At 37.3% G+C, this 143,395-nt stretch overlaps 10 protein-coding genes and 1 non-coding gene across 15 annotated transcripts in view; 8 read left to right on the plus strand and 3 right to left on the minus strand.

Annotated features, from left to right (window-relative positions):
• The window catches only part of ABCB28 (non-intrinsic ABC protein 8), a 12,486-nt gene extending 10,951 nt beyond the window's left edge, over positions 1-1,535 (plus strand). Inside the window, exons 15-17 of one of the 2 annotated variants that reach the window (XR_016171248.1) lie at positions 1-39; positions 118-421; positions 510-1,534. The exon at positions 1-39 is cut by the window's left edge and continues 18 nt beyond it. Coding sequence is in view for 1 of the 2 variants with exons in the window: in XM_089142494.1 (XP_088998620.1) it covers positions 1-39; positions 118-354 (276 nt within the window). In the remaining variant the exon portion in view is untranslated. Of the gene's footprint in view, positions 40-117; positions 422-509 lie in introns of both variants that reach the window. The other variant, XM_089142494.1, reaches the window with a different exon arrangement.
• A 3,600-nt stretch (positions 1,536-5,135) lies between these two features.
• On the plus strand, positions 5,136-43,944 carry LOC149030177 (Pleckstrin homology (PH) domain superfamily protein). 2 transcript variants are annotated; one of them, XM_089142495.1, is made up of 9 exons: positions 5,136-5,419; positions 5,981-6,132; positions 11,146-11,233; positions 22,555-22,783; positions 22,896-22,949; positions 30,086-30,183; positions 36,689-36,814; positions 37,955-38,044; positions 42,616-43,944. In XM_089142495.1, exons 1-9 carry the CDS (start codon positions 5,360-5,362, stop codon positions 42,730-42,732), a joined length of 1,014 nt encoding a protein of 337 aa, XP_088998621.1. In that variant the 5' UTR covers positions 5,136-5,359; the 3' UTR covers positions 42,733-43,944. The 2 variants fall into 2 exon arrangements, with proteins under 2 accessions (XP_088998621.1, XP_088998622.1); XM_089142496.1 differs by lacking the exon at positions 5,136-5,419 and adding an exon at positions 5,435-5,804.
• Positions 43,945-45,411: 1,467 nt separating this feature from the next.
• On the plus strand, positions 45,412-45,483 carry TRNAG-UCC (transfer RNA glycine (anticodon UCC)). Its single transcript has one exon. It is a non-coding gene; the product is annotated as a tRNA-Gly (tRNA).
• A 291-nt stretch (positions 45,484-45,774) lies between these two features.
• Positions 45,775-51,974, minus strand: LOC149030179 (calcium-dependent protein kinase 26-like). Its single transcript, XM_089142497.1, has 5 exons — positions 51,773-51,974; positions 50,304-51,162; positions 49,908-50,204; positions 47,211-47,630; positions 45,775-47,128 (listed from the first exon to the last, which is right to left on the minus strand). The coding sequence occupies exons 2-5, from the start codon at positions 50,890-50,892 to the stop codon at positions 46,857-46,859; spliced, it is 1,578 nt and encodes a 525-aa protein (XP_088998623.1). The 5' UTR covers positions 50,893-51,162; positions 51,773-51,974; the 3' UTR covers positions 45,775-46,856.
• A 7,271-nt stretch (positions 51,975-59,245) lies between these two features.
• On the plus strand, positions 59,246-62,161 carry NPQ6 (YCF20-like protein (DUF565)). The gene is made up of 2 exons (XM_089142498.1): positions 59,246-59,394; positions 59,636-62,161. The coding sequence occupies exon 2, from the start codon at positions 59,666-59,668 to the stop codon at positions 60,131-60,133; it is 468 nt and encodes a 155-aa protein (XP_088998624.1). The 5' UTR covers positions 59,246-59,394; positions 59,636-59,665; the 3' UTR covers positions 60,134-62,161.
• Positions 62,162-67,467: 5,306 nt separating this feature from the next.
• NOF1 (U3 small nucleolar RNA-associated protein) lies at positions 67,468-71,347 on the minus strand. The gene is made up of 2 exons (XM_089142499.1): positions 71,164-71,347; positions 67,468-70,678 (listed from the first exon to the last, which is right to left on the minus strand). Exon 2 carries the CDS (start codon positions 70,589-70,591, stop codon positions 68,330-68,332), a length of 2,262 nt encoding a protein of 753 aa, XP_088998625.1. The 5' UTR covers positions 70,592-70,678; positions 71,164-71,347; the 3' UTR covers positions 67,468-68,329.
• A 7,290-nt stretch (positions 71,348-78,637) lies between these two features.
• On the plus strand, positions 78,638-83,049 carry LOC149030182 (sorbitol dehydrogenase). The gene is made up of 6 exons (XM_089142500.1): positions 78,638-79,021; positions 79,132-79,199; positions 79,324-79,560; positions 80,243-80,533; positions 82,328-82,515; positions 82,684-83,049. The coding sequence occupies exons 1-6, from the start codon at positions 78,910-78,912 to the stop codon at positions 82,874-82,876; spliced, it is 1,089 nt and encodes a 362-aa protein (XP_088998626.1). The 5' UTR covers positions 78,638-78,909; the 3' UTR covers positions 82,877-83,049.
• Positions 83,050-97,051: 14,002 nt separating this feature from the next.
• Positions 97,052-109,078, plus strand: LOC149030183 (SPX domain-containing membrane protein At4g22990-like). Of its 2 annotated transcripts, XM_089142501.1 has the most exons (11): positions 97,052-97,340; positions 97,841-97,914; positions 99,184-99,304; positions 101,934-102,245; positions 102,409-102,513; positions 102,647-103,098; positions 104,208-104,512; positions 104,820-105,004; positions 106,823-107,013; positions 108,206-108,339; positions 108,558-109,078. In XM_089142501.1, the coding sequence occupies exons 2-11, from the start codon at positions 97,862-97,864 to the stop codon at positions 108,794-108,796; spliced, it is 2,097 nt and encodes a 698-aa protein (XP_088998627.1). In that variant the 5' UTR covers positions 97,052-97,340; positions 97,841-97,861; the 3' UTR covers positions 108,797-109,078. The 2 variants fall into 2 exon arrangements, with proteins under 2 accessions (XP_088998627.1, XP_088998628.1); XM_089142502.1 differs by lacking the exons at positions 97,052-97,340; positions 97,841-97,914 and adding an exon at positions 97,991-98,077.
• A 1,702-nt stretch (positions 109,079-110,780) lies between these two features.
• LOC149030184 (protein HOTHEAD-like) lies at positions 110,781-113,539 on the plus strand. Its single transcript, XM_089144682.1, has 6 exons — positions 110,781-110,878; positions 111,188-111,216; positions 111,324-111,968; positions 112,069-112,451; positions 112,539-113,104; positions 113,217-113,539. The coding sequence occupies exons 1-6, from the start codon at positions 110,781-110,783 to the stop codon at positions 113,269-113,271; spliced, it is 1,776 nt and encodes a 591-aa protein (XP_089000808.1). The 3' UTR covers positions 113,272-113,539.
• Positions 113,540-118,924: 5,385 nt separating this feature from the next.
• LOC149030185 (ATPase GET3A-like) lies at positions 118,925-131,328 on the plus strand. The gene is made up of 7 exons (XM_089142503.1): positions 118,925-119,479; positions 119,765-119,889; positions 124,126-124,276; positions 124,966-125,076; positions 130,632-130,770; positions 130,886-131,001; positions 131,078-131,328. Exons 1-7 carry the CDS (start codon positions 119,219-119,221, stop codon positions 131,252-131,254), a joined length of 1,080 nt encoding a protein of 359 aa, XP_088998629.1. The 5' UTR covers positions 118,925-119,218; the 3' UTR covers positions 131,255-131,328.
• A 2,442-nt stretch (positions 131,329-133,770) lies between these two features.
• LOC149030186 (zinc finger CCCH domain-containing protein 48-like) lies at positions 133,771-138,155 on the minus strand. Of its 2 annotated transcripts, XM_089142506.1 has the most exons (10): positions 138,035-138,155; positions 137,221-137,849; positions 137,025-137,120; positions 136,765-136,854; positions 136,538-136,639; positions 136,190-136,336; positions 135,572-135,691; positions 135,199-135,258; positions 134,440-134,537; positions 133,771-134,284 (listed from the first exon to the last, which is right to left on the minus strand). In XM_089142506.1, exons 2-10 carry the CDS (start codon positions 137,845-137,847, stop codon positions 134,143-134,145), a joined length of 1,482 nt encoding a protein of 493 aa, XP_088998632.1. In that variant the 5' UTR covers positions 137,848-137,849; positions 138,035-138,155; the 3' UTR covers positions 133,771-134,142. The 2 variants fall into 2 exon arrangements, with proteins under 2 accessions (XP_088998632.1, XP_088998631.1); XM_089142505.1 differs by having other exon boundaries at positions 137,221-138,155.
• Positions 138,156-143,395: the final 5,240 nt, after the last annotated feature.

Consider the following 143,395-nt stretch of genomic DNA (forward strand, 5'->3'; position numbering starts at 1 on the left):
GCTTTGCTGAAAAATGCTCCAATTCTGATTCTTGATGAGGTATGCTCTCAGAGATTGTTTCTGTCTTTATGAATGTTCTCCACTTGTGATGCATTTTCCTGATCTTCTATGCTTCAGGCTACTAGTGCCTTAGACACAGTGAGTGAGGGCTTGGTCCAGGAAGCTCTTGACCATCTGATGAAAGGAAGGACCACATTGGTTATTGCTCACAGATTAAGTACAGTACAGAATGCACACCAAATTGCTGTTTGTTCTGATGGGAAGATTGCAGAGCTAGGGACCCATATCGAGTTGTTGGCTCAGAAGGGTCAATATGCATCACTGGTTGGATCTCAGAGGCTTGCATTTGAATGATTTGTTCAGGAATGAGAGATGTAAAAGCTCATCTTCTCAGCTACTTTATTTAACATGGCGATAAGATGTAAAATTGGCCTCTTGTACATTTCTTGGGTAAACTGATTCATTTTCTTACAATTTTTTTCCTGAGTTTCCCTTTCATTTTCTCACAGATCCTCAAGTATGATATGGTCTGAAAGCAGAAGCCCTAAGTGGAGGTTGCTTGAATAGTGACTGTTTCATCAGAAATATGAAGATTAACAACAAGGTTTCATGTTGTGATTTATTGTCTTGTGTAAAGTTAGTGGTGGATACTCCAACTAGCAAAATTTTCAAACTGGTTTGGGGAAACATCAATCTCAGGCTGCTGCAATCTGGAGTCACTGCTTCTGGGTTTTAGTGGAGGTTGTTTCAGATTTCCATTGCTGGGTTGGTTGGCAGCAACCAGTTTGACACTTGGGATGTCTGATTATTTGTCTTACAACAATGTATATTTCTTCGTTCTTTTTATGTACTGCTTCTAAGGGTCCCCTTTTTTTGGTGGAAAAGTAAATTTATTCAGCAAGCATAGCTGAGGTCAGAGGATTACTGAACTCCTGTAACCAAGGAGTGGAAGAGTGCCAAACAGTTGGGCTTTTTAAGATTGCCACATAACTGTTCATGGACGCATCTGAATTGATCTTTTGATTGACCGCAGCTGGTGGAGGATCTACGCATTTGAATTTATCTTGATTTGCCCTGGCTGGTGGGGGGATCTATGCATTTGAATCGATCTTGATTGGCCCTGCTGGTGGAGGGATCTGTCTCTCCTGCTGTCCAGGTGAAACATCGATCATCTAGGGTTGATTATTTGCCATAATGAACTCAGCGGAGGCTATAGATGCTGGTTGAATTACTTCTAGAGGGGACTAGTTCTTCCTCTTGAACATGCTATCAATTCTTGCCACTCAGATGCACCAGCAGATATAAAAACAGAGCTAAAGAATTCTTGATCCCATGCTTTTGGTCCACTTGCTACTGCTCAAAGTTGCTGTATCCACCATTGCAAATAGGGGTGTCAACAATTCGGGTTGGGCCGGTTTCGGGCTGAAAAACACTCGGCCCAAACACGACCCATTAAGAAAATAACGGTTTCGGGCCGGTTTCTAGCCGGTTTCTGGTCAGTGCGGTTTGGGTTTGGGTTAACTAACGGTTTAGAATTGTGTTTACTAACTGTTTGAGTTTGGTTTTATTAGTGGTATGTTTTGAGTACCTTGTTGATATGTGAAATTTATCAAGAGTATGTGAACACATATAAGCATTAAGTTATCTCAAAATCTTTTGTGTTTGGTGTTCAAAATCAAAAACTTTTTTTCCACAAAGAAATAAAACTTAAAGAACTAATATACAAAAGAAAATTAGCATCTTGATGAATTTTAGTGGGTTGTCTTTGCTTATTTTCCTCCCCTTCTTGACACTAGTAAAAATGGATCAAAATAAAATATTAAAAGATTTTCAAATGATAATACACTTGCTAAATATTTACTAAGCCCATCTTCCAAATGGCGAAAGCTTTGACAAGCTTGATGTTTGCATATTCCAAAAGGAAAACAATAGATACTTGGGGTTTTATTGTCTTTTACATTTAATATTTTTTTTAATTTTTTTATAACGGGTTGGTTCGGGTTCGGGCTAGTTTTGGGCCAAACAGTTGGGGCTAATGGGCCACACACGGGCTGGCCCGGCCCAGCCTGAACCATTGCGGGCTGAGGTTGTTCAGCCCAAACACAGCCCATTAAGCTTCGGTTTGGGCCGGTTCAATCCGGTTTTAACGGTTCGGGTTAGGTTTTGACACCCCTAATTGCAAACTTGTTTCCTCCCTTGATATCTTCTTATAACCTACAGGAGAGGCAAGCCAACATGCCGGCGCAAATGGACAATCGAGGAGAATGTGCTCGGTGCTTTCCTTCTCTACTGCACAGAGATGACGAGAGGGGTCTAGTTGAGAGGCCGATACAGTACAAGTTTGTGGTGCATTCCTTACTTTAGATAAGGCTGTGCTTACCAATTTTACTATCAACATACCATCTCTAGATGCAGCCTAGTATAATTCATCCTTCTTCAGGAAAAAAGCTAAGTTGGATGGCCTGTATTGCTTGAGTTCTGGTGGGATTAAAATATTGCTGAAGTAGATTAGTTCTCCAACTTTTGCCTGCTCATCAATCAGCTCTAAAACCCTAGAGAGGTCACACTGTGGTGGTCTCAAGTGGTTCAGTTTATACCCTTCTAGATTGGGAATCCACCTACCAACCATGTATCTTCGCCTTGGTCCCTTGTCCAATGCGCCAAACCAGATTTTCCCACATAGCCTCCCTTCCCTTGAGAATACTAATCCATGCCCACGAGTTTTGATGACCTTTTTGAGCCTAAATAAACTGCCTTCATGAGTTGTAGGGGCTGTGTAATTGGGGTAATTTTTTAGAAATTACTCATATGTAGGAGATTCCCCCCTCCCCCCCCCCCCCCAAAAGTAAGGTGTCTGAGCTAGATTATGCACCTCGATTAATGTTAGGGTAGTAGCTTTATATATAAGGAGGAAGGGGGAGGAGAGAAGCCCTAAGGAGATTCCAACTTTTAAGCTCTTACTCATGGGTTGTGGGTGTTTACCAACTAAGCCAACCCCTTGGAGTTTATGTAGTTAAACATTGGATTTTATTTTGGGCTGCAATTTTCTAAAAAAGTTACTTTGTTCATAGTGTTTTTTTTTTTTAATTTATTTATTATTATTTTTTAATCTTAAAGCAATAGATCAAGGTTTAAACTATCAGTATCAAGTATTGTATTGTTTAGGTGTTTTTAAGAGACGTATCATCTTGTGTTGGATATTCTATCGTAATGGCCAATAAATTTTAGGGCAATCCTATAAAGAAACTTATCAATATGTGTTGTATCGGTTGTATCTAGGGGTGTCAACGGTGCGGTTTGAAGCGGTTTCGGGCTGAAAAAACCCCAGCCCATTTAAAAAATAACGGTTTCGGTGCGGTTTCGGTTTGGTGCGGTTTGGGTTCGGGTTGACTAACGGTTTGGCCTAATGGTTTGGATTCGATTTGGCTAACGGTTTGGACTAAATTAAAAATCAATATTAAAATTTATTTTTATTTTTTCCTGAACTCCAAATCCTAGTTTCTCATACACAAAACTACAAAAGATAGAGGATGAAGCCTCCAAGTTGATTCAACGATAAGTGATGGCATTAGCTTGATCCAAACCACCCTACACCCTCAAAAAATAAAGAATTTAGATTTTTCTATCATGTGTAAACGGTGAAACAACGTTAACGATTAAGATTAAGACTTAAGAGTTAAGAGTTATCAATTAAGACTTTTAAATTTAAAAATAATAAAATTAAATTAAATTTGAAAATTAAAAAGTTAATGATTAAGATTAAGGCTTAAGAGTTATCAATTAAGACTTTTAAATTTTAAAATAATAAAACTAAATGAAATTTGAAATTTAAAAAATTAAAACTTAAAACTTAAACCTTAAACGTGTTAACACTCAACTCTCAACTACTCAAACTCAAGTTTCAACGTCTCAAACACCGAAATTCATGGATCATTAATTACATTTGAACAATGGCAAAAAAAATTAATTACATTCAATATTTTAATTTTATTTATGTAGAAGGCTAACGGGCTGACGGGCTGCACACGGGCTGGGCCGGGCCAGCCCGAAACCGTTCGGGCGAGGACCCTCAACCCAATTACGGCCCATTAAGGATCGGTTCGAGCTGGTTCGGGCTATAACATGCCGGTTCGATCCGGTTTTAATGGTTTTGGTTGAAAATTGACACCCCTAGTTGTATCCATACAATTATGTATTGACTAGTATCATATTAGGGGATACTAGACCTTGCAATAGATAATCGAAATGAAAATGATAATAAATCGATATGAAGACAAGCTGCATTGATTTCTGGAGGGCATTGACTGCCAATGAATTATCTCGAACAAGAATTTTCATTTTCTTGAAGGATGCATTAAGAGCATAGGAAGAAAACCTTATTTATCCTTCTTTATATGGCTCATCAGAAACATATCTTAGTAGTATTCAGCTTGTTTTATGATCATGTCTTTGACAACAACGGGTTTGTTGGATGAGGAAGAAGGAGCATCAACCATATCAAAACGGTTGCTCAAAATTCTTGAAACCTCAAAATCATCAGAAAAAGTGGAGTAAGGGTTATGATGGATCCAACCTCTTATTCTTCTATTTCCATTTAGAACTTAAATCCAGAAGAGTAGAAGGAGATGGAAGGAGATTGCATGAATCAGTAAAGGAGGAAACGAGAGAGTTAGAGAGGGGGTCGTAGATTTTAATGAGGAATAAAACATATAAAGAGTATCGCAATGCATGTTCAGTGATTACTTACGAAATTAAGCTAATATGATTTTTTGCTATTGATATAGTATAATATTTGCGTTAATTTAAACTTTTAGAACAAAAATACTATGAATGACTTATTTGTTTTTTTTCTCTAATTTAATTTACTATTTCAACGAAAAAAAGGAACAATTGCCATTTTAAGAGACATTTTGGATGTCTCTGCTAGTTCTATATATATTTTTAAATATATGTAATTTTTGCCATTTGTTGGGGTGTCCCATAAATTTTTCTTACATTATACAATAAGCTATCCCAATAATGTAAAATTGCCCGTTCTAAGAAAAATGAAAAATTCAAAGCTCCCCCGCAATTGAAAGATGAAACCGTTTTCGATTTGAAATAATTAATAAATCAGACGGTTGTCATAATTCACCTGTCGATCCGTATATACCATGAAACGATCAAAAAAAATTTGAGCAAATTTTGAAAAGGGCTGCGCTTTCGCTCGCATCTGGCTCTAGTTTTTACCGTTGGCACATTTTCATCTGGGTTCTGCTTCTCAGTGTAGTTTTACCGTTTGGATAAATCAATCTTGGTTCTTCGCATCTCTCTTCCTGGAAAGCTCAATAAAACAGCTTCAAGCGAATCTCCGTTCTCAATGGCAGGAATAAAACGACTAGGACAGTCAGATTCGAACCTCGATACAAATGATTCAGCTGTAAGTTTTCATTTTTCTTAATCGCCTTCACATCTCGTTTCTTGAACCCTAATTCTAATTCTGCTTCTGCTGTGTCTGGTATTTGCTGAGATGCACTTGGAGCTTTAATAGTTACATACACTCTAGGGCTTCAGCTAGGGCTTCAGCTTGGTGGGTTCTTCCTGGGGCTAGGAGTTGGCTTACTTTGTCTAGGGAATTCATGCGGAAGGCCATTGCTTAATGCATGTTACGAACAATGATGAAATGCGAATGCTTCTTGTATTTATAGATGCTACGAAGAGATTTTTTATTTGGGTGGTAAAAGAAGGGATTTTTGATAATATGAAGCTTTTGGAGAAGTCATTTGAGACTTAGTGCAATTCTGTTTTTCACAAAAGGCATACTGGTACTGGGATATCATTGCTTGTTACCGCCCTTATGCAGGGCTGCTTTCTTGGATTAGAATCTGACTTTTTCAAAACTCTGGTCTTTCGTTTTGTATCATCTTATTTTACTACCGTAGTTCTTATTGATGCTTGTGTGAAATGTGAACTTTCCGTACTTTTTCCCCTTTTGATGCAGTTCCGCAGCAAGAGAATAATGGCAGCTTCATCTTTGGATGATCGTAGGGCAGAACCTTCTCGGCCACATCCATCGGCAGAATGCCAATTGGATGCTCGCCGAGCAGCATCAGCTCAGCAGCATGTTAGAGCTCTTAATTCCCAGTTTGCCAGGTTATCATCTCAACTTTTCCTACAGATTATTTCAACAACATAGCTTCTAAGACATGCTTTGTCCTTACTCTGCTGTCTGCATAATGGGGGGAAGAAATCACGATTAGGAACTAAGTAAAAAGCTTGATATTGGAATTAATTTGATTTCTCCTGTCAAATGAGGAGAAAATTAACCTTTTAGGAAAATGGAAGGCAAACATGAATGGATACTTCTTCCGTTTCAAAGTTTAGTGGTTTTCTTAAATTTCCTAAAATGGTTAGTTTGTTAATCTTGTTGAATGGTTTACAAATGTGAATCAAGTATACCGGCAAAGCTACATGCTTGCAGTGGTGCTATAAATTTGTTATGTGTTCTTATTCATTTGATTTATACTTGTATCTTATTAATATAATCTTAACTCGTCTAAGTGTTTTCCACTAAAAAGGATCAGTCACATGGGCTTTATTTTGCTGTTCTACTATATTTATGGTCATGTTAGTTGTCACTATGAGGCATGATTGTCCAAGTGTTGCCTAGGTGTCCAGACACTACACATGTGTCTAGTCATCCACCTTAGTTTTTATCACCCCCGCAGGAATGCCTTGATGCCTAGGTGCCATGGGGGATGCTAACATGGTGAAAGTTGAGGAAAGAATTAGAGTTGGATGAAAGAAGTGGAGATGTGTGTCCAAAGTGTTTTGCAACCAATATATCCAATTAAAGCTTAAGAGGAAGTTTAGTTGGACTATTATACACCTAGATATGATACATTGAAGAAGTGGCATATTGAAAAGCTCTATGTAGCAGAGTTGAGGATGTCAAGATTGTGCTGAAACTATTAAGGATAAAGTAAGGAATGAGCATATGGAGTTGGCTTGGGAGTTGTCCCAATCAATGGAATGATTTAAGGTAGTACAATCATGTTTAATGGAGGTCTAGAATGCCCTAGATTGGAGGAGAGATTTAATTCTGATTAAAGGTGCTTTCAGAGCTTGGGACTGCCCTAGATATGTGTAGGCTAGGTCTTGTACAAAGTATGACCTTGGATATGTGTACTTGAGGTTGAGGACAATGAGCAACATACAAAGATGCCATTTTGCTGAGATTCTCCTGGCTTGCTGGGCTGTGCCTCTCTCCTCTTACTTGCACCTTTCATTTTGTTGTGTTCCTTTTTCATTTCTCATCTCTCTCTCTCTCTCTCTATATTCTTTTTACTAGACATTGGATTACCCTTTTTTCGGGCATGGATCCATGTAACCAGCCCCATTTAGTTGGAATGAGGTTGAATTTGTTGTGGTTGTTGTTGTTAGTTGTCAACTATATACCATTCATATACTTTTTTCAACTCCTTCCCATGTCACTTTTAGTCTACCTGTTGCTGAGTCAAACTTCTTATAACTACTCTGTGGTTCCATGCCACTTCATTCAATGGCTGCCAGTGCAAAAACCCTTGCTTCATTTACTAACACCCTTCAATTTGTCATCTATTCTGGCCACTAGTAGGTCACCTAGAGTTTTCATTTCTGGTTTTACTTTGTCTAGTTTTACCCTTAACCCATCTCAGCAACCTCATCCCTCCTGCACTTGGATTATTAATGTGTAGTTTCTTGTCATTCAATATCTCAATGTCATAAAACATTGTTGCTCTTATAGTTGTTCTGCAGAATTTTGTTCCAGTGTTTCACATAATACTCCAGGTCCAGAAGACCTTGCTGGCTTTTTAGCATTTCTGATTAATTTTAGACCTAGAAAAACTGCAATTCAGATTGAGTGGTTCATATTATTAATGATGATTTGATATGACTTTAGAGTTTTCTTTATTAGAACTAAAATATAGAAATTGCATCTGATGGAGGAGTGCAATTAAATTGAATTAACTGATTGTGTAAATGAGTTAGCATTGTGTAATACTCAAAATATAGAATTGTTTCCTAATGTGTTTCAATCATTGTTTGTTTTTATAAATTAATGCATATGTTGTGTGAGCTATGTCAACATTAATGTAATTCTAGTTTGGGTAAAGACTTAACTAGAAGCCAAAACAACTAGGATTTGCTATGAAAGGTGTTTTGGTAAAAAGTAGGTATTCTGGTCAGCTAGGTCAGGGTCAGATGCTGGGGTTGTGCCGGATGAGTTAAGGGAGTCTTAACGGTGAAGGTTTCTTGGAAGTTTTAATGGTGGAATTGTGCTGGAACTGAATGGCGGTTGAAATAGGGTTTGGTTTCAAGATATCTGAGAGAATCTATGCTTTAGGATTGGAGTTTAGGCATTGAGTTTTAGTGGCTTGATCCAAATATGGAACAGAACTGATGATTGGTTAGGTCTAGTTGACTGAGATGTGTTTTCTAATTTCTAGGATTTGAAGAGGGTGGGGGTGGGGCTGCAGCTTGGACCTAGTTCTCCAAGGGGCAGGAGTATTCAATTTAAAGACAGTTAGTATTGATGGCTGGAATGGTATGTGCAGGTTTTGGGTCCTTGTGAAAGTTGTCCACAGATGGTGTGAAGTCTATTGTTTGAGTAGTTTAGAGGATTAGAATAAGGGGGGTGTGTTTAGAATTATTGTAGAAGATCCTTGGTAGCAGCTTATATACTCAAAGAACTCGAATAAAAATCGAAATTTGAAAGGGATTCTTCAAGACTGGAAGAAAGCTTCAGCTGGAACCACTGGGGCTTCACACTGCACTTTGTCGGTTAGATCTCATGCCAATCCCACCAGCCTTGGATCCATCACATGACAAACTGTGATGGAGGAAATAAAGTTTCAGAGCAGCTCAAAAAAGAGACTTTAATTTTGAGAACTGTGAGGTTATTAGCACCCCCATGATTTCATATGGGTATCCAGATGGAGATGAACTGTGTCCAGTTTGAGCCTTAGGGCTGCTTTGATAATAAAATGAATTTGGGAATATGTATTATTTGGATAATTTAAGAAATTGTGATATTTTTGCAAGTGGTGGAGTTGGTTAGGAATCTTGGGAGGTTGTTTCTGTGTTGAAGTTTGTTTCCAAGTTTACTAGGTTTCCTTTGTTACTTGGACTTTTCTTCTTTTAAATGCTGTATCAGGATGAAATTTCAGATTGAATCGAATGAATTTAGTTTATTGTTCCATGGCCTTTGGGCTGTGTAGGTATGATTCCCTTCCCCCCGTCTGTTAATGCAATTTCTTCTCTTTACCCCCACAACTCTTGATTCTTCCCAGTTGCCCTGCTTTTCCTAACTGACCCTTCAGGTATCTTTTTACACTTGACACTGATCTTGACCAACACATCATGCCCTTCACCACTTCCCATTTCCACTCCCCCCCCCCCCCCAAAAAAAAAAAAAAAAAAAAAATCGGAAGGAAATGCTGGATCATAGAATTTGATGATGATTTTGGAGTATGATTGGTCCCATAGGGTTCTGATGTAAAGCAGGATCCAGGGTTAAGGGTAACAATGTATTTCCCTAGATTTATGGTTGTCCAGGAAATTTTGGCAATTAAGGATGAAGATTCTAGGGTTTCAGAAGGTGTTTTTACACTTTTAAATCCAATCACAGTGTGAACATGGTTCTAGGAATTTTCAGGTTTTATGGTTTTAGAGGGTTCAACTAGGGTTAGAGAAGGGGAAAGGCCTTGCTGTTCTGCAGTTCAGAGCTAATGGTGCTACTGTTCTGCAGTTGAGATTCTGAATTCAGTGAGTGAAGGGCAACGGTGTTAAGGGACTTGGGGTTTTCTTGAAATATAAAAATTCTGCAGAACTCTTAAGGAAGAAGAAGTGCAGGATTTTTCTAAGTCAAGAAAACTAAGTAGTTTAGGAAAATAACTTTAGGATTACACCCTAGTGTTAGGTGCGAACCAAGGGAAGGGGAAAAGGGGTCTAATGGGGCTCTGGGGATTGGGATCTGCAGGGTAAGGGGTTTCTAGGGTGCCATGGGTGCAAGAGAGGGGAGGGGGACCTGCGGGCACTAAGGGAAGTAGGGAAAGGGGCTGGGGAAGTCGTGGGGGTTGGAGAATGCTGCTGTTAAGGTACAGCTGCAAGGGAGGAGGGGATTCTTTGGTGTGCAAGGCAGGGAATGGGATGGGGGGCTTCTCTTACTTGAATGCTTTGATGGAGGCTTGAAGGCTTTGATGATTACTTGAAATCTGCTGTATTGTTGAAGAAGGTGAAGAACTTGAACAAAACACTCAACCAAGGCCTTCCCAACAAGGAGACCCTGGTCCTCAACTCAATCAAGTTTATTAATCATTTAAATTGAACATAACACTGCATGAAGAGGCTATTTATGGCCTAAAAACAAAGGCTCTGACTCAACCTTGGAAGTCCTTAACAGATAAGGTTCCAATTAAATCTTGAACTGGACCTCCTATTTATAAAGCAACTCTTAACAGATAAGATAAGGAATCACGACTAACTGGGAAAACAACTTTTAAGTCAAAATAGAATTCTCCAAACAAAACCAAACCTTACTCAACTTAACAAACTGGACTCAACGAAAATTCTGGAAAATTCTAAAATTAATTTAAGAACTAAAGAAGGGCTAAAATGTCCAAAATACCCCTCAAAAGGCATTTGGCCAGCTTAGGGTGGCTTCTTGGAGCCATCTTGGGGGCCCTACTTGTGCATTCGGCCAGGGATTCTTTGTGTTCACAGGTTCTGCTTGTTTACTGGATGAGTTGGTGTATCATTTGAAAAAATAATAAAAACTTAAATAAAGGCTTCGGTTCTTACACACTTGAGAAGATAATATTCGGCCTATAGCTGGCAGACAGTTGTAGAATGAATTTTGCAAGTCTGCAACTAAAATGCTGCCTGTATATGAAGTTCTGTAATGATCGTCTAGATTTTCTCTCAATTTTCCTTTCATTGATCATACTGGGAATTTATGAGTTTCATGGTTCTATTAAATGTTCCCTCTCTTTATTATGAAAATGATTGGTGTTTTGCAATCTTCAACCTTGCATACTTTGTAATGCAAATGTCTCTCTATGCATCTCCCTCCCAATGATTCTAAAACAAGAATTCTATATTAATGATGTCTTTCTATATAAACAGTTGGGTGCAGTCTCAGATGCAAAATCACCCAAATGAACTTTGGGGAGATGGTGTACAAGATTACTTGACTTATGCATCACAAATTATGGTAAACTCTCTACTGATCCCCTAATGAAGGCTTCATGTATTTATTCTGCACACATTTAACTGTTAATATTTTGAAGTTTTGTCCTCTATGGATTTTACTCTTGCTGTTATGTTATTTCAACTGGCAACTGAAAATGCTATTCTGTTATGTTGGTTTAGGTTTCTATATAATTTTGTACCAATGAAGATGGAAAATAGTCAAACCATTTTAGTTGATCTTGGTTTATGATAGGCCTAATGATTATGCATATACTTCCATTTCGGACCCGGGTATTTTGTTCAATGGGCAATCAGTAAGAAATCTTGTTTAGTGGTTAAGGTGAACCACTGGATAGGAACTTTGGTTGTGTAACCGTCAAATTACTCCCCCAGCCATCGAGGTCATTGATGCAATAGCACTCTCATCAATGGACTGATTTGAACCATTCTGGAAGCCCAGACAAAAGAGAACCAGGTCCAAACCTGGCTTGCAGTTCAGCAGGGAGACCTAAGGTCCCCTGGGGCCAACTTTTATGGTTTATTTTTGTACTTGGGAATTTATTTTCTAATATTAGAGTTAGGGAACGATAGAATTACAGGAGACAGAGTTTTCCAGTTATGGAGTCTTATTTCATCTTCTTCATATGTAAACATGAACCACAATAGAATTAGAATTGAATGAATGGAAAATTCTTGAGTTTTACATCAGCTGTAAAGCTGTTGCTTAACTGTTGGTGGTTGACTGATGCCTTCTCTTCTTTGGTAGTTCAGTAAACCTCTGACTTGGTCCTCTCTTCCAGGTTTGGTATCTCCATCTTTGTATTCTTCAATTCTTCGTCTTTTTCTAATTCCTGCTGTCAGTTAAAATTTATTTCAATCTCATCACTTGTCTGTTGGTCACTCCCAACATATTTGAATCGAACTTCATTGATTTGTCTTGTTTCTTCCTTAGATTTGGTATGTTTGGGTTACTCCTTAGTCCTTAGGAAGACTCAACCTACAAAGTCTGGGATTAATACCTTGCATGGATTCTGAATTCAGACCTTCTACTTGATTCAGTTTTAGTCCTTACTTTTAACCCTGTTAGTTGCTCTTTTGGGTGTCTTTAGTTGTATTCAAACGAGCTGGGAGTCTGATTCGTCCTCTGAAATATTAGGTCATTTGGACTACATGTTGGTAAGTTTCTCATCTGAAGCCAAGGAAGCTTAAAACCGGGTTCCTTTTGGGTGGGCGGGGTGCGAGAGAAGCACCCAAAAAACCAAAGGAGGGGATAAAAAAAGTTGTTTCTTTGTTTGAATAAACAAAACATAGCCAAATAGGACCTTTCACAGGGAATCAACTTTAGATTTGATAAGACTTAAGATAAATAAAATTCAGATATAAAGATAGGCTGAAAACCGGAGTGGTAGAACAAGGATATTGGTTTAAGAACAAGGACTAAATAGGTCTTCAAAACAGCAGTAGACTATAAAGAAGAAAAGGATGGAACAATATAAGAGAATTAAGAGAACAATAAGGACAACAAAGTAACACCCGGGCTTCACACCGCAAGGTGGATCGATTGGATCAAACACCAACCTACCTTGATCAAACACAAGGGGTCTCCAGAGAGAAGGAATGCTAACAAAGCAATTTGATTTCAATAGATGAGTTGTCTCTCACCACTTACATAAGTCTCTTTATATAGCATTCTAAAGAGACATAAACATTAATGGCAACATCCAACCACTAGCTAACACCACCTACCTATTAATGATTCAACTACTACCTAACCTTGACAAAGGAGAACTCCTTTGACAATGAGTTCTCTTATTTTCAAACTAAAGCCCCTTTTATTGACTTTCTAAAAACTAGACTTAGGCTTAGGTCTAGACTATGAAGTTCAACAAATGTGGGCTAACTTTAACCCACTAAAACAGCCCTAGCCCATGAAAGCCATGGGCTGATTCAGGTGACAACTTTAGGCCTTTGATGGGCCTAACCCAATGGGCTTCTTCTTTCGTAAATATGCTTCAACGCATCAACTCTCCCGGCTGAAAACATTCGCTCCGACGAATGAGCGAAGGACATGTAACGCTCATACAAATCAGGATCGAGTTTCTTGAAATCATCAGCATGAATCCAAGTACTATCATGTCGTGGACGATTCTTCCATTTGACGAGGAAAGCATGGTATCCAGTGCCACGACGAGTGGTTTTGTAAGAGTCATCCAAAACCTCTTCAATGATGTCAGTGATTGGTGGCTTGAGTTGGGGCAGCCTCAACATTTGTTCAGTGTCTCCATCATCAGAGTGGTGTCCTACATAAAGATGTAAGTCAGCCACGTTGAAGACATTGCTTATGTTCATTTCTCCGGTAGCTCGAGTACATAAGCATTTGGTCCAATGCGTTTCAGCACCTTGTATGGACCCATCTTCTTTGGATGGAGTTTGTTGTTGACCCCATGTTGGAACCTTTCTGGGTTGACACGAACCATCACCATGTCTCCTGGTTGAAACTCCACATATCGTCGATGATGATCTGCTTGTAGCCTTGTAGACATCATTGTTGAGAGCTATTCTTCGGCGAACATCAGCATGTACCTCTGTGATATGGCGCAGAAACTCGTCAGCCTCAATACTCACACGTGCTTGTGGTGGTAATGGAATGAGGTCTATAGGCCGTCGGGGTTGAACTCCAAGTAGAATCTCAAAGGGGACCAAAAGGAGTACGACCGCGTACGATTAACCGAGCTGTTGTAAGCAAACTCAGCTATGTCGAGTATGGACGGCCATGTCTTCTCATAGTCACGAACCAAACACCTCGAGTAAGTTTCCCAAGCTTCTATTCACCACTACATCGCCCGTCGGTTTGTGGATGGAATGCGGTTGAAAGCTGTAACTTTGTGTTACTTTTCAGCCACAATGTCTTCCAAAAGTAGCTCGTGAACTTGACGTCACGATCTGAGACAATGCTACTTGGTAGTCCATGTAGTCGTACAACCTCCTTAAAGAATATCTTTGCAATATGAGATGCATCAAAGGTCTTTCGACATGGTATAAAATGAGCCATCTTTGAGAATCGGTCAACCACAACCATGATGGAGTCGGATCGCTCTTTTGTGGAGGGTAGCCCAAGTACGAAATCCATACTAATATCAATCCAAGGTGCATGAGGACTGGTAATGGTGAGTACAAACCTGTATTTTGCTTGGTTCCCTTGGCTAGCTGACAGACTCTGCATCTTTTGATTACATGATCAACATCCTTTGCAATATGGGGCCAATAATACCGATCGGTAACTTGTATGATAGTCTTATCCTTGCCAAAGTGACCTCCCAAACCTCCGCCATGCAACTCCCGTATGATGTGATGTCGTAGGGAAGAATTTGGAATGCATAACCGAGTTCCCAAAAACAAATACCCATCGTGAAGTGAGTATTTATGATGTTGCTTGCCTTGCTGTAACTCCTTGTATGGCATGTTGAAATCTTCATCAGATGCATACTCATCACGTATCTGATCAATGCTAACTGCATGTCTTTGAGAATGTGCTAAGAGAAGTACGAAAGAAGAGATTGGAAGGAACACAAAGGAGATAAGCAACATAGGGGGAGACGGAATGAGATACTAGCGCATGATGGTATAGAGAATGAAGGATGAGATAATGTCTAAGGCGAAAGGACAAAGATAGAGCAGATCAAGGAATAGGGGGACATGAGTCGAGAAAGCGATAGGGTGCTCGCATCAATACAAGACCAATATGGAGGCATGGACCTCAAATATAGGTCAAAACGGAGGAAGTATTGGAGCGATCTTTGCTGATAAGATGAAAGGCTGGTTGCGCTGTGTAGAACTCACCTTTGCCTGAAAACTGGTAATAGGTGAGAGCATAAAGTGAATGAATCTGAAAAGATGCAAGTCAGAAAACTAGAACGGGATTGTCTTGGTGAGCCAATCATTATACGTTATCTCCGGATCAGCAAGGAGAGACAATAAAACCAAGGAAACAACTGGCAGCATAAAGGAGCATCTGAGATTGATGTATAGCTCCATGGGAAGCACTCTCAAGACTTGGAGATGATCGATGTGATCATCGGATGCTTGTAGATCAATATATCATCAAAGTATAGACCAAAAATCGACAATAAAAGGACGGAGTACGTGTCATCACCCTCATGAATGTACTAGGTGCATTCGTCGGACAAAAGGCATGACTTTCCATTCGAATAGTCCATCCTTGGTCTTGAAGGCGATTTCCACTCATCTCGGGCCGAATACGAATCGATGATAGCCACTCTAAGATCCAATTTAGAAAAGATCTAGCCGGATAGCATGTCAACATGTCATCAAGCGCGGTATAGGAAACCTATACTTAACGTAATCTTGTTGATTGCTCTGTCACACACATGGAGAGCCATCCTTCTGGAGTGGAAGCTGGTACAGCACATGGACTTAAGCTCTCGAATGAATCCTGAGAGCAACTCATTCACTGTCTTTTGAGTTCATTGTGCCGGGGCAAGGCGATAAGCCGGTAGGTTTGGTAACACGAACCCGGTACCAAATCAATGGCATGTTGAATATCGCGCATAGGCGGTAGCTCATTAGGCAACTCATCGGGAACCACATCAGAAAAATCAGAAAGTAACTCTTTGATGGGTGGAGGGAATGTGCCTCGAGGTGGAGGCGTGACTACCTGTAACAAGAGAATACAGGTATCATGGCTAGTGTGAATGAACTCCTGTGAGGAACAACCAGCAGCTTCTTTGCGGTATGGACAACAACTTTTGTGCCATTGGTCCCCTTGGTTGGTCTAAGGACCTCCGTTGAGATTTCAGCTGGGACATTGACTGGGTGGAGGACAGTGTGAAGTCTTGAACTTGAATACACAGGTCTCTCCCCCGACCATAACATCATTATCATACATCCATGGTGACCAAACAGAACATCATAAGATGCATAGGGATTACATCACACCATACCTCTTCCTCATATCGATGGAGCTTCAGTGGTACGGAACACCGCTGATTTACCTCCAAAGTATTCCCATTCAGCAAAGATACCCGATATGGTTGAGGGTGCTTCTCCACCTTCAAGTTTGCTTTCTTCGCAAAGGTGTCTGAAGTAACGTTGACACAACTCCCACTGGCAACTATCACCAAAGCGGTATTATCCCCGGACTTCATACGGCTGTAGAAGATACAATTGGCGGAGTCCTCTCCTTTGGTTTCAGCCACCAAGATGCGGCTACTATATGAATGCCATAAGCATCACCTCTATTAGCATCATCCTCATCATATGCAGCTCCGTCATAGTCGCCATCATCGAGCGGGTATGGGAATAGATCAGGATCTTCTTCCTCTGCTGACTTTTCTATCTCAGCAACAGCATTAATCTTTTGACGGTGTGGGCAATATTTAGCATAATGTCCAACCTCTTGACAGTGAAAACATTGTGCTTGGCTGCCACTAGTCATAGGAGCCTTGCCCTTATCCTGTCGGGTAGGAAATGTGGGTTGAGTAGGGGTTGTTGTTGTAGGTTTTGGTGCTGGAAAATTTCGCCTAGCCTCCCCGGCTTGGTATCCAAACCTTTTGTTGTTGGATGCCAATAATTCTTCCGCACGTAGGGCCTTTTCAAAACAATCCCGCACGTTCTCTACATCCACAAGCCAATGGCCCTATTGATTTCAGGCCGTAAACCCAATCGAAACGTGACAAGATTTGGATCTCCCTCTCTCGAATTCCCGTACGAGAAGAAAGAGAGTCAAATTGTTCCATATATTCTGCAACTGACAAGTTCCCTTGGCGAAGAGAATTTAACTTGTCTTGTAGTCGCAATCGAAAAGTAGATGACAAGTACTTTTCTCTCAGTTCTTCCTTCATTTCCTCCCACGTAGTAGGAGCTCTACCACGATCTTCCAATTCATATTCGCGAGTTCTCCACCATTCACGTGCAGCTCCAACTAGCTTGGTACGTGCTAGCTTCATCTTTCGTACCTCCGAGAGTTCATACCAATCAAAATAGTCATCCAACGCTGCCAACCAATCATAAAAGACTTGAGGATCATGCTTACCCGAGTATTCTTTGAGTTCAAGCTTAACCCTGTGAGAGTCACCAACATGCTTATTGAATGTAGGTTGTTCTCCAGCAAAATAACTTCGTACGTGCTCCTCAAAAGTTGGTTGCACAACTGGAATCCTTTGGGGTCCTCTCCCCATATTTCTTCGAGCAGGAAAATTGGCTACAGAATGAGCAGGATGGAATTCTTCACCAAGTGGAGGGTGAGGAACATGAGTAGAGGCAGCAACTCTGGCCTCCATTTCTAAGAACCTCTCGTCCATTTGCTTCTGGTTCGCAGTGATTTGGTTGCTCAGTTGTTGAACCATCTCCATCATTGCTGCCATAGGATTAGTTGGACTGGATGGTCCAGAATTTTCACTCCCTGTCATGGCTCTGATACCAAATAATGTAGTACTGTATTTGAATGATCAAAACAGTAGCCAAATAGGACCTTTCACAGGGAATCAACTTTAGATTTGATAAGACTTAAGATAAATAAAATTCAGATATAAAGATAGGCTGAAAACCGGAGTGGTAGAACAAGGATATTGGTTTAAGAACAAGGACTAAATAGGTCTTCAAAACAGCAGTAGACTATAAAGAAGAAAAGGATGGAACAATATAAGAGAATTAAGAGAACAATAAGGACAACAAAGTAACACCCGGGCTTCACACCGCAAGGTGGATCGATTGGATCAAACACCAACCTACCTTGATCAAACACAAGGAGTCTCCATAGAGAAGGAATGCTAACAAAGCAATTTGATTTCAATAGATGAGTTGTCTCTTCACCACTTACATAAGTCTCTTTATATAGCATTCTAAAGAGACATAAACATTAATGGCAACATCCAACCACTAGTTAACACCACCTACCTATTAATGATTCAACTACTACCTAACTCTTGACAAAGGAGAACTCCTTTGACAATGAGTTCTCTTATTTTCAAACTAAAGCCCCTTTTATTGACTTTCTAAAAACTAGACTTAGGCTTAGGTCTAGACTATGAAGTTCAACAAATGTGGGCTAACTTTAACCTACTAAAACAGCCCTAGCCCATGAAAGCCATGGGCTGATTCAGGTGACAACTTTAGGCCTTTGATGGGCCTAACCCAATGGGCTTCTTCTTTCGTAAAACCAAAAAAGAGGAATGTTTGGGGGGGGGGGGGGGGGGGGGGGGGGGGTGGTGGGTCCTTTTTCTTTTAAAAAAAAAAAAAAAAAAAAAGAAAAAAAAAAAACAAACAAACCCCAACGCAAGAAAGGAAAAAAAAAGAAGGGGAAGGGGAGGAGAGAAAAAAGGTAATAAATATTTGGTGGTTGATGGGGGGGGGGGGGGGGGGTGGGGGGGGGGCGTTGATGTAGAAGGATATGGAGTCCAGAATAAGCTTTAGTGGCACATAGGAGCAGAGGATCATTTCCTGATGTTCCATTCCATGGTAATGTTTACCCAGATCCGATCTCTTTGGAAAGCTAAGATCTGATCGGGCTGTGGTCAGCTCTTAGCTAACAACTTTATTTCAAATTGAAGAGGAGAACAGGCAAGTGAAAAAAAATTGGTCAATGTTTTCTCTCGCGTTCAAGCATACACTGCTTGAAGGAGGGATGTAGAAAGAAACGGATTGTAGTAGAATGGCTTATTGATCCATGATCTCAAGCCCTTTATTTATAATAAAGTGGAAAGTAGACTATTACAAGGAATAGAAGTTTACATGAATGCAAACTCTAATTTAACTCCTATACAAACTCTTATTAGACTCCTAATAGAATCCAACACTCCCCCTCAAGTTGAGGCATGGATATCACACATGTCCAACTTGACCAAAAAAGTATAAAACATCTGTCTAGGTAAACATCTGCAATTTGATCTTCAAACTTATAGATTACGTTTGCCTTATAGACTTCCATTTGATTTGTCCTCATCTTTACTGCAACTTTATGTCTCCAAGGAAGAACACCCAAGTAAAAAAGTAGAATCTTAAAATGTTGAGAAGACTAAATTTCTGCACAAATTTGAGGGAAAAAATATTTTTGGGGTAACAATAGCTAGGGTAAAACAGCCAAAGTGAAAGTTTTGATTTGTAGCAATGTTAGATCTTTAAAGGGAAAGTTTGCCAAGGGACAATCTCCAAAGGTAGGGGAAAATTTGTCAAGATAAGTGACAATCTCCAAAGGTAATAGAGATCAAGTTCTGCAAAGGTCAAACGACAAGTCTTTTGCAAGGTTAGATCTCCGAAGGGAAGATGTCAAGTTAAGGGGCAAATCTTTAGGGTTAACAGAGATCAAGTTCTGCACAGTCAAAAAGATAGCTCTATAGCAATGTTAGATCTCCAAAGTGGAAGATTGCGAAGGTAAGGGACAAACTTTCAAAGGTAACAAATATCAAATTCTACATAAGGAAGTCTACATGAAAGGCTTTGAATTGTAGACATCTTCAATCTCCCCCTCACGTGTAACGTTACACGTGGGAAGATAATAACAAAGGAAATTCCAATTGGGAAACTTGGAAAGGAAGAAATTGTAATGGTAAGATAAAAGTATCAGGAAAACAAATCTAGAGAAAATGACAAAATTTGAAAGGGGGTTGACCGAGCCTACGGTGCCACTAATGAAGGTCTGATATTACCGAATGGACCGGATTAGAAGATGTAGTCAAAGCAGAAGTAGATCCTCCAATCGGCTCGAGCAAATAAAGTCCATTTACCACGACCAATCTCCTTCCCCAAATCTTGAAGTAGCTAGGTAGGAGTTGGTAGGGGTAGTAGAGGAAGCAGTGGTCGAGGCTGTACCGGCAGTAGATGATTGCATAATACGTCGCAGAGTAGCGAACTCCTCCTGTGAAAAACCAACGTCTGCAGAGGGTGTGGTGGAAACTGTCTCAGAAAGATTAGTCTTTGGTTTTCCCTGTCTTTGTGCTCGTTTTTGCTCAAAATCAGCAGGCTTCCCATGCAGTTTCCAACAATTTTCCTTGGTATGATATGGTTTGTGACAGTGCTCACATTTGACAATCTCCTTAGCCGGATCAGATTTAGTGCGAACGGACTATAAAACTGATTTTTCCATAATAAGAGTATGAAGCATGACTAATCGACGGCTTTCCTCACACTGAACAAGAGCATAAGACTGTTCTAGTGTAGGAAAGGGAGAACGACTTAAGACTTGCACTCTGATCTGATCGTACTCCACGTTCAAACCAGCCAAGAAGTCATATACTCAAATCTTATCAATGTACTTCTTATATGTCGCCACATCATCTGGATTAGTGGGGTGATAATCCCCATAATGATCCAACTCTTGCCAAAGAGATCGCAACTCAGGATAATAGTGGGCCATAGTTAGTTCCTTTTGGGTAGTCTCATGAAGCTTCTTTCGTAGCTCATAAACCTGTGCATCATTCCCCAACTGTCCATATGTTTCAGTAGTAGCCTTCCAGATTTGGGCTGCAGTATCAAGTAATAGGTAACCCCGGGCAATATTTGGATGCATGGAATTCAAAAGGAATGACATAATAAGAGAGTCGTTTGATATCCATTTATCCTGTAAAACACCTGCGGTAGTGGGTTTGATAGTAGTGCCCGTAATGTATCCAACTAGTCCTCTTCCAACAATAGTCAGGTAAGCAGATCGAGACCAGATCAAGTAATTTGTGCCGTCAAATCTTACCTAAAGAGAATGAAAAGTGGAAAAATATTCGGATCTAGTGGGAGCAGTAGTATCATCAATAGTTGTCATATTGACAAAATTATCTGCAGTTCTTCAGTCTTCACCCTTTCGAAGTAATAGAAACGTCGTAGAATGCAATAGCCAAACAACTCAGACAATTTTTCTCCTTTATTTATTTATTTATTTATTTTTTTAACAGAATAGCAGATTATAAGAAACAAAATAACAATATGGTTTGGCCAAATATGCAATGGTCTGGTTTGGTCTAAAGTTGGAGAGAACCAAAATATGGTCTAAAGTTGGAAAGAACCAAAATATGGTTCAACCAAGATTTATTGTTTACCTGGTTCAATCTGATTCGTTTTCTCTTCTTCTTCTTGAAGTCCCAAAAGCTGGAGAGAGGAAGCAAGTAGCAGCAGCGATGAAGCAAGTAGCAGCAGCGATGGTGTTTCTTCTCTTTCTTCTCTTCTTCTTTCCTTTTCTTCCTGGTCTTCCCTAATCGAACCCACTGTAGTGCAGTGGGTACCGAAGAACAGAGAAAAAAAAGGAGATGGGTTGCGAGGGTTTGTGATGGGTGCAGTGGAACTGAAGAACCGAAAAAAACAGAACTGTGGGTTGCAAGGGTTTGCGATGGGTGCAGATGCAGCGGTGATGGTATGCCAGAAAAAAACGATGGGTGAAAAAAAATTCAGGGAATTTCGATGGCTTCTGGCTCGATAAGAGATGCAGCGGTGATGGTATAAGCAGGGTTCCTCTTCTCTTCTTCTTTCCCTCATTTTTCTTGTTCTTGCAGTGGCAGATTTCTGTCCAAAAATGAAGAATCGATAGGTGCAGAAAATTTCTGAATTTGAATATCTGCGATAGTTGCAGAAAAAAAGAGGAATTTGAATGTCTGCGATAGTTGCAGAAAAATCCTGCGATGGTTGTAGAAAAAGTTCTGCAATTGTTGTAGAAGAAAGAGCTCTATGATGGTATTACAGTTGCAGAAAAATCCTGCGATGGTTGCAGAAAATTCTGCAACTGCGATGGGTTTTACGGTAGCAGAAGAAAGAGAAAATCTGCAAAAAATCTGCGATGGGTTTTGCAGAAGGAAAAAATTCTTCAATCGAACTTAGGCTCTGATGCCATGTAGAAAGAAACGATTGTAGTAGAATGGCTTATTGATCCATGATCTCAAGCCCTTTATTTAAATAAAGTGGAAAGTAGACTATTACAAGGAATAGAAGTTTATATGAATGCAAACTCTAATTTAACTCCTATACAAACTCTTATTAGACTCCTAATAGAATCCAACAAGGGACAAGAATTCGGAATCGATATGAAATTACTGTGTTAGGAGGCAGTTGATGAGCATACCAAACTTCTTCTTTCTTTTATCACTTAGGAGCCGTGCGAGATGAAAGTCTCATGCACGGTTTTGAATGAGAGAAAGAAGTGAGGAATCCTCTTTTCGACTCTGACTCTCCCACTCGAGAGATTTTTGGGATAAAGACCAATCGCCACTGTGAAGCTGTACCTGGATATATTATGCTTAGACCTAGGCAGCTTGTGCCAGAGAGCAACAGAGCCACATGCCTATGCTACTGACTTTTTATTTCCATTTATTCTCATTCTTATGTTTCTTAATCACTCTTTCATCACAGGAGAAGTTCCATGACGTTGTTGACTGGCTTAAAATGAATGCTTCCAAAGTTGAAAGTGTGTCCATAGCTTCACACAACACGGAGAAAAAAGCAGTACCTGAAGTTAAGAGTGATGTTATTAAACCAATACATGAGAAAAGTGTATTTGGGTTAGCAGGTTCAACTTCAATCTTTTCAAGTTCATGGAATCCTTCTTTACCACCCAACAATCAGGGTCCAGTCCTTTTTGGTATGTAATAATTTTTTGAACCTGGATTAGTGTCAAATGTTTTAAGGAAGTAACAGCAATTCCTCCAGGATGCAACATATTGCTGAACATCCATTTTCCACATTGCTATCAGGGTTTCAAAATTCGGTTCCATCAAACCATGAAGCTACAGATGATGCAGATGGTGGTGAGGCTATGAAGCTGTTGTCTTTTGTTTGTATTCTTGGAAGTTCTTTAAAGTTGATATTTAACTGCCCATAATTATTTCATGCTTTTATTTGGGCATTTGCTTAAGAATGGTATCATGTACCGTTGGTTATATCTTCATACTTCTGAAATGTTAGATTTGATTTATTCAGACATCCTTCATTTTATAAACAAGCTGCCCATAAAATTGATTTCATTCATAATTCACAATCATCTATGCAACAGTACATAAAGGGGGGGGGGGATCTCACTCATTCAATATTCGGCAAGGTGTGGGTACTGGGATAAATAGTTTAAACTTGGCTCTCAAATCTTCGTGCTAAGCTTTTTTTCCTTCTTTTTTTTTTGGGGGGGGGGGGGTAGAATAGTTATTTATTTAAACTCAAATCCTCTAGGGAAGGTACATCCTAAATTGTCTATCAACAGCTACATCATTGGCCTTTCTTAGAATTTCAAAAGCAGATGGCAGTAGCTTGATATCTTGAACAATATATTTGATCTTCCAACCCTCCAAGGGGAATTTTTCTTCTTCAAATTCTGAAGAAGCTGAACTACTGCTGCATTGTCATTTCCATTGATGATCTCATTGAGGTGCGAGTCGATAGCCCATATCACGGCTCCTCTAATTGCAAGAGCTTGCTGAAGATCTGATTGATTGTCACATTCTGGTGCAAAAAAAAAAAAAACACCATCCTCCCTTGTTCAGCTCTTGCAAACCTCTAATCCTGTCTTGGAATCACCATTGGCCATTGTAATGCAAGCTCTATCAACATTGATTTTGATCAGACCAATAGGTGGAGTATCCCATTTAATCTGTCTCTTTTCAATAGCTGGGTAAGTTATATTTTTGCTGTTAGGTTCTCTGCAAACCACTTGATTTGACTTGGTTTTTAGAGCTCCTTCCATGGCTGTATTAGTATAATTAATTCAGATAGCCTACAGCATGAAAAGATGAATGATAAGGAAAAGTTCCAGATACGGGTCCTGCATCTTGGTGGACAGTAAATTGCTTAGCTGTGTGTGAATTTCCTCATGTTGATTCCAAAAGCATTGTAATGAGAGATTCCAAATCTGTTGTGCAAGCCTGCTTGTTAAGAATATATACTCTGCTGTAGCTCTGTGATGTGAACAGAGTGAGCATAGGTCTGAATTTTGGCATCCTTTATGCTTCAACAGATCCAGATCTGGTTATGTTCTGCGTGTCATTTTCCATAAAAGGATCTTGACTCTTGTTGCTAAGGGTAGGTGCCGAAGTCTTAGCCACATGCTTTGATTCTCCCTATTGCATTCCAATGAGTGCAATCTGTAGAGGCTACTGGGAAGGTACATGTTGATGTATTTGACCATGTGTAAGCGTCCTTTTCTCTGCTTAAGGGAACGTGAATCTGTAAGATTGCTTCAGCCAAGTCATGGCCGCCATTCATGGACTAATTCTTAATCCAGCTATTTGTATGCTCATTAATGAAACGAGCAACGGTGGGTGGTGCATTATTGAGTGCTGGAAATGGAGCTTGAAGTGCTGGCCTCCATGGTATCTATCTATCTTTCCATGTGTTGATCGATTGTCCATTCCCAACTTGCTTTAGAAGACCATCCTTCATGAAGTCTCTAGCCGAAATGATTGATTTCCACCCGCAAGAAGAGTTAGTGGTAGCTGTGGGCTGCAAGAAATGAAGATTCTTAGATAAAATTTCTTTCACTAATCTTCCTGAAGAGATTGGTAGCTGTGGGCTGCAAGAAATGAAGATTCTTAGATAATATTTCTTTCACTAATCTTCCTGAAGAGATTGGTTGGGATTGAGGAGCTCCAAGCCTTCCAAGACAGAAGAGCAAGATTCAAAGCTTCCATATTTTTGAGATTCAGGCCTCCATTTCTCTTGGATTGACAAATGGTCTTCCAGTTGATGTATGCCCCCGAGTCTCCTCCCTTTTGGACCATAAGAAATTATGATTTGCATCCTCTAATTCTTTCAAAGTGGATTTAGGTAGTTTGAAACAAGACATAAATGAGATGGCATGGCTGAGGTGGTAGCTTGAATGAGAACTGTCTTCCATGCCATGTTTAGGAGTTTAGCTTTCCAATCTTGCAACCTTGCATTAATCCTTTGTAAGAGAGAGTCAAAAGGCTTCTTTTCCAATATCCTGCTTATAAGTGGAATGCCAAGACGGATGTCTATCTCTGAGGTTGGGGTGATATGAGATTGAGAGGAGAGTTGCCTTTTGAGCTATTTGATGTACTATGGCTGCAGTATGCTCTTGTTTCTTAAATGTTAAGCTGTTGTCCCGATAGAGAGTAGCAATAGTATATAATTTCTTGAAACTTCTCTGCTTCCTTGTGTGGCTTGTCCAAAGAGAGCCAAATCGTTTGCAAAGGCTAGATGAGAGATGCTTTCTCCTCCACTAGATAGCTTAATTACCTTGATTTTCCCCCCCATTCTTGCTTTCCCTGGGTGGCTCACTAAGATTTCAGCACACAACAGAAAAAGATATGAAGAAAGTGGGGTCTCCTTGCCTCAGACCTCGTGATACTTTAAAAATCTATGAAGGGCTTCCATGAAGCAAACTGAATATTAGTTGCTATGATATAAGACATTAATCACTTGATCCATCTCTGAGGGAACGGGAGAAGAGGACAACAAGGGGAAAACCAAGAAGAAAACGAGACGAAAAAAGGAAAAGAAACAAAAACACCGGGGACACGGCACCAAGAGAAGGCCACAAAACCAGCAAAACAGACCCCCCCAAAGCAAACGCCGAAAACGAACACCCAAGAAAGGACCCAAGGACGAAAGGACCAAAGAAGAAGAAAGACCAACAACCAAAAGAACGAAACAAAGGACTCAAGAACGTCCCAGAAAGGGATACCCGCGAGGAGACGGACAGGGACCACATACCCCCAACGCACCTGTCCCAGGGAAACGAAACCCGGGGTAAGGAGGGGGACCCAGGGGTCGGGGGCAGCGGCCGCGGGGGGGGGCCAAGGAGACGAAAACGAGAGGCCCAAAAACACAACTGGCCAAGGGATGGACCAAACCCAGAAGGGGAGGTGAGAACCAACCCCAAAACCAAACCCACGTTTCTCCTTCGCGAGATGGCAACCCGGCCGGAAAAAGAAAAAAAAAAAAAAAAGAAGAAAAAAAAAAAAAAAAAAAAAAAAAAAGAGAAAAGGCTGAAACCATAACATTGCAATGCTTTTTCAATGGACCATTTAGGCCTATCATATGCTTTGCTCATATCTAATTTCACTGCTATGAAGCCTGCCTTTGTTTTCTTGCTCTTTTTGATTTTGTACATCATCTCATGGCCAATCAGAATGTTGTCTTGTATATGCCTCCCTTGTATAAAACCATTTTGATTGAAGGAAATGAGTTTAGGTAGGATGAGCTTTAACCTATTTATGAGAATCTTAAATATGATTTTGTAACACACATTGCATAGGCATATTGGTCTGAAGTCTCACAATGAAGATGGAAAGTCTGTCATTGGGATTAGAGCAATTTATATTTAATTTATAGCTATTGTAAATGTATCAGTAAGAAAGAAGACTTGTATAAACCTAATGAAATCTTTTCTGCTAGTTTCCCAAGTGGACTGCAAGAAAGTGCTTGAGTACCCATCAGCACCTGGTGATTTCACCCCATTGATGTTATTAAACATTGTTTTCTTGATCTCTTCACTAGTGATGGGAGCCAAGAGAAAACCTGAATTCACTGGAGACCCTTCCCCTAATTAAGTCAAGATAATTATCAGGAAGGTGAGGATTAGAAGAGGTGAAAATTGATTTCAAGTGCTTTGTGAAGCATGGTTGTCAAGGCGGCAAGGTGAGGCGGCAGAGGGCTACGTAAACCAAGGCGACACCAGGTCGCCTTGACCCAAAAATGGGCCTAGGCGGACACTTGACAACCATGTTTGAAGACATCCTCTATTTGGTTCTCTCAGTAATGTAGCAACGTCATTGTGTAGCCCCCTGATTTTGTTTGTAGCTTCTCTTTTCATAGTTGAGACATGGAAGAAGTGGGTGTTTCTATCACCTTGAGATGTACAGTTCAGTCTAGGTTTTTGTTCCCACACGGTATCTTTCTGATTCAGAGTCAATCTTAATTTACCAAAAGATACTTTTACTGAATATCCCGTTCTTGAGATTTCGAGCCAATGGGATGTCAAGATGAGTAGAGATAGCATTTCTGATTTCTTCTCTTGTATTTAGCTCTCCTACCACTGTTCTATTCTAATATCTGAGTTCGTAACTTTGTATTGCAAGTCCCCACATCTTTAGGTTATGACACAGGAATGAGAACCGTGAAAATCTTGCCCATGCATTAGAAACAACTCGTTTGAAAGTGGGCTTCATGATCCAAAGGCTTCAAAACGAGAAGGCCTGGGATGTATATTTTTAATGACTTAGGTTTGAAGAAGAATTTCATCATGGTCAGATGTGGCAATTCTAACATACACCTGTCCAGTCTGCCTTCCACTCTCTTTTGGTTATTTTGCATGTTGCTCCAGCATGTGTAGCAAATCTTTAGTTCCATTTGGTTTCAATGAAAGTCCACCACATCTGTTTTCAGGTAACAAGTAAGAATTCCAATCTCCTCCCAGAATCCAAGCATTCTCAACAAAAAAGAGCAAGTTGCATAAGTGTTTTGCCTTTGATTCTTTCTAATTGAAAAGTAAGGAATCAAATAGAGAAAAGTCATAGTCCATTGATGATTGGAATTAGTGACCAGAACATGCATACACCATGAAGACATCCATAACAATCAACAGTAACTTTCTCATGCCAGCACAACAGAAGACCACCATCACCTCCACTCAGAAGATGAAACAAGACATGACTGACTAAAACCAAACTTATGACTCGCTGACTTAGGACACAACTTGGATGACTTTATTCCTGACAGAAAGATTGAAGAGGATCTATGCTTTTTAATATTTGCATTCGTCTCCATTATTGTCAAGGCTGGACCCAAGCTTGTCAATTCAGGCATAAAACCTTCACTGCTCACTCGATGGCTGAGACCGGTCAGCCATCACAACCTCAGACAATCCAGCTTCATTTTTAAACTTCTTCCTCTCAGGTTCATATTTATCGCTTGTGCTTTCTTCATCAAGGTCCCTTATTTGAAGCTTATGTTTGTAAGTCAGCATTGGAGTGAGCGTCTCTTGGTTAGAAGTTATCTCTTTTCCTTTAAGAGGACTTACATTCTGGTGGCACTTGTAATTGTTGAATTTGTTGGAGACCCGAAACTCCATAGAAGCCCCTTGCTGTGTCAATAAGTATGGCCCTTGTTGCCCAGTGGGAGAAAGAAGGTGCACATGGCCTTGGGATTCCATGAGTTACAGGATTGAAGGCCGAATCTGACAGTTTCTCCATGGGGGTTTGGGTAGCAGAAGGTAAACTGAGAGTCAGTTCAGTTGTCATTCGAGAGAGGGGGTTGGGCTGATGTATGGTGAATTTGATATCATCAAACATGGGGATTAGTCCTTGGTCTTTAACAGTGGCATGTTTCCCCACAAAAGGCCTAATCACAGATTCACATTAATAGGGGTATGATCATTATTCATTACCACCTTGATGACGTGGGATGTCAACACTGAAGACTTGAGCCATCAAATGAAAGCTCTTAAGCATCTTTATTTGTCTTGGTTTTGTATAAGGTGCATTTGTTGGGGGATTTGGGATGTCGCTCAAGTTTGATGGATCAGTGGTGACAGAACCAGAAAACAAGTCAATCATATATCCTGCAGACTTCCATTAGAAGATTGGATCTTCTTGGGGGTATGACACCCTTTGGAAGGAGAAGACTTCTGAAGGTATCAGAACTGTTCGGAGAAGACAGAGAGCTCATCAGTTCTGTGGTGGTCTTGTAAGGACATTCCATGCTTTTGTGGCTCACTCTAATGCAGTTAGGACATATCAGGTTTGGCGAATGCTCATAAGTGAAGTTGACTACAGCAGACTTAGTTGGAGTCATTTCGAAACAAACTGAAGACACCAAGTCATGGGTTAAAGGGATAAGAACCCTTGCTGCAGGTGGATTATTAGTGGATATAGCTCCCATTGGGCATTCAATATCAAGCACACGTCCTACTTTGGATAAGAGTTGATGAAGGATGTCCTTTTGGTAAACATCTAATCAAGGCTACTAATCTAGATCTGCATAACACCCACTGGGAAATGTGCTATGTTTGCAGTCAGTGACTGATTCAAGGATTGCATGTAAGCAATATTGTTCTTATATATCCATGGATGTGAGAAGAGTACGCGTTAATGTCCTTAGCATTTGCAAACTTGATTAGGATACTATCTACTGCACCTTCAACTAAATGAAGCTCTTCAACGTTCACAGATTTTGGTTGCCATGCCTTCATAAACATATGCTACAAATCATAAAGGTTGACAGCAACCCTGTCTCAAACCCAACACAGAATGGTATTACTTAAGCCCTTGTTTCACATCATTAAGTTTTTTTGGGAAGTAAAGCTCATGGTTTCGATGGGTCTAACAGGTAAATCCAACTTGACAGCATTGTACTAAGCTGATACATAGATTTACAATGTTAGAATACCAAGACCTTCTAATCAGACCTGAAGAAATAAGAGACAAGAACAAAGGAGGAAGAAGAAGAAGAAGAGAGAAGTGAGAAATAGAGTCGTGGGAGAAGTCTCTTTCAATTCTAACTGCAGATTCTGCTACTTATGTTCACTAACTTTTTAATAATAGAAAACGACCAGTACAAGTACCGAAATGGCCTTGTACCCCATCAATTAGATGTCCTAGTAAATGCTATCATCATTAGGACTAAAATACCCTTATAAAAGTGCAGATTTGAGCCTTATCGAATGATGTTATAGAGTATGATCTCATCTCTTTCTTTCTTTCTTTTCTTTTTTTTTTTTTTTTGGGGGGGGGGGGGGTGGTTGTTAATTCAACTAATGGCTAAATCAATAATCAGTTTTTCTTTCCCCTTCTATTGAATGTCAAACCAGTAATCTCAACATTTTGAGCCAAATTTGTTTATATACTCAATATTTATCAAGAAATTTCCAAGAGAAGTTCAGAATGTCAATTTTCAGTTCTTTGGCGTATTGAGTGCTTTTCTTTTGGATTCCCAGACGATGATATAGAGCAGCCAAGCAGCCCATCTTTGAAGAAGACAGAGGAGAAGGGTACTGTGGTAGTACATGAAGTCAAATGCAAACTATTTGTAAAGGTATCTATCTATGCATGTTGGGAAACTTGTTTTCATGTACTTAAACTGGCACATACTTATCATGCACTTCTCCTTGGCTTGTAGTTAGTTAGCCTTGCAGTTGATTTACTGAACAGTTGTATCTTGCTTCCTAATTTTGTTGTCTACTTTCACCTGTTTGTGTGGAGAAAAAAAAATCTTATTTTAGATTCAGTACCTGGAAAAGCGAAGCCTACCACAATGTTAGATTCAAGCCCCTCTGCACTTGCCTGCTGTTTTCTCCTTTGTATGAGATTAATTTGAAAAATACCAATAGGGAAGGTTTTCTGCATATGGTAAGTCATCTAGTCTTTGGTGTTTTAAAATTTAAAAGGGACCTCTAATATTACTAATGCAGCATCAGGGAAGGGAGCGACAAGGTTCTGGTAAACCCAGCCCAACCCCGGGTTTAGCCCATCCCTTTAGGGCCTGTTTAGTTGCATGAATCCAAAGATTTGAAATCTTTGGATTCACAAATGGGAGATTTATACCCGTTTGTTTGTGTGAATCCTTGGATTCATGAAATCTAGAGATTCACCTTTTTACACTAAAAATGTGAATCTATAGATTTATGCGTATGAGGTGAAATCCAGAGATTTCATCTCTACTATTAAAATGTTAAACATTTGAACCATGACTCTATAAATGTTTTTTTATGATGAATCTATAGATTTCATTCCAAAGATTTAAGCTAACCAAACAGTTAATTTTGTGAACCATGACTCCATAGATTTGAAATCTCTAGATTTTTGAAATCTCCAAACTCAAGTAATCAATCAGGCCCTTAATCAATCTGGAATATCTCAGTTGAGTCCCAGCCCTTTCAGGCATTTCCCTTGCTGACCTGATTTTCTGGCTGGGCGGATTGGCCCTGATTTACTTTGCCAGCCCCTAATGCTTGCTATTTCAAAGCCAGACTGCCTGGTTGACCTAGCTACCCTTGGGTTCCCCAACCTCCCCTTTTTTTTGTTGTTCATATATTCACTAAAAAAAGCAAGAAAAATGAGACATGACCAACACCACTTGGTCTTAATATTTTAACCTGTTATAATAAACCAAGAAACAGCAAGCTTCTGCTTGGCACCATTTCCACACCCGCTCCCTTCAGTCCAAGGCGCCAACCTTGTCTAAAGTTCAGAGGGCATATTCACTAGTCAAGGCTTCACTGTCTGGAGAGTGCTCTCCCTTTGCCTTCCTGGCCAATCTCTCTTTATTAACCATTCCGTTTGTCCCCTCTTCTAGTATCCTTTGTCCAGCAGTTGAAGATACCCACCGCCTCTTCTTTGCTTGCCCTTACACTAAACGTATCTGGATCCTTGCCCTTGCCTCCATTTTGCCTCGTAGCAGATGCACCAACCCTTTGGTACTGAGTCCAATTGGATCATCTCCCTCCTTTGGTGGGTCTTCAGTTGCTGATATTACCGCAAAGCTACTGTTTGGTGCGTGAATCTCTCAGATTTGGATGGAGCGAAACACAACATATGTAGATGTACCACCAAATCTAGATCCTTATCTCAAATTTAGAAAGCCATCTGTAAAGATGTCAGCTCCAAGGTATCACTTTCACCCCAAACCCCTTGTAGATTCCCCAAGGAATAGGCTCATTAATGTTACTTGGGTTTAGATTGTGCTTTATTGACCCCTCCCATGCTTGCTTAGTGTCGAAGGCTCCTTTGTATCTTCTTTGTTCCCCCTTCTGGGTTTATATATATTTTTATTCCTCAGAAAACCCCAATGAAAACCATTTCCCTAAAAAAAAAAAGAAACAAAATGTAGTCCCATAACATATTAATAACATGTAATCTTATTTTAAGGGCCCTGTTAGGGTTTTCTTTGTTGTGGTTACGGCAACCTATGCTGTTTTATTTGAGGTTTGAAACTTTTGATTGGTATGAGAGCTTTGAACATGCTCCAGCTTGTCTCACACCATGGATTATCAACTAATGCCACTGTTGACCATCTAATGCCAACACCACCACTACAGTTGGCATTTGCATCCTGACATTATTGTTGCATGTCCTAGTGACCTCTTCCGTCTCTGCCTGGCCCACAATGACCATGTTAACCTCTGCCTGGTTTCCACTAGGCCTTGTGATGTGAACAAGGGTCACCCTCCCTGGCTGAACCCTCCTAGATGGGTATTTTGGTCCATTCCAACCCTAAATATATGCTGGAATTAATTTTCAGAAAATCTATTTCAGTATTTCTTAGTTTTCAAGAGTCTTGGTTAGTTTAGAAGTCTTGTTTGATTTAAAGATGAGTTCTTGAGTCCTTGGGAATCTTTCTTTAAAGGACTCTTTTAAGTCTTTTGTTACAACAAGAGTTCCTTTCCTTATGTTGGAGTCCTAGAGTTTTAGGAGGAATCTATTTTTAAGGAGATTCTATTATTGAGGAGATTCCATTAGTTGTCTAGTTTAAATAAAGTCTTTCTCTATTTCTAGTCTGCCAATTGAAGTCTTTATTTGTGTGGTTGAGATTAATTGTAAGGGAGATCCTGAATTACAAGGATTCCCAATTAGGTTGGAGTCTTCAGGAGGCTATAAATAAGTCTAGTCTTTTCGATTGTTAGTTGAGTCTGATTATTGAAAATTTTAAGTTAAGGATCATGGCCTTGTTGAGGCGGCCACGGTTGACTAATCAAGAGTTTTATTCAAGGGTCAGCTCTCCATCAAGAATTTCAGCTCTCTTCTTCCAATTTCCAGCAGCCATTGACAATCACAGCATCTTCTCCAAGTACACAGCCCCAGCCCCTTTCCCCTCCCACTGCATAGCACCTCCAGCCCTTCCCTCCATTGCAGCCCTTTCACAAACCCCTCCCATCCATTGCAGCAACCTCCTCAGCCCCCTCTCCCCCTTGTATCCGCAGCCCCTCCCCTCTCCTATCTGTATCTTGGGATATACCCTCTTTCCCGCTTTTTTCTGTTTCTTGTGGCAGAATCACAAGAAAGAAAAACAGAAAAGAAAAGAGAAGGAAAGAAAGAAAAGAAAGGTAAAGAAGAAAGTAGAAAAGAAAGAAAGCAAAAGGAATGAAACAAAGAAAAAAGAAAAGAAAAGAAAAGAAAGCAAGACCCCTCCATCCCCCAACTGCAAGCTTCTTACCCCTTTCTAGGACATTTTAGGTAACCCTATAACAACCCACATCTTTTCCATCTATCTCTATATTATTTAACTAAACTATTTCCCTCCCATTCCACTTTTGGGTATCCCAACCGCTTCCCATACCCAATCGCAGACTTCCCTTCCCAATTAATTTTAGGCAAAAACTGATCAAACCACCACTCCCCAAATAATTTTGTTTAAACCCTAATCCCTTCGGGGACCCTCCCATAAATTCTTTAGAGATCCAAATCCTTTCCTTGCCATACAGGACCCAATTCCAGCTACCCATTAATCAATAACTATACCCTTTGATATTTGGCTATCTCAATGACATGCATTTGGAGCCCTAGATTACAGTGGCATTTATCTTTAATCATTCTCAAGCCACTCTCTACACCCCCATCCTTTCCCATTGGTATTATTATTTACTGGTTCAAAAGAAGATTATTGTGCGTGAACCCTTCGTTTTAGGGAAATCATCCAAAGAACCCTAACCCTAAGATCATGTTCACATCACCTTGTCAAAGTCCTCCTGGCCCCCACAGTCCTTGTTGCTTGCTACTAGGCTTTTGTGCTGCAGTGCACTTCTTACTGGATGCTAGGCCACCATTGCCCTTGCTTGGATCTCCTAGGCATTGTTTCTCTTGCAGGGCCTCTCTCTGTGTGCCTGTCCTTTGGCTGCTGCTACCCCTAGCACTAGCACTCTCTTGCTCCGGCTCCAACCATGTGTGCCCATATGACTTGGTAGACCCATCTTGCTTCTCCTTCAGGTTTCAACACCCATTCCTTTCATTGTTTTGGTGTTTATGGCTGAAAATTGAGAGTTTCTCTAGTACTGCCATGGATTGACATTGGTGAGTCCTGCTGGGGCATTTGGTCATGTACTAACCTTCCAACTGAGACCAACATAATGTAATGGGTCTAACTACCTTACACGGTCAAGTGCGTGTCCCTGGACATGCTCCTATGCTGACTGAGAGTACTGCTAAAACACTTTCTTGGCTTGTAATTCCATGGTTATGTTTTTCCTTCTCAATTCCATGTAACCTCCCATTTTTTGAAATTTTTTGATGAACTCTGCAAAGGAACTAGGGGATGCTATGCAACAGACTTCTGCACTTACTGGTGATTATGCCCAAATCTCATGCCTTGCCACTAGGTTGACAAGACCTCTCAAAATGAACTATCTCATGCTGCCTGTTATTCTACCTGTAGTACTCTTTGCGAATAGCTGGAATATATATATATATATATATATATATATATAAAAAAAAAAAAATATATATATATATATATATATATATATATATTAATTATTTTTTTTTTTTTTTTTTTTGATAATGTAAGATTTATATTAAAGAGAAAATTTCCCAAGAAGGCATCATCCTAGAACCCCTTTAGAAAGAGGGGTAAGGAGAATCCAGACAAGAAGGGCATTCCTTCCTAAGTAGTATCCCAAATAGAAAAAATCCCAACAACAGTCTGTGATAAACATGTGTTGCTGCATCCCTTTGAATCAGACCAACTAGCTCTATGTGGAAGTCAGTAGGATCCCACCACACTTGTTGCTGCCTTAGCTGTACCCTGTATGTAATCTGCTGGTTGGGTCTGTTCCTTCCACACATGCCTGAACTCCATCTCTGTTAACAAAGCATCCTCTTGCAAAATGCACCCTTTTATAGCTTGGCACATCCAAGGCCATTAAGAATATCCACTGCCAATCTGAAATCAGATCTGATGGATACTTCCAAATACCCTTTTTGAATGCAAATTTGAATCCCTTTAGGTATGGCTTACAATCAAGGCATGAAATTTTGCCGAAACTTCAGGTTTTGCTACCTGGTGAAACCACCAAAACCCGAAATTTGGGAATGTTTCGGTGGAATTTCACCCCCTCCCCCGCAGTTTCAAGTGGTATTTGGGGCATTTTGGGCTGTATTTTGGTGTCTAAGCTAAATTGAGGCCAATAAATACACTAAGAGTGTTATTTTTGCCTAAAACCTAACCTAAAGTGGTGTTCTTGATCGGCACATGCCCGACTGTATGTGAGCAAAGCTGGAAGTCTGGAACATGAATTTTAACTAATGTAAAATGAATATTATGCAAGACAACTCTTCCCCTCTACCAGCATATGCCATAATAGGACCTTAGATGCTTTCTAAGAATAGAAATTTAACCAATCCATTGAAGGCATTTTTGATCCTAGAGAAAGCATGTCATAAACCTTAATGCAATAGGAGCCGTTGAAGGTGAACCAGCAGACTCCTCTATTGAGGTTAACCACCATCTTGGTAGCAAAGGTGGTAACTCGTCTAATTAAGAGAGACTTTTACTGTTTGGTTTCTCTCTTGAAGAGTGTGGTTAATGAGGAATCCTTCCAGAATTAGGTATGCTTGGAGGGGGTTTCATATCTTTTGCCTATTAAGGTAGTCAGTAGAGGAACCACCAAATCAACCAATTGATTGGTAGTTTTTCTGTGTCTTCTACTTTACTGATTTGTAAATACATTGAAAAATCTCATAAGCACCTCCCACACCCCCACCGTCCAAAATAAAAGATTTAATGAATGGATTTAGAATTAATTAGTTAAAGTGATTCTTGACTTTCCCTTCTCTTCTTTTCTTCCATCAATTTGGCCACAGCAGATGCATCCACCTGATCATCTTCAACCCACATGCTTTGAATAGGTCACATAATAGAGTCAAGTATAATCACAACTATTATACGTGAAACCTTATATAGGAGTTGAAACTAAGAATTGCAGAACATTGACATGACAAATATTTTTGTATGCTTGGTTTTTTTTCTGGAGGAAGGTTCTACTGGTCTTAGCTTTACTTAGACTTTGCATAAATGATGCATGATGTAAAACAACCAGATGTTTCGGTGTTTGCTGAGCTGTAACTACATGTGTGTTGCTATTCACATTAATTTTCATGGTGCAGGTTTTTGTTCTTTTTTTTTTTTTTTTTTTGGGGGGGGGGGGGGGGGTTGCTGCATTTGTGTTTCTGTGCTTCATAGTGATCCTTATTGCTTGGGGTTCACAGTTTGACATTTATTATGTCACTTATGTTATGACATTTATTATGTCAATTTGCTCATGTAGCTGCTTGCTTAATGTCCATGCAAAGATAATAATCATAGTGTTGCTTATCTATAAGTAAAAGGTGGTACCATTAACATCATTTTTTCATGTTGTAATTTTTCCTTTTTTGGTTGCAATGGTGGTTCCATGCTTCGTTAGTCCTTATTGTTTTGGTTCACAGTTGACATTTGTGATGTCACTGTTACAGATTTGTGTCTATTTGCTTTCATGGCTGCTTGCTTATTATCCATGCTAATGGTAGCTTATATTTAGTGGCTAACCCTCTTCTTTTGTGTACTGCAGTCAACTAATCCTTCAGATAAAGATGCATGGAAAGATAAAGGCATGGGTCGTCTTTCCATTAAATGCAAAGAGAGTGTGAGCAAAGCTACTAAAGAATCCAAACCAACTGTTGTTGTTCGAAATGATGTGCGTTTCCTCTCTGACTTGATTTTTATCCCCTGATAATTTGACTGCTTGATTGTGCATTCAAGCTTCATATATTCCTTTGCTTTATTTGAATTCTTTTGCCTGGACCAAAATATACGGTGATTGGAATTCTAAATTATTGTTTGAAGGTCATGTTGTAACTGTTTACTGAGAGAAAGAATATTTATATGTTCCTGAAAGAATTAGTACCTTTGCTCCTTGTGTGTGAAGGTGCAGAGTTCATGAGGGTCCATGAGGATTATGGCTGCTAATATGGTTGACTAGGATATTATTCCATTGGGGAAAAATAACACAAAACCAATATAGAAAGTTCTATCTGATGGGCAATAAACCATGATTATAATATTGAGCACACTGTACCATTAAACCATGCTTCATTTAATTGAGTAAATGCACACTGTATCTCAATTACCACTTAAGTACAGTGTGCCCATCCTCTAAAAAAGGGATGGCATCCCTTAGGCTGGATTTGATTGGTTTGTAAGCCTGATTTCTAAGCACAATGTAAATCTGTTTCAATTGCTTAGTTCTTGGTCCAAGTGAGAGTCTTTCAACCAATGACAGATTGACTTCTAACAATAGTCAACAAAGTCATTCTATTTTGTACTGTTGGTCTATTGCCCTAAGGTTGTAGTCATCTGTTTCTAGTACTTGAAACCATGTCAGCAGGGAAGATGGTTGTGTTCATGAATGATACTTATCCTTATTCTTTAGATGGAGTTCCAGTTAATGGACCCTGTTTTCACCACTCCCTGGTGAGAGAAAGGGGAGAGTGTAGTGGTTGCAGAAATGTGCCTCACATGGCCTATCCATATGACTGCCTTTATGGTAAAGCATTCTCATGTTATATTCATACAAGACATCTGACTACCTGAGAATTGAGGTTCAGTCTTTTGGAGTGGATATTTTAAAGTGATCAGATAACTTTAGAGAGAGAAGCAGCCACTCTCATTCTAGCAAATGGTTATGTAGAATACTTGAGTTGGAAACATTTCACCTGGCTTTATGATTATGTTGTGTCTTTTGTAAATGCTATTTGTCCATTTACTTGTTGGATATCCTGACAATTCCACTTTAATTTCGGCATTCATTTTGCATCTTCATGGTGTTTGGTTGCAGGTTGGCAGGGCATTGCTCAATGCTTTATTGTATCCAGGCATCAAGACAATCTTGCAGAAGAACTCTGTTGTTGCAATATTCCACACTTCGGTGAGGCCTCTTCAAGCTGAATACTTGCAGTATTTGTTTTTGAGAACCCCATGTGCTGATTTAAAAATGAGATATTCTGTTTATAACCAATGTTGGCTACAATAACCTTCACTGTTTGCCATTCATCATATTCCCAGAAGTTAATTTACACACGGGATAAAAAGAGTTTTCAGAAAGTCAAAAGTCATTTCATGTGGTTTTCATGTTGTTAGAAAACAAGCATTAAATAATCAAAACAACAACTAAACTTGAACAAAGAAAAGAGAGAAGAAGAAGAGAAGAGAGATGAAGAACTAGTAGAAGAGGCTGGTGATTCTTGCTTAAAAGTCTAGAATCACAGAGCCCTTTTATTTATAGCTTCTAATGAATCTAATACAAATTGAGAGACAACTAGTTGTCCTCTAGAAAAAGGAAACAAAAATTACAGCTTTAGTAACTTCCTAGCTCCTAAAATAGAAAGTTTTGAAAATAGAAACTAACACCAAAATAGAAAATATGCTTTCTAAAAACTCCCAAACTTATGTAGCAAGACTACTACATCAGAAATAGAAAGTACGGTAGCATCACTAGCATATATTGTCAACACGTCACGTGAATAGTGTCGTGAACAGAAATAGCCCAAGTGATATACCAACACCCCCCAAGCTGGAGGTACACAAACAAAACTCAGCTGCACAATAAGAATAAACTTGAAAAGAGCACCAACTGAATCGGCGCAATGGCGATGCGATAAACACCAAAAACCACCCCGGAGATAATCAACACCAACTAAAAAAACTAATCTTCATGTCAATAGAACCATCCAATATTGAGAACAATCGACGATGTTGAAGATGAACAAAGTCCATAAGTATAGCAGGATCAAAGACACATCCAATAATGCGGTAGTAGGGAGAAATATCCACATTAGATCTTCAAAATTGTAACTCCAAAGTCCAATAAATGCTCACAAGAACGCAAGAGTAGGTAGGCAAAAGCATATCCACGAATGCCGGAGTAGGGAGAAAATCCAGCAAACTCAAAATGCAACCCAATGTCCATATAAATGCTCACAAGAAGGCAAGACGGTAAAGTATGGTTAGGTAAGAGACAAATTGACAGTGACCAAGTTGGTAAGGTAGTATGGGATACTATAAACCAAGTAGGTAGGTAAAGGACCGGAACCAAGAGGTAAAGAAAGAAGATAGGACCGAACCAAGTAGGTAAGGTAAAAGACAGATGGGACCGCGGACAAGTAGGTAAGGTAAAAGCGGACCAAGTAGGTAAGGTAAAAGACAAAGGGTACACGGACAAGTAGGTAAGGTAGATGGGTACTACGGACCAAGAGGAGGTAAAATACGGGGGGACCGCAGATCAAGTAGGTAAGGTAAAAGACAAATGGGTTATGTGGACCAAGTAGGCAAGGTAAAAAAGAGATAGGTCCAGACCAAGTAGGTAAGGTAGATGGGTACTACAAACAAGAGAAGGTAAAAGGGCAAATAGGTAATGATATTGTTGAGAAGCCATAAGTGAGGGCAAAGATCACAAATAATATCCACAGCACATCTGAGTAGATATAGAATAAGGTACCACCCCCCACGGAGCAACACGGGACAATTAATGAGACCGACAAGCATCAAGACGAGCACAAAATAAACCCAAGAAGGAAAAGAGCAGCCACAAGCAGGATATTCACCAAAAAGCGATCAAGCGAAAACGCCACGGACAAAGCTGGCACAGGGGAAAAATTCGGACCACCGCAACCCAGGCGGAGCAAATTAGATTAGGAAAAAAATATTGAACCAGCTGGAATTCAAAAGCAAGTCGGCAGCAACACAGAAGAAGTGCAAAACGAGGCGAGCAAAAAATCGATCTCGGACCAAGCAACAAACCGCTAGATTTGAAACCAGACTGATATGAAGGAAAAGTAGTCCCAGGTCTTTGTAGAAGTAGATAAAAGAAGGCAAACGATCCGAAATAAACAACGGAAGGAGTAAAGCAAGACGAAGCAGCATAATTCGAACAGAGAAATCATGAAACAGGTACAGTATACGACTTGCAGCAGAACTATAGCACAAACAAGGAAGACAATACTAGGCCGCAACCGAATTTGAGCATACTCGCAAGAATCAAGAGGAACCCAGACATCAGATAGACAGATCGAACCAAATTTGCACAAAAAACGGGTAGAGCAGCCTCGGTGAACAAATAGGTAGACAATCCTGAAAGCTTGTGGCCTTTTGTAGTATTAATACATAGATACTGGTGCTCAAAGCAAAGAAGAAGGACAGCCACACAAACGAGCGAAGGTTGGGGCACCCTAGATAAGAAAAGGAAAAAAAAAAAAGAAGAAGAAAAACCGGCAGCCAAGAGAGAGAAAATGGCCAAGTTGATTAAACGCTCGAGCCATGTTAGAAAACAAGCATTAAATAATCAAAATAACACGAACTTGAACAAAGAAAATGAGAAGAAGAAGAGAGATGAAGAACGTAGAAGAGGGGATTCTTGCTTAAAAGTCTAGAATCACAGAGCCCTTTATTATAGCTCTAATGAATCTAATACAAATTGAGAGACAACTAATTGTCCTCTAGAAAAAGGAAACAAAATTACAGCTTTAGTAACTTCCTAGCTCCTAAAATAGAAACTAACACCAAAATAAAAACTATGCTTTCTAAAAACTCCCAAACTTATGTAGCAAGACTACTACATCAGAAATAGAAAGTACGGTAGCATCACTAGCATATACTATTGTTCACGTGAACAGTAAAAATAGATTTTTACCGTTCACGTGAATAGTGTCGTGAACAGTAAATAGCCCAAGTGTATATACTTCAACACATGTGAAATGGCATGAAAAAGATTGTTGACCTTACACTTTTGCCCCTTGTCATATTCCCAGAAGTTAATTTATGCATGCACAGGGTTAACAAAGAGTTTTGCAAAAAGTCAGTCATTTCATGTGATTTTCATGTGAAATGACATGATTTACCCTCATTGAGAAGAAAGTTGTGATGCTGAAAGGGAAAAAAGTGAGGTAACAACTTCTTAGTTGACACTTTGGTGACATGTTGTTCCCTTTATATTCGGGGTTAATTATTTGTCACCTACCTGGTTACATATTGTTGTTGCCAGGCTTAATTTTCCCACCAAACGCTACTTATCCTCTTTAGGTGATGTGGCTGGATTTTTTTGGGCGTGTGTGTGTAATTTCTTCCTCTACTCTCCCTCTCCCTTTTTGGTCTTCGTTTACCTCTTCCTCTCCTTGCCCAGTCCCCACCTCGCAACCCCCTACTCTCTTTTTGCACGTAGGTGCTTTTGTTCTTTAAAACAATGGTTGCCTTGTGTAATAGCCTAATGCAGCTAGTGAAGCTTATAGCTCCTGTTGGATCCTAGGGTTTAGAGCTAGTTAAAGATTCTCCTCATGGCAACATGAGTATTCAGTTGGTATCGGAGCAGATGCCCCTCTGAGAATTTGGGACTGTGATAGCACTTGAAGTGTTGGCACATCTTTATAGATGAAAGTCCAGATTGAAGTGTATGTCTTACATCACCTAGCTTAAAGAAGCTTGCATCAACTGCAACTGCTGCGAAATGGCAATTTCTTTTAAATCCCATTCCCATGCTTAGTTTTGGCTTTACCTAGTTAGTTTTTTTTTTTTTTTGGTTAGTAATCTCATTCATATATTACTCTCAAATCTCAATAATAGTATAATCATCCACTTCTCCGCTTTCTTTGAATTTCAGTTGCTGTCCTACTTTGTGGTTGCAACAGGCCCCCTGCAATTAGCAATTTTTTAAGTTGCTGGAGCAACACAAATTCGAAACCACAGCTTCAGGTGATGGGTTATGTTGTTAGATATAGATCCCCAAATTTCCTAGTGGAATCTTCCATCCCAGTGATTGGGCATCAATGTTTCTACTGCGAAGACATTATATGCAAAATGGTTGTCCATCACATTCATCAATCCATTCTTAGAGCTAGAGCTGCAGGTTATCAACTTGGAGAGAAGGGCCAAGCTCTCCTTGATCAAGCACTTCCCCTGCAACTTCCTACCCCACCCCACTCCACTGCTGCCACATTGTATTGTTGAGGGCAAAATTCTGGTTACAAGTTCATTTTATATCTTTCTTGGTTACAAGCAGCAAGTATATTTTGGGGTGGGTTTTTCTTACCAACCTTGAACTCCAATTTTTGCCCCTTGTTTCATTTCCAAAATTTATCTATTTAATTATTTAATGCAGGGGAGAAAAGGGGTTTTCAAATAATTGAAAGTTATTTTATTGTAGCATTTAATAGAATTCCTATGGCAATATTTCAAGGGCCAGTTAACTATATAAGGTGTCTAGTTCAAATGCTGCAATGGAGAAGTGTATTTTAGACATTACCTATATCTATGACCTGATAATAATTTCAAATTATTTTTCCTCTACTTCCAACATTTTTTTGGTTTGAATGTACTGATGTCTGCAGGATTCAATTGGTGATGGTTTCTTTTTGGCCCTCCTACAATGACAATCATGTAATAATTTTTTGTGCATTTACATGGAATTGCTTTCATGACCTGAGATTTGTCTTTCTCTACTTAAAACAGGATGAGAACGGTGACAATGATGAAGTTAAAGCACGGACCTACCTAATAAGAGTTAAAACAGAGGATGAAAGGAATAAACTGGCTGCAGCAATTCAAGAATATGCTCCAGCTTCTTGAAAGTGACATCTTCGCATTTGTCAAGTTATGAGACCTGGGGAATTTCTGATTGGTAAATCTCTTTCCAACCCTCCACCCCCAAACCAATTTTGCAAAGGGTAGCTTGTTTGAAACAAACTGCTTCTGTCCTAGAACTCAAACAAGTGATGGTATGATCTTCTCAAGTTTTTTATGGTATGTATACGAGGCTTCTGTTGTTGTATTATAAGAGAGCGAATGAAAGTAGTTGAGTATGTATGATTACAAAACCAATTAAGAATGGACCATTGCTTTTGTTTGGTTCGTCGGAAGCCTATGCTTATGATTTTTAGCGTAACAATCATAAAACAAAGTATCATGTTGTATCAGAGCTTTTCTGGAGGTATACCCTTAACTTTAATTCTGTTACCATTATCTATTTTCCAGGTAACAATTTCTGGGATTCAAAATGCTGGTTTTTAATGCCAAATTTATGGCCATTAAAGTTTCTGCTCTTTGAAAGCTTGTTTTTGTCATTTCTGCTCCGTCCTCCTGTTCAGATTTTTCTCATTTCTCCTCTGGGTGGACTTTGTAGGGTTAAATCACCAAAACCCAGAGTGTAAAAATTTTGTTTTCCTTTTTTCGAATGAGGTTTCTGGGCCAACTTATGCAAACCTCAATTAACACTTGGGGGAGCTCAGATATACTAGGTTCAGGGTATCTGAACCCTTGACCTCTTATTGGTTTTGCCGATTAATCTTTCCCCTTGAGATTTGTAAAGTGGTTGTTTCAAGGCTTGAATTCTTGACCACTAAATCACAACAAAAACAACTTTATTGTGGCATTGAGATCTGCCAAAGTGTTGAATGATTCCTTCAATGCACATATCCATGATACGGGAAGATTATTATCGAACTGGGTCCATCCTCGGTTCGATCCTTGACTCCGGTTAAGAACGGTCCGACCGCAGTTGGGTTTGAACAAACCGGTTTAATCATTAGTGTGACAAAGAAGGAACCTTGCGGTTCCATGGACAGGCACAATCCCACGAAAATTGGGATGGATAACCGATCTAAAAACGGTTGCTATCACTAATAGGAATTGGCAATCGTGCAAGATATGGTAATTGTCACAGTCACGGAAGGAAGGATCATGTGAACAAAGGAAACCGCCCACAACTTTGTAAAAGGAGTTTAACCACAAGATCTGACGGTCACCAAGAAAAGACACGAATGAATCCAAAAATCGGAAATCCAAGGTAAAAACTATATAATCAAGTAGCCTGCATACGGCTGAGGTAACTGAATCGTTTTGCTGACTATCTTACTCAAATTTAGCTCTGCATTTAGCCAAAGCTTTGTAATCAGTTCCTTAACTGACTTAGCCTTCGGAGGTGGCCTCCCGATCCCCACGTCTAATGTTGTTTTGCAGGTCATTCATCAATGATATAAGAGTTGAGCAGATTTTGGATGCATCACCATGCATCTTCATCCTCTTAGCCCTAGCTTTTGTTTTGTTTTCATAGTCTCACATCTATCAGAGTTTTGTCTCTTGATCAACAAATGCACTAAGATCTTGAAATATATCTTTATAAGAAATTTGAGGTTTACAATAAGGGTGTTGATTTGTAACCAAAACTGAACATTGAATCCAAATCCAACTCAAATCAATCAAACCAAAACAAACTGAATTAAATTGGATTAGATTTGGACCACCAATTGCAATTTAATTGGGTTCAATTCAGAAGTTAGAACCTCTAGTTAGAAATCGAGCCGAATAATTGAATTAATTAATGTTTTAAACTCCTCAGTTTATATGATTAAAAAGATTCTATTTAATCAATTGACAAATTTAGGGTTTTAAGTTTTATGTCATTTTTAAACTAAGATCCTTTTTCAAAATGGCTCGATGATGACTTATTATACAAAGCTACTAATGATGTTACTGGCATCCCAAAATGGATGCCTTAAAGTACTGACACCCCACTTTATGTTTAAAAAGTACAGAGACCCCAAAATTGAATTATCATTAGATATATTTATCACTGAAAACCTTTCAAACGCTATTTATTATATGAATTTTTTTTTGAAAATAAACAGTGATTTACTATTTTCAGTGATAAATTTGACAAATATATCCAATGAAAATTCAATTTTGGGGTCTCTATGATTTTTAAACATAAAGTAGGGGGTGTCAGTGCTTTAAGGCCTCCATTTTTGGGTGCCAGTGCAATTTGCTCTTAAAATTAAATAAGATCCATTTACCAAATCGTACAGTAACCAAGTCAAATGAGCCAAATTAGGACTATATTTATGATTGTCTTACAACCATATTCCATAACAGAATTGGAACCGCAAGCGAACCAGAATCTCGTATGATCGAATATTGATCCAATTAAAGAACTGACTTGGTTCTTGAATCAGATTTGAATTGTAGTATCATCACTTAGAACCAAATAACCAGTAGACCCCCTAAACAGTTGATCAAGTTATTCTCTTAGAACTCCACTATCCTTGAAGAAATGGACCATCTATTTTTTAAATCTTACATCAACCTTTGAATGTGAATATGGACAAGTATCTTTCATTTAGAGGGAAATGAATGAAAATGAGCTTCTATCTTTTAAATCTTACCTCAACCTTTGAATGTGAATATGTCTATGAAATGAGTGGTCCGTTTCCTTGTGAGAAATAGATCTAATAAAATTCTTTATTCAAATCAGCGTTTGTAGTCCAACGGTTAGGATAATTGCCTTCCAAGCAATAGACCCGGGTTCGACTCCCGGCAGACGCACTAGACAATAAACTATTAATTTTATTACATTGGGCTTGAGTTGGAAATATGTATTTTTTGAAGGGATTGAGATATATTTTTGTTCACACTACTAATAAGAGATTTTATTTGGAGTCAAGATTATACTTCAAAATAAATGTCACCTTGGAATAACCGATAAAAGACCTAAAAGAGAAAGAAAAAAAAAAAAGTTTGGTAAATCTCAACTTTGCAGTGAAAAATAAGCAATAAGCATGTGAGATAACTCAGCTTGAATTCAATAAAAGGAAGAAGAAATCTAGCTGGGGGAATATAGAGTCGTATAATATGATGAAATTAAAAAGGGTATACATGTTCAAGCCTTTCTGTGTGTTTCCATTGACCCAAGAGAGGAAGAAATATTGTACCATCAAAGGATGAGAATCATCAAGAAGGTGGAGACTATAAGAGAGACTATAAGAGAGTAGAAGATGAGAAGTCTACCAAGAGAGGAGAGTCTTCTTACAAGAAGGTTGAATGTTTCAAAGCATGGAAAGATGAGCCCATAAAGAAGAGATATGCATGTATTAGTAGACTTTGAATCCCTGAAGAAACACTGAGAAAGAAGAAAAAGTGAGTGAATGATCAAAATGAGAAAGAAGAAGAGACAAGAACATCCAACCAAATAAATTTGGTATCAAATTGCCAGGGTTAGATCGCGTATTCTTGTTTCAACGGAAGATCGAATCACGCTACAGTCATCCCTCGTATTGTCGAACCATGCAAATCTCATCTCCTATGAATGTGTGTTATTCTTTCGTATTGTATACATTATTTTTTTTGGAGTACAATTAGTTTTGAAGACATTACTAAGAGGTGTTGGTCTTTACCAAAGGCAGACATTATTTTTAAAACAGACAGCATATAAAATACCTCTTTCACGAAACAAATAAAGATCTACAACTTCCAGACCATAATGCTGAACGAAAAAACCTGATGAGCAGAACTAGAAAGGCATGTATATGTGTGTGTGTCAACGCTCTAAAGATTAATTTGCACTCAGACAAAACTGCAAAAACCCTTACCTGGTAGTGGGGACAATAATATTCAATAATATATATCATGAAGTTTTGAACTTGGAACTCTCAAGCTCCACTGCAATATGTGTGGGTAGCACAACTGCACAACCCCATCTGTGCCTGAGATTTGCTGTTTCACTGCACCAAGTGGCAACAGCTAACAGTATTCCTTCCCATGGGAAATGCATCATAACTCTTTCACACCACCTCAAACAAAGCCCTCCTCAAACTGACAGTTACTTTAAGCAAGAAAAATTCAGCTGCTCCAACTCATCTCACAACTAGACATGTTATGTTAGATCAAATACATCATAATGGAGACTTTTCCCTCACGAATCAACAAACAAGGGAGGACCTAAGTGATGTTGCACTTGGGAGATCTGTACATGATGCCCAGCGAATAACTGACTCAGTCACCATGAGCTCAAGCTGTGTATGTTCCCCGAGCCCAATTGTGTGGTTTCTTCTACTGCGAATACCCAACACCCGTGATGTGGATGTCCCTACTATTCCCCCACGAATCTCAACTGGCTTGTGATCCATCTCTCCCATCTCATGCCTTAAGCAAACAGAAGAATCCAACGTGAAGGGCTTTGCCAAGCTTACCGCTACACAACCCAGGGTGATATTTATTAACGGAGTTACAGAAAACAAGTGTTGGAAAACAAGGAGCGCCAGAAATACAACTACCTCCATTAACCACATCATCTTTTGATTCATTGGCTGTGAAATGCAACGAGTTATTCCTTTGCTTCTCCGCAGGACTTGGGCTAAAGAAGGTAAAACTTGGCATGGACTGAACAGGGGAGAAGAACTCCATGCCATTTGATTCACAACAGCTACCGAACGAAAACCCACCAGACACGGGGCAGGGAGTGGTGGAATCACGCAAGAAAGAAGAGAATGAGGATTTGCACGAGAACACTGGTGAATAGCCTGGTTTGGCATCACCAGGCACAGGAGAACCAGAGGTAAAGCTCAAGTCTTGATTCCTGGTGACAAATCGGGTAGAGAATGAACTGCCATCCAGGTCCAAACTCCTGCAACCAAGGCAACCACGTTCATATGGTTCTTCAGCCACATGCTCAAGTTCTTTTATCCATTTATGATCTGCAAAAGGTTTACAACGATTACTTAAGACAAAAATTAGCAAAAATAAAAGCATTGAGGAGATCCTCCAAGAGAGGTCACAGTTCAAAGTTGCCAAAAGAAAACCCAGTACATTGAACAAGTAGAATTCATCAATTGAGAAAGCAGTGGTTATAAATAAGTTCTACTGGTTCTCAGGTGCTGTCTCTATGCTGTAGGTGGTGGACAACACTAAGACTGGAACTTTCACTGGGTTGTGGAGGCCAGGGTTTCTTCCAGGGTCATTGTATGGAATGCTGAAAGATGATTATATGGATCATGGAGATTATACGGTTCTACCAATACCATAAAGTCATGGGTTGAGGAATCAGTATTGAGTATCAGCAGAAGCTGATAGCATCTCACTGGATTGGTGCACACCAAGGGTAGGAAAGTTAAAATGAAAAAAATACAATTTCTGAAGACAAACAGGTCTAGATCTGTCCAATCTGGACTGTATTGGCTCAGTATTGGCTGCAGGGGATACAATTTCTCAAATCCCTGCACCAGAAAAGCATTCATTTTGCTTCACCCTTGATCCTTCAGTAGAAGCCTTAATTGGAATAATAAGCCAGAGGGTGCACAATGGGTTTTCTGCTCCAATGTAGCTCATGTTTGTATTCTCGTGGGCTTTGTACCATATCTACTATATTCTGATTCCCTGTAAATGAAACTTGTTATCGGTTTACCAAGAATTCGAAAAATTCATAACATAAGCTGATCCAGCCAAGTAGGCACCACCACTACATCCATTCTCTATGGTGCTCCATCACCCATTGCAAATAATGCAATAGTCAAACATTTAATTCAGAATGTAGATTAGTTGATTCGACAGCATGCAGAAAGAATTCAGATGAATATATAGTCAATAATTCTAAACATGACAAAATATGATACAAGAATACAACTACCAATTATAGAGGAAAGGTAACAGTAACTGAAAGGGCAATGGTAAAACCAAGGACAAGAAACCAATTATAGAGGAAAGGTAACAGTAACTGAAAGGGCAATGGTAAAACCAAGGACAAGAAAAGTGCTTTTTTCTGGAGGTTAATTAGGTGAAAGAACAAGTTTGACTTTGCTGTGACACTATAACCACAACAAACTAATCCCAACTTAACCGGGTAGGCTACTTGGCCATCTGACTCTGATCTTTATAATTTATATCAGAAATGCATTAAATAACAGCAGTTAATATCACACCATTGGAAAGTTAATGGAAGAAGCCTCAAAATGCAGCATGGACTCTCTAATAGCTCTTTCATGCAATATATTGTGTTTTTATTTGTTAGAATCATATATTAAATGTGCCAGGGAAAAAAAACAAAGGAACTCATAAGTTTCCCAATTGCAGAACAGACAAGAGTAATCAATGAAACTGAAATTTTGAGTTTTTTTTTTTTTTTGTGGAAGCCCCCTTCCATGGGTAAGGTTCCGACGGACCAATTTCCAAGCCAACAGGGAAGCAAGAACGTAAGATACACCACCGATGCACAGAGCAACCTAACCTGAGATGGTTAAAAATCTTTGCTGTTCACTGTTCCTGGTAGCAGAATGTGTCAACCAAGAACGAAATAAGTAAGGAATACAAAAAGAAACTTCCTTCAAGTTCAAAGTATTCCAATATTTCTTGAAAATTTATCCCTGTTAGAAAATTTATCTTACATTTTTTTGGCATTTGTATTTATTTGGTCGGACAAACCTGATTGTTTGGGGGTATCGTTGAGTGAGAGCTAATCTAACAATATGATGGGATGTGGCCCCTCCGTGGGTGCCAAGCGTATTAATGATCAAGACATCAGCATTTCGTTCAGTAAAAAATGTCCTGAAATTTGAAATGGAAGTTGTTTCCCAACTTGTTGCATTGCATTTTAGTACAAGATTTTCTCTTTTCTTGATCCTTGTGCAGATTGTATTGGTTTTCAATACATCCCATCAAAAAAAATTATGCCAAACAAAATGAACAATCAAGTGTGAAAACCAAGTGTTACCATAGGCCAACCATATAAGCTACGAACACCATTAAATTAAACAATCAGATACTGGAATTTACAACATCCCCTAATGAATATAGAGATTTATCAATAGGTAGTGTTGCACAAATACTCAGCCAAAGAGCTACTGCAATACTAATAAAAAAGACAGTTGTAGCTACTGGACGATGAAATGGGTTTTAGAATTTATTGTGAGATATATCTTAGCTTAAAGTAAAGTAACACAATCATAAATAAGAAACAACTAATGAGACATGCAACATACCAAGAACCTGTGCTGCAGTAAGCCTCTTAGCAGGATCTGTACAAAGCATTCCACTGATCAAGTCCCGGGCAGATGCGGATACGTGATCCCAGGGATCCAATGGGAACCGTAAATCAGCTGCCCTAACAGCTTCAAAGATCCTTGATTTGGTCTTCCCCCAAAATGGTGGCACCCCACTGAGGAGGATGTAAAGGATAACCCCAGCACTCCAAACATCAGCTGCTTGACTGTATCCCCCTGCCAGTACTTCTGGAGCTATATAGAATGGACTCCCTACAGTTCCATACAAACTCTGGCCTGTTGATGAACAGAACCTCAATGACTAAAAACATTAACTTAAAAGTTTCAAACTTTTGATATAATCAACCAAGAAAAAGAAAAATAGAAAAGTAATACCTGGCCTGATATAGGTTGCAAGACCGAAATCTGCCAATTTAATCGGTGAGCAACGAGCCTTTGTGGCCAACAGAATGTTTTCAGGCTTCAAATCTCTATGGACAACACCCTTGTCATGACAATACATAACCACTTGCATCAGATGACTGAAAAGAACCCTAGCCTCAGACTCAGGGAACCTTCCATGCTTCTCCAAGCGGTGGAAAAGCTCCCCACCAGCACAAAGTTCCATCACCAAATGCACATAATCCTCCTCCTCATAAACTGCTTTAAGATCGACAACATTTGGATGCCCAGATAACCTAGTCATTATTTCAATCTCAAGCTTGACACTCCGGACATCGTCTAGTGTGCTCAATTTTTCCTTTGCAATGGATTTGCACGCAAACAACTCTCCAGTGAATTTATCTGAGCAGACACGAATAACACCAAATTGCCCCCAACCCAATTCTTCCCCCAAAACATATTGGTCTTCTAATCTTGCGATCTGGCTTGAATCTAAGATAGTCTGAGACAGGCTTGAAACTTTGTAGCAGCTGCAGGATTGAGCTTTTTTTGTACTGACGCTGTTGCTCTCGGCAACTGCCATAAGAATATCACAGACCTGTCTCTGTGATAAAATTTATAGCTACCTCTGCAATTGAATACCCGTCTCCCTGCTCCTGGAGCTCTTCCTCATAACAAAGATAAATGTCTTCAAGGTCAAAATATTTATAAAGAAGATTCTCCTAGATGGTATTTGAAGCTCAAGATCAATGCTTATAAAATGTGTCAGGGCAGGATGATTCCAGAAGCCAGTCAGAGATCAAAATTTCAACAGAGCCTTGGATTTCTTCTTTCCTTGTTTCATCACCTGGTGCTGAAATTTCAAACAAACAAAAAAACATTTCTTTCAATAATCAGAGGAAAAAACTGATATTCCAAATATACATATATTTTGGCCAAGCTGCCAGAGTCGAAAAACAAGAATATAGAAGGGGAAATTAGACAGTTTTTCGAGGAAAAGTTCAGATTCCCTTCCAGCCTAAGAGATCCCCAGCTAAAAAAGCAGCAGAAACCCAATAATGTAATAATCTTCTAAAACTCAACCTGGAGTAACAATATTAAATTTCATTCATAAACTCCTCAAACCCAGGAGGAAAGTGAAAGACCAAATAATGCCCAAAAGTCTCCACGGATCATGAAATAGAAGACGAAAGAATGATTGAACCCTAAATCAGTTTCAACCAACTTAAAAACATACACTTCTCAACTAACTACCTGCAAAGAAACAAATTCATTTGAAAAGAAAAAACCCAGAAAAAAACCCATAAGAATAAAAACAGCAGAATTATCTTCCACTGAAAATTCAATAACAGAAACAAAATTAGAAACTTAACCCAGCCCACATTTTGAATTGAGCTCACAAGATCAAAGACCAAATTAAGAGGAAAGAAAGAAAAAAAAGAAACTTTAGTATACAAACTGACCTGGAGGAGCAGAAATTCACTGGGAAGGAGAAGGAAGGTGAGAAAGAGAGAACTCCACTGTAGAAGAAGTACATTGGAGCTCTTCGAATGCTCAACCGACCATTCTCCACCGTTTTCCGGTGGGTCAAGCTCTACTTTGTTTCAGTCTCGCACGGACGTGAAAACCAGATTAATTAAGGTTTAATATTCTTGTGTTCCACTCTTTCTCTCATATATATTGTATTTGAAAAGCAGAAAAAGAAATTCGTTGGGAATATAAGCGCTGCGTTGACGGCCATTTTCTGGGAGTTAAAGGCAATTAAGGATAAATTGTGGAGGTTTCTGTTGCTAATAATTCAGAATCTTTTTACTGGATCAGGACGTTTTTCAAATTAATATAGAATATTCTGGGGTTGTTTTTTAACGCAGATAAGACAGGTTGCTCAAACGGAAAACGAGGAAAAGTGAAATTTGAGAAATCTGATGTCATTAGTCACCACGAGTCATGGTTGGTTTCTAGCCGTTGAGCTGTGAAAAATCAAAGTTTGACTTTGAATTCTAATGTGGACCGCCGTTCGATTCCTGGACCCCACACACATTCAGATGAAAAAAAACCTAAGGCTGTGTTTGTTTGCAAATGTGAGGTGGGAAAAAACACATGTGGGTCCCATGTGTAGTGGGGTGAGGGAGAAAGAAATGAAAAAAAAAGGATTTTGTGGAAAAGTGATAGGGTGGGTCTTACTTTTTACTTTTCCCAACTTTTCCACAAAGTTCCACCAAATATGTGAGGTTTTAAAATAGCATGGGGTGGGAAAGTTGGCTGCCACATCAAGGAGACAAGGCAAGGAAACTTGTTTCTCACTTTTCCACCTCCAAGCAACCAAACAATTTACTATTTTGGGATTTAAAGGAAAAGTAAGAAATCTACACTTTTTTCAAGAATTTTCCCACCCTTTTTTCCCACTCTACCTTTATTCCAGCAAACAAACGTAGCCTAAAGGAATTGGCTTAATTGGTTGGCCCACTACAAAGGTGGTAGGCTTCCTACAGTCCGGATCGTCTCCCAGACTGGGAGCACTCTATGTTTTCCGACGACTATTGACCACAAATTATAGGGGGTTTACAGGATTAGAGTAATGGAATTTATTTTTTACTTGTGGGTCCCACATAATTTGTGATTGTAACATCGTTGGAAGAGCCGTCATGGGAGATGATCCACACTCTAAATATGTGTGGGGGGAGAGATATGAGGAAAGCACGATACAAATTTAGGGTTCAAAGACCAACCTTTCATGGTATGGGTCAAAAGTTCGAATCTCCTTTGTATCAAAGGCAATTGGAGGCCTATAAGGCCAAGAATTGCAGAGAAATAAAAGTTCAAACCCATGACTTCTTTGGTCTTACTGCACTACATATGAGACTGCCATTACTATGCAAGATGTACATCCACCACATAGACACTCAATAATTGAAAACAAAAAAGCTCAAATAGATGATTTTGAAATGTTTAGATTTTTAAGACTCTGAAAGAGAAGTGGAATTGGAAGGTTTTCATGTATTTTTTTGACCAGGGAGAAGCTCACCCTCACCCCCCCTTCTTAAAAATTCCTACTAAAAGTTCTAGCGTTCTTTCTTTTTATTTTTGATCATCTAGTTCATCTTTCCCAGTGAAAATATCAACATTTATCCCCCTCTCTCTCTTTTGGAGAAAATTTTATAGGTAAGGATAATGGGTAGAAAAGTCATTATATCTCCATCACCTACGTTGAATCCTGACTCCATCTTTGTCTTTAACACAAGCCATTCATAGTGCTCTAGCTTTATTCATTGTAGAATTTGGATTCTTATGTCGATGATTCATATAGAATTTAAAATGATCTTTGTTTATGAGGTTTGATATTCTAATATTTTATTCATCACTATCACCATCACCATTCAAAAGCAAGTAAGGAATTAGGGTTTTGATTCCATGATGAGTTTAACCTTTAAGATCTAAATAATATCTCAATTCGAATTTGATCGACTTCTGATTACACTGATCAAATTTAGCTATTGTGACCTAAGACCCGTTTCAATAATGTTTTGAAATAATGTTAGTATCTTTACCTAAAATATCAAACCAGTGAAGAGGTCAAACTTCGTAACTTAAACCAAGAAACACGACTTCATCAATGGTCAACCTTAATTCTTTTTTTCTTATAATATCTAAACAATTAATCCTAGAAATTTTTTTGTCATTAAAGAATTAATATTAAGTATTATTAATTAATAAACTTATGATATATATAGAGAACAAAGTCTATGCAAGACTGAAATCTTCTTAGCCAGGGATAAAGCTTTGCCATACATTTAATTATACATAAAAAAATATCCCAAAGATGTAATCATGGCACATTATAAGTGAAACTGAATGAACAATACAAGGAACACATGTGAAATGTTTGACTTTGTAACGGTTTTGTTTTATTTTCTTAAAGTTGACTCTAAAATGTTGGTGACTGGTCAACGTCATAGAGAATTTGGAAAGGACTACCTATGTTGTATGACATCAATATCTCCATTGGTGAGAATGTGAGATTTGTCTTTGATACCTATGAGAGAATAAATAGGTCCTTAACTCTCTCTTTTCTTTTCTTCTTTCTTTCTTTTTTTTTTTTCTTCCCTTTTTATTTTTTATTTTTTATTTTTAAAATTTTTTTTTAATACCAATTATATATATAAAAAGGTATAGATTTTGAACCATTTAATTGATACAAGGTAATTTTTTTCGGCCAAAATACAAGGTAATGAATATGTCTTAGAACCTCCCTCTTCATCACATCTTTCCCCATCTCGCTTGGCCCATTGAGCTTTCAGTCACTGTGACTGGTTGATCATGTGATAAAATTACCATCTAGACTTTATTTATGTGATCAAGTTAGCCTATAAAATTAATACGAGATTGAATCATCATCACCCACACTAATGCACAAAGCATGGCAAAATTTTATTAAGTTAAGAGATTCATTTGGTGCAAAGGTAAGTAGATTTTCTCTTTGGACCCAAAATCCTGACCAATGAATAGGTATTGAAAATTGAAAACCTTGGACCAGATATGTTGGCACAAAGGGCTACAAAGGGCCCATGTTCTTGACCTTCCTGCCTTAGTGCCTAACTACCAACCTTGTGGTGGTGGAGGTGGTGCTGTTTCTACTTTTTATGGTATGGACCATGAAGTGCAATGTCTACTCATTGGATTTTCCTTTTTCTTTTTTCAGATCATGCAAAGCAATTTTGACTTTTAAAATTCTCATTGGTGAGCATGACATGGCCAAGCCAGGCAAAACCTTGGTCCCCTTGAAATTTTTTATCCATAGGACTAGAGAACTGTGTTTTGTTCATAATTTTTCAGTGCTAGTTAAAGAGGGTTTTTCAGTGCCAATTGAAGAAGGGCTTGAAGTTGATTTTAACTAGTGAATTTACGTGCGGAGGTCTTAAGTTGATCATTGCTCGGTGAAGTCTAATTTAAGGCTCAGAGGAGAGTTTATATCTCAGTACTAACAAAGTAAACCAGATGTGGGATCCCTCTTAAACTTGTGATAGAAGAGTATAAAAGAACGTAATCTCTACCGCAAAGATAAGATAGCATGGCTGTGGTTGAGAATCCAACTTGCATCCTCCACTAAATAAAGCTTCTCAAGAATAATAAATAAATGATTTATGGGTAATAAATTCAAGAATAATAAATTAGGATACTTGATGTCCTAGTACTTTTATGCAATAGGTCTATGAGTGCAAGTGTGCAACATTAAGGTTTTAATCAATACTTTGTGGGGACCACTCTTCTTTCTTCCTGTAGAAGATAAGAAATCTATCATATGTATAAGCATCACCTCCATCCATATTGCCTTTAGTATAGATTTTTTAAAGATGCAAGGAAGATGGTGGTGTGGTTTTCTGTCTTTTTATTTTTGGCAAAAGTTCTTATATACTCATACATGAATGTGATCGAAAATGTGAACCCGATCTTTTTTTTTTTTTTGGTAAAAAAACCCGATCTCTTTCATTAAGAGATATTGATCATTACCAATTGAATCTACCATTTGAAGATAAGAGTAGATCAGTTTTTGCTTGGAGTTAGGTCATGCAGGTATTGGGCTCGTATTGAGTCATGAATGTGAGTTTTTGATGAGGTATTCTTCAGTGAAAGTATAGTGTGATTCGGCTTTGGTGGGTGAAGTTTTGGTGCTTCTTTTGGGCCTAGAGGAAATCTTCATTTTTTTTTTTTTGGTATCTGAGGTTCATCGGGGCCAGCTTTTTGCGCACCTCGATTACATCCTCAGAGATTGCTTTGTCATCCGCAAGGGTCGAACCATGACCTCTCTACTAAGAAGTATGGATCTTACCACTCTACCAACCCTGCATTGAAGAAATCTTCAAATTTTTGCTTACATTTGTTATGGTGGAGTCAAAACTGTGTTGAACTAATCCACCTCATTCTTATTCCCATATCTACAACGCAGGGTTGCTCGGTTGGTAAGATTAACACATCTTAGTGAAGAGGTCGTAGGTTCAATTATGCTTGATAGTATATTATGTAATGCCCCATCACCAATATACAAAGAATGTGCATGTTTACCTAATAAAAAATAATAATAATAAGATAAATTATCTCGGTTAGGCACATCCCTAGAATGGCTAATGTAAATGTGGACACTCAAGTTAAGTGAGCTCTGACTAAACAAGCAATATAACTCGGGCACTCAGTGGCTCTTGGATCTTTGTCATTCCGAAACCTTTTATTGTATATTCTCACTCCTCTATAAAAACTAAATGGAGGGTAGAGAAGTCCTTAAGATAACCTTATAAATGTGTGAGAAGATCCATGGATTTCTTCACTCCTGGGCTTTAAATTAAAATCTCTCCAGCAACAAGATTGTCTTGTTACTTTGGGTATCTAACCTTATCAATGAAGATGATCGTTCGTAGAGGTAAGACTTGATCAGAACTTAGTTTGCAGAAGATGAACCGAAGCCATCCATAGAATTAAATTAGCCCTCTTTCTCCAGGATGATCAGCTGATCTAGGGAGGTAGTAGAAATGGCCAGTTCTCAGTGAAGGTCCAGGCTTACAAATTACAATGGAGAATGAAGGAAGAGGGGGAAAGCAAAAAACCATCTTCATCAAGAAGTCATTCCTGGGAGGAAATGTCTCTTGAGCCTATGGTTTGAAGTCTAGAAATGTACGTAAAACCTACTCAAAAGTGAGATCTTTTGTGTGGCAAGCATGTAATGAAGGTCTAGCAGCATCAAGTGAGCTAGAAGGCCAGAAATGAAAATATAACTGGTGCGTAAAGTAGGCAACCTGAACAAATAATCCAAGAGGTGTTGATGGCGTATGAAGAATTTTGGAATGAGATTTGAGTTGGAAGCCAACAATTCACAGAGAGGCAGCGTTGAAAATGCACCAGGACACCAATGGAATCCTCCAAACCCACCACCATTCGTAAAGGTAAGCGTTGATGCCTCCTTTAAAGAGAAAGAGAAGAAAGGGGGGAGACAGGTATTCTGATCAGAGACCATCTGGGAAGACCGCTTATGGCTGTTTCCACTCTGCAATTTAGTTCGGTGCTCGAAGGTGAAGCTTTGGCTCTCAGATTCGGTTTGCTATATATATGTACTTGGGGAAGGTTATGACTACATAGAGTTTAAATCAGATTCTGAAATGCTAATTGATTTTCTTCTAAATCAAGCCCATATACTTTTCAAGCCCAGTCCATAGTAGATGACAATAGATATTTGTCGTCAAATTTGTTGGGCTTCAAACCTAGCTACATTCCTAGAAATTCCAACCAAATCGTGGATTTTCTAGCACAGGGTGGTAGAGTGGTAAGACCATACTTTCCAGTGGAGAGGTCATGAGTTCGACTCTTGTGGATGACAAAACTCATGTAATCAAGGTGCGCGCAAGCTGGCATGGATGAACCTCAGATACCACAAAAAAAAAAAAAAAAAATTTCTAGCTCGGAAGGTGCTCGGGGTGTCGTACCCAATAGACTGGTTGTGTTCCTCTTTGAGCTATGCTTGGCCATGGCTGAAGTTTCCCAATAAAACACTTTATTAGTTTATTACAACCACGGAACACAATTTTGCCAAATTTCGGCGGTTTCGGTGAACGGCGAAACGATACTTTGGCGAAAATGAATTTTCCAAAAATCGCCGGAAAATTTCCCGGCAAACCAGCAAAATACACCGAAAACAGCCCCAAGAAGTTGCTGGTATCTCCCTATTGTTCCAAACTTCCAATCCTCGATTCAAATTGAACCTTACCAAATTTGTAGAGAAACAACAATAGAGAGATTGAAACAACATCATTTTAGCATTTTAGAGAGAAGAGGTGAGAGGAGAGACTAAGAAGAGCTCGTTGAGTTCACAATCACCGGAGATGGTGGTCGTCATCGTCCATAACAATGGCTTCAGCCTTCGATGCAGATCATTGGAAACGAAGATGGGTCTGCAACTCTACAACTCAGCAAGAAGAAAGAAGAAACAAGAAACAAGAAAGAAGAAAAAATGAAAAATGAGTCTTTGAGTCTTGAGTCTAAGTCTTGACCGTCTGACGGTCTGAGACTCTAAGGTTGCGTTTGTTTGTTGGAATAAAGGTGGGGTGGGAAAATTCTTTAGAAAAGTGTAGATTTCTTACTTTTCCTTTAAATCCCAAAATTGTAGATTGTTTGGTTACCTAGGGTGGGAAAGTGAGACTTGTTTGGTGATGTGGCAGCCCAACTTTTCCACCCCAAGTCATTTTAAAACCCCACAAATTTAGTAGAATTTTGTGGAAAAGTTTGAAAAAATAAAAAGTGGGACCCACCACTATCACTTTTCCATAAAACCCTTTCCTTTCTTTTCTTTTTTCTCTCCCTCACCCTACTACACGTGGGGCCCACATGTTTTTTTTTCCTACCATTTTTTCCCACCCCACCTTTACAAACAAACGTAGTCTAATGGTAATTGATGAGGGATGAATGGATATGCTTGCCTTACGTTTACTCGCCTTACATGAGTAATTAATGGGAATATAGAAGATTTTTCACAGGTGTAGAGTTGTGCAGTGCATCACACCAATCACTTTTTTTATAATATAATTTATATTTTATAATTACTTTTTCGGTAAGTCAATAACCAGCATGTCATTTCTAGCGGATATTTCGGCGAGATATATCCATATTGCCCGGTTTGCTGGGTAGCGAACAGGGGCAATATGAACGAACTTTCGCTCTATAATTACAATAAAATAACAACAAAAAAAAAATAAAAAATTAAAAAATAAAAAAATAAAAAAAAAAAAACTAAAAGGCCCCGTGTACTCAAAAGAAAAAACGATTTGGAGCGGCAGAAATCGGGAATGACAGGGGCCGAATCAATCCAGTTCACCGATCCGATTTCCGATTTCCGATTTTAAAACCATGAAAGCATGCGAATCTGCGAGAGATAGAAAACTTAAGACTCTGCTTTTGTCAACACCTTCACCTTCACTCTCTCCACAAATGTTTCACTTCTTTATCACAATCGGGAAACTCTGTCGTTGTAGCTGAGCCTGCTTGTGTTTTCCCCATTTCTTGGAAGAACATCCACACCCAGTTCCGAAATCCGTTAGGACCTAAGGTTAGAACCTCTCTCTCTTTCGTCTTTGATACTGCTGTTGTTATTTTTGCGAAGAGTTTAATTAGCTTGTTCCATTGAATATGGCGATGGAAACCCTATAATTAAAATTGGGTCTGTTAGCAATGGACGTTTAGGGTTGATTTTCATTGAATTACAATAACCAGAAAACTAGTATCCCAATATATAATTAGTTGCTTCCTTGTTTTTGATCTGTTTATATTTGTCTGTGTGATTGTATCAGAGAAGTTACTCTTCCTACGAATGAGCTTTGATGGCATTCACCATGAGTTTGACCTCTTCAAGTCTCATGAACCTCAGCCTAACTCCAAGAACTACAGTTTCACCTGGAAGGTGCAGAGCAATCAATTCAAGATCCTCAATTGGGTATCTTAGTATCCGAGCAGTACAAGAGAATCAGGGGCCAAGGAGGTTGGTTGATATAATCCGGTTTGTGCCTGAGCTCTCTCGGAACTATTTTAGAAGTCCATCAAGGAGGGCATTGTTTGGTGGGATATCTTTACTTGGTGGATTTTATGTAGCACAGACCATCTCTCTTTCATTTGGGGCTTTAGGAGTAAATGATGTGATTGCTGCTGTGGTATGTGTTCTACTCACAGAGTATGCAACTAGGTTCTATTACAGCCGACCGAAGGTAACTTTTCCCCTTGCACTCCTGAACAATTTTAAGATGGGTTTTACCTATGGCCTCTTCATTGATGCCTTTAAGCTTGCCAGTTGATGAAAAATCCTCAATGAACAGTACTAGTTGTCTATCTCCCTTAACTGAAAATGCAGAGTGTGCATTTATCCTGAATTCATGACTTCACCATCAAGTGGATTTGATTTCTTGAATGCCCAAACATCCTGGCCTTGGCCGTATGGTTCTATCATATCAAACAGAGGACTTTCTGTGTAATTCCTTTCGGTTTTTAGTCTTATATTTCGATTCAATACTTTCTATTTTGGCACCTTGCGTATTTCCCTTCATGGTTCTTCATAAATCACTTCGAATGATGATCTCAATATCTAGCACACGGATTTCTCTGTTCTCTTATTTGAGATATTGTTGTGATGGAACACTAACTTGTCTTTAACTTGTGCTCTCTCTAGTGGTGCATTCTCCTGTTTGTGACCTTTGTTTGGCACATTGATGATGACCAACCTGATAAGTTCTATGACTGAAGAACCTTTCACGAGTCTTGAATTTTTATCTTCTTTAAGTCCAGAGACAATGTGAGCTTTTAGTGGAAGTAAAGCTATATTGGTATCTAACTAATCAAAACATTGAAGAACAGCCTATTGTCACTTGGAAGCCTTTTTCTTGTTATGGAGTTATGGTGAACCTGGACTAGATCTCTTGCAGTCCAAGAATGATGAGATAGCTTGATTACTGTAGAATCATGTTTCCTTTGCATTCTCTTTTTTTATTCTTCTATGTAATCTTTTTTGTCCCAATGAGATGGATCAAACTATAACAAGTACTGTAAAGGAGATGTTTATGGATCAATCATGAATAATATTCCTTTTTGTATTTATTTCTTGTCTTTGGGTTATAATTTGGATTGTGGTGATACACTTACGTGTGAGGAGTATTTCGATAAGCTGAGATTTTGTAAAGGTTGAATACAATTGTAGGCCCTTCAACAAAGATGGTGCTAACTGTAATGATAAAACAATGTGGAGCACACTGTTGATCATGATTGGGCTTCCTTACATCTCAAAATACTGTAGAAAATGGAACCTAGAATGTAGAATGGAAATCATAAAATACAAATAAAACATGCATTTATGTGGTTTGGCAAGACAGCCTATGTCCTTGGTGAGATGAAATATGCTTCTCTATCAATGGAGAATCGAGTTACAGCTGCTCTTCGATAAACCTTTTTTAGCTTACAGAGGGTGAACTTCTTACTAAAGTTGTACAACTCTTTACAACCCCTAGGAATCAACCCTCAAACAAACCCTAGGAATCAACCCTCAAACAAAAGAGACAATACATCACACTGCAACAAATATAACAGATTTGTGTGAGCAACCAAAACCATGTGTATTCCTGTGTATTCCAGGGTTTCCAATCCTTCACCTGATGTGGAAACTGGCATAAATAAATGAGGCTCGATGGACTTATGTAACTGTTTAGGCTTTTTTGAGATTTAAACTAACCTGTATGATCCTTGATCATCCAACTTTTCAAGGTTCTGGTTGATTTACTAAAATGCAGATCAATAATGAGCTTGCTCTGAGTAAGCCTTTGGTGACCCAACAAGCTTTCTGAATTTGACATGCTGGTTGAATGCCAGGACACTTGGTACAAGTTACCTTGCAGCTTTGTACATTAGGCTTTGGATAGAAATGAAAACTGCTATCATTCGGGGCTGTGTTTTGTTGCCAGTGTGAACGAAATCTTTGCCTTTTGTACACAATATTTCTGATGCTGAAAACATGAGATCTGCTTCAAATGGAATAAATTCTAAGTAATTTATCTTGTTAGGCTCTATATGTTTTAGCATAAAAGTAGCTGACAGAAGGGGAAAAGGAGAAACGAAAACTTGCTAATTCTGTAAAAGTTGGAGGTGTAATTTCTATTGATTCAAATCATAAAACTGCTGTGCATCATCTGATACTACTTGTGGCCTAGGCTCAAGAAATTTTGGTTTGCCTAAATGCCACTATGGTATAAGGATGAATTGGGTGATTAGCCTCACCTAAAGTAGACACAAATGAGATGACTGTTGAGGTACAGTATATTGGCCTATGAAAAAGGTGAACTCAGATGCCAAAGGCTTCTACACAAATAGAGCTGGAGAGAGAAATTTTCATTCAAAATCTTTTAGTGTGTCTATCCCTACCATATTTTTGTTGCCACTAGAATTTTCCTGCAGTCAATATAACTGAAGAAACTCTTCAATTACTTGTGGCAGAAAAGGGGACTGAATAGAATAAACTTTTGTCGAATTACATGCTGTCCAGAACAGAGCAAATCTCTTAGCTGATTGAACTCCAAAGCATTATATCTTCAATGATTCAATTCTAAGCAATCAAAATGATTGTACCAAAAAAGAGAAAAAAAAGAAAAGAAAATCAAAATGTGACATCAGACTATCCTTCTAAAATGATTCATTTAATTGTTCTAGTCTGTAAGCATGTATTTGAAACAAGAAAACATGAGTTGTCTTTGCTTTTAAGAGGTCTCCATGACTCCATCCCAACGCGAGAATAAGAGCATTGTTACTCTTTATTAGTTCTCTGTTCACTTGAAACTCAAATTATTGGAAGTAGCTTTTCAATTATCCAAATTTTGTTGGAGTAAAGGTATACCACATTCCTTTGATAGAGTAATTTAGTACATAACGACTTGTGGAGGGCAAGATTTAAAGTATCAGTATCAAGTATTCTATTAGTCGGATGATTTTAAGAGATGTCTCATCTCATATGTAGTATTGTATTGTATTAGTCACTTCATTTTGATACAATCCAATACGTGTCATTTAAAAAAAAAAAATTAGAAAAACATCATGGGATACTTTGAACCACGGTGGTGAGAGAAATGCTAAGGCTGCGTTTGGTTCCGCGTTTCCCTGGAATCAGATTTGAAGGAATCATGATTCGAATAAAAAAAAAAACCATTTGGTTTAGTGTTGACTCAGAATCAAGGTGATTCCATCCATGGAATCACCTTGAATCCGCGTTTTAGGCTAAAAACCTGATTCCATTGGAAACCACCTCTATCACCCAAAATTAACCCAAGTATAAATATGGGTGATTCTACGGAATCACCCATTATCGTGAAACTGTGTCTCTAGGGTTCAGCTTATCTTGTAGAGCAGAGTCCTCTTCTGTTTCGTCGCCGAACTCTATTGCTGGTTCGTTGAGCTCCATCGCCTTGTTTTTTGAGCTTCGATTTGGCTTCACACCAAGTTCAGCTTGTCTCGCAGAGCAGAGTCCTCTTTCATTCCATCGCTGAGCTCCATTGCTGGTTAGTTGAGCTCCATTACCTTGTAGAGCTACAATTTGGCTTCACACCCATTTCTGCAAAAGAGATCCATAAAAAAGGTAACATCTTTCCGATGGTTTTTTTACTCTCCTGTATGTTCTCACTACAATGGTTCCAAGTCTCTCCTGTATGCTCTCACTACAGCGGTTCCAGGTCTCTCTCTCACTTTCAAAAGCAAGGTAACCAAATGGTTTTTCAGACAAATTCACTTGTCTAAATTAGGAGAACCAAACAGTTTTTTTATGACGAATATGATCCTACAGAACCAATTCCAAAGAATCATGATTCTATAGAAACATGACTTTGAAGCGGATTTCATAGAATTGCAAAACCAAACGCAGCCTAACTGATTCACCATTTCTTCACTAATGTGGATGCAATAGTCTCTCTTTGAAAGACTCATCAGACTCTCATGGAATATGTAATGCTGTAGATCTTCCACTAATAAACGAGTGAACAGCGAGATCACAGGGCTGGATTGGGCTTGAGTACAAGAATTCATCCAAAAATGGTTTGGTGATTTTTGTTGAGAATAAATTATTGAATAAAAAATACGTTTAGTATCAAAATGAAAAAATGTTAGAAGATGATAATGAAAATTAATACCAAAAAACCCTATTAATCAAAATATTAACAAAAAATTAACTATAAGAAAAATGCCCAGATTAAGAGTAACAGAGCCCATATGATGTGCTCACTAAGACAACCCTTCCCACACTTCAACTTGATACACTCTCCCTAGGTTGACAAAATAATTTACAACACAAAACAGAGAAGCTACAACTCCAGACACCAAGAAAAAAAAGTTCCCAGGGGATATTTTTTTTTAAAAACACTATTGGCAGGAGAGATGAGACTCATTTCTCTTGATTGAGAGAGAAGAAAAAAATTGAAGATGGGCAGAGTCTAATTAAGCCTTAGAATTGAATGGCATGGCCCTCATGATGATCTGGTGGCAAATAGTAACAAGAGCTATTGGGGATGGTTGCCAAGTGCACCAAACGATCCACATGTCAACCCAGGCCTTTTCTCTGTTGTAGATGATTGCTGCTCCAAGACTCCTAGCTGGGTTGATACCTGTTCTGTGATGGGGATGGTTGCCAAGTGAACCAAGAACACTGCAAACCCTATAATAAAATAACATAATAAACTCAATTAACATAGGATAATTAAAAGAAATTCTATTAAAAAAATTTGCAGAACAGATATATGTGAGGTCTCATTCGCATCCAACAGCCGAAGAGAAAAGAGAAAAGAGAAACAGTACAACCCAAGCGAGAAGAATTTTTTAACTCAAAGATGCTGCATAACAGCTACAACATCAAGCTTGCACATGATTCACAAAATGGATCTGTTTACTTCTAAAATTATTTAACCACTTGTTTGTACGACAACAAAGTGCAAACTAGACAACAAAGTGCAAAGAAGATTTAGAAGATGGCTTGTTGGCATCCATCAATGTGAAGAGTTGAGAAGCTACACGAATGTCCTGCTCTCTCCTGCACTAGACAAAATATTTAAATGTTTACCAAAGAAAAAACAAAGTATTTAAATTAACATATAGCATTGTACACCATAATAGCATAAATTCTTGTTTCAAAGCATTCCAAAACAACCAAATATAGAAGAACTAGAAGTTGGGCGCGGAATAAAAAGTTAGGCTAAGCAAGACTCAAAAGACTCCTAACTCTTACAGCCAACAAAGAAATTTGCATGCTATGATTCTCTAGATTAAATTTTTTTTAAAAAGTGGTTACTGAGATTTAGAAGGCCTAACCTCTTGATCTGTAAAGAGAAACTCATTTTGCTGGACAGGTCCCTCTACTGACTTATGACTGCCATATTTCAAGTGTGACTTAGATGAAGTTTATGATGAAGGAACCTAACCTGTAAGATAGATTAATGTACAAGATGCCACTGAAAAAGAATGAAAGTGAACAAAAATTATGAAAACATATCAGACAATAGATGGAATAACACTCACAATCCAACCCTGATTGAGAATTTGCTTGAAATCTCAGGCCCTAATTCTTTTTCTAGTCCTCCAAAAAGCATTACCTGATCAACCAAGTGAGAGAAATATTAAGATGAAACAATTTAGTCTAGTATAAGGTTAATAAACAACAAAATCAAAGAAGTAAAATACAAATAAAGAAAGTTGGAGTAGATCAGGATCAATCTCATATTCGTTGGGTTGTGGGCATCGTTTTGATGGCTGCAATCAAAACTCAACGAGTCTCCAAAGTGCTACCATCTCAGTGCCATACACACCGTTCAATCAGTCAGCTGCACTGAGGAATAATTTTCAATGATTCAAAGGTGTGGACAGTGAAAGATCATCTATAGTATTATAAAAACAAGTCTGGAAAATCTAAGTCAATCAAACTAAAGAAAGTGAATTTCCCAGAGCATCAGAGCTGTGGTGTGATCTCATTCTTTTTGTATATATATACATTTGATATATTTGCACTCATTATGTTGCTTTTCTAAGGAATCTCTTGCCAAACTCATTCAGATAGAGTTCCAACCCTCTGATTTATCAAATTCTTATTGGTGGTCAGAAACCAACTGAGAGCAGTAAGATCAAAACATGGAAAAGGAAAGTAATTTAAGTACCTATCTCTTTAACCAGGCTTCTGCACTTGCATCTTCTTTCTCAACTTTAATATATTCCAAAACAAGTAAAGAAGATTCTAGGATGATGCCAAATGACCCTGAGTAACTTTAGTTAGTAGGAGAAGGTCCAGTGAATCAAAAGTCATCTAAGCAATTCAGAGAATCAAAAATCATAAGAAGCAAAGGAACTACATCAATCCAGGTTTACAAGAAACATTTTCAAGCATTGGTTCATTAGTCCCCAAGAGGAAGAATGCAACAACTCATCATATGAAACTACAGATATTCCCACCTTCAAACAGGGAAATCCTTCTCTTCTAGCTCAACATATGGCACTAATGAAAACAAAATCCTAAAATAGCTTGATCCCAAATGTGCTAGTATACAATTCATGCACGAAGAATTATCAAAAGATTTGACTCAAAACATTTTTTAGTGAACACTCCAAAGGTTGAAGAGCAGCATCCACTGAACCCAGAATAATCCCAACTCCCAAATTCATACCACAGAGACGCAGCAAACAATTAATCAGTGGTAAAAGCCGATACAACTAGAGCAAGATTGGAAGGCCACGATGACAGATCAAACAGTCACAGCAACCAGCAATTAGAGCCTAGTAATTTCCCAATAACTCCAACTATCAGAATTCAGAACCGACTAAGAAATCAGAAATCTGAGATCCTAAACAAAATGATAAACAAATAGAAAATGAAATCAGAGAAACAGAGCACTCAGTTCAACCTATTCCTAACCTGATGGAAGACGAGACTATCTATGACTTCAAGCCACCTCAGAGGAGTCATCGAGATTATCTACGACTTCAAGCCACCTTGGAGGAGTTATCGAGATTATCTACAACTTCAGGCCAAAGGTGAAAACAATGTTAGGCATATTCATTAGCTTCTGCAATCGAAGCCAAATCACAAAGAAAGTGATTGAAATCGAATGAGAGGTTGAAGGGTTTCTCATTTGGGAAGCAATCAAGAGCAAATGAGAAAAGGAAGAAAAAACATGGTTTCAAAAAAAGAATGTGCACTGACCATTTTAACCTCACATTAGCCTTCGAAATTTAAGTAGACTTGCGCATGAATGAGGAGAATGAATTTCTCACCCATAATCCATAAGAGACAAAAAGGTCTTTTATGGATTTGAGGATTTTTCTATTCTTTTAAACAAAAATAAGATTGAAAATAGATGCCCAACACTTTAAAATAATGAAAAATGCCATAAATTGAGAATGAGAATAGATACCAAAAAGACCCTAAAAGTTTGAAATCTGGTGAATGATTATACTTGTATATATGCTCCCATTGGCAAATGCATCTATAAAATATGAAAGCCTGCACAGCAAACTCTCTTCCTGTAACATGATAATCACATAAAATGCAATTTTTCTCAGAGGGGAAAAAAGAACTGGATGATTTTTTCATTGCAAAACACCATGAACCAACAACCCCCCCCTTCTGAAAAAAAGAAAACCACTTTCAATAGTAGTTTTGGACATTTACAGGTGCTATGATGTCAATTTATATTCTCATAGTGCAGACAGTAGAACCCACTGATGTCACTGTCTTCCTTCTCTACAAGCATCAACCAGGGAGCAGCAATAGACAAGTGCCACTTCTCGACTTAAAACTGATTATTACCGCTGGCAAGCTGCAGCAAAAGTAGAAATATCCTCAACTGCCATAAACTGATTCACAACTCGCCTTAGAATGCCATCGCAGAGTTCAGAGTCTTCAGACCAGCTCCCCATGCCCTTCATTGTCTTGTCCAAATATGGTCGTGACAAATTAACAGTCGAGAGTATATAACTATAAGAAAACAGCATTAACTAAAGCTACTGACAGAAAATTAATAGCAATGTTGAACAATAAAAAACAAAATGAAAATGGAAAAAGACAAACCTACATAAACTTGCTAAACAAACACCAACCCAGCAGTTTTAACTTACCGGTATATGTCAATAACTCCATGAAACAGAAGCAAGCACAAAGACCACTTGCAAATATAGGCCAAAATTGTTTATATTGTTGAAAATCCTCTCAAACATTTCATAAAAGCCAAAATTTCATTAACAGAACATACAGATCTTAATTTTTAGATGTAAAAAGAAAGGTGGTAAAGTAAAACAACTTGTTGAAGATTTGCACCAACTGACAAGCTTTTCCTACTCTTGTCATGCAACTCGTTCAAGTAATTTTCCACCTCGAGGATGCTATGAGCTCTAATGAAAACAAATAAACCCTTTCTCCTGAGACACCATCCTTTTTGCATGTGCAGATCCAATGATCCTCCAATTTAATCATCCGAAAATAGTTACTCTTAACAGAAAACAAATGTATTCTTCTCTGAGGACACCATCCTCTTTGCAGGTGCAGTTCCAACAATCCTCTCAAGCCGGAACTGATCAAAACAAGAAAACAGCACAGTGCAGGTCATGTTGTGTGAGCCTTCAAGCATATTAACAATCTCTTGGTAGAATTCTTTTCTTTCTGGAAGAGAGTAGATTATCAAATTTTGTATGCCACGAATCTTATATCTGTGATAGAAGTGAGCTCTCTCTGTGTAAAGCATGATCTTTCGCTTTCCTCCAAAAAACCAAACCCGCGCACGAGATATATCACTCTGCTTTGTGTACTCACTGAGCATACAGAAGGATGCACTCTGGGACTTCAGGAAATTACGAATCCGAACAAATTCAAAATAAGAACTTATAAAAATCATGGTCCCACCCTCAATAGAATCCTTTATTTTTGGGAACACCTTCTTAGAAAAATAATCAAGGCGCGCATCATCAGCATCGGCAATTGAGGTGGCATCAATACGCTCATAAATCTGCCGTACTTGAAGTAGTACTTTTGGAAGAACACCTTTATATTCACATATCAACTTCACCTTTCCTTGGTAGCTAACACAATGGTGGTTGAACAGTGCATTGATGTCTGGATTTATAAAGGAACCTAATATTATTGTTTGCCGATAAAATTGTGCATGTCCATCCAAATAGCAGGGTCTTATGCGCATAACATCAGTACCATGCTGCTTAGACGGTATACGGTTCAACTGTTCAACTACTGTATTCACATGTGACCAGTTCTGCATTGATATAACATCTGCATGATCAATGACCAATACCTCTATAGAGGAAAGAAAATCGACATCTTTATCCTTCTCAACCTCAGCCTCCCCAATTTTAGTAATTAGTGCAAGAGGTGAAGCAACAAGAATATCTGAGGAGTAGAAATCACTATACAGCTTTATGCTTTTTCGAGTAAACTTGATGCCAACCATAAAATGGTCATTGTTGTTCCCACCAAAAAGAGCTTGAAAATCCGAAGGCTTGGACGTCTTCTGATGCTTTGAATTTTCTGGTGAATCATCATCATCACCTTCTTCATCCTCCCCACTTCCAAAATCCTCCAGGAAACGATCCATGTGCTCTACATTAACTTTATTTTTTGGTGGAGTCAAATATATTGTCCTCTTAACAACCCGAAGTGCAATACTTGATAGAGGCAGTAATATCAGCACCTTAGGTCGAGTAAATCCCTGATCAAGGCATCCATCACCACTAACAATTTCTGCTTTCACATCTTCTTGATGCTTGGCTAATTTTTCATTGTTTTTAGTCACCAGATCTCTGGTTCTAAAAACATGATTTAAAGCATGCATAATGTATGCATCCATGATGCTTGAATCTTCTTCCATGCCTCCGAGATAGAAGGGCTTCTTGTTGCAGTGCATTATATCACGGTAGGTATTGCAAACTGAGAAAAATAGTCTCTCTTTGGATGAATGAAAATTGCTAGCATCTTTCTTGTAGACATTCAACCAATGCTCATATAACTTTTGCTTGAGGCCATAACCAGAATTATGATCAACCTCCTTAAAGAAGCACTGTCCTGTCCCCATCCATTTGGCCATCGGCATCCCATCAACAGGTACTTCCCATTTGAACTTCCACTTCATTTTTTTCAAATCATTGACATGAGATTCTGATAATTTGTGTCCCAGATGATCATTGAAGGAACTCATACTATCCAGTGGCTTATTAGTTTGACCATTGAATTCCACATCATCCTCTGGATCCTCATCGGAGACTTCATCCTCATCTTCTGTGTCAGTTTCTTCATTCTGAACCATGAGGTCAGCCTCGGTAGGTTCCATTAGCTCAGTTCCCTCAGCATCACTCAAGTTAGATTCAGTACCAGATCCTTTTTCGCTGTCATCCTCTTCTCCAGATGCTCTGGGAGATTCGGAGCCATCATCCTCTTCTTCATCTGTATCACTTCTACCTGCTTCTTCATGTTGTCTTTTTCTGCACACATCAGCCAAAGTTTTACTACTTTTTCCCAATGTTGCTAACAAGTTATCATAAACTGATGGCTCCTGGTAGACCGCCGTAACTCCAGAAGGTATACCACTCAATTGTTCCTCAGACGAAGTCCCTGAGGAACTTGGAGATGGGCTACGTTCAACCTTAGCTTCAATGTGGTGATTCTTTCTAGAACGCTTGCTTGTGAGAGTCTTAGAAGATGTTACGGATCTCTTGAACTCTCTTCTTCCACCAAATGGTCTCCCCATTAGAGTAGCCTAATTGAAATAGTAAACAAAAACTTTCTTGCCAAATAGGAACAGAGACAAGAAAACCCAACTGCAGTGTTCCTGCAACTGCAAGTGTAAAAGATGAACAGAGACAGAAAGGATGAGTAGAGAGTTTGTCCAGTGTTGTAATCCCGCTATAGTTAATAGTGAACAGCTCTGGAGAATGTAAAAGACATAAACTCAGAAGCAACATATACATTGCAGATTTACTGAAACACTGGGAACTACCCAACAAGGTTTGATAACTAAAAGAAGTACATATTGAAGCTATAACAGGAACGTTCCAAAGACAAGTATAAGAAGTTGGAACTAAAAGGCAGAGCTGAAGGCCTTATCCAAGCAGGGAGTTTTGCTTGTTCTCTGTTTTTATTGTACCCAAAAACGAGATTTGTAGGAATGAGGATTCAACTGATTAAAACAAGTATAGGTACAAAAAAGGATCACCCTAAGGAGAAAACTCCATCAGACAAATTTTGAGAAAAGACGAGAACAACAATAATTAGATGAACATACAAGAATCCTAATGAGAAAAACCGATTTCTTTCACTGACCTTAACAGCTCAGCTTCTCACGACGCCACCGCCAGGAGATTCCGAGAATAATAAGATGGAGAAGACCTGAAACGCTGTTGAAGAGAAGACGAAGAAGAGGAACCCGACGGCGGCTGGGTTCAAGGCTTCAGGGCTTCGAGGTTGGAATCCCTTTCATCGTTTTCGTTCTTTTCGTTTCCAGTTTTTACTCGTACGTCTTATAAACCTAAAAATAAGATTATAAACCTCATGAATTTATCATTTTAGCCTCAACTTATAAACTTACCTCTTTTTTTTTTTTTTTTTTGTGGGAAAGCCTCAACTTATTTTAGAAGTGATAATCTGCTATTTGCTCAACCAGTAAGCCTCAAAGGCTTATACAGATGGGGATTTTCAATTAATATCGTATAGTGGGTCCAAGGAATGCTTGTCTGATATCACTGATCTTTCTAATTCTATCACTGTAGTTCAAAAAAATAGTTATTGTTCTTACAGAGTACAATGATTAGTTTCTTCAACATTCAGGTGTTACTACTGAGGAGTTACCTTGTTCAGGCCTTGATGTTGATCCCAATGAAGCTAAAAATAAAAAGAAGCACGTAGAGGAAATGTAGATCTCATCTAATTTTAAAAATTTTAGAACTGTTGATATAGTAATAATGGCAAATCCAAAGACTTCTTCTAGCACTTCTGCTTCTTGAAAATTGAAGAACTAAGCTAAGATAACCCACAACACTATGCAAGTATTTCTTGCAAACTCTTATGTGCTCGAAAGAGGAACAAAAAACCATGAAACCTTGGCAATAGGGTGAGGAAAGCTGCCCTTAACTAGCCATGTTTGATAAATGACGCTAATCTGCTAGAACTGTCAAGGGAGTGGTCGACCCTTGACAAAACAATATTTGCTCTCGACATTGCCTAGTGCTCCTTCTGGAAACTAAGCAACTTGAATCAGTGATGAATAGTATTTCAACATCAATTGGCTTTTCTGATGGTTTTGCTTTGGATTTTATTGGGAAATTTGGTGGAACAACACTCTTTTGGAACAATATGGTTTCTTCAACTCTTCTTTCAACTTCTTTAATTTTTTTAATATGCTTGTGAATGTAAATTCTCTCAATATTAAATTTAGAATTACTTTGAATTATGGTGATTCGAAATTTGATCAAAGATCTAAGAATTGGGATGAATTAATTCAGCATAGCATAATTGTCTCCTTCAATGAAATGCTTAGTAACAAGGAGAAATGGGGAGGAAAATCTAAGCCTTTAAGACAGATTGATAAATTTAGGAAAACAATTTCGAACTATAATCTCATTGAGCTCAAATGCTCAAAACCTTCTTTTTCTTGGTAAAACAAAAAGAAAGGCGAAGCCCTTATTAAATAAGATCTTGACAAAAAAATTTGTAACGCACTGTAGTTAAATGCTTTTAGGAATATTAGTGCTCATAAGTTAGCTATGGTGGGTTCTAATCATTCTCTTCTAGAAGTCACTCTTCCAAAATAGAGAAGAAGAAATCCCATAAGGTTCATGTATGAAACCAAATGGGAAGGGAGTAGTGACCTTCAAGATCAAATCTACAAGGGTTTGTCTACAAACCTCCATTGATCCCTGCTTATGTCTTCCAACAAAAAAATCTACCCATTGCACCAAAACCCTGAAATCTTGGAGTAAAACCTTAGTCTCTGATGCTTCAAGAGAAATTAAAAAATGCCAAGAGAATTTAGAAATAGTTCAACAATCCAAGCCTTCTAGTCAGTAAGTTCACTTTGAATTGGAGTTATCAAACAAAATTGTTTTGCTAATGAAGGAAGAAGAAAAATATTCCCATCAAAGATCTAGGGTTAGTTGGCTTAAAGAGGGGGACAATAATACATTTTTTTTTCATTTGTTTGAGTCACATGAGACATCGCAATGGGATTTATAAGCTAAAATACCAAAATGGTCAATGGCTTAATTCTGGAAGTGATATGTCTCTTGAAATCAATGGTTTCTTTAGGGATCTCTTCACCTCTTCAAATCCTCAATCTTCTCACATTTTCACATCAACAATTCAACCTTGCATAGCTAGTGTGGAAAATGACAGACTGTGTAGGGAGTTTTCCTCTGAGAAAATAAAAGTTATTCTCTTTCAAATGAAGGGTAACAAATCTCTTGGCATTGATTGCCTTCTTCTAGGTTCCATCATGGGAACTGGGACACAATAGGGCCTAACCTTATTTCTATTGTCCAACATTTTTTCAAAGTGGGTTTTCTTTTAAAAAACTTAAACAGGACTATCATAACTCTTATTCCCAAGAAGAAAAATCCTCAGATGGTGGGTGATATTCAACCAATCATTCTTCGCATTGTTCCTTATAAAATCATTGCTAAATGCCTAGCAAATAGGCTTAAGCCGATTATCTCTTCTCTAATTAGTGAGACTAAAAGTTCTTTTGTCCCTAGTAAAGCTATCTCGAACAATATTTACTTGGCTCACGAATGTTTTCACTTCATGAAGCAATCAAATTCTAAATGAGGATATATGTCACTTAAACTTGGTTTATGCAAAGCATATGATAAAATGGAATGGTGTTTCATTAGAGACACTCTAAGATTGTTAGGCTTTGATAAAAAAAAAATGGGTTCAATGGATTCTTCAATGAATCTCCACCATTGAATATCACGGATTCTTCAATGAATCTCCACCATTGAATATCACATCAAAATCAATGGGACACTTTCGAGCATAATATCTCCTTTTTGAGGCCTTAGGCAAGGGTGTTAGTTGAGCCCTTACATATTTATCTTGTGTCATGAAGTCCCCTCTAGGAGGTTGTCATGTACAATTGGATATCCGTTTCCTTGGCATGAAAGTGGCCCGATTCACCCCTGAGTCAAACCATCTTTTCTTCACAGATGATTGCATGATCTTTACCCTTACAAAATCTGAAAGTGCTTGCAATCTTATGCAAATTCTTAATGATTATGAGGAAGCTTCAGGTCAACACATAAACAATTCAAAATCCTCCATTTTGTTTAGTAAGAAAGCCCCTCCTCATACTAGATTGCACATCACTCAAACAAAAAATACAAAAGAAGTGTCATCTCATGGGATCTATTTTGACTTACCATCAAGTATCGGAAAATAAAAAAGCCAAGTATTCTCATATATGTATGATAGGCTTTAGTCAAAACTAGATGGTTGGAATGAAAAGCTTTTTTCGCAGGAAAGGAAAGAAGTCTTAGTTAAAGCATTTTGGCTTCGGCTCTCCCCACCTAAACCTTCTCAAATTTTTTCCTTCCCAAATATTTGAGCAACATGTTAACTTTAGAATCTGTTGGATAAAATGGGACGAGTTATGTAGTTCAAAAAATCAAGAGAGTATTGGGTTTAGATATTTCCATTCTTTTAACAAAGCCTCATTGGCAAAACAAGGATGGAGATTGCTAACCCAACCAAATCCTCTCTGGGCCAGAACCTTCAAAGGTAAATATTTTAAGGATATAGAATTTTTGGATGCCCAGACTTCCAAAAGAGGGTTTTGGGGCTGGAAAAGTATTTTAGCTGGGAGAAATGTCCTCAAGAAAGGGTTACTTAGGGGCATAGGTAACGTCTTATCAACCCGAGTTTTTGGGGACCTATGGATCCCTCACCTGCTGTCTCCTTTCCCTTCTTTACCTCATGTTGCTATGGGACCCATTTTTGTTGGTGATTTAATTGACTGGAGGGGAAAATGCTGGAAATTTGATCTTTTAAATGCTTTTTTCACCCCTAATGAGAAAATTGCTATATTATCAATTTCGATTTCAAATATGGAAGTTGATGATTTATGGTTTGTTTGAAGTTAAATATGCTTATTATTTTATCAAAATTTTTGATGGGCTCTCAAATTCCCATTCCTCTTCCACAAACATTAATTGGGGTAGGTTATGGAACATCAATACCTTACCCAAAATAAAAAATTTCCTTTGGAAAACTACTCATGAAGGTATTACAATTCAAAAAAGCTATGTTTGATAGAAATAGCTCTCAATCTTCTCTTTGTATGTTTTGTTCATCTCAAGGTAAAGTACAGATTGAATCTGTTACTATGTTTTGTTTTATTGTGACTTTGCCAAGCAAATTTGGAGAGCTTCTATGTTGCGTCTTGATTCTTCTAAGTTTAATGACAAGTAATTACATGAGTGTTTAGATCATTGAAGCTAAATTATGATCATTAAATCAAAAGGATCATGCTCTTACTTATGCAACATTATCTGTTGGGTGGTTTGGATTAATAGAAATAATATTTTATTCAATTGTAAATCCTTTTCTCTTCTAGACTCTCTAAACTCTTGTAACATATTGCTTTGTGATCATCTAATCCTAGTGATGTTCATGTGGATACTCCGGCACCTCAAACCAACTTTAGCATGTTCGTTGATGCTGCTTGGGATCCCTCTCCAAAGCATGCTAAGAGAAGTTGCATTTTGTGAAGCCCTATGGGCAAATTGGGCAAATTCATAGTTGCAAAAACTTTGTTCAGTTTTGGGTTTTCAGCTCTCATCATGGACCTTGATGCAATTAGAAACGTCATTTTTTTGTATTTTGGAACTTAGGATCGTGGTAACATTTTCTAATTGTCTAATTGCCATTAAGGCATTAAATGGCCAAGTGCAATCATTGGATTGGCCAACTAACATTGTCATCCTAGATATTTGAAAGCTTTTAATTACTTTTTCCTTTATTAGATTTAGCTTTATCAACAGGTTCTTAAATGCTCAAGCAAACTTTCTTGCTAGGGGCTCTAAGGTCTTTCACCATTGTAAACCCCTTTTTCTTGCTCGGGTCTTCAACTTGAGAGTTTAATATAATTTTAGCTTTGTTTAAAAATAAAAAATGAAATTAAAAACAAAAAATAAAAAAACAATAAAAGACTGTAATTTTACGTAAGTAGATAACTTGTCATACATAGTGCATAGCATAACTTAGAGAGCGACTTCATGCATTCACAGGTGGTATCTACAGAGGATATAAGATTCAAACCTTGCAACACAAGACCTATGAGCTCTGGTAGAAGGTCATAAGGCCAAGGTTTATATGGTCATAACTCATAAGGGTTGCATATTAATAACCCGTTCAATTCTTAGGAAATATCTTCTATTGCCTTCGTTGAAAATAGCTACAAATGTTGTTCGTATTTTTTTATTTTTTAAAATTTCAAATGTCTGAGTAGTACGAAGACTTTAAAGCATGACATAGGGAAATTCATGTTAAATGCACTTATAACGGTATGCAAGTATCAGAAAGAGAATTTTCAAAGGTGTCAATTTGCAACCTTGAACCTTTAAAACCGAACCAAACCGATGGCCGAACGTTAATGGGCTGTGTTAGGGCTAAGGGGGCGAAGTCCGAACGATTTCGGGTTTGTTTAGGTCAACTCGTGTGCAGCCCACTAGCCCAAACAGAATGGCCCGAAACCAAACTACAACACATTATAACCCGTTAAGACTTAACTCTGTAGACTTTAATTTCACTGTTGGCTTTTTCAAAACTACAGTCCAGGCTTTATAAGATAACAATTATGATGTAAAGTCCTGTAAATTGCAAGGGGCATTCTTAGATTCTGCTCTAGAATGGATTTATTTTTGTTTCTAACAGCTTTCATAAGCAAATTTGCTAATAAAATTGCATGTGATTAATAGAATAGAGCACCTTCGATAAAATAACCCATATACAAACCCCAAATTGTATTCAAACTATGAAACAAGCTAATTGATTTGGTATGCTTTTAATTTAGAAAGGTAGCTTGTTACTATGGGGTGAAAATTAAATTACTAATATACGTCACCGAGTGTGTGCGAACCCAGAACAGCTCTACGTTGACAGTTAAATGTAATTCTTTATCATAAAAGCTTTGTTTTTACTTATTAAACGAGCTATCAATTCTTGTATTGAACTTGAAACAAATCTGAACTAGCCCATTAAGATTTGAACTAGATCAGTCCGAGGCTAATTGGATGGAATTAGAAAACCTGTAAATTTTAGACAGATTCAGTCCAAAAGTTCAAAATGTAAGATCCAAGACGTAATTATAATTTTTAATTTGAAATGGGCTGAAATAATAATGAGTTGGTAATGATCTATGATAAGTAAAAAATAACAACCAATCGGGTCAAATTACGGTCGATTCAATCGCCCCCAGTTGAGACCGGTTCAAGAGTTAAATCCTAAAGTATCATAAGCATGAAGCAACTTGACGGTTAAGGAAAGAGACATGATCCCATTGAGTTCGGGATAGACAAATTGTGCCCAATATGAAAACTATCACTATCTTGGATTGAGGAAAACCTTACAATTAGACAACTACAGATGAGAGTTGTTGTTAGTTTTTTTTTTTAATTTTATTAAAATCTATATTATCTATATATATTAAGTTTCAAAATTAAATTTTTGCATTTCTTTTATTTAATTGTTCTGTTAGTGTGTGGGACCCATGAGGTAAACCCAACATTTCCTTGCATGTGGTGTGTAATTGAGACACTTCTCACACTTGCATAATTTATATTACAAAGTTAATTTCTTTCTTTGAATTTGTCTAAGTGTTGTGCTCTAGCTTTTGGCTCCTTGAAGGGACTAGAATAACTAATTCATCTTCTAGTTGGAGGTTGCTTTATCTTGGAGGTAGTGGTGTGAAAAACCCTTGGTAGTAGGGTGCATCAATTACCCTAAAGACAGAACTCAAGGTATAACTCAACCTCATTGATTGGTGGTTCGTTCGATTGTAACATCAAGCTCTCCGGATTGGCTTAGAATCTTCATCTTTCAATTGTGTTGCAATTTTATTTTTTGTATTTTGTAATACAATTACCCCAACACTTGTAAATAAATCCAACGGTAAAAAATAAGAGATAAACCCTATACAAACTAAAGCACAACACAAAAAAAATGTAACTAAATGGTTTCCCTCCACTCTCATATTTCAATTAAGTTTTACAACTCACTAGAGTTTTATGGTGATCTACTTATTGATTTAACCTTCGGAGGTGGCTTCCTGATTGCAGAGTTGGCTCACATCTAACTTTGTTTTGCAGGAATTCAGAGGTTGATCAATTTTTAGACACATCAATCTCAAAACTGAACCTGAACCATTAACCTCAATTGAACCCCTCCTGTATCTAAACCATTAACCCTAATTGAACCCAACTCGTACCCAAAAGGGCCAAAACAGTTAACCCTAATTGAACCCAACCCGTACCCAAACCAATCAAAGCCACGGCTGAAACTGAAGCAAAACCAATATTATGCTAATGGAGGTTACATAAAAAAATCCCAGTTCCTGTTTTGGAAGGGTATTATTTTTTTCGGACAATTATTTTACATATACGGATTTACCCCTATTGCCAAAAAGATTCGAGCCCTTAACTTTCTAATTTAGAAGGGCATTATTTGGAAAGAAATATCGCGTACTTGGGATGAGAGGAACGAGTGTGTGGCGGATCAGGACAAAAATAACGGAACAAAATTTTATCCTCAGAACTGCTTGTTCGAGAAGAAAAATTCCAGGGTGGGAAAAATCAGAGAATTTCTAGGGGCGCAGTTGGAATCGAAGTCTAGAATTTACTAAATTTCACGCTATGTATTTGATTCTTAGTTTTGATAATTAAATATAATGGAATAAAAATAGCGGGTTTTCAGTTTCATGCTTTGTCCTATATAACCTTCCAAGTTGATTTTAATTTCTGAATTGAGTGAAACTGAAAAAGTGATCATCCAGAGCTGAAGAAGAAGAAGAAGAAAAAGATGGGTAAAGGAGGAATGTCTCATGGCACTGAAGGTGCAGAAGAGAACATGGCTGCTTGGCTTCTGGGTGTCAATAATCTCAAAATTCAACCATTTAAGCTTCCTCCTGTTGGTTCGTTTCTCCCACTCCATAAATTTGAGGAAAATGATTTACTTTTTAAAATTTAATTTTAATCGAGTTCTATTGTTCAAAATCAAGTTTTGTTTTCCCTGATTTTGCAGGTCCTTGTGATGTTAGAGTTCGGATGAAAGCTGTGGGTATCTGTGGGAGTGATGTTCACTACCTTAAGGTGGTATCTTCACTTCCTTATCAACCCATTTTCTTCTGAAAAAATTGGGTGTTTTTTGCAATTTTTTGTATAAATTTTATTCTGTTCCTGATTGATGCTAATTGATTCTTAATGGTTCCTGCAGACAATGAGTTGTGCTGGTTTTCTTGTTAAAGAACCCATGGTGATTGGACATGAGTGTGCCGGAATCATAGAAGAAGTTGGTTCAGAAGTGAAGCATCTTGCTGTGAATGATCGTGTTGCTTTGGAACCTGGGATCAGCTGCTGGCGCTGCGATCTTTGCAAAGAGGGCCGCTATAATCTGTGCCCTGATATGAAGTTCTTCGCTACTCCCCCAGTTCATGGTTCTCTAGCCAATCAAGTATCAGATTTCTCGCTTAAAGTATTTTTGAAAGTATTTCTTAGCTGAATCAGATCTTATCGTTGTCACTGTTTAGCTTCACCTTCAGATGTTCACTGAATATTATGTTAGGGTTAGGGTTTAAGCACAAGTTGCTTAAAGCTTTACACCCTGAGTCTTTAGTTTGAAATACCCAGAATGTTGCTTCCATCTAGTATTTATAGAACCACATTTGGGTTCTATTGGTAATTGGACTCTTCCACAAAGGCTCATTACACCATTAGATTGTAACTAATCTGATGGCCTATATTAGAACATAAGTTAGGTATAACTTGAATACCTCAACATAAGTTGGGTATGTCAACATATTATTCGGTTTCAACCATGCCATAAAATCTAATGGCTCTAATTTCTGCGTGTTTATGCAAAATTATGGATATAGATTTACTTACAAATGTCTCCAATTGTTCTTTAGGATGTTGATGAATTCTTTGAGTTCATCATGTGTTATAACAAAAGCACGCTTCTATATTCAAAGATTGTATTGTAAATACAATATTGAAATAGGAAGTTTCACATATTTAAATGCTGTATGGATTAAGGCTTATGCGTAAAACTTATTTGCTTAGTCCATGACATCATTATCAGTTTATTGGCTATCATGTGCTTATTTTACAGGTTCTTTTGTTTCCATCTTGAACAGATCGTGCATCCTGCAGATCTATGTTTCAAGCTGCCTGACAACGTAAGCTTAGAAGAAGGGGCAATGTGTGAGCCCCTTAGTGTTGGCGTCCATGCTTGTCGCCGTGCTAATATTGGCCCTGAGACAAATGTTTTGATCATGGGAGCAGGTCCCATTGGCCTTGTTACAATGTTAGCTGCTCGAGCTTTTGGAGCCCCCAGGATTGTCATTGTGGATGTTGATAACAGCCGCTTATCTGTTGCGAAAACCCTTCACGCCGATGAAGTTGTTAAGGTTTCAACAAATGTTCAGGTACTTTCTCTCTGAAAATGTCTTTTTCATCAGTGTTACCGCAACCATTACTAAAATATCAAAGGTTTTGTTACAATGTAAATCAAGTTGACTGATCTATACTGGAGAAATGAATTGGAAAATACTGTTCTGGGTTTCATGGGAAGAGATAGTGGGATTGTAATTAAGTAAGTTCTATTGATTTTTAACCACAGGTTTTAATGCCAGGAATGACTAAACTATACAATATATTGTAATTAAGTAATTGTGGCAATCCTAATCCCCTGGAAGTTCAGTAGCCCTTCCTTTTGGGGCTTATTAAAAGCTGGCAAATGTATGCAACATTCACTTTGTTGCACCCTAATTTCTAACTCTATATTTTAATAACAATTAGCTGCTATCAGTTGCCTCACTAAAATACTAATTATTGTCTATTAAGTTACTGACACTAAAGCTTGTGCTCAAGTAAAATTTGAAGCTTAGGTTGGAAGATAGATTCTAGATTCTTAAATTCTGCATTTGTTAAGAGAACTGGCTTAGGTAAAGGAATGAACAGAGAAACTAGGGGTAATGATACTGAAGTGTCAGGCAGGCGATAATCCAATCTGGAGACCACATTCTTTTCTTGATATTTAATTAACTCAAAAATTAGAGAACAAGGGACCCTGGCTTCTATCATCACTAGGGAAATTAAGAAACAAAGAGACAGAGCTAAGGTAGAGCTGAGATAACCTATGATCTTGGTAGAAAAGATCATAATCCAGGAACTCACCTTAATATAGCATACATGGGGTTCATGCTCATCTGAATAATCTTCACAAGGAGGCTGTCATTGACAATTATTCATCATAGTACAGCACTACAGGGTGGTTCTATAGTTTGATCATATTGCACCCTAACTCAGATACTTGGTCTTGATGGATACTTCCATTTCTTTGCAGCTTTTGTGCTAGATACTCCAAAATAATTATTTTTTCTGAATCTGGGTCAAAAGCTAGTAATATTTGTGAAACACCTCAGGAAAGTAGAAGTATTTTCTTCTCAAAAATTCCATTCTAAAGGAGTTCAAAGGAAATATGTTGACATCGGTTTGTTAAAGCAATTTAGTCTGCCGAGGTTTATTCTTGTGGCTGGAGATCACTATATGATAGTAATCAGTTTTTGGGGTATCTTATATACAGTAATCTGCTATTTAAGTCTTGTGGTCTCAAGTACACTGCAATGTACTGGTACTTGTCTTTGTATTTAAAAGAATTCTAAAATCTGTATATCTAAAGAATAGTTAAGTAATTAATTATTGATAGTTAGCAGCGCTTCCTGTCATTTATGGTAGCATTACCTCGCATTTCATAATCCACTTTCGTTTACTTCAGTTTGAACTTTTGTTGGGTTAAGCAATGGTTTCTGTCAACTGGTTCAGGGTGAAGATATTGAACTCAGATTTTGATCTCAGATCTATGCTATTTGCTCACATGTGAAGTTGGTCATGGTCTTGTCATATTTCAAGTGCCATTTGCTCAATTTTTTTTAAGAATGCTAATTTCCAGGCATTCTTCTTCAAGGCGAGTATTCTAATTTTAACTGACAATTTTTGGAAGCAATCTTTCTCTGGAAATATTACTGGTGCCCTGGCTTTCGCTTAATTCTTGTTAAGAAGGAATGTTGATCTGGCCTTGTGCACTGGATACAATCTTCCTTTTTCCCCTTTTTTGGTGGGCGAAGCTTGCTCTAGAAATATTCTGGTTCCTGAAAATTACTTCTTTCTTCTCCCTCTTAATTTCACATAGAGAAAACCTTAACTAAATTCCTCTGCAGGATATTGCTGAAGAAGTGGTTCAGATAAACAAAGCTATGGGAGCGGGAGTGGATGTGACTTTTGACTGTGCAGGTTTTAACAAAACTATGTCTACAGCTTTGAATGCTACCCGTGCTGGGGGTAAGGTGTGCCTTGTGGGAATGGGCCATAATGAGATGACTGTTCCTCTAACACCAGCAGCTGCAAGGTATCTGATTTTTTACTTTTGTTTGCTAAATTTCACTGTTAAATCTCAGAAAGAAAAAGATTTTTTGCAGGTCCAAATTCCTTGAGTATTTAGCTATGACATTTCTCTATCTGTTTGCTATTCAGATTTTCAATGGCTTATAGTTAATTTTGGTGTTTTTGGTGTCAGAGAGGTTGACATTGTTGGTGTGTTCCGTTATAAGAACACCTGGCCTCTTTGCCTTGAATTTCTGAGGAGTGGAAAGATTGATGTGAAGCCCCTTGTAACCCACAGGTTTGGGTTTTCACAAAAGGAGGTAGAAGAAGCCTTTGAAACCAGTGCTCGTGGAGGTAATGCCATCAAGGTGATGTTTAATCTGTAGATGAAAACACCACCTTCATGATTCCTATATTAGGTTGGATCTATTTGTAGTCACTTCTGTTGGAGCTGCGTTTGTATATATTTAAAAAGAAACATAAAAGCATAGTGGTTGGACTTGTTTCTAACCTCCTTTTTAGAGCTACTTATAATGAAATAAATTGAGTTTTCTTATTATCTTCAGCTTCTGCAAGTTGTACTGCCCTTATTGCTATTTTCCTCTGTTGGTGATATCTTCAGGATATTCATATTAGCCCATTGAGGAAGACAGATCTACAAAATAACTACCATCTCTCTCTCTCTGTTTCTTTTCTTTTTTTTCATTCTTCCTCTCATTTCTAAGTCATTCTTCTTCGTCTTCTTTCATTTTTATTTGTATTTTTTTAAAATTTTTAATTTCACATTTTCATGAAGCTGGATGAGAATGCTGAACATGAGCTTGGGGGTTAAGAAACAGATCAAATAGGCTATAGGTACATATTGAACTGGTTAAATAAATTAACCAGTACAATACAATATCAATATGACTCTTTTGTTTTGTTTTTGTTTTTGTTTTTTTTTTTTTTCTATAAAAAAAAACATGATACAACATTCAATGTGAATGAGACGACACGGGTACTTAAGGCACCGTTTGTTTGCTGGAATAAAAGTGGGTTGAGAATAAATTTTAAAAAATAAATTTTTTCATAAAATTTTTAAGTATGGCTTGTTTGGTTCACTTGAGTGAGAAAATTGGCAAACAAACTTTTTTAAATTAAAGAAAACTAGTTTGCTGGAGATGGTATACTAATTTTTTCACCCCCTGTCTTTTTAAAACCTCATAAAATATGGAATGTGGATCATCTCCCCTAACAAAGAGCACTCTATGTTCCTCCGACAGCTTTAGAACTACAAACTATATGAGGTCCACAAGCAAAAAATAATAAAAATTAAAAATTAAAATGCATCACTCTAATCCTGTGGGCCCCTTTGTAATTTGTGGTCAATAACTATCAAAGAGCACAGAGAGCGGGAAATGATCCGGTTTTAGATGAGATTTTGTAAAAATGTGTAAAAATCAATAAAATATGATCCATATTTAACATTTTTTCATCAAATTCCTTCATCTCCATTTTTTCTCTCTCTCATCCCCATTACATATGATTGTCCACATATTTATTATTTTTACCCAATCTTTGCAAATAGAAGGAATAAATGAACAAACCAATTTCACTACAAAACCTAGAAGGTACCATTAAAATTAGCCAACCTATCCAAATTGACAACAACCAGAACCTTTGTCTGACCTTGTGAAAGCTCGAGAATGGCCCAGAATCCAACAACCAGTCCATTAATATCAGTAGTTTCTAGTTAACCATTAGTCATTACCCCTTAAAGAAGGCAGGTAGCCCTGTAGCATCTGAAGGATTCAAAGCTACAAAGTCTTCTTCAAAAGGCAAAGTAGACTAAGAACGAGTCAATCACCTATTGCATTCACTTTCTTTTAAGACTTGTGCTCACCTAATCTACCTGCTCTGACGTTTGAGATGGGTTTGGAAGATTTTCACACACCAAAACCATTATTTCAGAGTTCTATAAGTATGGACTGGAACTGGAGAAGATTAAATTAACCTATTATTTCAAGTTTCTAACTCACCATGGAAATCAAGCTCACAAAGAAGTCAGTGAGAACAGTAATAACCTTGTCTGATGCAGCTTCCTGGTACTGTTCGATTTTTCTTGTAGCGTTTATCTTGTTGGGTACTTTCATGGAGAGCTCTTTCAGAGAAGAAGAAGAACCCATGAGAGGAAAGCAATTCCTGAGCCAGCCCTGTGATGAAATATATGTTGTTGGTGAAGGGGAGACTCTGAACACCATCAGCGACAAGTGCTGTGATCCTTATATAGTGGAGAGGAATCCACACATCCATGACCCAGATGATGTTTTCCCTGGACTTGTTATCATGATCATTCCTTCTAATCCAGCCTGCATCAACACCAAAACAAGTTACACAGGGAGGTGAGAGTCAATATTATTACAGCAAAGAGACTCTGTGTCCTATTGGTTGGGCTCAACTTCAGTGGTGCGCATTCTGAGCGGCCTATGGTTGGGATTCAACTTCCATTATGTGGTTTTTTTTTTTGTTTTGACGGGGATGTTTCAATGGGTGTAGCCTAAAAAGTAACAAAAACAAAAAAACAAGAGTTGTTGAGATCACCAATTTTGATCATTATCAATGGCAGCTCATTGCTGTGCATTCATCGTGCAACACTAAAGCATGATTACTATTAGTTTTTCTTTTCAGTTGTCTTCTTCGGCTACATTGCCAAAGTAACTTTTATACATAACTTAAATATACAGTCAGAAATCTGTCTAGTTCAATATGGGTGATTTTTTTTTTGGAGTAATATTTGTTTATTTCATTTTTCTCTTGTAAAACTGATGTGGAATTTAGTGTTTTCGACTCTAGGATTTTGAGAGTTTGTATTGCTGACTTTACATGATGAAAGTCCTTCATTTTCGTTTGTAGAAACGATACATCACCAAGATCTGTTCAAAGAAAATCTGCAAGCGATCCTAACAAGAAAATCAGCAAAACCATTGTCAACCCTAGAAGATAACTGAAAGAAATTCTACTAAATAAAGAACATAGCCTCAAATGACTAAACTACAGTACATTCAATCTAAAGACATTTGAATACCTTGGAGAGTACTAATAACATGTAAACAATCCAAAATAGGCTCGCGATTCGTGGTAACCAAGAAAATTATTGCCGAAGACATAAGGATGTGCATGATAAGAAAAGAAGGCCCAATCCAGCCCAGCTTGTAATTGGTGTTCCCGGGCTGGGCTGGGTTGGGTTATGATGATTCTCCCTTCCTTTCCTTGGGCCTGTGGGCCTACAATATTGGTTGATAATGAATAATAAATAAATAAATAAAGAGAAGGTGGTGGCTAAAGGCCCTGTAAATTGCTTGGCCGAACGGTTTTAGAAATCTTACCATTAAATTTGAACCATCTATCATAAATGGTTCAAATTTAATTCAATATATTTAATGGAAGGATTCTCCTTCCTTTGCATGAGCCTGTGGAACGCAGTATGGTTGTATGAACAATAAATAAATAGGAATCTTATGGGCCCTACTATGGGGTGTAATCTTTTGTGCAAAGATTCTGGAATCACAAGGAACCAAAAGGATTACCATGATTCTGATCATGTGGTTGGGAGGCATAAAAGCATTACCATCACTCGTTATTGGTTATTGGGTGGGCCAAGTGGAATATAAATATTTTTTGGAGTGCAAATCATTGATCGCACTTGTTCCTAATTTTTACTTCCACGTGTCAAACTTGCAATGGACGCACAACTAGCCTTAGGAAGGGGAGATTTATGACTGTCTCCATTCTGAATTTTGCTTGGAAGCAGTGTAATTAATGTGCTAATCGGTTAGTTGACCGCCAAATTCACTGTTCAAATTAAATTGGAATTGTTTAATTTAACAATTTGCATGTGGATTAATCAAACGGTTTAAATCTAAATTTGGACAGAGTAGCGAATTTGGGCCGTCAGTTGCACCCAAGCAAAATACCTCCATTCGCTATCACTATGTGAGATACCTTTAGCTCCATTATAACAGTGGTGGGGCCACCATGAAGAACAATGTGTCTTGTTACTGTACGTTTCATTTTAGTTGTTGCCACGTGGTATCTCTTTTGTCACTCTCGGAAAGTGATACATGACAATTTTAATATCCAATTGCTGTAACCAAATCAGAATTTCAAAAATTGCTTTGTGTTGCCTTCCAAGAACTAAGTGGGAGATAGTTGCACTACAACAAACAAAGATTTTTCTCATTAAAAAAAAATAAAAAGAAAAGATTCCCCCGCCCGTATTTTGGTCAAGAAGACATTCATTCAAACCAAGAAAACAAAGATTCATGTTCTACCAAAAAAACCATTTTTTTCTAATCCCTTCGCTGGTCGATCTAGACTTAAATTTGGACTGTTTAATTAATCTTGTTACTTAAATTTTAACAAATTTTTATATGTATTAATTAAATGGTCTAGTTTAAATCTGGACAGATCAATGAATTTGGGCCGTCAGTTGCACCCAAGCAAAATCCCTCCAACCACTATCACTTCATGAGATAAATTTTCCTCCATCATAACAATGGTGGGGCCCATCATAAAGAACCATGTGTCTCATTACTGTATGTTTCATTTTATTTGTTATCATGCGGTATCTCTCATGTTACTCTCGGAAAGTGATATATGAGTTTAATTAATCCACTCAAGTTTTAACAATTTGCATGTGTATTAATTAAATGGTCAATGTTTAAATCTTGACAGAGTAATGAATCTGGGCCGTTAGCTACACCCAAGCTAAATTTCTCTATTCATTACCACTTTATGACATACCTTTTACTCCATCATAAAAGTGGTGGGGCCCACCATAAAGAACAATGTGTATCATTACTGTATGTTTCATTTTATTTGCTTGTCATGCAATATCTCTCCTGCTACTCTCAAAAAGTGATACATGATAATTTTAACATCCAATTGTTGAAACCAAATCAGAATTTCAAAAATTGCTATATATTGCCTTCCAAGAATTTAGTGGGAGATACTTGCACTACAACAACTCAACTAGCAAAACTTTTTCTCATTTGAAAAAAAAAAAAACGAAGATTTTTTTTCTTCTTTCTTTTGGTCAATAATACATTCATTCAAACCAAGAAAGCAAAGACTCATGTGGTGAGTATGTATTATGGTGATAAATGGGTGATAAATGACGAGTACTATTTACACTCGCTCAACCTTAACCATTAACCACTTTCTTCTACGGCCCTCCCACGTTGTTTGGTCCAAATTTAAATCTAGATAGAACAATGAATCTAAGCCGTTAGCTGCACCCAAGCAAAATCCCTCCATTTGCTATCATTTCATTAGATACCTTTTCCTCTATCATAGTGTATCAATAGTGCTATTTGGGGAGATTTTGGACCGAAAAACACTTAACCCAAACATGGCTCATTAGCAAAATAATGGTTTCAAGCAGGTTTCGGTTTGGTGTGGTTTGGGTTCGGGCTCACTAACTAGTTTGGGTTAGCGACTTAGATTCAAGTTGACTAACGGTTTATGGTGTGCAAGAAAAAGAACAAGAAAAAACAATTGAGCATCCTACAACAAACAAAAGCCAAAATTTCATGCAAAGCAAAATTGTTATTGGTTAATTTCCATTAATAAAATTAAAAGTCATTCCACGTTGTGGAAAACTCACTTACCCTATACAAATCAAGAACCTAAATAGTGAGTAATAACATAAAGACTGCAAGTTCATTCCTCTGGCTCATTGAATGGTCATCCATAAACCCATAAACAAATTCTTAAACCAAAATCCCTTTTAAATTCCATTTTGTGGTATGATTGACCGTCTTGAAATTGGGTTCTTGTTTTGTGAAAATGTAGATTTTTCCCCCCTTTCTATGAATTCGTTTCTTTTTTTGGGTTGGTATTTAGTTTGACATGCAAAATAAATACCTCTAGATTAGACAAGTATTTACTCAATTTAAAAAACTTAATACATTCAGTTGGACATTCATACTTAGTCATTTTGATTGTCCCTTACAAGTAGTAGAATGACTATTTGATCTTTGAATTCATGTTTAATTTTTATAATTATCTATACCAACTACCTAGTGGTAATATAATGATTTAAATAGTATTTAACAGGTTGCAGTTCGGTTTTGGGCTGATGAGGCCTCTACCACCCTTAGTCCAAAGACAACCCATTAAGGTTTGGTTCTGGTTATAACAAGTCGATGCAGTTCGAACTACAAATTGACACCCTACTCTATCATAACAGTGATGGGGCCCACAATGAAGAACAATGTGTCTTGTTACTGTATGTTTCCTTTTAATTGCTATCATGCGGTACCTCTCCTGTTACTCTCGGAAAGTAATACATGATAATTTTAACACCCAATTGTTGTAACCAAATCAAAATTTCAAAAATTGCACTTTGTTGCCTTCCAAGAATTTTTTTTTCTTCTTATTTTATGATAGAATTGCCTCTCAAGAACTAAGTGGGAGATACATGCACTACAACAACTCAACAAGCAAAGATTTTTCTCATTAAAAGAAAAAGAAAAAAACAAGATTTGTTTTTTTTTCTTTTTTTGTCAAGTATGCATCCCTTCAAACTAAGAAAGCAAGATTCATGCACTGGTACTATGGTGATAAATAACGAATACTATCCACACTCGCTCAACTTACTATTTTCCCTAGTGGTGAAACATTGTTAATTTACCTCGAAAAGTTATTGCACTATGAGATTCAAGAGCTTCACAACTGCAAGCTTGTAAGTTTTGGGGCTTAAAATTCAAGCATTTGTGGTAGATTAAGGCCAAGTTAGGGTGATCCCAAATTAAGCTCAATCAGATTTGGTTGAGTGTTAGAGTTTAACCAAATCTAATCATATTACTATAGGATAGTTTTTGTAAAAATAGAGGGTAATAATGTAGAATTAAGAATTGTTCTATTGTTTTGTGATTAGGATTAGGGTTAAAACCAATGACAGACTAGGATATTCTTGATCTTTACAAAACCTAGCCCAATACAACCTTGTTACAACTATTACTTGCGAATTATATTTATAAACATAAGCTTCTCTGATTTGGTCTAGACCGAATGGAGTCAAGATCAAATAAAAAATAAGGGATATGCATTGTTTAGGCCATGTATCCAAATTAATTGACATCAAATCAAATCATTATTGTTGTTGTAAGGTTAGGACATACAATGGCATGGGAAATATAGATTGGTTGTGGACTACTTTTAATTTTTTTTAAGTCCAACTACTTTTATTGGGTTGGGTGGAAGTTGGACCTAACTACTTTGCCCTCTTTCTGTTCTTTTGGGTAGAAGTTGTCTTCAGGTCATTTTTAAGTATGCAACATTGTGCTGCTAACGGTCGAGCATGAAATCTCGATTCAACTTCAGTGCTGTGCATTTAAGGCACTAGTCTCGACCGAGGGGTTTGAAGGAAAAGAAGGTTTGAACTTGGGATTTTATTGATCTTACTATCTTTATATAGGAGGTTGCTATCACTGTCATGGCATATTTCTTTATGTTGGTCCAACTTCTTTTTTTCAGGAGAAGCAATAAGTTTCTTTCCAACACTTTGGTGGTTAAACCCACTTCTTTTCATTTCGCTGTCTAATGTAATTTTGTTTAGGAGATTTTCTCCAGAACTCTTTCAATAAAATTTCTTCTCAGCTTGCAACAAGGGAAAGGAAAAAAAAAAACAAGATGAAAAAGGTATATAAAAACTAATAATTCTAATAAGCTAGCTATTTAAGATTATTAATTATTTTTTACTAAAAATAAGAATATTAATTATTTGAAGTGTTCTTTATGACCACTTATACATATATAGAAAAACAAGTAAAATCTTGAAGGCCTACAACACCTTTTGACTAATCCAAGCCATGTACAGTTACACCATTTTTTTGGGTCAATGTATAGTACATACCTACTTTGATGGAATATGGACTTAAATTTATATTCCACTTGACATATAAATCTTGGTTTGATTTCATTTGAATGAATATACTAATAAATAATCAAGGTTAATTAGTGGGCTAAGCTTGAATGGATCTGATCTTAATTTCATTTCCACTAAAAAACAAGATTAGAGATTTAACATTGAAAATATTAGGGAAAGATATGGCTCAATTCTTTAGAGTTGAAGAGAAATGATGAGAGAATGGAAAGTAGTGAAGCTCACAATATTGTTAGATCATTGTCAATTTCCATATGATTGCAGTAATAACTCTCAAAAGGAAAACTTATGAAGCAAACTACTTTTGCAAATGATATGATGGTTCTCTCAATAGATTATCAAAATTATAGATAAGCAAAGCAAGAAAGCAAGATAGAACTCATTTTTGGCTCTTTCACCTCAGCATTATTGCTCTGCAGACATAAAGGAATTTTGCAGCACAGAGCTGATCTTTGGACAGAGTAGTGAATAATCTGGACAAAGTTGAATTTGCATGTGGATTAATTAAACGGTCTAAATTTAAATTAGGACAAAGTAGCAAATCTGGCCGCGAGTTGCACCCAAGCAAAATATGTTCATTCGCTATCACTTCGTGAGATATCTTTTGCTCCGTCATACTAGTGGTGAGGCCCACCAATAAGAACAATGTGTCTCATTATTGTATGTTTCATTTTAGTTGCTACCATGCCATATCTCTCTTGTCACTCTCGGAAAGTTTACATGACTCTTTTAACATCTAATTGCTATAACCAAACCAGAATTTCAAAAACTACTTTGTGTTGCCTTCCAAGAACTAAGTGGGAGATACTTGCACTACAACAAGCAAAGATTTTTAACATTAAAAAAAAATAAGGAAAAAGAAAAGCGAGATTTCCCCCCCTTTTTTGGGTCAAGAATACATTCCTCCAAACCAAGAAAGCAAAGATTCATGTTCTGCCAAAAAAAGCAAAGATTCATGTGGTGGGTATGTATTATGGTGATAAATGATGAATCCTGTCTACGCTCACTTAGCTTTAACCGCTAACCATTTTCTCCTACCACCCCCCACCCCGCAGATGATTTAAATAATCCACTCACTTAAGTTTAACAATTTGCATGTGTATTAATTAAACAGTACATATTTAAATGTGGATAGAACCATGAATCTATCGCTATCACTTCATGAGATACATTTGCCTCCATCATAACAGTGGTGGGGCCCACCATGAAGAATAATGTATCTCATTACTGTATGTTTCATTTTATTTGTCGCCATGCGGTATCTCTCATGTTACTCTCGGGAAGTGACATGATAATTTTAACATTCAATTGCTGTAACCAAATCAAAATTTAAAAAATTGCTATGTGTTGCCTTTCAAGAACTAAAGCAAATATTTCTCATAAAAAAAAAATTAAAAAAAGTTAAAAAATAAAAAGAGCAAAGGGTTTTTTTTTTTCCTTTTCAAGAAAACAAAGATTTAAATGACAAGTACTATCTACACTCAGTCAGCCTTAACAATTAACCACTTTCTTCTACCTCCTAGTTGCTAGGTACATATTTAAATTTGGACTGTTTAATTAATCTTGTTGCCTAAGTTTTAACAATTTGCATGTGTATTAATTAAATGGTCGATGTTTAAATCTTGACGAAGCAATGAATTTGGGCCACACCCAAGCAAAATCCCTTTATTCGCTATCACTTAATGATACACCTTTTACTCCCATCATAAAAGTGGTGGGGGCCACCATGAAGAACAATATGTCTTGTTACTGTATATTTCATTTTATTTGTTGTCATGCGATATCTCTTTTTTCACTCTCGAAAAGTGATACATGATAAATTTTAACATCCAATTACTGTGACCAAATCAAAATTTCAAAATTTGTTGTATTCCTTTCCAAAAACTAAGTGGGAGATACTTGCACTACAACAACTCAACAAGCAAAGATTTTTCTCATTAAAAAAAAAAAAAACAAACAAACAAACAAAGATTTTCTTTCTTTCTTTCTTTTGATCAAGAATACATTCATTCAAACCAAGAAAGAGAAGACTCACATGGTGGGTATGTATTATGGTGATAAATGACAAATACTATCTACACTTGCTCAACCTTACCCATTAACCACTTTCTTCTACCCTTCCCCCAACGTTGCTCGATCCATACTTAAATTTGGACTGTTTAATTAATCCAGTCACTTTAGTTTTAACGTTTTGCATGTGTATGGTCCAAATTTAAATTTGAATAGAGCAGTGAATCTGAGCCATCAGTTGCACCCAAGCAAAATTCCTCCATTTGCTATCATTTCATGAGATACCTTTTCTTCCACTATAATAGTGGTAGGGCCCACAATGAAGTACAATTTGTCTTGTTACTGTATGTTTCATTTTAGTTGTTGTCATGCGGTACCTCTCCTGTTACTCTTGGAAAGTAATACATGACAATTTTAGTGCATTGTTTTACCTCCCAAGAATTTTTTTTATTTTTTTGATAGAACTGCCTCTCAAGAACTAAGTGGGAGATACTTGCACTACAACAACTCAACAAGCAAAGATTTTTCTCATTTTATATATAAAAATAAAAAACAACAACATCAACAAAGATTTTTCTTTTTTTGTCAATAATACATGTGTATTCCTTCAAACCAAGAAAGTAAAGATTCATGCAATGGGTATGTATTATGGTGAATTGGTGATAAATGACGAATGCTATGTATTATGGTGATAAATGACGAATACTATCTACACTTGCTCAGCTTAACCACTTTTCCTAGTCAAACATTTCTATGATTTCAGGTGAAACATTGTTAATTTACCTCGAAAAGTTATTGTATTAGGAAATTCGAGACCTACACAACTACAAGCTTGTAAGTTTTTGTGCTTAAAATTCAAGCATTTGGGGTAGATTAGGGCCAAGTTAGGGTGATCTCAGATTAAGCTCAATCAGATTTGGTTGAGTGTTAGACTTAGACCCAAATCTAATTATATCCTCCATAGGATAGTTTTTGTAAATATGTAGCACAATAATGTAGAATTAGGAATTGTTCTACTGTATTGTAATTAGGATTAGGGTTTAAGCTAATGATAGACTAGGGTATTGTTGATCTTTACAAAACCTAGCCCAATACAACCTTGTTACAACTATACTATGCGAATCATAAATATTAGTTTCTAACTTGGTCTAGACCGAATGGAGTCAGGATCAAATAAAAAAGAAACCTTACTTTATAAGAGTTATGCATTGTTTAGGCTATGTATCAAAATGAATTGACATCAAATCGAATCATTATTGTTGTTGTAAGGTTAGGACATACGATGGCATGGGAATGGCATCATCTACAAAGTGTGGGAATCCTTATCTCTTTATATAAATGGAGGGGGCAGTGAGGGATGGCATTGAATCACTGAGTAGGAAGAAAATACAGATCGGTTGTGGACTACTTTTAATTTTTTTATTTTTATGTCCAACTATTTTTTTTTTGGGTTGGGTGGAAGTTGGACCCAACTACTTTGCCCACTTTCTATTCTTTTGGGTAGAGGTTGCCTTCAGGTCATTTTAAATGCGCAATATTGTGTTGCAGACGGTTGAGCTCAAAATCTCGATTTAACTTCAGTGTTGCACATTAAATGTACGGCGCTATGCTACCAACAGTCGAGATTTTGCAGCACAGTGCTGTGCATTTGATGCACAAGTCTCGGCCGAGGGGTTGGGAGGGGGTCTGAAGGAAAAGAAGGTTTGATCCTGGGATTTTTTATTGATCTTACTATCTTTACATAGGAGGTTGCTATCACTGTCATGGCATCTATCTTTATGTTGGTCCAGCTTCTCTTTGTCAAAGGAAGCAATAAGTTTCTTTTCTAACACTTGGTGGTTGAATCCACCTCTTTTTATTTCACATTCTAATGTACTTTTGTTTAGGAGATCTTCTCCAGAACTCTTTCAATAAAGTTTCTTTTCGGCTTGCGACAAGGGGAAAAAAGAAGAAGATGAAAAAGGTATATAAAAACTAATAATTCTAATAAGCTAGCTATTTAAGATTATTAACTATTGTTTACTAAAAATAAAAATATTAATTATTTGAAGTGTTCTTTTATGATCACTTTTTTATATATATATATATATATAGAAAAACATGTAAAATCTTGAAGGGCCCACAACACCTTTTGACTAATCCAAGCCATGTACAGTTACACCTTTTTTTTTGGGTCAATGTATAGTATATACCTACTTTGATGGAATATGGACTTAAATTTATATTCCACCTGACAATTAAATCTTGGTTTGATTTCATTTGAATGAATATATTAATAGATAATAAAGGTTGGTTAGTGGGCTAAGCTTGAATGGATGACCTTAATTTCATTTCCACTAAAAAACAAGATTAGAGATTTGACATTGAAAAGATTAGAGACAGATTTGGCTCAATTTCTAAAAAGAGTTGGAGAGAAATGATTAGAGAATGGAAAGGGTTGAAGATCACAATTTTGTCGGATCATTTCAATTTCCATAAGATTGCAAAAGTAAACACTCAAAAGGAATGTTTTCTTATTCCATTTATAAGCAAACTACTTTTTTATGAGTGAAGTGATGGTTTTGTCAATAGATTATCAAAATTATAGATAAGCAAAGCAAGAAAGCAAGATAAAACCCATTTTTGGCTCTTTCACCTCAGCCTTATTGCTCTAAAGACTAAAAGGAATTTTGCAGCACAGAGCCGATCTTCACATTTGAGGGTTGGCGTGTTATACTTAAACCAACCCTAGTTCAAGAACGGACCAATATCAAGTCCATATGGTCCATTTCCTTATAGATGTGTGACAAGTGTCCCAGCATCACATGAAATGGTAAAAATCCATTTATTGGTCACATCAATTAACTGACTGACGTGACCTGTAAATGAATTTCTACCATTTGATGTGATCCTTGAGGACTTGTCACATATGCAAGGAAATAGATGGTCCATTTCCTGACCTGATAAATTTCCGTTACAGAACTGCACATTTTGTGCCAATCATCTCGTCATCTTTTTATCTTTTGTTTGGAAGTAAAAAGAGACCCTACATGGAGGCCATGTTTGAACCCATGGGCTGCTTTGTCTCTTCTCTCCTCTAACTTCCAACCCACCCACTGTAACTGATTCTTCTCTCATATCCTATCAACTCCCTCTTTCTTTTCCTTCTTCTGTCTGTCTCTCTCACAAGATTACCAGCCCCATTAATTGGATCTACTCAAGAAAAATAGTTCAGGGATATGTACTAAATATATATCTCTCTTTTATATGTATAATAAGATTCATTTCATTACATGGGCATTAGATTGAACTACTTAAACATGGGACATTTACATTTGGTATCAAAGTAAATATCATGTCAAAGATTTGAATATCAGAAAAGACTACTTGAAGTAGAATGAAAAATGTCAAGAAAAAGCCCTCTGCAGAGCAGATTTGAATTGCATGGCGACTAGTGAGATCCATATCCCTATGCATCTTAAAGAACTTTCACCAAAACAGCTTTCCTTCAATGGAAACAGGCAAAAACTGATTATCCCTGTAACCAATGGCTTCTTCTGCCAGGAAACCCAGGTGCTTTTGTGCTTAATTAACATAACAACAAACATCTTCCACAATCTCATGTTCAACATCTGTTCTATTCTGCTACCTTACAGCAGCAGCTTTCATGCTTTAAATCCGTAGTAAAGGGATGTCATTGGTTTTGTTTGTTTGCAAAAGGGTTTCTGGGAAGCCCTGTGACCTCCTACATTATTTATATATTTTATCAATTTAAGATAAGCGTTATCTCCCTTTTTCTTTTCTTTTTTCTCACACAATATTCAAGTTATACCAAGCAATTTCTGGGTAATCTAAACATTTTCATGTATCATGTGAGTTCGGATTTTTTTACTCATCAAAGTAGCAAAAAGCTTCATTACGGTCTTGCAAGATTCTCGACCATTAGATGGCAAAATTTCGGTCAAGATTGAAATGTCGACTTGGCACGTCCCTCAAAAAAAAGGATTGTGTTTTTTTTTCAATTTTTCATTAAACAAGAAATATAGGATTCATGTGAAACCACTAGGGTCTACCTCTGATTCATTTTATCAACATTTAGACTTGAGAAGACAAATAAACGATTACATAATATGATCTGAGGTATACAACACTTGCATGAATAATTTTTTATTTTCTACAGCACATTCAAAAGAGAAGTATATCTTTAAACGCTGATAAGGTGATCTATCTTGAATGTATATATGGAAATAAGAGATTATGAAATTATCCTCTATCATCAATCGAAGGTAAACTGTGTTTTTAATTTTAAAATAATTTCTAAATTTTCAGAGCTTTATTTTGGATTTGGATTGAGCAGGATTTACACAATACATGCAAGAGGAGCTTTGGGTGTGCCTGTACAAATAGTAAGGTCAGCATCAAATCTGCAACGTGGTAAAGTCGGTGGGCCATTGATCATACCTTTCTGATCTGATTGTTTTGTTTTAGAAGGAAGCAGATAGAGACGACACTATTGCATTTCATCCTCACTTGGATCAAAGCACCCTAGTGGGTGACAGCCACGGTGAGACACAAGATACCCATGTAGCTTTCAAGCTTTTAAACCTCACCGCCAACACTAGAATCACTGGGTTGAATAGAAAGACCTGATTTTCCGGTTCTTACTCGTCAGTTGTAACAGAGCATTCTTTGACATTGTTGGGCTTCGTTTGTTATAAAGCAACTGGTTTCGAATTTTCAGTGTTGGTTCATGGTTTTGGAAACCTCTTCTTTCTCTGTTGTGTTTCAGAAACTCTTCTCTCTTATTTCCTTTTATCAGCTTCGTTTCTGTGCTTCAGTAGAATAAACCTCTCTTGGGTTTCTCTGTTTTTTAATGGTGATCTAAGTTTCTTGCAAGTTTGGTTGAATCCTGGTTGAAGCCCAATTCAAGCTCGGTAAAAGAATTTGTTTTTATGTCCTTCACTTCTCTTCTCTTCTCTTCTGATGCTTTTCTCCAAGATTCATTATGCATGCAATCCACCTGAAGATGAGATAACATTTCATGGCGTTTACTAGTATATATTTCAGTTTCCACATTCATTGCCCAAGCTTGAAATTTGCTTGCACCTCCTATCAGGACTATTAAGAGGGTACTTGCAACTGAAAAGTGACATTGATGTCTTCTGAGAAACTTTTAGAATATGAATGAAGCTGCCAACATTCTTTTATGATTTTTCTATCAACAGCAATTGAACTGGAACGGGAAGAGAAAGTTAATTTGTGGTTTCTGATCGATAGAACTTATGTTATCTTATAAAACCAGTTAGGAAGTATCTTTGCTGATTATAATGGAAACTAATGGGCTTGCTTTGTTTTTAAATTTTTATTCATTCAATAATATTTTAATAACCATGGAATCTCTCCACCACCTAACAGGCTTAACGTTTGTCTACAGCTGCTGCAGTTATCATAAAAGATGGTTGAATTCGGGAAAAAGTTGAAAGAAAGGCAAATTCAAGAATGGCAAAGGTATTCTTGCTTTGTCCATAATTGTTTTTGATTAAATTGTTATTATTTGAAACTGTTAGGTGAAATTTTTGCCTCTCCCATTCCTCTTTCGTTTCAGATTTACCATGTAAAATTTTCTTCCCAGAACTGAATATCCTTTCAAGTCTGTAGATGCAGTTGGAAGGTAAACAGTATTCAATGTAGGCAACTCCCTTGAGTTGAGTTTAGAAACCCCATGAAGTTGTATGCTGTGGAAGAAAGTTTTTTGTTGGAAAATTTTTGCAGTTTTTCTCTGTTCTAGCTCTAAGGACTGTGAAGATTCTAACAATATGATAAGAACTACTTGTGCTGACATTCTGTATAGTCATGTTTTTTCATCTAAGTATTACACTGCTCTGCTTGGGAAAAATCCAGAGTTCTATGAAGGTAAATTGGTTCTGTAAGGAAATGGTTTTTGCAGCTATGGTCCTTTATCATTTGATTTTCTGTCTCCTATGATGAATAATTCATTCTTACGTTCTATCGTCAGTTACTGTGGTTTTCTTTCTTTAGTATCCAATGCTAGACTGCCCTAGCATACTTACTTCATATCTAGAAAGAATATTAGCATGGTATATCTTATATCTAGAATATTAATGCCCAAACTATTGATAAACTTTCAGTTTCTTTGATCAAAAGTATAGATGGAAGGACCAGCTATTCTGTGAAATCATATTTTCCTTTTGATTTACTTGTTTCTTCCTTCATTCATGGCTCATCATGTTCAGGTTTAGTTCCATTCTGTTTCATGTAACTTTGATAGCTCTTAGGTAGTGAAATTCTGGGGGTCCTTTTATAATTGTATGTGGCATCCAAATCACTATGCATTTGACTCTTGTGATCTTGTGACTTCAATTATGATGTGCAATTAAGTTTCATGCAATGGTCATCAGTTTCAATCCAGTGTTACACCAAAATACCCAACTAGCATTTGAATCTGCACATAGAGGGTGTGCAGATCCTTTTTTCGTTTCCTTTCAAATATATATTCCCATCTTCTGCAGTTCAAGAACATTGCGCAAGCAGGTGTCATTTTGGGTTTCTTGTGTTGCAACCTGTGACATTGGTAGGATGCCAATTTCAATGCAAAAACTTATTCCACTGCATAGTCAGTCCCTTCTAGGCTGTTGCAACTTGATATGCCAATCATATTTATGGGATTGATTGTCCATGTCAATCATTGTTTATGACATCATCCAGCATTTTCTTTTGTAGCTCATAGTTAGGCTAATTAAATTCTATTGCATTCAGTTATTACATCAACTACAAATTAATGAAGAAGAAAGTGAAGCAATATGCTCAACAAATTGAAGTTGGAGCTAAACAGCGCCATGATGTTCTCATGGACTTTGCCAGAATGCTGGATAATCAGGTATTGGAAGGTCACTGAATTGTAGTATATTTGTATGGCAATGCATATTTCACATCTCCATTCCTCTTGAATGTTGAAACGAGCATAGAGGATGTCTGAATATATTTTACAGTTACATTCCTTCTTAAATGTTGCATCTCTTGCATCATTCTGGCTGACATGTTTCTCCTCTTTCTAAATAAAAATGAAATCATAGTTATTTGACCATTGTTTTAAAATTTTTAAGCTCATGCCCCCTAATAAATGCTGTCAAGGATAGGCTTCTACATCTCGCAGTTTGCTTATTTTTGTTGAAGGCTCGTTCTGCTGTGATTCAAAATTCAGATTCAAAGAAAAAGTCAAGGATATGAACTCAAGATACAAGCTTAATAATCCAAAACATACTTATTTTATTGTTGTCCCACAAAGACTAGTCATTTCATAGTTATTTTGTCAATCAGCTTGATCTTCTGCCACACACACACATATACACAAAAGGTTGAATTAAATCTGGTATGTAAACACCTATTTCTTTAACTTTCATATCTGTGCTAGCAGAAATTTATTTATAAATGGTATGGAAGTAGCCAATTTATAGTTCAGGTCAGGAGCAACTAAAGTTGGTAAGTTTGGTCAAATCCCATCCAAGTGAGAAGCAATGGTTACCTGAATCAAATGTCTGAAAATGATTCCCTATGGTTTTTTGGTAGTTGGTCATGAAGTCCAGATGTTCTAAGGCTCTTCATCTGGCCTTGACATTTTGAGTTCATGTCAAAACTTAAGAAGTCCTCTCGTTGAAGGTTCTATCAGTTTCTATTGGATATGTTTGTGTAAGGGTGAGGTGCGAGGAAAGAGACTGATAAATAAGGTTCTAATCTTCTAAATAACAGAAGAGCAAACAACTGGATTGCAGGATAAATGAAATAAAACCAGATACAGAAAGTTATCTGCAATTAAGATTTAACACACAGTCGTCATGACTCTGACATTTAGGCAACCCAAGCTCATAAGGCATTATTAGATGGGTACTAGATGCAAGGCGAGACTGAAATTTATTCGCAACATGCCTGGAGGTCTTTTTGCAACTTTGGCTAAAGCAACAGATCAAGCTCAAACTTCAGTTGATGGGTCTGCCAGATGACTGATTAGACCTGAAAATTATATCAAAATATGATGGCTGGATTCTGGGATTTATATTAGTCTTTTTGTATGCAGGGAATTTGAAACAGGAACAGAATAGCAGTAAGTTGATTACTAGACCCAGAAGTCAAACTAAAAAATCTTAAATTTTATTGGAATGCAGGACAGCTGATTAAAGCAGGTCTTTACAGGTAGCAGCACAACGCGCGTTGAGTGGTTTGGTTGCCTAGGAGGGCACCTTCGTCGCCTAGACGACATGACAACTATGCAGCAGAACCTGAAAGAGATCTGAGATTGATGTAGAGATAAACCAGATTGTTGTTAGCAATAAGTGATTGGTAACGGAACTTATTTAAAACAGCAACTAAACCAGCAGAACAGTGAGCCTGGTGTGATCTATTAGGTTTGACTTTGGTCTGTAGCATGCATGATTGAAAGATAAAACATATATTTAAGGAAACTTAAGTAGACAGGGTAGGTATCCCACCTAATCCTCATCCAGAATCCACAGAGGTAAGGTTTGAGTCTGCAAAAAGAAAACCAGGAAAACTGAACTATTTTATCTTCAAAATTGTGGGAAGGCTTACAGGCAGTAAATACATTTATGGCTCAGAAAAAATAAACTCTATCTTAAGAAGAAGACTTACATCATCCAAATAGCAAATAAAAGCTTCTATCTTCCACCAATAGGAAAGTTCCAATCTGACCTAAAGATGACTTTAGAATATAAAGAAAAGTTTCAAAGTCTTCAGATAGGACTAGTTAACAAGGATTCAAAATCACAGCAACTGGAATCTAATAGCAGAGCAGAATCTGGAGACCTCCATCTGTAGAATGTCAGGTAGGCTCTGAAGGTCATGCAACTTCTTTCTTCTCTGGTACTATTGCTGGAACAATTTTCTGCATTACTGATAGTCCCTCATGGTTGGACAATGATGTTAACTCTACAAAGGTGGCGATTGGATGTTGGATCATTTTCCTATGACATGCTTACTAAAAATGTGTCTGTAATCGTGTGGAGGAAAACAATTATGAGCCTTTGGAAGATAGATCTTGTAGAGATATATTATTTGGAGGCATATTGGGTATGTGGCAAGGGCACAATAAGTCAAGCAGGTTAAGGATATTAACATATATTTTCTCTTAGAGTCATTAATTTTATCATAATGATTGTGATAACTGTTCATCTGCAGGTGAGTCTTCTTGCAGAATATCCATAATGTCTGTTATTCAAGGTCTTAAGTACTCAATGTGTCACCTCTTGAAATCTAAAGGCTTATGTGTTTATGGTTGCTTTCTTGATAACCCGATTCTCCCTTGTACTGTTATTGCACTTCAAGGAGGGCACATTATCTGCTGATTTAACTACATTTCATGGTGTTCTATCTTGCTTGTTCTTGTTGATTACATATTTTAACTGGAACTAACTGACCTGTTTTTGTTGATGCGGACTTCTTTCTTATTTGTACTAATGCATTTTGATAGCGTCCATTTTGTTTTATGCTTTCAGATTGAAAAGATTGTTCTATTTCTCTTGGTACAACAAGGGCAACTTGCAAGTAGGATAGCCAAGCTTAATGAACAACATGAGGATCTTCTACAGCAGCCAGAGGCATCCCAAATAGCTCAACTGCGAGAAGCATATAGAGCAGTGGGACAGGATCTTTTAAAGCTTCTCTTTTTTGTTGAGATGAATGCCATTGGCCTGCGTAAGATACTTAAGAAGTTTGATAAACGCTTTGGGTATAAATTCACTAATTATTATGTTACAACTCGTGCAAATCATCCTTACTCACAGCTGCAGCAAGTATTCAAACAAGTGGTAATGTGTCCCATATAACTTAGTAAAACAGTTTCTTCCTTCAATATCTTTTTTCTCATAGTAGAGAACCAAAAAAAAAAGTTATGTAAAATCATTTGTTAGAGGTTTAGTATTTCTTCACCTGAATTAAGCACTGTTGATTAACAAAGGAAAAAACATGCAGGGGATTGGGGCTGTTGTGGGAGCCCTTTCCCGCAATCTTGCTGATTTTCAAGACCGTCATGGGAGCTACTTATCAATTTATGATCAGCCAGCACTTCCTTCTCAGGTTTTGCCTGCATATATGAGTTGTTACAAGTTTCTTCACTTTTCAGATGGCACTCTAGTGATGTTTGTTTTATATCTGGATTAGATCATAGTAATTGGATACAATTGACTCCAAATAATGGTATTTTCTGTAGGATCCTGTCATTGAATCAATTAAAGCAGCAGTTGATAGGCTAACGCATTCGACCAGCTTCCTTCGCTTTCTTGGACAGCATGCACTTATAATCCAAGACGAGCTAGAAACTCCAGAGGATTATATTGATGATGAGAGATATCATTTCATGTCACTTGTTTTGAACTTGGTGAACACCTTCCTTTACATGGTCAATACATATATTGTTGTTCCAACAGCAGATAATTACTCAATTAGCCTAGGAGCTGCAGCCACAGTTTGCGGTGTTGTTATTGGGGCCATGGCTGTTGCACAGGTGGTTTCTTCATTGTATTTCAGTGCATGGTCAAACAAATCATACTTCAGGCCTCTTATTTTTAGCAGTATTGTTCTTCTTTTGGGAAATACATTGTATGCATTGGCTTATGATCTCGATTCAATAGCAGTTCTTATTGCTGGTCGTCTATTTTGTGGGTAAGTGATTCCTTAGTCTCCAATGACTTGAATTTGGAAGTGTTTATCTTATTTTATTAGTACCTCATGGTTGTTACATAGGATATCCTGCTTTCAATCACTGCTTTGCAAATATTTTTTCTGGGAACATGTTTTGGCTTACTTGTTTCTTGTGCGATGCTTCTATAGTTGTATTGCTAACTTGTCAACTGTGACATCTAAAAGTTGCTTGCTGTTTTGTATTCTTCTTTATTTTCTTTTGAAAATCTCTTGCCTTGTTATCGTATATTTACTAATTCCGCCCACCCACCTCTTCCCCCGGGAGTTGGAAAAGAAAATTTCCTGAAGGAAAAAGTAACCATGAGAATGCCTCTTGGTCTCCCCTTGGGTACGTGGGAACTGGGAAGGTGAAGACCCACTTGAGAATGCAAAAAAACACAATAGATAAATTTAAGAATTCTTCTTGGGAGCTAACACTGGATGAGAGACAAAAATTAACAACACTGAAAGTTGTTGGAACTCGCTTCTGTCAAATATATAAAGTTTAAACTATAACAAATAACTTTTACCATAATTCAAGGAAAGGAATATATTCACAAGCACTGGATGAGTCACTTCTCTAAAAACCCATGTAGTTATTTGGTATGAGAGATTCGATTCTGATGCATAGAGTAGGGGGGACATACCATGTGAATCATATTTTACATTTTCTATGTATTAACACCTTTTACATTATGTTTCTACCAAAAAAAAAAAAAACCTTTTACATTATCTATGTGTCAGATTGCAGCTCTTTTCTCATGCACTTGGTGAATTAGTCAACAGGAATGGTGGATAACCATTTTATTTTTCTTGTATTTCCTGCCCTAGTCCAGAAACTTGGTACATAGATCTTCAAAACTTTTGTCAATTTTTGTTTTGAGCCTACTGGTTGGATAGTTTTTAAATTAACCACAGTGATGGATATTGTACTTTCACTATATTTATTTTTTGTTTATGCCAATCTGTTACCATGAGTAGCTAGTGGTATAAACACAACTCTTTGAAGCATGTTTATATTCTTGTATTTTGTATATATATGTATCTTTGCAAAATTGAGTTCTTTCAGAGTGATTATTCTAATATTTCAGGTTGGGTTCTGCAAGAGCTGTTAACCGACGTTATATAAGTGATTGCGTACCTCTTAGAATACGAATGCAGGCTTCTGCAGCTTTTGTGAGTGCTAGTGCTCTTGGGATTGCATGTGGTCCTGCTCTTGCTGGCTTACTTCAAACTAACTTTAAGATTTATAAGCTAACATTTAATGAAGAGACGTTACCTGGTTGGGTTATGGCACTGGCATGGTTTTTCTATTTATTTTGGGTGTGGATTTCATTTAAAGAACCTGTTCGTAAGACTGAAGTGAACAGTGAAGTGAATACTGAACAGAAAGAAGGTACTACTCGTATGTTATCTTAAAAGCCCATCCTTTTCACTCATTTTTGGTGACAAATAGAACATTTACTACTTTCAACCATGTATATAGTCCAATCTTATGATTGTTACTAACAATAATTTGATCTTTATGTTGTAATCTCTTGATAACTCTGTCGGTTATTATTAGCCATTAGAAACATGCAATTAGTCTCCCTTAACTTCATTTTTATTTTAAAAAGTTAGCTATTCAAAATTTTCCATCAATTTGGCTAGTATGAATCCTATCGCCCATTGAATATTACTTAAGAAAATTGAATATTTATCAGGAGAAACTGATGCAATGGAAGAAGGCCTTGCACAGCCTTTGCTTTTAAATTCAGAAGAGAATCAAGAAGATGAAGGTGAAGATGGTGACCAAGAATGTGATGATAGTGAAGCAGCTTCTGAGAAATCACACAAACCAGCTACTTCAATTGCATCTGCATATCGTTTGCTTACACCATCAGTAAAGGTCTGTAACTAATTCCAACATTCTTTTTTCATTTTAAAAGTTCTCCAGGTTTCATTAAGAGTATATTTTTCATGAATATTACAGGCTTAAAAATGAACTTATAGGATTATAAAGATAGTTTAGTTTCCATTCACTGACATGGCCCACCCACGAAATTGCCTGTCACTGTTTCAATATTGACCAGACCTACGAAACATCTCTGGCCATATGACTGGAAAAGAAAAGCTTGAGGAAAGATAAATCACACTCACACTCTCACCTTCGTGTGACATTAACACCTAATCCACAACATTGCCTACTTTTCATTACCCTGAGATCTCATTCTTTCTGTGTAAGTATTGATCTGTCATGGCTTCTGTTTTTATCTCAGATCAAATCAATTTCAAATCACACTCCTAGTACCAAGATTACTAGGGTCCAATGTTCTTAAACATAATTCAGAATGAGTTTTTGGGGTCTTTGTAAGAACTGATTTATTCTCTGTCTGCACATTTTGGGATCTTACTCTTCCAAACCATTCTCTTCTTCCACTGTTTCAGCTTGGTGGACTTGAGCTTCTGGTCAACATACAGGACATTTGTAAGCTTCATCCCTTGGTTTCCACTACTAAAATCACTAGTACAATTCCCTTTAGCCTCATTTTCTGTTATCTTGACTAATTGATGGGTAGTCTGAGTAGAGATCTCAATGCCCGTCAATGTTTGTCTCTTTTCTCAGATAGTATTTCCAGTGTTTGTCAACTTAGGTTGTTTTCAGACTTTAATGGTAATTGATAAGCTTAAACAGCATCAGAATCTGGTGAAGTGGCAGATTCGTTATCCATCTCTGGATTCTAAACATTCTTGTTGATATATGACTAACCAATTCTCTGAAAGCCCATAAAAAATTAATTCATATCCCATCATTCTTAAATTTCCATCCATTACCTTGTTGGTGCATTAATCATATATCCCCTACAACTTAGTCTGTTTTGTATTAGCATTAAGATTAGGTTCATGGTTCTAAAAGTTGGATTAATCAATAATGCATCTTGAGGAACAGGAGAACAAATATTATAATGGAGTATCAGTAGGAGCTTAATTCGAACAAGAATATTTAAATGGAAAATTGTTGGAACCTAATTAGAGTAAACTAGACTGGTGGCTTAGATGAATTAGTCTGTTGCCAGGTCAGTGACCATAATGAACCCTGTTGCCCCCAATTTTTGTAATGGATACAGTTTTTGTTTCATTAGAATAATGTATCTGCATAGATACATCTATCTTACTTGATTTCTATATACATAAGCCCCCTGATCCAAATTCTTCCTCTTGGTTGTCTAGACCTATGAACAATCCACTAAGAAGTGAGAAAAAACAACGCACTAAATCCTGCCAATTTAAAGGCAATAAATGGAAAGGAAATCATTTGCTTTTCAGTTTCTTAGCCTTTTATCAATATTGACAGTCATAATCTCTGTTATGAAATATACAACTACTTTATACCTGAAATCGTCTAGCCATTATTTTCTCTTCCCCCTAAAACTCCCCCAACATATGTTGCTGGGAATTTGTTGGTTCTTTGATATTAACAGTGAATTATAAGCAGGATACAGACAAGGCATGCCTTCTTGATCCTCACCCCTCAGTTATGTGTTCATTCTCCTCCTCTTGTTTCATGCATGGAAAATATTATGCAATTAGTCCAGGATGTTATCAAACCAAAATTTCCACGTATATTTCTGTTTATTACTGGAACTAGAGCACATTTGAATATCGATCTCCCATATTATTGTTCACTTTATTATAATCCTTTTTATTGTTACTTGTTTAATTTCAGGTACAGCTATTAATTTACTTCATGCTCAAATATGCCATGGAGATATTACTTTCTGAATCTAGCGTCATTACTTCCTATTACTTTAATTGGTCAACTAGTGCAGTTGCAATATTTCTTGCCTGTCTTGGACTTACAGTACTTCCAGTAAACATTGTTGTTGGGAGCTACATCAGCAATATGTTTGAAGATAGGTAGGGTTTGCAGATAAGGTTTCCTTCTATATGTTTATTAGTTAAGTTTCTTATTTTATGTCTAAAATCTTATTATTTTTTCATACCAATGCCTAAGGAAAGCTTCCCTTATGGTATTCCAAGATCAGTAGAACTGTGACTCGTCTTAATGTTTTTTCGTATCAATGCCTAAGAAAAGGCTCTCTTATGGTACTCCAATTTCTGCAGAACTGTGTCTCATGGTAAATTAACTTAGCCAGAAATAAAATGAAATCTCAGATCTCAAAGCAGAAATTAGGCAAATCAGCTAATGATAGGGGAAAAAAAAATTAACCATATAACTTGTTGGGGGTGTGGGATTGGAAGGCTTTTTACTATTACTTGAATACAGGTTTGATGGTTGATGGAGTTGAGAGATTTCTTGTCCTGTAATGTCCAGTCATCTGCATGCAAAAAGAAACTATTAAATAAAACAGAAGAGTATATGAGTAGTTTTGTTCATTCAGACTCTGATAAACAATAGTTTTGTACAAAATATGTATATGATAAGAAGGGAGTGTGGTGGATTTAGTAGCAGCTCCACCTGGGGACATTGTCCCTACTGGGGAAATCTTTCTTATAAGAAAATCATCATCTAAGCCATTGTAGCTAAAGGAAATTGAGGCAACTCAACTAGAATTTCCCAATTCGAGCAACTACATGAGTGTTTTTTTTTTTTTTTTTATTGTTTTTTTTTATTAATTTCATTCCATGTTTATTGATATATGCCAGATGATAAGCAGAAGACTCCTTTTGGACTGTGTGGGGAAAGTGGTCAAACAACAAGTGAAATATTCACTGACACTTGTCACTATCTTTGTATTGATACATACTAGCTGGTGTTCTTTAACAACCTTAGTGGGGATAGTATTGCTTCAGCATCAAGATTGTTATTATTTAGTGCAATTCTTGGGTCATGACAATCGATATAACAAAAATATAGTTCGTTGAGTTTGATCAGTTAAGGGATTTGGCTCCTGTGCATGATATCCAATTACTTGTCTTGGCAGTTCAACATTGAAAACACAGTGCTTTGAGATCATTCAGTTCTGAGATTCTGATTTTAGCATGATAGCCATTTATGATACTTCTAATTACTTAAAATGCTTATTTCTACCCAGTTCCCTTTTGAGGCACAACTTTTTGAAGAGTTTTCTGGTTGATTCAACTGCAGGCAATTATTACTAGCATCAGAAATTATGCTAGGGATTGGCATACTCCTAAGTTTCCATCTGTTAGGCCCATATACAGTACCACAGTATGTCTGCTCAGCGCTCATCACATTTGTATCCGCCGAAGTTCTTGAAGGTATACACTTTTACCACTTGATGAAATACCATATGCTGTTGCACTCAGATTTTTATAGTTATCAGGGTAAATGTGTGGTTTTGTAGTGATTTGGTGGTGTTTTTTTTCATAGTTATTGATATTACAGTTAGTTTCACCACTCAGTGATTTGATTGTTTACATGATTTCCTCATCTTGAGTATATGATTCCTCACTATGATTTTGCTGGACCAATGTAGGTATAAACCTATCACTCTTATCGCGGGTCATGTCATCTAGGCTTGCTTGTGGAACTTACAATGGTGGACTACTTTCAACAGAAGCTGGAACCCTAGCTCGGGTAATTGCAGATGGCACGATAACACTGGTGGGATATTTCGGGACAAATAGGCTCTTGAATGCCACCCTAATTCCTACCCTCTTTGTTTGGGTATTCTCTATTGTTGCCACATTTTACACCTACAACTCTCTCTACTAATAAGTTTCTCTGGCCCCATATTCTCTCTTAAACCTCCTTTTCTTATGTTAGTTTTTCATGTCATCTTGTATTTTTGACTTGCAGTCAAAATCATTTTAGGTTTAGAAGTATCTCAATCAGATTTTAGAAATCCTTAAAAGTTAATTGCCTTTTCATGGAGAAAGCTTCCCCCTTCATCAACTGTACAACTGACATTCATGTTAAGGATAGAATTCGAGTCATCAATGTATTTCTCTCTAATGATAAAACACTCAACCTTGGTATGGTTAGAAAAACAATGCAACAGAGAAATGATACTTCACCTCCAAGAGGAAAGCCAGTCCACAGCAGAGGGTTAGTTCTAGAACTATCACCAAGCAAAACACATTTAGAGCTCTAACCAGTGAGAGATGGATGAGATTTAAACCTTTTTTTTTTGAAAGATCAGAACGAGTTTTGTAAGATCATGAATGTGTGAGGATTCCTTGTGGGAGCAAAAACATTGATAGAAGTACATCAATGAAAAGTCGTAAATAATTAATTTTATAGGTAAAGGGCATATAAATCATTTCATGCGAAGAATGCATCCTTCGTTATATATCATCTTAACATCCTTTTCTAAATATTATCAATGTTGATCATTCTTTCCTTGAAAAAAAAAAGAAAAAAGAAGAGATGGTTTCGTTGTCAAGTATTAAAAGCTGCAAAACTAACCAGATGTTTGATTTCAAATATTGGATATGGATGTTGGGGGTAATTGTATTACAAATTCTTCAAACATACAAAAATGACATTGTAATACAATTGAGAGATGAAGATCTTTAGCAAATTTGAAGAGTTTGTAGTTTCAACTGAACGAACCACCGATCGATGAGGTTGAGTCACACCTTGAGTGCTGTTTTTAAGGTAATTGATGCACTCTACTACCAAGGGTTCTTCGCACCACCACCTCCAAGATAAAGCAACCTCCAACTAAAAGATGAGGTAGTTCTTCTAGTCCCTCCAAGGAACCAAAAGCTATAGCACAACACTTAGACAACTCAAAGAAAGAAATGAACTTTGAAAAACAAATAATGTGAGTGAGGAGTGTCTCTACATTCACACAATATGCAAGAAAGGATTGGGTTTATATAGGCCCAAACCACACTTCCTCACAAGGGGAGAATCAATTCTCCACTAATGGAGAATCAAAGGTTTGTCCCTCCTCCACTAATGTGAATAAACCCCCTTAACCTAACCTCCCCATTACTTGGGAAAGTAACTCTCATATTCACTTCTTTGGAATGAATAGGTTTTAACCCATTCAAAGACCTTAACCCCCACTCATGGTAATGGCCATGAATGGTCATGAAGTTGAAATGAGAAATGAAGGTGAAGAGTTAGAATTTGAGTAATTCCACTATTCAAGCAAGCCCACCTCATCACCATGATCAAGACCTTTAAGACCCATGACCAATGTCATGAAGAGCCTCATAACCAAGATCATGAAGGGCCTCCTTTACTCATGGTGCCTCATTACCACCATTACCTCATGGTGCCTTATTACCACCATTACCTCAAGGGTCCCACACACAAACAAAACAATTAAATAAAAGAAATGCAAAAACTAATTTTGAAACTTAATATATAGAAAATATAGATTTTAATAAAAAAAACCTAACAATTATGGATTAGCTTAAGTGAGACTAATTCAATCAATTGGTGCCAATATTTTCAGCTTAGCCACATTTGAAGTACGTCGTTGTCTCATCTACAGCATCAACTCATGCTCGTACATATATAGAACTCTGAAACTCACTGTAGCAGCTGTCAGCTAGGGAATCAACGCAATTGATGTAAAGCAAAGAAACCATGTGTCTTTAATGAGTAGTGGAGTAGTAGATATTAGTTGCAGGTAATTAATTCCCAACCGTTTCTCCATCCATACATGAAGTATTGGGTACCTTTACAACTCACAAATCAGCTCCTTCTCCAACATGTGGGACGTCTTCTTCTGTAGTAGTCCATGGCCAATGTGAGAGAGATGCATCAAAGGGACAAAGTTTCAAACACAGACCCACCTGCATCTAATGGAGTTGTTACAGTTTTACAGATGATGCAGTTGTGATCAAATTCTGACATGATTCAAGTGAACTTCTTCTAGATCTTTTAATGTGAACGATTGGTTAGTTGAGGAGGTCATAAAAAATCTGAGACATAAAATCTTCCCCTCACCGTTTATGTTGTTGGCTCTGGAAGGGACCGTATCAATTTATACTACCTTCACTTGGGTTTTTTTTTAGGACGATCGTGTTTGAAGCCTGAAAGCTAGAAGATACCCAGCAGCTGCAGAAACAATCAATCATGGACTCTGGAAGATGGTGGAGACTGATTATAAGCATCTTCCTTGCTGTAATTCTCTGCTCATGGCAGAAATCATGGCTTCTGCCATGGCCTAGAAGGTATGTTGATTTTGGTATCACTTGCAGAGACTTTATGAAAAAAGAAGACAAAAAAAAAAATCTTCTTAATTACCCATGATTGACTGACCAAACTTCCAATTTTGCAGCAACTCCGCGCTACCCATTTCTTAAGCAAGCAGGCTCAGCACCAGCAGTTTCATATTATGATTACATAATAGTGGGAGGGGGAACATCTGGGTGTCCATTGGCTGCTACACTTTCTCACGGTGCCAGTGTCTTGTTGATAGAGAGAGGAGACTCTCCTTATGGCAATCAAAACATAACCAACTTAGAATCCTTCGGTGACACTCTTGCTGACACATCTCCAACCTCACCTGCACAACAATTTATCTCTGAAGATGGCGTTTACAATGTCCGTGCCCGCGTTTTAGGCGGCGGAAGCTGCTTGAATGCGGGGTTTTACACCCGTGCCGGCAGTGACTACATCAGGGACGCTGGATGGAATGCTAGACTTGTTAACCAGTCCTACCGTTGGGTTGAGAAGATGGTAGCCTTCAAGCCCCCCATGCTTCAGTGGCAATCTGCAGTCAGAGATGGATTGATTGAAGCTGGTGTGTTGCCTGATAATGGCTTCACTTATGACCACATTTATGGGACTAAGGTTGGTGGAACTATATTTGATTCTAGGGGTCATCGACACACTGCTGCTGATCTGCTCAGGTATGCCAACCCCAAAGGTCTCACAGTTATTCTACATGCCACAGTTCATAGGATCATGTTTAGAACCAAAGGTAAGAAACTAACAAGAACCCAATTTCCCTTTATGCATGACTTCATAAACGATATATCATCGATCTCATCTTAAATAGTTAGCATTACATCCCATTACAGGGAAGTTAAGACCGACAGCAAATGGAGTGGTGTTCACAGATGATGCAGGAGTGAGACACAGAGCATACTTGAAGAAGGGAGCCATGAATGAGATAATCTTATCAGCAGGAGCCCTTGGCAGTCCACAACTGTTGATGCTGAGTGGGATTGGTCCTGCCCAACACCTTAAATCCCACAACATCAAGGTGACATTGGACCAGCCCCTAGTGGGGCAAGGAATGGCAGATAATCCCATGAATGCCATCTTCATTCCTTCCCCAAATCCTGTTGAAATCTCTCTGATTCAGGTTGTTGGCATTACTACCCTTGGAACCTATATTGAAGCTTCAAGTGGCAGCAACTTTGCTCAGACCAAAAGAGACTTTGGCATGTTTTCACCACAGGTTCTTATTCAGTTCTCATTGATACACCTCTCTTATTCATCTGTGCAAACTTCAAAAATTGACACAAATGGGAATTTCTTGTTGTAGACTGGGCAGTTGTCGACTGTGCCCCCAAAGCAGAGGACTCCAGAAGCCATAGCAAAAGCAACAGAAGCCATGAAAGCTCTTAGCAATGATGCTTTTAGAGGTGGGTTCATCTTGGAGAAAGTCATTGGTCCTATCTCGAAAGGGCATCTTGAGCTCAACAGCACAAACCCCAAGGACAACCCATCAGTCACCTTCAACTACTTCAAAGAAGCAAAGGATTTAGAGAGATGTGTTGATGGAATTAAAACCATAGAGAAGGTGATTGAATCCAAGGCCTTCAGTAAATTCAGATACCCATATCTCTCCGTGCATGCCCTCATCAACATGACCTCAAATTTCCCAGTGAACCTGAGGCCAAAGCATACCAATGATTCTACCTCGTTGGAGCAATTCTGCAAGGATACAGTGCTAACCATATGGCATTATCATGGAGGGTGCCAAGTGGGAAGTGTTGTTGATCGAGATTATAAAGTTCTTGGGATAGATGGATTGAGGGTTGTTGATGGCTCCACCTTCCATGATTCCCCTGGTACAAATCCTCAAGCTACTGTAATGATGCTTGGAAGGTAACCATCATCGTCATCTTCTTCTTCTTCTTCGGTTGCTTTTGTTGGATTAATCTGAATGACACATTAATTTTTGTTGATATTAATATTTCTTATTTGGGTGTTCATGCAGGTATATGGGTTTAAGGATTCTGAGAGAGAGGCTTGTAAGGAACAGATCGAATTAAGACATGAACAGCGAAACGTGCACCTGATTAATTATTAAGGAATGAGTTGTAAGTGCGTGTGCGTGTATTAGCGCGTGAAATATGCTATTTGTGTTTCATAATCTCAAATAAAATGGAAATGGAAGGTTAGTGGAATGATTGTGAACTTGACTTCTAAGTGGAGAGGTCCTAGGTTCAATCATTGTTGTCGCTAATATCCGCATTCTTAATTTCCCTTTATATAAAAATGCCTTCGTACAAAAAATAAAAAGGAATAATTATTATTGCATCCATGTACTTTGATTTTATTACTGTTTTATTCCTTGTATTTTTTAAAATTATTAATTTAACCTTTAACTTTATCTACAATTACTAATGGTCTCCTACCATTAAGTTAAACTAATGATGTGATATCTATATATTTTCTGAAAATTAAAAAAATGACCTAGAGTCATCTCTATATTTAGTTATCCTTTTGTCAAGTTATAATACAACCCTAATTAATTTTAGATCAATTTTTTCCTAAAAATAAATCACAATTAAAGGAAAGATGTGATCTTTCTTTTCAAAAAAGAAACTATAGAATAAATAAAAGATGTGATTGAATAAAATTCAAAATAAAAACTTAAGATGAGGAAATATCAATTTAATTCCAATGCATCCAAATTCTTGCAAAATCAAGTTAGATGTGCCCCAACCGCACTATCTGGTGACCACCTCAGAAGGTTAAGTTAATGATTAGAACATCATAAAGCTCTGACTAATTGTAGAGCTTAATCGAATAATGTTAATGGAAGGAAATCATTCAGTTACCTCAGTTGTGCATGAATCTTTAGTTTATATAGAGTTTTCCCCTTGTTCTTGATCATTGGATTTGTTCATGATCCTTCCTTCGTAACCGTTTGATCCTAAGATTTTTACCCTTCTTTCAGGGTTAATGGTAGTTTCCTTTTGTGGCATGATCGTGTATCTCGAATATCATAGGATCACGTCTCTGATAACCGTTAAGGCTCCTTCATTCTTACGTTACTCACTGGTTCGAACTGGAACTGTCCCGATCAGGTTTCTAGTCCCAACCATAATTGAACCCGTTCGTTCCATGACCCGCAGTTGAACCTGGTTTGGTGCTATTTTATCCTCATCAAATTCAAAGTTAAAATTTAAAAATCACCTAATATATACTAACCGTTGTGCATGTTACTAAATTTCCTATCAATTAATATCTTATATGTTAATTTATTTATAAAACTTCCATCAGAAAAATTTAAGTTGAACTTGAGAGTTTCAAAAACCATAAACATGTCGTCTAACCAATCCTAAATTAAATTCTCAAAAGAAAATAAAAAGAAAAGGGATAATTATTGTTGCCTCTTTCTTTTACTGTGTACTTTCTAAAATTATTAATTCAAACTTTAACTTTTTTACAATTACTAATGCCCCTTGATGATATGGCATGTATATATTTTCTCAAAATTTTAAAAATAACCTTGGAATTATCTTTATGCTTATTTATAATTTTGTCAAGTTACATTACTATCCTTAATTAACGATGAAAAAAAATTAACCTTAAATCTATTTTCTTCTCTAAAAAGAAACCACCGAATTAAAAAAATATGTAATTTTTCTTTTTTAAAAAGAAACAACCTAATTAAAGGATGTGATTGAATAAAACTCAAAATAGAAACTAAATATGAGGAAATATCAAATTTAATTCAATGTTGAAAATTGAAAATCACCTAATATTTGCTAACCATTGTGCATATTACAAATTTTCCTATTAATTAACATCTTATTTGTTAATTTGTTTGTAAAAGTTCCATCATTGTGATTGTGAAAAATTTAAGAGTTTCAACAACCATAAATGTGGGTCCAACTGATCCCAAAAAATTTTCAGAAAAAAAAAACAAAATCTAAAAATCCATGTAGGACGATTTATATTTTTTAATCCATGTATTTATTTTTTAATATTATTCTTTCTTAAAAAAAAAAAAAAAAAAAAAAAAATCCTCGCTTTCTCTCACCGTGGTCGGTGGTTGCATTTAAAGCGTTTGATAAAATGTCCGAGTCAAATTAGCATTAGTTGGGCGCTCGTACGTATGAGCCCGCCATTAATAACCGCCATTTTGGTTGCAGCAACCCATAATCAAGCAGACCTGTTTCTTCTTTTTTGGGTCAAACAAACAGGCTTTTTTCCTTCCTCTAATTATATTATAGCGCATTTTGACGGATTCCAGAATGGACAAAGTTGAAATTAAAATCAGATCAGTTAGCTTATTGATTCTAAATCTAAGTTCTGAGATCCTTTTTTGACAAATTTTTGGATCTTGGTTTCACCCTAGGACCAAGGTTTAAAGTATCACACGATACCATATGATACTAGCCGATATGTATCCATATTTGACACAACCGATACGATACATCTCGATACGTCTCTCCATTGAATTACATTAAAATACATTAGCTAGAGCGATACAATACTCGATACAGGACGATACATCTCTTAAAATCACCTGACCGATACGATACTCGATACCGATATTTTAAACCTTACCTAGGACGATGAAACTCCATACATTCATCCAAAAATAAAATAGTAAATTGCACTGGTACTCTATAATATTGGAGGCTTTAAAGCACTGACACCCCATTTTATGTTTAAAAAGTACAGAGACCCCATAATTGGATTTTCATCAAATTTATCATTGAAAATAGTTAAATTATTGTTTATTTTAAAAAAATATCCCTATAATAAACAATGTTTGAAAGGTTTTCAGTGATAAATTGGACAAATATAAATTTGATGAAAATCTAATCTTGGGTTAAATGTGTTTTTATACATAAGATGGGGGTACCACTGTTTTAAGGCCTCCATTTTGGGGTGCCAATGCAATTTGCCCAAAACAAAAATATGAAACCCCACATGTTGCTCTTATTTACTATTTTTCCTTTTCTTTCTTCAGGTAAAAGTGATCTTCTTTAAAATTGAATAATAGCTAACTTTTGTTTTTTCCCCAGTTAAAAGCAAACTTACTGAAAAGAAGGGCGAAATAGAAAGAGCACCCGGCCTTCTAATCAGACAAGGTAAAACGTTTTGCCGAAATTTGCCCAAAATTTGGCCAATTTCGGCTGGTTCGAATACTATCGACATAAAAAATTCACCAAAATCGATATTCCCAAAAGTCGTCGGAAAATCATCGAAAAATCGTCAATTTGTCAGTGAACTGGCAAAAATTTCGAAAGCCTCATAGAAGTCAATGACCGACTTGAAAGGTAAGCGTAAAACCCAAAATTAACAAACTGATGGAATAAAAGCCATGGGAACTGTCGGCAAGGAAAAAAAAAAAAAACCCAGAAATACAAGCAAACCGTTCGAGCTTCCGGCGGTGAAGAGGAGGATACACACCAAATGTAAACTAGAGAAAAGCCAAAGTGAAATCTTATGGCAGCGGAATGTTAAAAAAAAAAAATCCATAAACATGCTTCAAATCTGTACTAACAATGTTGAAGAAGAGGATGATACGAAACCGATTAAGCTTAAATGGCAAACCAAATGAGAAGAGCTCGATGATGGCAGCAACTTCCCTGAAGCCAAATTGGAGACTGGAGATGCAACCAGGAGGAATGACGAATGACATTTTTTTTATTCTTTGAGACTTTTTTTTTATTACTTAAATGAAAAAACAATTTACACAAAGCACGTGCTTGCCTTGCCATTTTGATGATATGTTCTACACAACTACACCATGTGGCCTTGTGTCACCTCGAAATTTGGGCGAGATTTTGGCAAATTTTTGCGGGAATTTTTGGCAAAATTCGCCCCTGGGCTAACCGGCAAATTCTACCGAAATATCACACCTTGAATTAGACAAATCTTCTTTTTTTTTTTTTTGGTAAACAATTAGACAAATCTAAAAGTCAAGGATCAGAGACTAGGCAAAATATCCTTCTCACCAAGGTCGTCGCCCTCTTTGCTAAGGAGTCTGCAATTAGATGGGCCTCTTAGGGAACAAGTTTCCAGCCCATTAGCAAATCATTAAAATTAGATCTCTCCCAATAAGCTATTGGGACGGCCGGTTTTGGTTCCTAGTGGACATTTTCGGTTCCATTGCTGGTCTTAGTCTAAATGTAACATTTCTCGCTTAGACTACTTGATGTACCTATGTAATTAGGGGTGCCAATTTGTAGTCCAAACCATTGAAATCGAACCGCTCTAGCCTATTATAGTCTGAACCGACCCGAACCAAACGTTAATGGGTTGTGTTTGGGTTGAGGATTGCAGAGCTCGCACCAGCCCGAAACCAAACCACAACCGTTGTAACTCGTTTTGTAGTTTTACATTAAATAATATTTGAATCATCATATTATTAATAGGTAATTAGTATAGACAATTAAAAAAATTAAACATGAATTCAAAGATCAACTCTAGTCATTCTACTACTTGTAAGGGACAATTAGAACGATTAAGTATGAATGTCCAATTGAATGTATTAAGTTTTTTAAAATTGAGTTGAGTAAATACTTATCCAATATGGAGATATTTAGTTTGATAATCCAAAAAGAAATGGACTTCATAGAAAGGGGAAAAAATTTACATTCTCACAAAACAAGGACCCAATTTCAAGACAATCAATCATAGTATAAATGAAATTTAAAAGTGTTTTTGGTTTGAAGATTTGTTTCAATGGAGCCTGAGGAATGAACTTACACTCTCTATACTGTCTAGTTCTTGATTTCTATAAGGTGGGTGGGTTTTCTATAACGTGGAATGACTTTTAATTTTTTGAATGAAAATTGATCAATAGCAATTTTGCTTTGCATGGAATTTTTTCTTACAAAAAAAAAAGAAGAATAATTTTGGCTTTTGTTGTAGGATGCTCAATTATTATTATTATTATTATTTTGTTTTTCACATACCATTAATCGTTAGTCAAGCAGAGTCTAAACTGTTAGCTCAAACCCAAACCTAAACCAGTTCGAAACTGTTATTTTGTTAATGAGCCGTGTTTGGGCTAGATGCTTTATAGTCCAAAACCGCCCCAAACCACTCCGTTGATCTAGTTATATCTATTGCCTAAATGCTTAGATGTGGTTTCACCTCCTAAATATATAGTGGAAGAACGTAAGGGGAAGACAATTCTCTACTCGTCGGAATAGAGAATTTAGACTCGATTGGAAGGAGGAAAATGTATGGGTGGAGATCTCATTAAACTTACTATCTCTATATAGGATGCTATCACTATTACGTCAAAAGCACATCTACAAATCTTTTTCTTCACCGATATATCCAACTAAGGTTTAAAGTATCGGTATCAAGTATTGTATCGGTTAGGCGATTTTAAGAGATGTATCACCTCGTATATTGTATCGTATCGTATTGGTCATTGTATTTTAGTGTAATCTAATATAGAAACCTATCGATTTGTATCGTATCATAGGATATGAATCTGAATTAAATATTCATTCAATATTCGGGTGACCTCCCAACCCGGCCCAATTTTGAAGCTAGTCTTGACCTAGGAATGACTGAGACTTCTCTGCTCAGTGATCTGGGCCAGGCCCAAGGCCCAGAGCCCAGAGCCCAGAGCCCATGGGCCTGGGTTTGCTGAGCGTTCTACACCGTCTCAAGAGTGAAGAAAAGAACCAAAGGGAAGCAATGAAAGCATATGCTTCTGGTTACTGGACCTCTACGGCTCTACGGCTCTACGGCTCTACGGCTCTACGGCTCCGTGTGTTCCACTTATCATTCCTTTCTCGGTGCAAGATGTGCCGTTAGTTTGCTTGTGCCGTAATTTTATTGTAATTTTTAGGTTTTCCTTTCTAGGATTCAATGATAGTTGCTGTCTCTTTGGTTGAATTCAATTATAGTTAAGGAGGAGAATCGAGAAAGAACGAATCGATCTGATATTATCTTATCTTGCCGGTGAGGGGGAAGAAGGAAGCTTAGAAGGAGACATAGAATTCGCTATTCATGGAGACAGAATTTGAGCTACCGGAAGGAACGGTGCAGAATATATTGGAACAAGATACACTCAAATGGGTTTTCGTTGGAGGGAAAGGTGGTGTTGGGAAAACGACTTGCAGTTCGATCCTCTCCATCCTTCTCGCTAAGGTTCGATCTTCTGTTTTGATCATCTCCACTGACCCGGCTCATAATCTCAGCGATGCGTTTCAGCAGCGCTTTACAAAGAGTCCAACTTTGGTCAATGGATTCACGAATCTCTACGCTATGGTATTGCTTCAATTCTCCCAAAATACCTTCTCTTTAACTAGATTTGGTTCATCTTTTCTATTTTTCTAGTTTAAATTTTTTTTGAAGAGGAAACCCTACCCTTCAATCTTTTGTAAACTATAATTTATCATGAAAATCGTGTGACTTATGAGTAGATCGATACTCTTCATGTGGGTTGTTTTTCAAAATTAATTATCAAAGGTGTTAATGAACTTATGTTGTTCCTTGAATTTCAGAGGAAGGTCGGTTTTCTTGCGTTCTTACCATGAATGCGTTGTTTTGTAGGAGGTGGATCCCAATGTAGAGAATGACGAATTACATAATGCAGAAGGAATGGACGGCTTTGTGTCCGAGTTGGCTAACGCAATTCCTGGAATTGATGAGGCCATGAGCTTTGCGGAGATGCTCAAGTACGTTTTCTTGCATTGTAATTTCTGAACAGAACATCGGTCGTCCTGGCCCCCCAATATGAATTTCCTGCAATTACATTGTTGATGTTTGGTCAAGGTGGAATTTCTTTGATGTGTTCAGCTTATTTATAGTAATATTGTTGGCTAACTGTTCTTGTTCAAATTAGCCGTTGCATGTATATGCTTTTGCTTGAATTACTTGGGTATTAATTGGCTAGTTAATACTTGTAAATAAGACCATAAATGCACATACAAAATATATTTACAGATTACTCTTTGGAGCACTGAAAACCAGCGCTTACTATATTTTTACACTCTACACTTGGCATTCCTCTCAGGACCTGACTTACCAATTGTACAGAAAAAAAGTACTAAGAGTTCCCATGAAAGAAATTTTTCTGTATGCTTTTTTAGACAGTGTATGATAGAAGCAACTAGCAAATAACCTTTCATAGAAGATTTTGGTCTTTGTTTACTGGGTTACTTATAAGCGCTGTGTACATGTGCTCCTTTATGCTGTGTAGAACATCTACAACAAATATATGCACATGATTCAAATTTTTTGATATATTCACTTTCCATGATAAAAGCTTGTATGAATCATTCACATTGAGAAAATTAAGAGCCCCTTCAGTGTTAAAGAAAGTAAATAAGTAAACCATAAAGGAGCACATGAATATATTTGAGTTTTAAATTAGACTAGAAAATTTCAACCTGCCTTTGAACCAATGTTTTTGTTAATTATGCTTTGAAGCTTATTCATGAAATCATTGCAATTGTTTGTCCTCTAATCTCTTCTTAATATCCTTTAGACAATTTATGAAATTTTGAGTCTACAAGATTTTAGCATTAACAATAGTTTTAAAAAGGACAAACTTGGTGACAAAGGCTTCCACACAAGTAGAGTCCCTTTAGGGGGGGGGGATTTTCCTCTGTCTTACCCTAAAAAGCTTTGCTGAGAGGTTGTTTTGATGCCTTGACCTTGGAGTACAATTGTGGTCTACCAAACGTTGCACCAAGGCCCACCACCTGGCACTAACAGTTTAAATCCTCTATTTTTTATTTTATTCAAATTGTTTGCAAGATTTTGTTACTCTTTACAAATTTGAGGAACAAAATCCATCAGCATTAATTTTTTTTTTTTTTTTTGTCTTTTGTAGTTTTTAAGTATAACTATGACTGTCCTTTGAGACCTCAAAAGTAGACAAATTCCTTGTATTAATTTTAGTAACACATTCATGATTCGTCACTATACAAAGGGTAATGGTAACCACACCGATATCTACTTAATTCAAAGTTTTCTTTACTACACCTTCCCTATTTTGAGACTCTGTAAGTTCAACTCTGAACTTCAGATAATTTGAGAAATGGAATGGATAATCACTGGGTGCAACTGTCTTTGTTCAAGTTTAGTGGCTCTAGGAAGTATCCCCTTTTATTTGTCAATACCAAATCAACTCGAGGATAGGGGGATTTCATGCATTTTCTTTGGTCGTCATAGGTCAAAGATCTAACAGTGATATTTAAATGTACTTGATTTTTTGTAGTCGTCAAACATGTGGTGTGGGCCTTTAAGTTAGCTATATCATTCAATATATCGTTTTATTAATACCTTGAATAAGATCTCGATGCAACTGTAAGTTTAACATATCATAGTCGTTGAGGTGTCTAGGCAACCCAAGGCATTGGTGAGGGGTTTGGATGATACCAACAAGGTGACCCTACTTGTCAGGCACCCTTGCCTTGTGACATGTTGACAACCATTCAATAAAGTATCACATTGGTTGTGAGTCTTGTGACGACTCCTCATGTTGTTAGCCTTTGTTATTGGTTCAGGTAAATTTTTTTAAAAGGAAGTGGCCTCACATGCCTGATGCTTCAGTTCTCAAGTGGCATACTTGGTAATGTCCATACTGTGATTGCAAGAACATTGTTGCTTTGCTTCTGAAGTTTAAGTTGTTTGCTCATCATTGTAGTGTAAGGTATATGACCAATTTGATGGCTTCAATTATGGAATTGTTTTTGTGGTGTTTAATTTCAAAATATGTTATATATAGCTTTGCTGCCTTATTTGTCTTTGCGATTCTCTATTTTTTTTTTTCTTTCAAAGAAGTTGTTTAGTTAGATTTTCTACTACAAACACAATTATAAGTTGACCGACTACTGCGTAGACGCCTATTTCAGGAAACATAGTATCTGTTGTAGATTGTATGAACTGAAGGATTCTAGGAGTGCATACACTTGTAAATTGTGTACTCATAATCAATTTGGACGGTGGCCATCAATCTGAATATATTCGGATATTCTGCACTGTTGATTGGTGATTGTTTGTTATACTGATGGATTAAAATAATCAAATAATTCCTTTTCAAGAGCTTTGCTTCGGATGCATTAAAAAAAAGATTCCTACTCGAAGTTTGATAGAATAGAATTGCTAAGACTTTAGAGTGGGAAGAATGCAAGTTAATCGTAATCAACAGTATTGGGGGGCCAGTCTCACTTTGGGGCCTTCCTATTCGGACCATTAAAGTCAGCCTTTGTGTCCTTAATCAAAGAAAAAACTAGGCTTTTGTATCCTTTTGGTTAGGTACCTATGGGTTATTCACCAGTATAACTTTCATGGCAATTTCAGCTTCTTTATAGCTTTTTGCTTATACAGTAATTCTTAGAATCATGACATGATCACTAGTGCCTTGGATTGTATTGATGCAGTTCAGGTTTCTATGAGATACCTGTATCTGTTGGGTGGATCCCTGTGAAGAAGGACAAGGAAATGGAAATTTTAAGTGGAGAATCAGCAAGATCACAGAAATTATGAGTCAAATCAAGAGGATAGAAAACAAAACATTTTTTTTGTTTTTTTTTTTTGTTTTTGTTTTTGATATATATTTTTTTTAATATATATATTAGTGAAAGATTGGAACCAAAAGAAACATAACTCAATGACAAAAATAGAAATTCGAGAACTAGCAGCAGCCCATCACTTCTCTCTTTGGTTAATTTTTTTTCTTGTTATTTGTCAGTTTTCTGACTTTGTTGCTGTTTGGTTGGTCATTATTTATCTAATAAGATCATGTGCTCTTGAGATGCTCAATTGTACTAGGAAAGATATCAGTTACCACTGATATATTGAAGAGGTGTTGGCCTGCACTTTTTTTGTTAAAAAGGGATAAGATTAGATGCCTTCCGGAAACTATGTGGGCTAGTAGAGGCCGGGCGCCACACATATGCGAAAAAATCATATTAGGGCTCGTTGGAAGCAGGAATGCGTGGAGGGAATGGAACTTGTGAAGCATGGGATGTATGAGATGAGTGCTTTAGCCCTTCCCCATGGGCAATGGATTCTAAACTTTTCCTTAGGTCAATCAGTTGCTTGCCTGAGGGCAATTGGAGTTCAGTGAGAAGGATTTGATGCTGTTAACTTAGTCGTTTACAGTTTCATATCTCAACAAGTGCAAGGAAAGCCATGAGGGGAGTCATTCCCTCTGGGGTTCTCGTAGGGAACTCGGTTGTATTCCCTAATGTCTTGCCATTTATTGACAAATTGACGGAAATTGGCTACCTATAGGTCAATTTTTTAAAACCCTACTATAAAAAATGAAATAAAAAAATAGTTTTATAAAAAACAATTTATTTGTAGTTATCTACCTCTATTCATAGTAGTACTGCTCCATGTTAAAGAGGAAAAGATTTCGTAAAGCTAGCAAAGGGGAGAATACCTCTTCTATTGACTAGTTGTCTGGTTAGCCAGCTGGTAAGAAAGATCTGTTCTTTCCTCTCTTACTTGGCTAATAGTTGGCAATACCCTTCCCAAGTTACTAAAAGGGCGGCTTTCGGCTTTTACAGGATTTCTATATTTTGACATTTAGTTTGATTAACAAAGCGAGGTTATTTTAGTCTTTTGTGGATAATAGGATTACGGTATCCATTAGATCATAGGACAGTTGGAGGTCATGATTTCTTGTGGTGGTTGTTTGTAGGCTATAATTGTAAAGGCTGAACGTTTGGATGCTTGGTTAGTTTTTAATTGCATTGCAGTATTTATTTTCTTCTTTGTGTTCTCCTTCTGTGTCTTGAAATCTGTTTAGGTGCTTTGTTGATTCAATACCTAATTTGTTAGTTTGCTTGGTTGCCTTTGTTGATTGGGCCTATTATACTTATCCCTCATGCACCAATATTTTGTTTTTCCTGGATTTGATAACTGTTCCTATGCTGATATTGTATCTTTTCCTGCAGATTGGTACAAACAATGGATTACTCTGTTATAGTGTTTGATACTGCTCCAACAGGTCATACACTCCGCCTGTTGCAGTTCCCATCAACGTTAGAGAAGGGGCTGGCAAAAATGATGACCTTAAAAAATAAATTTGGTGGCCTATTAAGTCAGGTATTTGTTTTCTATATGGTCCATCTTATGTTGGGGGTGGGGATTGGGGATAAAGAAACCTTGTGTTTCTTACTCTGATGTCAATAACAATAATTAATGATTACTTTAGTATCATGTATCTTGAGTTCCAAACTTGTCAAGATTGGTAGGTTAACTAAGAAACCATCATATGATATTATTGAGTTCTGTTTCGTTCTTTCTTTCTTTTTTCTTCTTTTTTTTTTTAATTTTAATTTTTTCTTTCTTTCTTTCTTTATCTTGAAAATCTAAGGCATGAAACGTCTGGCTTTATTTAGATTTTCTATATTTACTATTGGAATTCAAAGTAGATTCCTGCTTCAGTGAAATGTGGTACTGTTAATGTCCCTATAGGTTACTATTTTCCCTCTGTTAGTGGGTAAATCCCTTTGGCTATTCACTTAATCTAGATGAAAAGATGTGATTTTCATTAGTGGATAATTTATCTGGCCTTTATTGATTCTTCAGTTGATTTTGCAATAGTTTATCAAATAGTTAGCAAAGCCTGATTACTGTTTTGAGTCACATATTAATCTGTAATTAGGAATTTGGGAGTAGCAAGCATTTATTTATAATCAATATTACCTTTAGCAGTAGCTAGCGCATTATGCTCTAGGTACACCCTTTATTACCCCTGACAGTAAATGACGATGCTTTAATGTTTTTGATAGATGACCCGCATGTTTGGCGTTGATGATGATTTTGGTGAGGATGCAATTCTTGGAAAGCTGGAAGGCATGAAAGATGTGATTGAACAAGTGAATAAGCAATTCAAGGATCCAGTATGGTCTCTCCATTATGTTTTTATTTCCTGATTTAATTTGATTCTGTATTCTATGATAACTTTGTTTATTATTTTGTTTTTACTTGTTAATGAACTACTTGTGAGACACTATAAAATCACATGAATGCAAGTTTAAGTGGTCTGGTTAAAGGCTCTTGGGTGGGCAACTGCTAAACATACAGAGCCTGGGACTATACATCCTGGTGCCTTTTAAATCAGTATACAGGCTTGCTATGGGTGTTAAGGCAATTCTTTGGTTGCTATGAACATTGCATATGGGGATGGGTGGAGGGGGAAGATGAACCCTAGGTAGTTTATTGTCCAAAAATCAGCCCTGTTGGATGGGTTTCAAATTCTGGTCAATGGTAGAATGGTGTTAGATTGATGAAGCCCCGAAAGACCATGATGGTTCAAGTTAGATCTAGCCCCAATTGGAGAAATAGAGAAATCTGAATATTGAATTAGAATATAAGATAACTCTGATTACAACCAACCAGGAATTAAGATCCTTAAATTCAGCAGTCCTAGTTAAGGTACTGTATATCACAGTAAACAGATTGAAACTTGGTTGCTTATTTTCAATGAATATACAACTGAATTAAGAACCTATAACAAAGATCAAAGCAAAGAGGTTATACCGTGTATCCACTGCAAGTTATTGATTAAATTCACCAGCAGTTCTACTGGATTCACTACTAGGGAGTCTGCTGAATCACTAGTAGGTAGAGCACTCTGATTCACCACAGAATGATAACAAAAAGTAACAAGTGAAATTCATATTCAAATTGATCTACGATTGTGGACCCCAGGTAAACTTCTAGAGAAGACTCAAAACACTAAAATGGAGGAACTACCCAATCCTGATTTAGCCTCAATTAACTGAGGACTAGATAACCAAGATCTTTTAAAGAACCAACTCAACTGGTTATAAGACTTGAAAATTCAGTTATCGGGCTTATGGGTTAAAATTGGGATGATCTCAGATTTGGGTCTTGGATGTATGGTTGGCTATGAGATTTAAATGGTGAGATAATGAAGGATCTTAGAGGCCGTAGGTGAAAGTAAGACAAAATGGATAACTTGGGATAAAATTTCCTATAAGGTAGTTTTCTTGAGACATTAAAAGAGGTTTTCTTGGTGTAAGTGTTATCCCAACAGCTTTGTAGGATTTGATGGGTATTGACGGGAGGCCTCTCAGGAGAAGGGGAAATTTGCTGGGGAAAGGGAAAGAGATCAAACAATGCACACCACAAATGAAAAGAACTCAAAACATCTAATTAATATCACTCTATAGTGTTGGGTTACAAGTAAATATATTAGGAAAGAAAACAAGATTCCTAAAAAGACCATGAAACTGTCATAACACCTTGAGATAATAACTTGCAAATCAATTCTAAGTCTACTCTCTTCCATAGGTAACTTAAAACAAATAAATTAGTGAGATAATATATACTGAATAATTTAACTAATTCCAGTCTTGAAATAATAATTTGCAACTCAATTCTAATTCTGCTCCCTCTTCCATAGGTAACCTAAAACAAATAAATTAGTGAAATAATATATACTGAATACTTTAACTAATTCCAAATCCATATTGGACCAAAGACCATTGGACTGGTTCTTTTTGGTTTTGGGCCTCCAAAACTTAGCAAGCTGCTCCAACCAAGTGATACTGCATTGGGTGGTTTGGGAGTTGTTCAAGTTATTTATTTTTTTGGGGAGGGATTTAGGAACTCAAATCCAAGAAATAAAAGAGAAGGGGAAAGAATAGGGTGAGGATAATCCTAATCTTCAATTAATCTCACTGTTGATCTCATTCTTCAATGGGGGAATGTGGATTGATCGATGTGTAGGCTGAGTCGCAGCTGCATCAAGAATGTTGGACATGAAACATCAAGAAACTTCCACCACTTTTGGATTTTAAACAAAGGATCCCTGTCTTGGACTTTAAAAACCAAGAATCTTTGACTTGGACTTGTAATCGGCAGATTTGATCTAATATAGAGAAAACACAAGCTGCTAATAGGACTTGACTTAGAAATAAAACAGCTGGTGAATAGTTTGAACATTGATCACATCATTCCTTGATTCTTAACTACAGTGGCACTCCAATTCCATTACTTTTACTTCCATTACTACACTTGTGTTGGAGCCTATGAGCTACAACACCTGTGCTTTTTTTATTAGACCATTTCAACATAATATTAGCATATTGCATTCATATGGCTTTTATTTTGCATATCAACATAAATATAATATCAAGGGGAAAGAACACTACTTGATTGCATGGGTAGTGCTTACTCTCCAGTATTTTTGCTCTTAAAGCCATTAGGCTGGAATATTTTTGTAATTACCATTAGATGAGTCAAGACTTGCCGTACATTTGTGGTCCCTCCTGTAACCAGGCACCCATCTCCACAGAAAATGACCACCCGCGAACAATCTCCAACGTCACCTCTGCATCCTTCTCCTCACCTTTCTTTTCAACCCCTGCCACTATCCCCAGATGTCCGCAACTCCTGCTTTCCCTCTCCAACATGTTCTATATATCCAGCTCATGCTAAATTTCAAATTCTTCAGATATGAAAACACGATAACTGTACAAAGAGAGGAGTGAGAACCTTCCAAATGGCTGACACAAGAAGTAAAATACTAGAATTTTGTACAGAACTTTAGCCATTAAAACACGACTTCATAGATTGAGAATATGGTTGCTTAGGTGAGACAACTGACTTGAGAGGGATGGACGGGGAGTGTGAGGAAACCTTGGTAGGGATTGACTTAGGACCAGTTATGACAAGGAGAGGGTGATAGGACCTGCACCTCAAGGACCCAGTGTGTCATCGAAGAGCAAGTTGCCCTTCCATTCTGATGCAGATGATTCTCCCTTCCCTTGTTGTGGCTATATTACTTGTTAATGATACCTAGAGACTCAATCTGATATGATGTATTCTGCCAAGTGCACAAACTGGCAAATAATAGAATAAAGAAGCAGAATAGATTTGGGACCATCCAACAATAAGTATTCTACAATGGAAAGGGTGCCATACAATGCAATCAGTTAACAAAGGCATTTTTTCTTTTTCAGTTTTCTTTTTGGCCTTATGGAAAGTCTTTGCTAAAATGTAATTGCAGCTCGTGGAGGGGGGGGACCCTCTCCAAGGGATCTGAAACTAAGCAAGTAGGTGGTGGTGCTCACTTGGTCTGGTTAATGTCGAGAGGATTTTTGGAAGTGGTGGTAAACTGGTTAATATTAAGGGAGAGACTTAAGGGTGGGAATGTGGGAAAATCAGGGATGGGAAGCATGTATTGCGAACGGGCATTTTGGCGTGCCCCCCGGGGGGGGGGGGGAACACTGAGGCATGGTGATGACATCGGTCCGGGGTTTTGCTGGTTGTTGACTGGGAATGCTCCTTGAAGAAGAAGACGGGGTTCAGTTAATGAGGGCTCCAATAGGTAATCAGTTACTAGAGGACAATGTATCAGCTTTAAAAGCAGCTTCATGGAGTATGTACCACCCACACTGCAAACTTATCTCTCACATAGAAGTATCATTTTCTTATTTACCTGTTGTCATTAATGCAAGCCTAGGTAGCCTGTGCAAGCACGTTGTCTCTTAAGAACCCCTCCAATGCCTTGGGTTGCTCTGTAGCTGGTCAATGCTGTCTATGATTTAGCAAGGGCAGACCAGTGCCAATGGCTTCCGCATAAGCAGACTCCCACTTGGGGGTGGGGGAGGCAATTTTCCTACAAAGCCTTACCCCAACTATTTTTGCTGAGGCTGTTTCGAGACCTTAATCTCAGCCTACATCTGTAGTCCACCGACCATTATGCCTTTGCCCAAAAATTTATAAAAGAAAAAGACCATTGTGCCAAAGGCCACCCCTTTCAACAGTGTCTGTAATGACCAACCCAAAATAACAACAATCTGACAATGAATGAGAGTTATCTGAAGCTAGAAGAAGCGAAGGAAGTACTGAGACATGATTCTAGGTAAATTTCACTCATCAGGGAGGTGTGGAGGAGGTTAGCCTTTGATGTCATCCTTGGGGAAAGAATTGGACCCCTGGTTTTGAGGTCATCTGAGTTGCAGAAAGTAGTTCCAGTGAACTATTCTCTTATCAACACCACTGTGAGTACAGAAATCAGAGGAGTATAATCGCAAGAATATCAAGTGAAGAAGAGGGAGAAAAAAAACAGCTAAGAACAAGAATAATGGATTCATGGAGGGTATCAAACCTAATAAGAAAGACTGAATGGATGAGAGAGTCTGAGCCAAGGGGAAGCAGCAGCCACTGGTTGGACCAATCTGTCGATTCTCATAGTGACCACACATCTCAAACAAATTTTCATTCATTATTCTCAGTAAAGATGTTACTTTTACATATAACGGAAAGAACTTCAAATCCGAGGCTAGTACAGAAATATAAAGCAGCGCTGAAAAGTTACTAAAAAGAGATCCTACTTGTCTAATCAAAATATAAAATAAAAGATTGACCAGAATCCTCCAAGGCTCCAAGTTTGGATTCTGTTTAATCGTGGCCTGAGTTTGCAAATCTTGTCACCCCAGTTTATAGCCACCACACATATAATTGCATCATTCCTGTGTAGGAGTCTTGGGTAGAACCACACAACTTGTTAGTGTTCTTTTTCCCAACTGGAATGATCTTGGACTCTTTAATCGTGAACAGCGCAGATAATCTGAAGCTTTTGAACAAACTGGAAAAAGCTTAAACTCTTTGTAATGGGTTGATGTTTTTATATGCTTGTTCATTTAATTATTTCATTTTGCCTACGGGTAGGCAATAAAAATGTGAGAGAGCTTCCAACAAGGACATTGTAAGGAGGAATCTGCGTAGTACAACCAATGAGGGGTTGGAAAATGGCATATTACATTTGAGGCCCATATGATTAGAGTAAGTGAGAGATATGTCAATGTGGTCCCAATGTTTATTATGTGAGGAAGGTATAAAGGAATCTATTCAGAGTTCAGGGTACCAATCTCTTCCATTTAAATGTATGACGTGCGTTGAAATTTCTTCAAATATTTAAATAATTCTTTACTAGGGGATCAACTACACGGACAGTGCAAGAGTCATACCGTGGAAGACCAATTGTGGGAAAACCAAAATGTTTGAGAGAAGAAAAAGGGGAAGGGGGGGGGGTTGCAGTTATTAGATATTTTAGGACTGGCAATATACCACTCGGGATCTTATAAGTGGTCCAGCATATACAATTTTGAAAAAAGCTGGCTTTATCAAACTTCCTTTCTTGGTTACATTTGGACTTATGCTCTTATTGGACATGGAAAGGTCGACATTTCAGTTTTCAGTATCAATTGTCGGGTACAAGGTTTAGCATTTTTCATCTCAAGTAAAATTTCTTCAGGTTTTTAGTTCACCAGATGGTGTATCGTTTGCTGCCTATAATATCTTGATGTGATGTAGAACATTGACATGAAACACCAAGCTTGGCTCTTTTGAGCATTTGTTGTAGGCATACGTCCATAAATCCCTTTGGATCTAAAATTCGTTTCCTTTATGCCCTGAACAGGACTTGACAACTTTTGTCTGTGTTTGCATCCCTGAATTCTTGTCACTTTACGAGACAGAGAGGTTGGTGCAAGAACTCACAAAATTCGAGATTGATGCTCATAATATCATCATTAATCAAGTACTCTTTGATGATGAAGGTGTGTTTGTTAATTATTTGTATTTGTGACTACCTTACATCCATGTTGAGTTGCTGCTAGCGTGTTTCGTACTCCCCTCCTAAAAAAACTCACAGTGAATTTGGTATTTCTGTAGCTGCTGAATCCAAGTTGCTAAAAGCACGTATGCGGATGCAACAAAAGTATCTCGATCAGTTCTACATGTTGTATGATGACTTCAACATAACCAAATTGCCATTGCTCCCAGAAGAGGTCAATACCCATTCCAAACCTTGTCCTCTTTACTGACTTTTTATTACCTTCATTGATTTGCTCTCAATTTTCACAGGTGTGTGGAGTTGAAGCTCTGAAGGCATTTTCCAATCACTTTACAACACCTTATCAGCCTTCCCTTGTTAGAGGAACGGTTGAAGAGCTGGAGCAGAGAGTATACTTGCTAAAGGAACAGTTACAAGAAGCGGAGACTGAGCTGGAGAAACTGAGAAAAGGAAAGGAAAAGGTCTGATCTGTGTTTCCATTTGCAAGTGACCCAGTTATTTTGTATTGCTGATGCAGGAATGTCTGGCTACATCAGAGGAAGATATTACTTTTCTCTGCTTCCTGTTGTGAATGCTGGCCATGGAAGGTGAAGAATTTTGTTTAGGGTCCAGAAGCAGGACTACCTCTAGATTGTTTCATCTACCCAAGATTTGTTATTAGAGTAAATGCGTTGTCCTCTTTTCTTGGATCCTTCAAAATATGAAGAGGTTAATCTAATGTCTAGTCTACATTGTTGAGCACATAGAATGCATTTTTCCTGTCAGGCTGTACCATGGTTAGCAAATTCAGACTCGAGAATAGTTCATGATATACAGAAATTCTGGGTTTTTGTTGATTTGAAACTTTCAAGGAATGATTAGAATTTGTAATTTGATCCAAAATACTAAGATGGATTAATTTGGATATTAATTAAACCCTCCATGGGGAGATAAAGGTGTCCAGGTTCTCATGGATATATAGTACAGATGAGGCTTGATTTATTATTATTATTTTTTTTTGAGGGGTTGAAGGTTTGATTTATTATTAAAGTACACGTGTCTCCTATTTTATGAAATTTGGTCTAATTTGGTAAATCTAGTATGGTCGGAGGTTCATGTAACAAACTGTAGATTTGTGAACTCCTCCATTGGGTTGTTTGTGCCCTGTAAACCCTAATTTTTGAGAACTAACTTCATTGAGTTGTTTGGGCCCTGTAAACCCTAATATCAAGAGGTATAATCCAATTAATACCTCTTCTGATAGACTCTTTAAGTTACCAAGCACTATCCATTCTCTCATTTTACCCCCATAAGCTCCTCTAATGTATTGCCCCTTCTTCAATGACTTCTTTTATTTAGAATAGAGCAATATTACATGGGCAATTGTTGATGCTAAGGTGCACTTGAATTCTTATATATAATATTTCTTTTATGTGTAACTCACTGAGATCGTTTCTAAATCATTTAAGGATCATATAGAACTAGGCCTGTAAACGGATCGGATTCGGCTCGGATACACCAGTATCCGAATCCGATTAGCAAATCTACTATCCGCAATCCGAATTCGGCAAAAATTTAGAGAAGGCATCCGAATCTGAAACTTTATCGGATATCCAATAATAATCCGATCCGATAAAATATTCGATTATTGATTGATAATTGTCACTTTTTTACATTTTTTATTATAAATTTCTAATTTCTAATTACCGAATACCCCTATCCGATTACCGGTATCCGAATCCAATTATCATCTATTTTTAAAGGAAAAATGTTAAATATTTTACTCTATCCGGATAAAAATTTATCCGGATATTATCGATCTTGATAAGCAAATATCCGAATCCGAATCCGGTTACTTAGCGGACGGATATGGATATTTTCCGGTAAGAAAATTTCCGGATTTGGATACCCTTAAATGAATATGAATGCGAATGAGGTGGATTTCGGCTATCCATTTACAGGTTTATATAGAACCAATGGTAGACTTAGGGCGGACCCAGGAGTTAGTATTGGGAGGGTGAAGTATTGATAATTTACATCTGGAAAGAGAGTCAGATGAAAAAATTTTAAAAATCGAGAAATGAGAGTGTGAAGTTTCGAAAAAAGGTTTTTTTAGGGGTTGGGGGGAGGGGAGGTGCTGATATTTCACACATAAAAGGAGGACTAGAGACTAAATTTCAAAAATTGAGAAGGGAAAAGAAAATTTTCCAAAAATTCAGGGAGGGCCAGCCCCCCTGCCCTGGGATAGCTCCACCCCTATTTGAGATGCGGTAGGCTATATCAAATAGAGAATAATGTCCAAATAGTACACCTCATATTTTGAATATACATTTCCTAAAGAGCTTTGAATAATATTAATTGTAAGTGGAAATAAAAAGCTTACAAACATTTGCAAATTTATATGATGAATTTACAGAATGAACATATACAAAAAGAATAAAGTCAATTGGATGAGCAGTAAAGGATTTATGATCCAAATATTGAGCAGGGTCAAATTCAACCATTGTCAAACAAGGGCGGCTGATTGGGTGGTCGATTGCCAATCAACCGGTTTAGATATTGAATTTAATTTTATGCGCAAAAACTGACCCAAAAGGACCCAAGTACCTTAGAGGTTGCCTTAAAACTTTATTTAAAATATCCCAACTATTTTAGAGGCATTTAAATGCTTGAATAAGGGAGAAAGGGATGCTATAAGCAAGGGAATTGGACTCCAAGAACTGTTGGGAACTCTTTAGTAATCCTTTAAATCATATGCATCCTTCTACTTCCACGTATAACTTACGTTAAGTTTGGTGAAGTTTAGAGGTGGAAACTATATGACCTAGATTAGAATGTGGGATATCATGGGACTTATGAAAGTGGAAGGATTGTAAGTCAATCTCAACAAGAAGGACAAGAAGAACCCCAAATTGTTGTAATACCAGTAGGAAAGAACCCCATAAAAAAAAAGAGAATTAGCATTACAAACTGATTTTGTATTTTAGTAAATCTAAACTTACAATTTAGAGAACAAAATTTTTATCTTTTATTAGCTGAAGTAAAAAAATTTACAGGATTAACGTCCAGGCATTCCTAGACGGCTCATTACATTACAAAATTCCTATCACTTCCCCACCTACTGCACAAAAATTCTGCAGAGGAAGCAATCCAAACTACAGAAAAATGGCCATAAAAATCGTGACCACCAAAATTAAAAGACTATTCACAAACAACGCTAGAGTTGATTTCAACAGACCAGTGACCATTTGACAAATAATGCTACACTGCTGAGACTATTTCACCAAGAATGTCACCATTGATTTCAGTCGAGCACAGAGGAGAGACCATTTAACAAAGGATGCTACTCGTGATTCCCATCGAGCAGCTACTGGAGTTAGTTTGCTGGTTCAGCAGGCCATTTCCACACACCGAGTTTGCCCGCTCCATCACCAGTAAATAAAAACTGAAGGCCACCACCAGCTATTTGTATTGTCTGAACCGCTTCTCTTGAGAATATTCTCCCTCTTTTACTGAATCTAAAACACATGATACAAAGAGTATCAGCAGTTTGAAGGCAAAGAAGATAACTATAATTTATGGGTAGGAAAAAAGAGAACAGGGAAGAATGGTAAATAGAAGAAGAGTAAATATCTTTCTTTTAAAAAAAAATGCCGAGGATTGTAATACTCACGATGGTAGGTCATAAATGTGAACCGTATTATCATTACACGAACACATCAGGACAGGTTTCACTTGTGCAACAAACACTCCACAGAGGGCGAGCACACCCTGTAATAAGAGATAAAAGAAATCAACAAATTTTTTTTTTTTTTGAATAACAGGGTATTAAAATTGAACAAGTCGTCAAGATTGCAGTAGTAGACAGAGAAATTAAAAATGTGTCCATCACAGTAGAAAACCATGCTAGTAGATAAATTTAAAGATGAGAGTAAAGAATGCAAACAGCAGTGTAACACTGCAGAGTGATTCAACTCGGAACCCTAGAATGTAAAAACAGTGGTATATCCATGCACAAAAAGCACCACAGGAATCAGTTGCCATTCAATAAACTAAAGTCTGTTCTTTGCATGGAAACTAAAAGATGAGATACCCAACTCAAATTCTTGAAGACAGACAAGTCCTAGTAGTCCAAGGTAACCCAACACTAGTGATGAGACCAAGAAATTTCAAAGAGCAGAAAACCTATCAAAGCACCACCTTTCCCCTTTCCCCCTTCCCCCTTCCCCCTTCTCTCTTTTTTTAAATGTATTTCGAAATTAAATTTTCTAAAGTAAACATAAACGGAAAATTCATACCAACACCAAAACAGGATGAGAACCAGTATTCAGCAAATTAAAGGTATACCAAAACAAAGAAGATTACAAGAAAAGAGGTACGTAGAGCAACAAAACCAGAAAACACAACAGCTAGTTAAAACATTATGGCATACATTTTCTTCAAAGTGTGTGTGTACAACTTCCAAGTTGCCACGTTCTGTAGCAGCCCACACCTGCAAAAGTAGAGTATAGGGGAGACATCAATAGCTATAATACATGATCAACCATAAAGAACTGTACAATAAATGGATTGAAATGCCAATAGTTAAACTAAAAGGAAAACAACATTGCAAGACAGCACAATTCCCTGTATTCAACTCTATCCTCCTCTCCTTGGACAGAGGTGTCTGCCCTTAATGTGGAAAGAGAAAAATAGACATAGAAATAGGTGCTAGGATACGCTATGCAGTTTTGCCAGACATGTAACACAATACCCAAAAAATATAATAATAATAATAAAAAAAGAGCGGTGGAACATAATAATACCTTAACTGTTTTGTCAAGTGAAGCTGATAATAGAAACTGATCCCAACAAAGAACAGACGTCACAACTGATGTATGGCCTGTCAGGGTATGTATGCATTGGAAAGTATCTAGGTCCCAAACCTGAAATTTGTTCAATAATCACACTAAAGATTAGGATCAGCAAACCTACCGAGAAAATACTAGAAGTCAGCAAAAAAAAAAAGGATTAGAGAAAATTGAGGATGATAGGCCAGAATAAGGTTATTATCCTATCCAATCAATCTCAAAGATTTCAGGTTGGGCAAATATGATGGACAATGTCTACAGAAAATTCAAAAACATGTAATTCAAGGAAAAAAAGAACCTATTATTGGAATATTACTTTCTATCAGGCATTTAAACAAGAACTGTGGTTTCCCTGTCTAGCAAGAACAACTTGCTATTGCCTATAAGGTCTAGTCATAGTTTAAAAATGTAAAAGATTAGGCTACATACTATTATTAATGTCCTCAAATAAAAATTCTGCATACATGACAACAGACTCAAGGAAAGAAAATTCAGAGCATTGAATACAATTGGATGTTTGCAGTAATTACATCCTTTCAAGATAGTAAAGTGATTGTCGCCAGACTAACTTACCCTTATTGTATTGTCCATTGAGCCAGAGTACAGTCTACCTTTTCCCATGACTAATGTAACAACGCCAAGACTGTGACCCTCAAGTGATGCAATTGGTAGAAAGCAGTTATTTGTCGCATCAATTCTCCATACAAGTATTTTACCATCCTTTAGAAAATAAAAGGCATGATTAATATATGTTGGAAATTAAAAAAAAAAAAAAAAAGGAGAATGTTTGCTCAATAATCATCATTTGGCATAGCCGCATAGTTAGACATCAAAAGGGGGGCTGATCATTTTCACAACTAAAGAATGTTCATCTGTTTCTCAAAAACTCCAAGCAAATCGATAGAAAGGATAAAGGATTACCTGGGTTCCGGCAAAAAGTACACCATTTTGCTCAACAATGGAATATACTTGTCCAACTGGTCCTGTAAGACTATGTTCAGAGCCGGTTTGGGTGTTCCACACCTGCGATGTACCATAACAGACAACAAATTAAGCAAGGAGCAAGGTATCAGATGCCAAATAATATATACCCAAACTTGAATCTATAAAAGAAAGAGAACAAACCCATCCATGAAAATCAATCTCACCTTAACAACATCAGGAATTCCAACCAAAAGCCACGGCCCTTCACTTGTTACACATCCAATTTCATCTCCCAAATTTACCTCAGCAGTACACTGAACAGAACAATAAAATCCATTATCACATAATACAGAAACATACACAGATTAATATAAATATGGATGGCAGATACAGATGCAGTAGATGCCTGCATTATAGTAGGCTAGAGGCACTAAAGAAATTAAGCTAATGTACACAGAGATAAGAATTAAATAATTATAATCACCTGCCCAGTGTGACAGTCCCATTCCCGTAAAGTTTGATCTTCACTCCCTGAATAAAGCTTGTCAGAACCGGATGGAAGAGCGATACCAGTAATAACCTGTGAGACGAGTAATGATTAGTGAAACTGAGACGACCTAAAACAAAAGCTCTGCCCTAAAAGTCGACGCAAAAACAAATTGTAAACAAGATGAGAGTACCTTCTGGTGCCCATGAAGCTGCTTCAATAGTGTAAAAGAATCGCCCAGAAACCAAGAGTGTGCATTCTTGCACTTGTCTCCATTATTACAATTTCCAGCAAGCCAATCACGGCAGACTTCGTCTTGCGTTTCGGTAGGCACAGTAGCCGACGGGGCACCATGATTTTCCACTTGAATGTCGGGATGAAGACCACTAACACTAAGACTTTCGTCTTCCTTTTTGGGGGAAACAACAACCCCATCATGACCTTCGTTTTCTGTTTGGGGAGGGACTGAACCACAATTTTTGTCTTGCTTCTTGGGAGGCGAAATACCACAATGACTTTTCTGTTGCAATTTTGAAAGGACTGGACCATGACTTCTTATTTGCCTTTTGGGGTTCCTTTTTTCTTGCGTTTCGAGAGGAACAATAGTATGACCTCGGACCCAGGAGGAGTTTCGCTTCTTCAAGGAAATTCCATTGATACTCCCGGATTTCTCCGGCAATTCCTGGTGAAGGTAAGGGCAGGGATTCCTGTTACAACATCCCTTGAGCCAGTAGCGACACACTTTCTGCGGTTTGCGATACGGAGCACCCAATCGACTGAAGACATCCCTTGCGCCAGAAGAGTTGATCGCAATAGCCATCACTACTCAAATACAAATAAACGAAAATTCTTAAACTCCGAAGAAATTCCATCCTTTTCTTCCCCAGATCGGCGGTGTACGACGACATCTCGAGATAGAAAGTCGAAAACCCTAATCTGAAATCGAAACCGAAACCGAAACCTAAACCTAAATCCTAAACCTAAAATAGAAACGTAGCAGATCAAACCTGTTTAATTAACCACGATCAGTCGAACGAGCAATAGAGAAAAATTCTCCGCTTAGAGACGAAGAATCAGCGATTTCACTTCTCGAAGTCGGAAAAATTTGCAGAGTGCCGCCTTCTGCTTTCAAACTGCTTTCAAACTGCTTTCTACGAATTGTACAAATGTACAATACGCTCTATTTATAGATTATACTAACCTACGAAAATACAAATTCCAATAATCATTGACTCGCGGCTGTCGTTGGATTGGGATCACGTGATAATGCTGGATTTTTTTGTTTGCATCAGTTTACACGTGGCATTTATCAATTTAACGGTCTGGATTCGGAGACTCTGTTAATTTTGCACTCCTCATGACGATTTCTTCACACATTCTTTGTTGTTGGCTGAATCTAAAATGAGATGTGGAAAACTGTCAACTTCTCAACGAAATGTCAAAATATGATTTCACTAGTTTATTTTTTTTTTCATTTTTTTGTGTAATTTTCATTTGGACCTGAGGTTGGTTTAGGTCACTTTTAGTTAGGGGTGTAAACGGATCGGTTTACGGATCTGGATAGTGGTATTTACCCTTTTGTCAAGTCCTAGTTATACCTTTAATGACGGATTGTCGGAAAATAATAATCCTAATCGGATTTACTCGGAAAGAATCACCAGAATAAAGAAATGATAATTGGATAAAATTATTTTCTTGAATAAATTATTCTAAATAGCAATGAATATAGATTGAATACAAGTTTTCGTCTACCTAGTAACATCTTTACCACTTTATTTGTGAGGGTTAGGTTTCAAATTTAAGAATTTAACAACTTTAGTAGTTATTTTAGCAAAAAAATAAGTTTAGAAGAAATACTCACATATTTTCAAGTAAAAAATATATAAAATAAGGAAAAACAAATCCAAATAAGTAACTTAATCGGATAATTTTATCGGATGACGGATAATAACCGGATCAAACTTAAGGGGTACTACCACTATCCGCATCCTATTAGTAATCGGACGGTTTATTCGGATACCTCTAAACGGATGCGGATGCCTTATTTTCGGGATTTTTTGGGTAATTTTCATTGGATCCAAGTTTACACCCCTACTTTTAGTCCAGTTTAAATATACTTTTGCATATGGCTTTTCAGTGGTTTTAAAAAATGATTAAATAAGCACAAATTTAACAACAACCGTTAGTTTAAAAAAATTTCATAATTTTATATATTTTTATATTTACATTCAAAGATTTAAGATTTTATAAATTTACAAATAGAGTCTCTGCTTCTACTTGACTCTAAACCCAACCTGCAACACAGGTGTCAAGTTGAACTTATTAGAGTCACATCCCATATTCTGCATCTTTCTCAACCTCATTTCAACTGAATCATTCAAACCAAACTTTGCAACGATCTCTAACAAACGATTATAAGTGTAATTACTTGGAACACAAAGACCCATATTTGGTTTGATCGGAAATGTAATTCGCTTCATCTACCAACCATTAGCTACCCAAACAGCGGATAAGGAACCCACAAGCTCCAACAATATTATGCAACAAGATTTCACCACATCCATTGCCAAAACCTTCAACTGAGTAGTTTCTCGGGCCAGGCCAGAATTGAAGCCATGACATTATATGTGTAATAGATGTATCTATAACCATCTTGTTCTGTAGCCTAGGAGAAGAATGTTAGGGGTAACCGGATGCACAACCATGAACAGGGAAGAACACAAACAAAGCACACAAGAGGGATTTAATGTGATTCAGCAAAACCCTGCCTACATCCACTAGAGAGAAAAGAAGTTCCACTATTTCAGAAAATCTCACACTACTCCCACACCCACAAAATGTTACCCTTTTGGTTCCTTGCCTTCTAGGTTATCCCATAGAGACTATTTATAGTGAAACCTAAAACCCCAAGCCATACAATATAAATTACAATTTTAGGACCCAATTACGCCTCAAACCCAGTAAAAAAGTCATGAATTAACCTTCCAACTCTTTCGACTACCCAAGATAGATCAATTGCTTAAACTATAGTTATATGGACCTCGTAATTCGTTGTTTTACAAGACACTAAAACCCAACAAAGATTGTAATCAGTTAATTGACAACTATAGAACTTCTTCTAGTCTGCTCCAAGATAGATTCAATTGTTTCGGGCGTTAGTTTTGCTCCTAGAGTTCATAAGGGGGGGGGAATATTGCTGTTTTATGGGCCGCCGGATGGGTCGCTACCCTGACCCTGGGAAGATTGGGCTTTTAACCACTCTAGTAAATCCACCATTGGCAACAACTATAGAACTATCTGAAGAAATAGAAGCTATAGACATTGATGATGGAGTGATTTGAGATAAAAGCATTGGATTTTAATGGAAGATGAAATCAAGTGAGACCGATTAAGTGATTTGGGCGGGAAAAGCTGAATGCTTTTGAGGGTTATTCATAGATAACTCATTACTTCGAATTCACCAACCAGCTCCTCTATCCTTGTTGCTGCCATTGCTGCTTTGCTTCCTCTCCCCTAATCTCATCGCAGTCGCCTGCAACTTCGAAGTAATTTTGATGGGTTTTGTGTTCCAAGTAATTACACTTATAATTGTCTGTTAGAGGTCGTTGTGAAGTTTGGTTCGATTGATTTAGTTGACATGAGGTTGAGAGAGATGCAGAATATGGGATGGGACTATGATAGTTCACCTTAGACACCTATGTTGCAGGTTGGGTTTAGAATCGAATAGAAGCAGGGATTCTATTTGTAAATTTATAAAATCTTAAGCCTTTGAATATAAATATAAAAATATAAAATTATGAATTTTATTTAAACTAACGGTTTCAGTTAAGCTTGTCCTTATTTAACTAGTTTTTGAAACTACAGGTGAGCCATATGCAAAAGGAAACTTAAACAGGACTAAAAGTGACCTGGACCAAACCTCAGGGGTCCAAATGAAAATTACCCTTCTTTTTGTATTTTCTACCTCACTTCTACAAAGAAATGGTGCCAATGGTTTTTTGTTTTCTTTACCACACAGAAAATTGAAACCTCGACAATTTTGTTTGTGAAGAATAACCCTTTGGAACCTCAAGAAACAGCCCATCAAATCCCCCATCCTAGCATCACCGTTGTCAAGAGTTATTTCTTTGGTGGTGGCGGAGTCTAGACAAGTGGCATTAGAATCATCATCCAGTGAGAAAAATCCAAAGAGTTCAAGTTGGATGTCTTCAAAATTAGTGAAGAACTTGGGCTTGCTCAGTTCATGTAGGATTTGTGGCTAGGCACTATGCAATTATTGTGAATTTTTATTTGTTGCAGTGGTTGTAACCAGTAGTAAGTAGTTATGATCTCGCCGCCTGCACAATAATGGATCCAACGAGTGTAAATCAAAATGTGTAGACTTACTTACTGTAAATTCAAAATTTGTTATTTTACTTTTTAAAATTATATACTTCAAATTTACAATACTAGGTCCCCGGATTGGGTTCTATGACTTCTATGACTTCATTATAAACCAATTGTATCCCAAATCATTGAATCGGCTATATGTTTCACTTGATGTTCATATTCCAACATTTCCTTAGAATCATTCTTACCAAATCATATATATCATAATGATAATAATAATAAATTGATACTTGGTCCTGATTGATGCAAAACTATGGTTGTTGATACTAACTTGCTCTTCATAAAACTACAACCATTGTCTAAGATCTCAATATGCTAAACTTTTTATAGAAATAAGTAGATTATTAATAAGTATGTTATTCAAAATGCAACTAAATATTTGAAGAAAAAAATAATGCTTAATGTTATACTAGAAAATCATAAAACACGTGCGTTTTTACTAGTGTGTATATATATATATATATATATATATTCAAAACTTTGTTAACAAGTAAATCAACAATAATTTAGTATTGATATTATTTTCGTAGTTAAAAAAAATTACATTTTAGTTACAAACATAGCTATTTTTTTATTTTTTTTTGTTCCTGAATCATATTTGGAAAATAAAGATGTCAATATTCATAATGAGAAGTTGGGGTGTAGATTTGTTAAATACTAATTCTCTATATACTTATATTAATCTCGCCTTTGTCAAAAAAAATTTGTTAGAACCAAGGGCAGGAGCAGTCCGCCAATAATCGAAGAAACAAATATATAAAATATTCTTTATATCAGAATCACTTACCCGAATGTAGTAGAATGAACGAAAGGAAACACGACGAACTTTCACGGGGTGAGTTGAGGTGTCTAATGTCTTTTCCTGAGGTTTAAGGCCCCCTATTACCCTCTTGGGTTTGACCTTGACGTTCTTACCTCCAAGATACAACAACTCTTAGATCCGAAGGCAGCACTCCAACGGAGTCTACTTGCCAAGGAGGATCCGAAGGTATCACACGAATGAAGAAAACAAAAGAAGGAATTTTCTAACACTAGATTTTAAAATTTTTTCACCAAAAACGGAATGGCCTCTTGGAGCTTAACTCTATTTACCAACTCGTATGGACACCTTGGGACAAGTACGAAGGTCCACGGAGAGTTGTGACCGTATGATCGACCCACCTCCCAAAACCCAAAGCCGGATTTTTAGATCCATGACCCGCTCTAGATCCAGACCCACGACCCATCATAGACAACTAATATTATTTATATAATATAAGGTGCCCCATGGCGGTTAGACTAGGGTCACGGACCACTAACCACGCCCGATTGGTCCTCGCAACGCGATCCACACATAGCTCTCAAAAACACCCCACAGGAGCATATACGATTATATAATCATATAATCATTAGCTCCATCCGATGTGGGACTAAACGCATATGGTAATCTAAATCACCTAATATACATCCAGAAGAGTCCTATAAAAACAAGAGTCCTAAAACAAAACTAGGGAGATAGAGTTTTAATGATTTTGAAACTTATCTAAATAGTATATTATATTATATATATATATATATATATATATATATATTTAAAACAAAATCCAACAAAAATCAATGATTTTTTTGTACTAAAAATGACTTAGTTCGAAAAATAAAAATTATCTTAAAAATAATATAAAAAGTGAACTTATAATCCAATATGATAAAAAATGACTGAAGGTCAAAGTCGAGACTTATAGTTATATCAATGTTAATGTGAAAATTAGAGTAAAAATCTAATACATGATCAAGGTCAAATTAACATTAAGACTAGAGCCAAATTAGAGTCAAGATCATGCCAAAATCAAGTGGATGCTTACTACATTGGTAATGAAAATATAATTTATTTTTATTAATTTTTTATAAAACATGATCATGTTTTTAAAATTTGACACGTGTCAAATATTCACCCATGTGGATTATAATTAATTTATGTCCATATGGGTGGAGGGTCCACA

The sequence above is a fragment of the Hakea prostrata genome, chromosome 1 (genome assembly GCF_041222555.1).
Source record: "Hakea prostrata isolate BN-2017 chromosome 1, UWA_Hpros_2, whole genome shotgun sequence".
Classification (NCBI taxonomy): domain Eukaryota; kingdom Viridiplantae; phylum Streptophyta; class Magnoliopsida; order Proteales; family Proteaceae; genus Hakea; species Hakea prostrata.

Excerpts from the sequence above, each read along its gene's own strand:
- LOC149030185 (XM_089142503.1), top strand. The coding sequence starts at position 119,219 with ATGGAGACAGAATTTGAGCTACCGGAAGGAACGGTGCAGAATATATTG. Across the intron at positions 119,480-119,764 it reads TCACGAATCTCTACGCTATG|GAGGTGGATCCCAATGTAGA; the intron begins GTATTGCTTCAA and ends GTTGTTTTGTAG. Across the intron at positions 130,771-130,885 it reads AGTACTCTTTGATGATGAAG|CTGCTGAATCCAAGTTGCTA; the intron begins GTGTGTTTGTTA and ends GTATTTCTGTAG.
- LOC149030182 (XM_089142500.1), top strand. The coding sequence starts at position 78,910 with ATGGGTAAAGGAGGAATGTCTCATGGCACTGAAGGTGCAGAAGAGAAC. Across the intron at positions 79,022-79,131 it reads ATTTAAGCTTCCTCCTGTTG|GTCCTTGTGATGTTAGAGTT; the intron begins GTTCGTTTCTCC and ends CTGATTTTGCAG. Across the intron at positions 80,534-82,327 it reads AGGTTTCAACAAATGTTCAG|GATATTGCTGAAGAAGTGGT; the intron begins GTACTTTCTCTC and ends ATTCCTCTGCAG.
- LOC149030184 (XM_089144682.1), top strand. The coding sequence starts at position 110,781 with ATGGCCAATGTGAGAGAGATGCATCAAAGGGACAAAGTTTCAAACACA. Across the intron at positions 112,452-112,538 it reads TTGGCATGTTTTCACCACAG|ACTGGGCAGTTGTCGACTGT; the intron begins GTTCTTATTCAG and ends TTCTTGTTGTAG. Across the intron at positions 113,105-113,216 it reads ACTGTAATGATGCTTGGAAG|GTATATGGGTTTAAGGATTC; the intron begins GTAACCATCATC and ends GTGTTCATGCAG.
- NOF1 (XM_089142499.1), bottom strand. The coding sequence starts at position 70,591 with ATGGGGAGACCATTTGGTGGAAGAAGAGAGTTCAAGAGATCCGTAACA.
- LOC149030179 (XM_089142497.1), bottom strand. The coding sequence starts at position 50,892 with ATGGCAGTTGCCGAGAGCAACAGCGTCAGTACAAAAAAAGCTCAATCC. Across the intron at positions 50,205-50,303 it reads TGCAACCTATATCAGGCCAG|GCCAGAGTTTGTATGGAACT; the intron begins GTATTACTTTTC and ends GTTCATCAACAG. Across the intron at positions 47,129-47,210 it reads AGATGATGTGGTTAATGGAG|CGGTAAGCTTGGCAAAGCCC; the intron begins GTAGTTGTATTT and ends TGGGTTGTGTAG.
- NPQ6 (XM_089142498.1), top strand. The coding sequence starts at position 59,666 with ATGGCATTCACCATGAGTTTGACCTCTTCAAGTCTCATGAACCTCAGC.
- LOC149030186 (XM_089142506.1), bottom strand. The coding sequence starts at position 137,847 with ATGGCTATTGCGATCAACTCTTCTGGCGCAAGGGATGTCTTCAGTCGA. Across the intron at positions 136,337-136,537 it reads TACTTTTTGCCGGAACCCAG|GATGGTAAAATACTTGTATG; the intron begins GTAATCCTTTAT and ends TATTTTCTAAAG. Across the intron at positions 135,692-136,189 it reads CAATGGACAATACAATAAGG|GTTTGGGACCTAGATACTTT; the intron begins GTAAGTTAGTCT and ends AACAAATTTCAG.
- LOC149030183 (XM_089142501.1), top strand. The coding sequence starts at position 97,862 with ATGGTTGAATTCGGGAAAAAGTTGAAAGAAAGGCAAATTCAAGAATGG. Across the intron at positions 102,514-102,646 it reads AGCCAGCACTTCCTTCTCAG|GATCCTGTCATTGAATCAAT; the intron begins GTTTTGCCTGCA and ends TATTTTCTGTAG. Across the intron at positions 108,340-108,557 it reads ATCCGCCGAAGTTCTTGAAG|GTATAAACCTATCACTCTTA; the intron begins GTATACACTTTT and ends GGACCAATGTAG.
- LOC149030177 (XM_089142495.1), top strand. The coding sequence starts at position 5,360 with ATGGCAGGAATAAAACGACTAGGACAGTCAGATTCGAACCTCGATACA. Across the intron at positions 22,950-30,085 it reads TACAGATGATGCAGATGGTG|ACGATGATATAGAGCAGCCA; the intron begins GTGAGGCTATGA and ends TTGGATTCCCAG. Across the intron at positions 38,045-42,615 it reads TTGCAATATTCCACACTTCG|GATGAGAACGGTGACAATGA; the intron begins GTGAGGCCTCTT and ends TACTTAAAACAG.